The sequence below is a fragment of the Cibotium barometz genome, chromosome 17 (genome assembly GCF_041138505.1).
Source record: "Cibotium barometz isolate CiBa-2024 chromosome 17, ASM4113850v1, whole genome shotgun sequence".
NCBI lineage: Eukaryota > Viridiplantae > Streptophyta > Polypodiopsida > Cyatheales > Cibotiaceae > Cibotium > Cibotium barometz.
In genome coordinates this window covers 53,598,470-53,714,055 of record NC_141062.1, presented here as the reverse complement: position 1 = coordinate 53,714,055, position 115,586 = coordinate 53,598,470, and the positions used below count along the sequence as shown (strand labels likewise).

Below are 115,586 nucleotides of genomic sequence, written 5' to 3'. Positions count from 1 at the left end.
ACACCACATCTACTCTTGATATAAGGGGACTTACAAAATAGCGCAAATCTGTTACCCTCACATTAATAACATTAGGGTGGAGCAAATGTTTTTTCAAATAGATATCTAGTTTCTTTTCTAGTTTTTCTATGGCTCAGTATTTCTCATGGAAATATTATATTTTTTCAATCTAAAAGCCCCTTTAAGTCTTTTTAAGATCTCTCTCTCTCTCTCTCTCTCTCTCTCTCTCTCTCTCTCTCTCTCTCTATGCATACTATAAATATCATGTCGAAATATATAATAATTATTATTATGTTAAATTTTTTCAAAAGAAATTTATTTATGTAACAACATGAAGTAATTATAATTAATACTATTAACTAATAATAATAAATTAATATTTATTATTAATCATGGTAAAATATAACCAAAAATAAATAAGGGAGATAGAGAAACACGCTCACAAAGATTTTTAAATTCAAAAGATAAAGCATTTATAGTTCTAATTATAGAATCCAAGATAGTTGTGTTAGCAAAAAAGATAGGGAAAATTGAGATAAAAAATGAATAATTAGGAGTTGAGTGTGGCTATATGTGAGGAAGTGGTGGAAATGATATTGATTGAAGAATCTCTTCTCAATATTATTTATGATTTTTAAACCAAAGAATGTATTGCGGTACCCAATGCAAAAAGGAAGTATAATATTTCATCTTCACTGTCAAATGATCATTCAAATTCATGCAAACTTTTTCATTGAAGTAAACAAGTTTTTTAAGAAGTACCTTGGATGGGATAGAAATGGTCCATTCATAGGCATTGTTATGTGTGGAGCATTGTAAAAAAGAACATGCATACTTTTCATGGCATGCTTTGATGTTGCATAAAAGAGATAAATCTCATTCAAAAATGCATCTCATAATATTAGTGCCAAGGCCATTGACGTGGGTATAGATTATTCATGCATTTGGTGCTGATGTGTGATGATACAATTGAATCTAACGAGGAATGTTGTTGCCCTACTATACATACATACATCCATACATACATACATACATACATACATACATACATATATATATATATATATATATATCACCAAAACCAATGCTTGGCTATCAAAGTTTTGGTGATATATATATATATATATATATATATATATATATATATATATATATATATCATCAAAACCAATATATATAGTTAACCTTCTTATTTTACGTTGGTTTCCACTTGGCAACTTGGGATACTATAGCCCTTTTAACTAGCCATATGTCAAGATGCTTCATTGCCAATGATCCATGAACCATTAGATGCTGAGGAATGTTATGCATTTACACATATCTCTTTGATTGCCACCACAAATAGCTCCAACTCCACTTCAACACTGTTCTTTAAAGGCTTCAAAGTGCTATTCTTCTCGTTTGCTTCCTTCAGTCTATATGATTTGATCACATGACCATGTTTGTCTTAGTAAAATCACTTTGCCTTTAATTTATTTTCCTTCTCATAAGCATTGGGATTGTCAAAGCCATTCCCCTTGCCTTTCTTTGCATTTAGGGAGAATGCAATGTCACTACCATCTCTGGCTTTAAAAAGTATCTCCTGCTACACCAAAACTCCTTAAAAGTAAGAGGGAAGTTGAGCACTTACGTGTTTAGTGAGGTTGCCAAAGTGTTATACTTGAGGGGAAACACTCTAATGCATCTATGTGGACCAGTTCTTCATTGGCCTTAGTGATCCCCACTACTGCTATCTAATCCTATAGATTCTTTCTCCGGGATATGAATTGCTCTATTGCTTCTCCTTCAGATTACCTTTCTTTGTTGGCAAGCTGATTCTCAAGGTTTTGAATCCTTGTCTGATTCCTTGTCTCATACTAATTCTTAGAAACTTGCCATGCTTCCAAAGATGTGGTAGTATGTTGAATCAAGGTCATCACCAAATCAATCACATAGTGTATATGTATTCCTTTACCTCCACCCCAAAGTGAACGTAGGATCCAACGGTATGATCTATAGGGGATCTGCTGGATTCAAAGTAGGACCTAGCTTTACATCAACCTTTCTCAAAGTTTCCTATAACTCATATGAATCAAAAGTACATCTAATCTTGAACTTTGAGAGAGTGTATCTTATTTCATCCAACTTTTGATACCAAACGATGAAGGACATGCACGCGTGGCTATGTTATATTTGCAAGTTAGGCCGTCTCTCCAAATCTACCTTCAAATCACAAATTGGCAAAACAAGCTTTGCCTAGAGCCTAAGCTCAGATATACCATATAAGAAAACACAATAGTGGAAGCAAGATCTTCACAATGCAAAGCACTGAATTATAGAAAGAAGTAGAGAGCTGACAATATTACTATGCTTGCAAACTTTGATTACAAACTAATGGTTATCCTATGTGCTCTCGGCGGTAAGGAGCTTTATTTAATGGCAATCTAGATAGACTTTAGATGGAGGATGTCTTGCTTACAAGATTTCTTGAACACAATGAAATCGATAATCAACAAAGGCTACTAAACTATTCTATATACAATGCCCAGGGTCAGCATGGACATTGGTTGATCACATTGGCCAACCCACGACTTGGTCCAAAATGACTAACCCGCCATATCACCCGACTAGGACCATACTACACTAAAACAAATACTCATTAGGAACTACACATAGCTCTCACGAGACCATCTCAAACAGTGTGGACCCTCAAACAAGCATTGTAAATTGACAGAATAGTGTGTCCTTAATTTGTTGTGTCCAGCACTCACTAATGTGATCACATAGTAGGCGCACATACATCCTATATGGTAGAGTGTCAAGTCTACATAAGCTGTCTCCTAACTACTTAGCTACATTTAGCAACCATTCACTGTCTAAACTGGGAACTACTGCGTGCCTAGGTGCTCACACCACATCTACTCCTCATATAAGGGGACTTACAAAATAGCGCAAATTCGTTACCCTCACATTAATAACATTAGGGTGGAGCAAATGTTTTTTTAAATAGATATCTAGTTTTTCTATGGCTCAGTATTTCTCATGGAAATATTTTACTTTTTCAGTCTAATAGCCCCTTTAAGTCTTTTTAAGATCTCTCTCTCTCTCTCTCTCTCTCTCTCTCTCTCTCTCTCTCTCTCTCTCTCTCTCTCTCTCTCTCTCTCTCTCTCTCTCTATCTTTGTGCATACTATAAATATCATGTCGAAATATAGAATAAGAATAATAATGATAATAATTATGTTAAAAAAATTTTAAAGAAATTTATTTACGTAACAACATGAAGTAATTATAATTAATAATATTAACTAATAATAATAAATTAATATTTAAATGTATCATGGTAAAATATAACCAAAAATGAATAAGGGAGATAGAGAAACACGCTCACAAAGATTTTTAAATTCAAAAGATAAAGCATTTATAGTTCTAATTATAGAATCCAAGATAGTTGTGGTAGTGCAAAAGATAGGGAAAATCGAGATAAAAAATGAATAATTAGGAGTTGAGTGTGGCTATATGTGGGGCAGTGGTGGAAATGATATTGATTGAAGAATCTCTTCGCAATATTATTTATGATTTTTAAACCAAAGAATGTGTTGCGGTATCCAATGGAAAAAGGAGGTATAATATTTCATCTTCACTATCAAATGATTATTCAAATTCATGCAAACTTTTTCATTGAAGTAAACAAGTTTTTTAAGAAGTACCTTGGATGGGATAGAAATGGTCCACTCATAGGCATTGTTATGTGTGGAGCATTGTAAAAAAGAACATGCATACTTTTCATGGCATGCTTTGATGTTGCATAAAAGAGATAAATCTCATTAAAAAATGCATCTCATAATATTAGTGCCAAGACCATTGACGTGGGTATAGATTATACATGCATTTGGTGCTGATGTGATGATACAATTGAGTCTAACGAGGAATGTTGTTGCCCTACTATACATACATACATACATACATACATACATACATATATATATATATCACCAAAACCAATGCTTGGCTATCAAAGTTTTGGTGATATATATATATATATATATATATATATATATATATATATATATATATATTGGTTTTGATGATATGTATATATATATATCATCAAAACCAATATATATAGTTAACCTTCTTATTTTACTTTGGTTTCCACTTGGCAACTTGGGATAGTATAGCCCTTTTAACTAGCCATATGTCAAGATGCTTCATTGCCAATGATCCATGAACCATCAAATGCTGAGGAATGTTATGCCTTTACACAGATCTCTTTGATTGCCACAAATAGCTCCAATTCCACTTCAACACTGCTCTTTAAAGCATTCAAAGTGCTATTCTTCTCGTCTGCTTCCTTCAGTCTATATGATTTGATCACATGACCATGTTCGTCGTAGTAAAATCACTTTGCCTTTAATTTATTTTCCTTCTCATAAGCATTGGGATTATCAAAGCCATTCCCCTTGCCTTTCTTTGCATTTACGGAGAATGCAGTGTCACTACCATCTCTGGCTTTAAAAAGTATCTCCTGCTGCACCAAAACTCCTTAAAAGTAAGAGGCAAGTTGAGCACTTACGTGTTTAGTGAGGTTGCCAAAGTGTTATACTTGAGGGGAAACACTCTAATGCATCTATGTGGGCCAGTTCTTCATTGGCCGTAGTGATCCCCACTACTGCTATCTAATCCTGTAGATTCTTTCTCTGCGATATGAACTGCTATCTAATCCTGTAGATTCTTTCTCCGCGATATGAACTGCTCTATTGCTTCTCATTGAGATTACCTTTCTTTGTTTGCAAGCTGATTCTCAAGGTTTTGAATCCTTGTCTGATTCCTTGTCTCATACTAATTTTTAGAAACTTACCATGCTTCCAAAGATGTGGTCGTATGTTGAATCAAGATCATCACCAAATCAATCACATAGTGTATATGTATTCCTTTACCTCCACCCCAAAGCGAACGTAGGATCCAACGGTATGATACAACAAATTAAGGACACACTATTTTGTCGATTTACAATGCCTGTTTGAGGGTCCAGACAGTTTGAGATGGTCATCTCGTGAGAGCTATGTGTAATTCCTAATGAGTATTTGTTTTAGTCTAGTATGGTCCTAGTCGGGGTGATATGGCGGGTTAGTCATTTTGGACCAACAAGTCGTGGGTTGGCCAATGTGATCAACCTATGTCCATGCCGACCCTGGGCATTGTATATAGAATAGATTAGTAGCCTTTGTTGATTATCGATTTCGTTGTGTTCAAGAAATCTTGTAAGACATCCTCCATCCAAAGTCTATCTAGATTGCCACCATTAAAGCTCCTTACCCATAGCACATAGGATAACCATTAGTTTGTAATCAAAGTTTGCAAGCACAGTAATATTGTCTGCTCTCTACTTCTTTCTACAATTCAATGCTTTGCATTGTGAAGATCTTGCTTCCACTATTGTGTTTTCTTATATGGTATATTAGAGCTTAGGCTCTAGGCAAAGCTTGTTTTGCCAATTTGTCATTTGAAGGTAGATTTGGAGAGACGGCCTAACTTGCAAATATAACATAGCCACGCGTGCATGTCCATCATTTGGTATCAAAAGTTGGATGAAATAAGATACACTCTCTCAAAGTTCAAGATTAGATGTACTTTTGATTCATATGAGTTATGGGAAACTTTAAGAAATGTTGATGTAAAGCTAGGTCTTACTTTGAATCCAGCAGATCCCCTATAGATCATACCGTTGGATCCTACGTTCACTTTGGGGTGGAGGTAAAGGAATACATATACACTATGTGATTGATTTGGTGATGACCTTGATTCAACATACTACCACATCTTTGGAAGCGTGGCAAGTTTCTAAGAATTAGTATGAGACAAGGAATCATACAAGGATTCAAAACCTTGAGAATCAGCTCGCCAACAACGAAAGGTAATCTAAATGAGAAGCAATAGAGTAGTTCATATCGCGGAGAAAGAATCTACAAGATTAGATAGTAGTAGTGGGGATCACTAAGGCCAATGAAGAACTGGCCCACATAGATGCATTAGAGTGTTTCCCCTCAAGTATAACACTTTGGCAACCTCACTAAACACGTAAGTGCTCAACTGGCCTCTTACTTTTAAGGAGTTTTGGTGCAGCAGGAGATACTTTTTAAAGCCAGAGATGGTAGTGACACTGCATTCTCCGTAAATGCAAAGAAAGGCAAGGGGAATGGCTTTGATAATCCCAATGCTTATGAGAAGGAAAATAAATTAAAGGCAAAGTATTTTTACTATGACAAACATGGTCATGTGGTCAAATCATATAGACTAAAGGAAGCAAACGAGAAGAATAGCACTTTGAAGCCTTTAAAAAACAGTGTTGAAGTGGAGTTGGAGCTATTTGGGGCAATCAAAGAGATCTGTGTAAAGGCATAACATTCCTTAGCATCTGATGGTTCATGAATCATTGGCAATGAAGCATCTTGACATATGGCTAGTTAAAAGGGCTATACTATCCCAAGTTGCCAAGTGGAAACCAAAGTAAAATAAGAAGGTTAACTATATATATATATATATATATCATCAAAACCAATATATATATACACATATCACCAAAACTTTGATAGCCAAGCATTGGTTTTGGTGATATATATATATATATATATATATATATATATATATATATATGTATATATGTATATGTATATATGTATATATGTATATATGTATGTATGTATGAGATTCTTGTTGTATGTATGTATGTATGTATGTATGTATGTATATATGTATATATATGTACATATACATATATATATACATATATATGTATATGTATATATGTATGTATGTATGTATGTATGAGATTCTTGTTGTCATCTCTCAAAACACCAACACACTCGACAGGACGGATTGCACAGTCAAAATAGCTTGAAATATGGAATTCGCTTCATATTGCCACATGGCCCCTCTTAATTACTTAAAGTCTTCTCGTAGATGATAGCACATTTAATCTTCATACGATGTCACGTAGGCTGTAACGCCTGTGACCGACGGGGCAGACCGGATGGCTATATCCGGGGTTCAGTGGGAGAGGACGCCCATGCGGAGTCATGGGCGGCCAGGCTAGTGTGGACGGCAGGCCACACACTATATAGCCTGGGGGATGAGGGGCAATCCTCATTCTTCCTCTATGGCTGGGTGGTGAGCCAGAGGCCGTCCCCTCTTGTGGTAATGCCCGTAGCGGCGTTACGGGAATGTAACATTGGTATCAGAGCGTGGTGCGAGGGAATCGTGAGAGTCCGTGCGTGAACGGGGGACCGGAGCCCACTCGATGGTTTTCATCCACAATCTCCTTATCCTTATCTCGACGAATGGAGGGTGTGGAAGGAGGCAGCCATGGAAGAATGGAGGGGAAGAACTCTCTCTCTCTCTCTCGATCCCCGTCTCACACACAACAAGCAAGGGAGGTAAGCAATTTTGAGCAGCGATTGAATTTTTCTGAATTGAATTTCTGCGTTGAATGTCTGCCAAAGTACGTTGAAGCTGTGTGGAAAAAAGGGGGGGCGTAGAGCCCACTGCGAAATTAACCCACGAGCCCCACGGCTGCGTGGAAGAGCCTGGGGGGGGCGACTTGCATTGTGTGCGGGAATGGGCTTGCCAGGCGGCCTTGGAAACGCGAAGCAGCCCCACGGCTTACTCCAACCCCCTCACGATTTGAAGATGCTGTGCCCACGACTGGCATGCTGTGAATGACCGGCGCTACCAGACGTGGCTGCGAAAGCTTTGTTGACGCTTGCGTAGGGGCGTAGAATCCAACGAACACTAGTCCCCAGCGTAGAACCCAGGAGCTGCTGCTGAATGTTGACCAGTGTGGGGGGGGCGAACGCAGCCCAACGAAAGACACGTCGACTGTGAATACCGGCTACGCAAGCATGTGGAGGAGGAGAGCTTGGCCTGAGCCACGAGCCAGCCAGGCGGTGGCTGGCCTAGGCGGCCAGGCCAGCCAGGGGCGGCCAGCCCAGCGGCCGGGCGGTCATGCCAGCGGTTGACCGGGCGGCCATGCTAGCGGCCGGACACCCCCCACGGGCGGGCGAGCGGCCACGCCCAAGTGGCGAGGTGGCCCGTTATTTTTTTTAAAAAAAAAATCACATTGGCGGTCAGCGGGCGGCCAGGCGGCCACCAACGAGCCGACCAGCGCACGAGAAATATATATATATATATATATATATAATAATTGTTCATTTTTTTTAATTAAAAATGAAACGGGCGGCCAGCCTAGCAGGCGGCAAACCAACGGCGGCGGCGGGCGGCCACGCCCGAAGCGGCGAAGGCCGGCCCGGCTCGTTATTATTTTCGTTTATTTCATTTTTTGAAAAAAAAAACAAAACAAAACAAAACAAAACACAAAACAACAGCACATCCCACGAAACCAACCCACACGGCCATCGTGCCGTGTGGCCGTAGTGCCTGTTTTCAACGAGAGAGACCCACCGCATACGGCCGTAGCGCCGCGTGCTAAGAGAGAGACAAAACCCACGGTCGTAGTGCCGAGTCCTTTGAGAGAGACGTTCTATGGCCGTTGTGCCTAGTGAACACGTCTATGGCCATAGCGCCTCGAGTATAACACATGTGGTGATCACACATTTGGTTCAGAGAAACTAAATTTAAGCTGAGCATAGACTTAGTGTTGACCATCAAAGTCACGTAGTTTGGCTAGTGTAAATCTAAAACTGAGATGTGTTTTAACTTGGGCTAAGAGGACCGGCAATGGCGTCAGTAGTGCCAAAATTAGACAAAGTGCTTATCACGAGAAATCAGATAAGCCGAATTGAGCCGTAGTGCTCATAACCCTTCACGATCTTTTAACAGTAGATTGTGATAAACTTTGGCAAATGAGAACCATGTACAAGCGTAGTCTTGATGTGGTTATGCCTCGTGTCCAAACAAGTTGCTTACTGTTTGTAACAACAAAAGGCTTTGGCCCGTAGAGGCAAGCTGGCCCTTGTTGGTAGTAACAAAATAGTGTCACTACTTGAGCCTAGAGAGTAGTGACTAGTTTGATTTAGTCACGTCATTGCCTGATAAAAGTAATCCCTAAGGTGTGTATTACTTGGGATTAAGGGGCTAGTAGTGCTGCTAGCAGTACTCAACTGAATGGTTTATCTAGGAGTACTAATCTGAAGGATTAGCATACGCCTAGATAATAATAGCAGATTTAGGATTGATTTGTAAAATCAAAGGTAAATCTGAAGGGGTATAATCTTGAGATGTAATGCTCAATGCCCTTATAGAAGTTGATCGAAGAGAACTGTTCTTAAACTTACTAAGCATGGTTTTCTCTTCATTTTATTGCCATGCGTCGACATCCCACTGCTCGAGAGTTTGTGGTGATCTTTCGAGGGGGGAAAGAGCCTTTTTATATGTCACATCAATTGGTTTAATGGTAATTTGATGGTATGGGACATCAAATTCTCACGGAATCGATTGTAGTCTTGGTGGAATGGGACGCCAAGGCTTGTGCATGTAACTTGACTCTTTGGCAGGTTTTATGTACACTTGTTCGTAGTGATAAAGTGTGCAAGATAAAATTTGAACTTTGAAAATTACCAAATATAGCCATAAGTTGGGATAAAACCCAGTTACAGAGTTCGGAGAAGCTCTAGGTAGCAAGACCATGATGGTGTGCTAGTGCTAACAGAGTGATTTAGTTCCGGAGTGATCTAAATCTAGAGGTTAGCAGTAAGACTAGTTTGGTTGGACAGTTTCATGCATGGGGGACGCCCTATAGCATTTTGCAAGTGTAGTCTTGCCTATGTTCAACATAAGTGTGCGATTGTGTGAGCACATTTTAGCTGCTACCATATGAATTTGAAAAATATATTACTTTCCTACATAAGCAATTGTAATATTGCATGACAGGCTATGTTGCTTACAAAGTTCATGTGCGTGTAAACCCTATAAGTCGTATGACCCCTGGGAAATGAGTGGAGCATTTCTAGGATTTAATAAGGTTTTACATGGCAATAGTGAGTAGTATCTCACTCCAGATGAGCCTGGTTGTTGTTAGTATCGGATCCGACATATGTAGTGTACATAAACTCGGGCTAAGTTAGGATAGAAGGCTAAGCCGGAGAGCTTAGTGGTAAATCCTACTGTATCTGGTGAGTTTTGACTTAACCGGAGTGTTAAGAAGTAAACTCAAAGTCTGGGGCTGAACCGGAGTGTTCGGAGGCAGACATATCTTTTGTTAAATCGGAGAATTTAGCAAAAGATGAGCTTGGGGTGAACCATGGTACCCAGGAAAAAAGCTCTTTACACTAAAATAGTGCACAATAATTTTAGGGTGATAAAAATCCATCTCGCAAGAATGTTTTACAACTTTCCATAAATGATAGATGAAGACCATGTACTTTACGGAGTTAAAGTACATAGGTGGTGACTTCGGCACCACATTTTTTGTAGGAAGTCACCAGTGGTGTGGTTAGGTCGGCCGAGACTCCACAAGACCTATGCACTACTTTTTATGTTGACCTCTATGATAAGGACGTCCAAAAATTTGTGTTGTAATACCAGAAATTGTACTGCAATGTGCAATGGAGGGGTCAATTTGTGTAGTCACTTCTTAGCAGCAAGTGACTTCAGCATCTTGTTATAGATGGTTGTATATGGTACTCCCACTCGGGGGAGGTACGCCATTGGGTACGGAGTTACTCACAGACTAGTATGGAGCTACTAGTGTGATGATAGTGGGTACGTAGTTACTCACTACTAATACATAGCTGCTAATAAAATTAAGATCCTCGAGTGAAAGATACTCTAGATCAACATTTTAAATTACTGAACCACAATCCATGAGTATCGAGGTACTCATAAATATGTTGACGTTGCTCAAATCGAGGGACCGATTTGTTTGATGGTATGGAATAAGCAAGGAGAGTGGAGTAACTTAAAAGTTACACATCACTAGTCCTAGTGAATTGTCGAGGTCATCCGTAGTTTGATGATCCCCTCTACCTATCAGATAACATTCAATTTTGCAAGCCCTGGCATTTAATCCGTAGTGATTATGAGTTGGGTGTGAGATATGGTTATGAAGTTCTTACAAGAGTACTCGTTTATTTGCTAGTCATTGGTTATAGCTTGGTAGAGATTGCCACCTGTGATGGGTAGGTAGCTTTGCCGCTATGATGAGGAGGCAGCAAATAATGTTCTCATAGTTATACTTCATACCAACACCAAACAGGGATAGGATGAAATTCCTAAGTTCATCATCACGAAGTACTGTGATGTTTGCATTTATATTGAATGTATGATATAATGAGACATTGGGCTTGTGTAATTACCATCAATTATCTAGCAACCTATGGCTTCGAAGCAAGCTCAGTCATTATCTGTGGATTGATAATGTGGTTATTAGTAGTTTGGAATTTTTCTTGATAGATGGTACAACCCACCCAAATAATTCATAAGTGTGTAACCACTTATGAAGGGTAATAATATGCAACAATGAAGCACTTTGTTACAAGTGTGAAACCACTGATCTGTTGCAATACAGTTTATCAATAGTACCACCATATGTGCGTAGACACTATACCACATCTTCGTTGCAAGATGTTTAAAAGTTTCTTGGAAGGACTCAAGAATATAACATATAATATTAAACATGGTCTAGATTTATTCTTGGACCTATGACACTAGCGCGTAGTCCGCTTGAGAGTACAGTTTTTGAGGACAAAAACCTTTCTGAGGGAAAGGAGGGATATCCTCAAATATCACATAAACTCGAATAGTTGTGTGAGTCCAGACAATACTTGAAGGGATATGTCTGGTAATAGCAACAAAGAGTTGTAAGTGAATGGATGTAATTCCAAACACCCGTAGTGGTGCAAGAATCTTTATCAAACATCTCCACATACTATATGGTCTACCCGCATATATAGTATGGCATAAGAGATAGGAAGTTTGATTGTTATATTTGAAGGGAAATTTTCAAAACTTACATTTACTCTGAGTTAGAGTGGAGTTTAACCATCCGTAGATTGATGGTAGTTAGAAACTCAACAAGATTCTAGAGCATATGCTTGTGCAAAGATGTTACTCTAAGAGAGAAAGTATCTCTCAGCTTTGGAACTAATCCTTGTGATGCATGATTAGATTGACTCTAGTTTATTTCTCCTATGGCCGTAGGGCTTTCCAAGGAGAAGTTTTAAAAAAGTTGGTGAAGCAAGATGGTAGCGTAGTCTACAAATATCTAGTAGCATGGTCTAAGAACTTGCGCTACTAGAGTGCTCTCCAGTACATTAGCTTCTGTGCTAATGACATGATGCAAAATCAAGGCATGAAATTTGCCTTGGGGTTTTGGTTGAAATACCAAATCATGGCTTGTGTGAGCATGATCCTGTCTTTACAGAGGTCTGGCGCGCTATACGCGTACGCACTTTGTCACAGCCTCGCCCACCTTCCTCGCTGACACGTAATGCTAGTCCGGAGAGACTGGCCGTAGGTGCGGCGGATAGCGAAGCGAGAGTTAGTCCGGAGAGGCTAGCCGAGTCTTCGGGGTATAGTTTTAATAGTCCAAGTGCGGGTCACCCTGGGATTCAGAAGACCTATGCACTAGTAAAAAGACAGTTTTATTGGCCTAGTTTGTTTAAGAACGTCCAGACTTATGTGCTGAAATGCAATAAGTGCCAAGTCAATAAACAGAACGTCTTAAAGTTGGAGGACTACTCCATCCGCTGGAGATTCCTCAAGGGAAATGGGAAAGCATTTCCATGGATTTCATTACCGGTTTACCCAAGACGAGTCGAGGGAATGACTCGGTGTGGGTAGTAGTGGACAACTAAACTGGCAAAGTTTATTACCACGAAGAAAACTGTAAAACGCCAGAGTTGGCAAAACTCTTTATTGAACATCTCTACAAGCTATATGGCCTGCCCGCAGATATAGTGTCGGATAGAGATAAAAAGTTCAACAGTCATTTTTGAAGGGAAGTCTTCAAAAAGTTGGATACTACTCTGAGTATGAGTACGGCAGATCATCCGGAGTCTGATGGTCAAACTGAAAGAGTTAACCAAATTCTAGAGGATATGTTGCGTTCTTATGTTAGTAAGAAGCAATCTAATTGGGAAGAGTACTTACCCTTACTGGAGTTTGCCTATAACAACTCCAAACACTCAGCGATTGGATTTACACCATTCATGTTAATGTATGGATTCCAGCCGAGATCTCCGATGGCTGTAGGCCTGGAAAAGGAGAAGATTCAATCTGTCAAGGAGTTCCTTGATAAATGAATGATATGCTTAAAGCTGCACGCGAGAGCATCCGTAGCGCACAGGATCGCGCTAATACATTTGCCGATAAAGGACGCAGCAGACAAGTGACCTTTGCAGAAGGTGACTTTGTATTTTTAAAGGTTCCTGCACAGTCAGCAACCATGAAAACGGGAAAGTGTGATAAACTTTCTCCTAGATATTGCGGCCTTTCAAGGTCCTTAAGAAGATTGGGGACGTAGCATATAAACTTGAGTTACCGGAGAGTTCTCAAGTCCATCCTGTCTTCCATGTCAGTAAACTGAAGAAATCAGTTCACGGGTTAGAGAACGTAGTTTCTCGAGAGATTTTGGTGGACTTGATAGAGCCACCAAAGATACCACATGAACCGAAAAGGATTCTTGGGTATCGAGACAGACAAACCCGACATAAAGTGTACCACAAGGTACTTGTTAAATGGACAGATAGGGATGAGGAGGTGGCAACCTGGGAACGCCGTAGTGCAATTTCCAAAGGGTTTCCCCAATTTGTTTTCGAGGACAAAAACTCTTCTTAAGGGGGGGGTAATGTCACGTAGGCTGTAACGCCTGTGACCGACGGCAGACCGGATGGCTATATCCGGGGTTCAGTGGGAGAGGACGCCCATGCGGAGTCATGGGCGGCCAGGCTAGTGTGGACGGCAGGCCACACACTATATAGCCTGGGGGATGAGGGGCAATCCTCATTCTTCCTCTATGGCTGGGTGGTGAGCCAGAGGCCGTCCCCTCTTGTGGTAATGCCCGTAGCGGCGTTACGGGAATGTAACATACGAGCTCACGTCCAAGCCTTTGTTTGATTGCAACTCACATGGTTTGGTTATCTTGACATGTGTGAAGATCTTACCATTTTCCTCATTAATTTCCCTGGCCTCATCTTTGAACTTCTTTAAGCATTGCATACCTAATATGGAGTCCTTGGGTGCTAAAGCAAAGATTGTATTAAATGGAAAGGTGTTGAGCCCATATTCCAAGCTTCTACCAAAATAGCAACTTTGACACATCCATTTGGGTGCTCTTCCTAAAATAAAAGCTTAATAAGATATTTGAGACAGCATTACTTAATAATAAACTCCTTATAAAAAATGGTAATCTTTTTTGTAAGGTCCATATCTTTATCTTTGTTTTTTACTTTAGATTTTTTTTCTTCTACTATAATCTATCAATGTTGGATCAAATATTTTTGGCAAATTTTCAAGTCTTAACATAGAGACACACACACACCTACACACACAATGATGCTAAATCATTTTCAAGTCTTAACACACACTCACACATGATGATGCCAAATCATTTAAACCCAAGCCTCTAGGAATGCTTATATGTTTTTAACTTGGCAAATTACCAAAGGGATAAATAGTAACACTTTGAGGTGAATTACCTTATAATGTTGAAACATTTTTAGATAAAGGTATTCACCTTTTAATCAAAGGTGTTAAAAAGCTTACCAGCTCTTGGTCTTCCAACAACCATGCTTTAAGTGTAGAACAAGGAAATGCTAATAATGATGATGATAGTGCCAGGAGTCACTTGAGTTTACTGGTGGGCAGTTCATAAACCAAATCATAATGCTATATATCTATGCTATTTTGACTAATAGTGAAATATAAACATAAGTCTCATTATAATGTAAAAGCCATTTATGCTTGTGTTAACATTTAAACTTGGTTTGCTAAGCGATTCAAGCACTCAATATCCTCTTATAATGTGTGTTATTTTAAGAAAACACACACTTCTATGCCACATGCTCCTATGCCACCTAGAATAGTATTTGCTACTTAGTCCTCTGCCCAGTGCTACTCAATAGCATTTAGTCTTTTGCCTATGCAGATAGCTAATCCTTGGGTATCGGACATTGCTAATGTCATTGTGCACTTATGAGAGCTAAAAGCTTACTTGACTTTGGATCATTTTCTTGCTTATGAGTGCTACAAACTTAGCCAAGAAAAGGTTTACTTGAAATTGGGCCATTTGCTTATGAGTGCTGCAAACTTAGCCAAGAAAAGGTTTACTTGAAATTGGGCCATTTGCTTATGAGTGCTACAAACTTAGCCAAGAAAAGGTTTACTCGAAATTTGGCCATTTGCTTGCTTATAAGTGCTACAAACGTAGCTAGGAAAAGGTTTATTCATTTATAATTGTGGTTTACAAGGTTAAAAAACATTTATGTTAATGCCTTTTCATTTACATGCTTTCCTTTTAAGGCCTAACCACAATATAGGTATAATAAATTCAAGCTAAAATGAATTATCTTCTTGCTCATGAGGGTTGATACATTTACACGTTGGTGGTGCTTCTCTACCCATAATCATGACTTACAAGGGACCACAATATAGTTATAATAAGTTTGAGCTAAACTGAATCATCTTAGACTTGCTTATGAGGGTTGATACATTTATAGGTTGACGATGCTCTACATACCCATAATCATGACTTATAAAAGATCTATAAGGAAGAAACCTTGTAATCCATCTTATAAGATCTAGTTACCTATTTGTAAATTCCTTACGTTTCTATATCTGAGGTGTCGAACAATAATGTACTTGAACTTATTTCTTTATATTGCACATTCTAATTGCATGATTTCTATGGCCTTCTTAGCCAATATTCAAGGAACTCAGTTTATGAGCATGATTAGGATATCAATGTACTTACACATTATTTGGATGGGCATGATCTTATTACCACACCTTGCTAAGTTTCCTAGTCCTAGTGCTACCTTAGTCATACTGAGGACCACCATTTGAGTTTATTTTGAGAAAATTATTTATAAGTGAAGTCATAGTCAAACTAAGGTTTTGTATGCAATTTGTTTTTGAGGTTGTAGTATATTTTTATTCTTTTAGGAGTTATGTGTCTCTTATATACCATGGTACAAGTCCCATGATGGACATTATGGTCTTTCTTACAATGATCAATTGTACGTGATCATGAACCCATAAGTCACGCTTGGATTTTATATAATTGGGTGTGTTGTCTAGTATGGGTTAATGATATCTTTGCTTAAAGATTTTTGCCAATACTTCTTAATTGTGTGTGTTTTCCTCTTTGTTAATTTTTGTTCACACGTTCCATACATTGGAAATCCTCGCCTCTAACCTAACAACATTTTACATTATGTATGCCCATGGGCCCCATTGATGTAATGATTGCCCATCCATAAGACTTGTATGTATGAATATAGATGGCTATAAGCACACCCACTTAAGTTAGGCGACTGGACAAAGCCCTTGTGTATATATGTAATTTTTCATAATGTTAATGGGGAGAAACAATCATTTATTTGGTGCAAAGAATTCTTTTCTCTTGTGCTCTTATCTTATTGATTGCTTGTGGTATGCATGGTTGCATGATTTCTTATATATGTGCTAAGTGTGCATGCTTAATAGCTTGAGTGAGAGAGTGATCAAGCTAGAGTGGAGAGGAGAGTGCTTAATAGCTTGAGTGAGAGAGTGATTAAGCTAGAGTGGAGAGGAGAGTGGTTCAAGATTTCTAGCTTGAAAATTTCCATTGGAAGGGTCATCTTAAAGGATTGAGTGGAGAGGGCTTGACAACCATTGAGGTTTCCATTTTCACGCAATCAATACACTTTCACACTTCAGATAGGTTGTACTCCTTGGTGTAAACAAAGCTTAGTGAAGCTATAACTTCCCTAAACAATGATCTCTCTGAATATTTTCTACATTAATCGATTAAAGGTAGCATGAGAATTTGTTAATCCGAATGACATCAATAAAAATTCATAATGTCTACATCGGATATTATTAAAGGTAATCTTAGGAATATCATGCTCCTTAATCCTAATTTGATAGTGATTTGCTTCAAATCAATCTTTGTAAATATTTTGGCACCATGTAGTCTAGTCAATCTAAAAGCTCATTTATCATGGGAATATGATATTTATTTTTTTATGGTTAGCTAATTCAATCCTTAATAATCAATGTATAGCCTGAGAGTCTCATCCTTCTTTTTCTAAAAAGTAGTGGTGCAACCCATGGGGATACATTGGGTCAAACAAAGCCTTGCTCTAAAAGTTCTCTCAATTATTTCTTGAGTTTCATTACTTCTAGAATGTCCATCTCTTATATGCCCTCCTTGCAAAATAAGTGGCATAATTCAAGGTATTAGCTCTATCTCATGATCCATCTCACAAGTTGGGGGCATTTCAATTAAGTCCTCAAGAAATATGTTAGCATAATCACTTAACCATTTGGGTTCCTTAGTATCCGATCCCTTGTTTGTAGGATTTAGCTTAATAACATAAATTACTCCTTCTTTCTAGGTATATTCAATAGTTCAACTACCTTCACAAGTTGTAAGGTAGGTCCAGTTACTCTAATTCCTTACACCTTGTTCCTATGAAGATCCATGAATAAGATAGTTCTCTTATGACAATAAATGTCAGCCTAATTTTAAATAATCTAGTAAATCCCAAGAATTATGTTATATATATGCCCAAGGAGGACAATTTTTGAATTTACAGTTGTCAAGTTTTCATCTAAGGAGAATTTAATCACATTTGTCTCATGGTGCATCAAAAGAATCTTCCCACTTGCCAATTCCACTTGTGTTGGTTATGGTTGATTACTAATTTATACAATAATATTTAGTTTATTACTGATTTATACAATAATCTTTACCCTGCTTTTGGTTAATTACTAATTTATGCAATAATCTAGGAGCAATGAATGAATGAGTACTTCCTGATTCAATCAAACGTTTGAAAACTATACCCCTTGGTGGTCTAATGAACGAGACAATCCCCTTGTGATGATAATGGATATGTCGGCTAAGTAAGCCAGTTCATTCGAAGAATTTTGTCATTTATGCCTAAGGGAAAAAATTTGAACTTACACTCATCAAAGGAGAACTAAATCACGTTCGTCTCATGGCGCATGAAAATAATCTTCCCACTTGTCAATTCCACTTACATTGCCACTTCTAGTCAGTCTACTAATTTATGCAAGCATGCAAGTGTAATGAATGAATATTTACTTCTTGTGTTAACCAAAGGCTTAAAATTTTTACCTTAGTAATTGGTTTGGGTTTGAATTACAAAAAATTAATGATGATGACCCTAATATTGAACAATGGTATGAATTCTCCCTTTCTCTTCTTCCTCTAGGTCAGTAATAACTATAATGGCATTAGACATATAGTTAAATAGGCTAAAATTTGCCTCCTCCTAATTTCTCCAGTTCTGAGATGGGGGTCCTTAATCGCTTTGCCCCAGCACAGCAGTGAAGCTGCATGCCTTTGTATATATGGATTTAATATTATTTATGAGCATAGTGATGATGATATTTATGTTATTGAATTTGTATGATCAGGTGAGAAGATAAAATAAAAATAATTCTTGGGAGAAATATTAACCATGATGTGTTGTCCTTTTTAAACCCTTTTCATCAAAAAAGACATTGTTTCTTTGAGAGAGTATTGAATTTACAAAGAACAACTCATATGAAAAATGTCTACTTGTAGTGAGTTTTTTTAATAAGAAAGGTGTCAATACAACTACCCAACAAGTACCATTTCTTATAGAAAGGGTGGCCTTTGAAATAGAATCTTTTTGGAGTGCTAAAAACTCACTAAGCCCAGCTAAGCTCAAAAGTATAAAGGTTTTATATTTGAGAATTTTAGCCCTTGTGTTGTCCACATTAAAAATTATAGAGGTCATGATTCCTCTCCCAAAATGATATTATCATTAGAATCCAAGATAACTCAACCATCCTACTGAAACCTGGTTAAAGTGAACTCTTATGTCACGGTCAATAATGGATGCGATAGATTTCAAACTTCTCGAGGTATGGTTGAGGAACATGCTTTGGCATCACCTGAGAATTGTGTTAGATATTCTTGAAAAAGAAGTCTTATTTGCTATAAAAAGAGTAAATGTGAATTTTTAAGCAAGAGCTGACGTACTTAGGACATATTATTAGAAACATGTGTGAATGGCCAATATTAAGGAATATAACCTAGGTCAAATTCTTTTTGGGATTTGTAAACTTCTTATGTACATTTATCTAGAATTAAGTAAAAAATGCATTACCTCTTTTGAATCTTTCTGAAGGGTGGAGAAAGGCAAGTATAATAATTACAAGCATGTGGAATATGGATTGAGGAGTTGGATGAATGTTTCAATGAATTGTAACATGATACCTACCATAGCTCCTATGCTCCAAATTGTGGATCTAAGTAAACATTGCATCATAGTTCAAATGAATGCCACTGATTATGCTATTAGAGCAACATTATTCTAGGATGGTAGACTAGCTTCTTTTAAAAAGTAAACTAACCCACAAGAATTTAAACATGAGACCTACCACTCACCTACCATATCTCCTATGCTCCAAATTATGGATCCAAGTAAACCTTTTATAGTTGAAACAATGAATGCTAGTGATTATACTATTGGAGCAACCTTGTTCTAGGATGGTAGGCCACCTTCTCTTAAAAAATGGCAAAAGCATGAAAAAGAGATTTATGTTGTGATTCATGCTTTGAAAAAGTTAAGACATTATTTGTATGGCTCTAGATTTTGTTGCTATGTTGATAACTCATGTTTGAAATACTTTTGAGGGCTAATAATGTTATGTATCAGTTCTCTATAAGTGTATTTGATCCTATGATTGGTCATATACATGATGCATTGTTGACACCTACAGATGATGCATGTGATACCTTGGTTAAGCTAATAGCACAAGTACCAAGGCTAAGAAGATGTAGCTAAAGCAAGAGCTACATAATGTATAAAGAGATAAGGTATGCATCAATGATTACTCGTTGAATTAAAAAGCTGAATTAAAAGGGTTGTAGATGCCCTTGCCACTATTGGAGTACTAGTTGGAAAAAAGACTATGATCAGTTTTGGACATCTATTTGATTCACAAACTTTCAAGACCTTATAGACCTTCTGATAAGTGAGGAAATGAATGTTTGCGAATAAATCATTCTCCAGCAATATATGTAGGAGTAATCCTTCTATATAAACACATGTAGAGATAGAGGTAGTTTTCCATCAAGAGACCAAGGTGTAGAATGATATGGAAATAGGAATCATGGACAATAAAATTAGGATTCCAATTAACAAATGGGTGGAAGAAGCCACACTAGAGATAGGGGGAGCCAAGGTGGTTGGAAAAGAAATTAGAGTGTGGAAATAGCATAGAGTTCTATTACTGTGGTAAACTTGGGCATATAGCAAAGGATTTCCATAAAAAGCATAATGACATAAAAAGTGAAAAGTTACAAAAAATAAACTATGCATCCTTAAGTTAGTAGGTTAAAGATAGAAGTAACCTTTTGTGATAAAACATATGCTTAGTTCTACAACATATGCTTAGTAGGTTGAAGACATAAGTGATTAAGTTTTTGTGATGCAACATATGCTTAGTTCCACAACTCCAGATGTACCAAATTTAAGAGATATATGGTATGTTGACTTAGGTTTCTCTAACCACATGACCAACCATGGTGAGTGGTTCAAAGAATTAAGAGATTTGGAAAACCCAAGTTATGTGGAAATAGGTGGTGATAAAAGTGCACTTTATTGTGCATTTTGAAAAAGGCCCTTTAGGTAGGATGGCAAAATGAAGTATCTTATGGATGTACCTTATTTGAAAACATAAAGTTGGTTTCTCTTGTGGAAAAATGATTGAGTAGGATTAAACCTCATGGATACATACCCTTAGAAAGACCACATCTCCTTCTTTGAATAATTGCTAAGTTCTTCTAACATCTACCGCAGTGCTTTTGTCTATCATGGGTAGCTTTGATCTCCTTCTGCATAGATTCACTTATTGATCCATGTCATCTAACATTTTTTTAGAGGCTTCTACTCTATTCATTGGATCATACCAATTTAATGGTGTAACAATCTATATAAAGCCTTGAAAGGGGATATACCTATACATAAATTCTACCAATGGTAGGGAATGAAGCCATAGCTCTGGCTCACGATTGCAATAAGCCCTGAGTATGTCTTCAATGACTTGATTTACCCTATTTGTCTAACCATTTATGAAGTTTAATTGAGTTCTAATCCCCTTGAAAAGAGCGGTCCAAAACTGAGAAGTGAACTTTGTATTCCTATCATTGACAATCCTTTTAGGTAATCCATCAATAACTCTACTGTCACAAGAGAATGTCCTAAGCATGGATTTTGAACTCTTTAAGAGAATGTTGGAGTATGAGAACCTTAAACCCATTCAAGAGGTGGAGATTCCAATCTCACCACCAGCATCCTCATATGGTAGAGAGGTGATGCGTACTCCATTAAACATCCCTAAGTTAATGAACTTTATGCCTTCAAAAATGGAGACCACAATCATTGCACGTCTATGTGGAGACCCTTAACTCTTTGCTACATTTTGAAAATTGTTCTTAATGGTGAGAAACTATTATACCACCCTTTTCAGACATGCATAAACGACATCCTTTCTATGATACTACACCAGAGCCTGAAATGGATGAGGACAACAACACCAAATCCGTGGTTAAAATTCCATTGAACAAATTGGGACAATACTTTAAGAGTTATGAGACTAATGTAACCCTCTCCATCTCACTGCCAAGGGAATCACAATAATGGGAGTCTTAGATGGTGGTGCGGGAGTGAGTTTAATCACCAAGAAGTGTTGGGAAAAGATGGGTAAACCTCGTCTTGAAGTGTCTGACATTGTTGTCATTATAGCAAATCAAACAATTGCCAAACACATTGAGATGTTTTCTTTTGATCAAGGTGTTGAAACATCGAGTGAAGCATACCTTCATTATGATGGATTTCTCCAAACAACGCAACTCTTATGAGATGATCCTAAGGAGACTATTTATGCATGAATCTAAAATGATCCATGATTGGGCAAGGAAACATGTCTACTTTTGCAGTTCGATGATTCAATTCTTAGAGTAGAACTTGTGACTGCTCATGTACATCCTATGAGTAGTGGTGAACTTTTTGGCGATCAATCAGATACCCCATCATCAATTCCATTCCATTACAATATTGCTTCACATGTAGGAAAGACACTGATTACAAGCCACGGACCATACCAATTAAAGGTCATAGATGAAGGTGATGATTTAAATTGGATTCAAATGATGGCCACCATAAACACTTGGGGAAGGCGAGGATCAACATGGGTAACACCAGATGGCAAGAAACTTTCCAAAGTTGTACCATTACGAATGATGAGTGCCATGTACTTAGACAATGAGGAAATTAGGGAGTATAGTGAGCTTGAATCCACATGGGTAGAGGAATCTGATTCATACACTTCTAACGCTTACACCTCTGGTGAAGATTTTGGAAATGAGACGAAAAAAGATCCAAAGCAAACACAGGTGAGTGAAACCAAACCAAGCAAAATTGAGACAAGTGAAACAGAAACATAATCGGATGAAGGAGCTTCTCACCACCAAAGCAAAAGAACAGTGAAGAAATAAAACAAACGAAAGTATTATAAGATAAACAAGCACAAGAGATTGCAAGAAAGAACAACCATGACCCAATGGCTACACTACATTGGTGCTATAGACGTTCATCGAAAGTTTATAGATAATTAGGGAGAAGAGTTACAAAGGGTTATGTATTATAGGCCATCCCTAACTGATATAGCCTAGGTGGAAGTCTCTAGCCAATCCAAACTTAGTCGTTCGGCCCAAAGGAGCCAGAACCATGTGTTAGCCCAAAAGGAATGAGAGGCTCAAGCTAAGGATGCCAAAGTAGCTAAGAAAGAGAAAGAATAAGAACCTGGCTTACAAATCATACACCATAGGGGATTGTAACTTAGTGTTTGACAATGCAAAACAAGAACCTAGGAGTGAGGAGAGCAGAGTCTATGATGGACTTGTTGAAGTGAAGGAGTCAGACTTGGTAGAATTTGGTAAAAATTCTAAGCTAGTCTACATATTGCTAAAGACCTCACCAAGAAAGAGGAGGCTGAACTCATTACTTTCCTCAAGGCATTTAGAGATTGCTTTGCCCACGTGGACATACAATAACATGAAAGAAGTCCATAGAGGTGGTACAACACACCATCTAGTTGGTATACCCAATGCTAAACGAGTCCAACAACAACCTTATTCGATGAATCCTAGATATGCAAGCATTGTGAAAGAGGAGATTGACAAGTTCATTGAGTATAGATTCATCTTAGAATGGTTCTCATCCATTGTGATTATGCCAAAAAAGAATGAAAATATACGAGTATGTGTCAATCTCAAAAAGGTCAATGCAATAACAAGATGAGATCATTACCCCTTTCCGTATTCAGAATACATACTCGAATGAGTAGTTGGCAAGGAAGCGTCGAACTTCTTAGATGGGTATTTAAGATACAACCAAATTTCCATTGCTCTGGAGGATCAAGCTAAAACTTCTTTTGCTACAGAACATGGAGCCTATGATTATAGAGTTATGCTATTATGCTTGACAAATGCACTAGCCACATTCCAATGGCTTATGAACACTGTCTTTGAAGACTTTCTAATGATTTTTCTTGAAGCTTTCTTGGATGATTTGTGCATTTATTCATCTTGGAAAGAGCACCCAGGGTGCCTAAAAAGGGTGTCAATTTTATCGCATATCCTTAAACCCTTATAAATGCCAATTTTGGGTGAAGCATGGAGTTATTCTTGGGCATAATGTCCAAAAATGGGATTTCCCTTGTGATGAGAACAAAATCAAGGTAGAGATTCATGGGCCATGCCAGCTACTACTGTTGGTTTATTCTTTTCTATGTAGAGATGTCCTTTGTATAGGCTATTGGTTGTATATTATGGACCAAGGAGTGTCACAATAGGCTTATGACATGCTAAAGAAAGCCTTGCAAATTGCTCCAATCTTGCGAGCACCTGACTGGGATGTCATCTTCCATGTGCACATTGATACCTCAAACTAGCAGGTGGACATTCTTAGAAGCTTCCCTCGGGAGGATGAATATCTCATGATCCTAGAACATGCAAACCAGGAGGTAGCAGGGGACATTTTGCAACAACAATCACAGCCAGAAAAATACTCCACTCGGGGTAGTAGGTGGCCCACACTTTTTAAGGACTGTATAGTATTTGTAAAAGCTTGTGAAGAGTGTCAATGTTGTGCTGAGCCATAGAAGAAGAACATGATGCCATCACATCCTATATCCGAGTCAACTAGCCTTTTGAAAAATGGGGCTTAGATTTCTTTGGCCCTATTAGTCCTGTTACATGAGGCACACAAGCACACTTCATCATTGTTGCCACAAATTATGTAATGAAATGGGTGAAGCAAGAGCTTTATGAAATGGGTGAAACAAGAGCTTTATGAAAAGTGGATGTCATGGAAACTATAAAGTTTCTCTATGAGAACATTATTACTCGCTTTAAATGTCCATTTAAGCTAGTGAGATGAGTGATCAAGGTAAGCATTTCATCAACAATGTTATAAAAAGTCTTACTATCACATTCATGTAGCTATATGGGCCTATCGCACATCATACAAAGTTGCAATTGGTTGCACGCTCTTTAAGATGGTGTATGGAGTTACGGTAGTAATTCCTTGGGAGTTCATGATCCCCAGCTTAAGGATAGCTATAACTGAAAAGCTTGATGGTAGCTCACAACAGCTTTATCGGCCTATCACACATCATACAAAGTTACAATTGGTTGCACGCTCTTCAAGATGGTGCATGAACTTGAGACAGTAATTCCTTGGAAGTTCATGATCCCCAACTTAAGGGTAGCTATAACTAAAAATTTTGATGGTAATAAATTGGTTGACCGATTTTTTATTTTAGAACAACTTAAAGAGGAAAGACAAACTACAGTGCAAAACATACAATTGGTTACACACTCTTTAAGATGGTGCATGAACTTGAGGCAGTAATTTCTTGGAAGTTCATGATCCCCAGCTGAAGGGTAGCTATAACTGAAAGTTTTAATGGTAATGAATTGGCTGACCAGTTGTTTATTTTAGAACAACTTAAAGAGGAAAGACAAATTGCAGTGCAAAACATGCTGATAGAGAAGAATCGTAGAAAGAAGTGGTTTGACCAAAATCTCAAGGATAAGGAGTTCAAGAAAGGAAATCTTGTACTTCTGTATAGGTGAAAAGAAAAAGCTCAAATACACTAGAAATAAACCATTTAATGTTTGTAAAACTATATCACAAGGTACTATACGTGTTGAGACTCTTGACAGAGTTGAGATTGTTGGCTTCCTTAATGGTAGTAAGTTTAAGAAATACTATGAACCTCTTACCGAAGAATCCTTACATGCTTCTCATGATAAACTAGTTGCCAAGAAAAGGGTCACTCAAAAGAAGATCCAAGCCTAAGAGGAGGCAAGGGAAATATGGGTAAAACTTTAATAACATCGAGAAGAAAACCTTGGACCTATTGCACAAGCTTATATTGGAGAGGTAATCGACAACATGGATGATCACATAGAACATCCATTGAATGATGTAGCCCCTATGGTAAATTGTTATATAATGCTATGCTTTACACGGGTGCTAGTTATCACAATCTACTCTCCTTTACTACATGAAATTAGTTGGAGTAAACCTCGACTTGAAAAGTCTAACATGAGAGTAGAGGGTATAAATGCCAAAAATACCAAAGTACTTGTTTTCCTTAAAACTATCATCTATGGTAATAATAGGCACTTGGTTAGTAGCTTTTTGGTCATGCCTATAGGAACTTTAAAAGAATATGTCATTCTTGGATGGATCTAGATAATAGCAGCTCAATGAGGAATCAGTTGGGGTCACAAGGAGTGTCTCAATGCAAAAAATCCTAACCCTACACTTTTACACTCCACCAACAATACCTCCACATCAAATGCATTGGACTAGTAACAAGCATTTGAATGCCGCAAGTAAAAATCCTCAACATCGACAAAATGCAATATCGTTACCTTCACATTGACATCCACTTTGTTACCACAATGTTCTTCATCTTCAAGCTTCACATCCGCATCTACCTCTATAAAGAACTAGCTACCAGCAAGGCATCAACAAGGAAAGCCATAACCTATCCTTAAGTGGGTCCCTAAAACTTTTCCCCCAATTCTCACTTGCCAACCCACTATCAAAAAACCTAGGAGGTATCACAACAAAAATCAGTTTAAACCACAAGTTTCCTCTTGATGGATCCCAACTTGTCTTCTTCAAGCTCAAGACTACTATGAGGGTAGCACGTGGATTTAGGTGCCAAAAGGGAAGCAAACTCCCATAACCTCATCAACTAAAGCAACATCTATGGGCCGACCCTCAATCTTGTCCACTGATAGTACCAAAATCGACGAAGGAAAGAACCAAATCAAAATCGAACCTTCCTCAAATGGTGGGGAGGGTGGGGGAGCCATCTTATGGGTCACTTAGTTACTCTCTTGAAAGGCATCTTCAACTTGGGCTCCACGGTGCAAAGTATTAGCTCTTTCACTACGTGAAGTCATAGTGCCCATCACATGATTCATTGTGTATCATCTCCAATAACCACATATCCCTATGTTTGTGTGGGAAACTTTCTATCAAACCATTCAGCATGATATGTCATATGGTTTGACACACCAGAATCCATGTACCAAGTATTATCTCCTTCACTATGTGAAGTCATAATGCCCATCACATGCTCTCCATAAACCCATTCTTCCTCATGGGATTATGAGAAAGAGTGTATGACATGTACAACTAGTGCCATTCTTCATTACAAACAAATGATCTTCATTCCCATGACCTACATTGCTAGAGGATGCATAATTACCATGCTAATTTTATCACCTCGCAAATGATTTTGCTTCTTGTCTCATTCCTTGTCCAATCTTACCATAATAGTGACACTCAATGCTAATTCCAAATTGCTATTAAGGTTGTGACCTATCTTAACACTACTTTTAGACTACTATTGAGGTTACCATCTATCTCTTTCTCTAGAATTCGGTCTCCCTCCGCCTCAGGAGTACGACTCTACCTCCTCATGCACTATACGTGGGCTGAAAATTTTGTTATTGTTAGTGGTCTATCTTGCCAACCATGTCCACCTGTATGTTCTCTAGATGAGGATCTCCCCTTGCTTCTTGCACCTTTATGGTAAAGTGCTTGGTCCCTTGTATGCCCACTGTGCTAGATGATGTATCTAATCCAAGCTGCTTCAACTCTTCCACAATAAGTAATAATTTCAACTCTTCAAAGTCTGGGGGATTATCACTACTCACAATGATGGTCAAATAACCCAAATCTTTCAATGTGTAACAACAACTAAATCATCATTATCCATTGGTGCATTAATAGATGTCAATGCATGTGCACATGCTTTGATTTGCATATAATTATACACACTCTTATTGTTCCATATTATACTGTGTATCTTTTATTTTGAAACTGGACCTTTCTCGCCTTTGTATTCGTATCATACATTTTCACCAATGTATTATTCCATGCATTTTTAGAATTATCTATATCTTGGATATGACATAACATCCCATCTGTCATATAAATTGAGAAATAATGTAACACCTTGAATGCTCTATCTGTCCAATTCCTATGCGTTGTAAGTTATGTCTTAGTTGCATTAACTATGGGAATTCTTGGCTCTATTTCTTCACGTGTCTCACCAAATTCCAAAGTCCTTTGCCTTTCACGAAGTTTGTCATGCGGTACTTCTAAATCTGGAAGTTATTCCTGTGTCAAGCTTTTCACCAACAATTTTATCTGGACCATCACTCATCTTGGTCAAACACAATGCTTCAACACCACTTATACATTCGCTTGCTCAATGCAAAAGCATTTCAAAAATCATTCTTAAATCATATACATGCTCACATTGCACTTCCATATGCTCATTTGCTTCATTAGGCATCAAGTAGAAGCCTAAAAATTATCTTGCTGAATTTCTATAAGCTCCAAAAAATCAAAATCCCATCTTGCAACAACCTATAAATTAGCTTCTTAAGAGCTTTCCAATACCATGTAGCAATAGTAAATGCTTTTACCAATCACAACGCATACATTCTAATTTGTCAAGTTCAACCTCCAACATCAAGCTTCAACCAAGCTTGTGGATAAATTTCACATACATCGACACTTCAACTAAATGTTGTAGCAAGCATCCCAAATTTGCACCCTTATCTTGTTCCACATAACTTAAAAGTTGAGCTATAGCACTCCAAATCCAATGTTTGAGTAATCTAAACACATTTATGCAAAACAAGCTTCTTGTTACTAACTTATGGAGGATTAAATTTATGGAAATTCGACAACATTGCTTGACTTGAGGCCTCAAGTAATGATGTCAACTGGTCATGATACAATTGGTTTCTAAGCAACAGAGTGAAAGTTATCACTATTCAAGCAAACTGTAGTTTTTTTCTCATATGTTTGTCAATCAATACATTTTATTTGCATACATTTTCACTTGCAAGCTTCAATGGAGAGCTTCAACTTTGCTTGCTTTGGCTTCAAAATACTTGTAAATCACAAGGAAAGGGTTTGTTTAACTCACCTCTTCGCCAAACTCTATGATTTGCTTGCAATTTCTACTCCAATGGTGCTTTACAGCTTTCCTGATGACCTTCAACAACTTCAATCTCTAATTACTTCAAGTTTAGGGTTTCACTCAATGTGAGAGCAATCTATGCTTGATACCATGGAAAGAGAATAGATGAGACCAGAGAAGACATGCACAAACCCTAATTGCTCTCACAATGTAGAGAAGCTCCATAGCTAGCTTCATTCTTCTTTACCAAAATCAACACATTTTACAAGTGATAAGTTCACACATAACATAACCTAATACTAATATCCGCACACACTTAGTCAGTTTGGCAAGGTCATTATATTGCCCACACATCACTAGACTACTATCCACACATCTAATGCTATCCACCAACTGTCAATGAGTTTGCATTCTCACAACACTTGGTAAGTTTGGCAGGACCATTATTGTCCACACATCACTAGACTACTATCCACATCTAATGCTATCCATCAATTGTCAATGAGTTTGCATTCTCACAACAACACTGGACACGTAAGCCATGAGACTTTACACATGGACCTACAGATGTGAGCTTGGGAATGTGAGCATGGAGGTACATACTGCCATAAGATTTGTATGGACACAACTAAACATGTTCTTGAAGGCTTTTCTTGTTATACAATATGTACCAACTACAAATTCTAAGAAAAATTCTTATACTTTATAGGAATTAAAATACAATTAATACCCAATAAACGTACACCCAAGTAGACTCATTTCATATAAGGGACATATGTGAGTTGAGTTCATACAAAAAAGACGTAAGGCTGCAAACATGAACCTACACACGTGAGCCTGGATACGTGAGCTTGGATACATGAGCCTAAGACATGAGTCTAGAGACATGAACCCAGACACATGAGCCAAGAGACATGAACCTCTAGACAATAACCTATAAAGGTGAGTCTAGAGGCATAAAGTGAGCCTAATAGCATTAAAAGAAAAATCAAATCAAATCTTAAAAAAAGAAACTTGTTGAAATCATTCTCAAACTTGATCCAAAAACACCAAGGACCTTAAATGTAAATTTGACTAGCCACCTGCAGCACATCAAACCATACTTTCTCAAATCCACCAAGTCTTTGATTCCAACAAATGACCACTACTCAACAGTGTGCTCCCTTGTGAAGAAGGTTAATGTATTCGCCTCAAGTAAGGAGCTTTGAGAGAAAATGAGCCAATGAAACATAGACTGGAAGTAAGGAATAGTGGAACCCCTAGAAATAGGACTTGTTCTTTGTGCATAAACCCTAGTCATGCAATTGCAAAATTTTAATACTTCTACTTCCATGACACACACTCCCTTGCCAATGTAATTGCCTATTCAAGGAGGGATTTGGCCCTCTCAAAGGCGATGGATTACAAGGATCAATGTTGCCTAGGCCTATTTCTGTTGGAGATGTGTTGCCACAAAGATAGACTATTCTTGGCACAAAGACCAAGGCAAGATACATCGTAGAGTCCTCCTAGTTTTTTTGCCTAGAGGTGACTAGATGTCATACCCATGAGCAAGAGAATGTGTCTCATCTCAAAGATGTAGATGTGGATGGTAGGGACACACTAGCTATATATGTGCACATGTCCTAAGGCCCAAAGCCTTGGGGCTTTATCTAGGCAACATTATTTTGTCTTTTTCGACTGTTTACCGATTTTTTGTAACATTTTTTTTTCTTCAAGCCGACGCCCAATGTGGGTAAGGCAATTCCTCTTTGGAAATCCGCAAGGTATACAGAGTTTTTAGTGGGTGGGCCCGAGGGCAAGTCCCACAGTACCTGGGCTCCTTCGGGAGTTCTTGGTCGTCATGCCTAGTTCCTGGGTCTTCCGGGGTCATGCCTTAAGGAAGTAGTGAAACCGTCTATACAACAGAGACAACGAAGCTAATAACAAGAACGTTTCTCTGTTGGAGTCTTAAAACGAGCGTGCTCACTTCTGACCACATAACCTTTGTAATCCCTTTGTCTTATAGACCTTATGGTCTTTTGAAGATGTTTAATATAACTTTCTTTCTCTCCCTACCAGTTTACTGCACGATAACAACTCAAAACATATTTAAAAATTTCAGATCCATAATAACATTTGGCTTTTAGGTCGCCTAAGAGTCTGTAAGTGAACAATCAACTTTATTTTGTATTTCATTAAACATGTGCCAAGATTGCTGGGATAAATTTTCTTTATTGGCGATAGTCCTCACTCTGAAAAATACAACAAACTCACATAAAAATACAAGCAGCCGCAAGAGAGCAAATTTTTCCCTTGTGTTGCACCTTTACTAGCCTTAAATGGCAGCTTCCCAAGCTGAGCTCACCACTACAATAAGAGCCCCTTGCCCCGAGTCCGAGTTATTGAATGTGGGGAGAGAAACCCCACTTTTCTCTAATGGAGACAACTTATGATGCCGTATTCTGGGAGTTTTCATCAGGCCTGTCAAAAGCAAATCCAATGACGTCAAAATCAGGAATGTGTGTACAACAAATCCTCAAACTTCAAAGCCTTGGGATGCATCACTACGTGCATATAAACATGATATGTACGCACACAACATATCACACTATGTAGTTTTAAGGGTATGATACCTTTCTGGTGTACTAGCATTGTTGCCATTGAATCGACTACCCTCTGTCTTTCCAACAGCTAGTGCCAAAATTTCAGGTGCTATCTCCCAGCTTCCACTTTTCCGGCCCCAACTTGACCTTCTTGGATGAGATCCACTTCTAGCATCTGAAGATTCTATTGGAATGGGCCGACCCATAGCATGGGTCAAAGCATCATCAAAGGAGTCCTTCACTTCCATGCCAAAGTCACTGACTCCGCTTATCCTTCCTCGTCCTTCATTAGCATTGGGTTCTCCAGCTTGCCATGAGGATTTATCACCCACCTCTAAGTCTCCACCCATCTGGAAAGTGGGCTGAGGATTTGTAACAATATGACCTGATGTGTCCAGCTGCACCTTTGCACGGAAATCATTCTTTGAAGGTTCAAGTGGAGTACAGAAAATTGCAAGAAAGTTCTGCATGATTCCCAAGTTATAAGGGTTCACTCTAGTCTCATAACGGTATCTAAAATTCTCGTAAGTTGTCTGCAACCATCATAAAAACCCACTAGTTAAAAAACCCAGTGACTCCAAACTAAAGCTATCATAGTAAAAATAGCTGCACAATTACAAATTGATATTGTTACCTTCACAACTTTCACTAAGTGGAACCACAGCCAAGACACATACATCAGTCCATGCTAACCATTCAAATGTGTGAGTCAAACACAGGCATAGCTAGAGGTACGTTTATAGAGAACCAGATCATATTGTGAGCTTTACCCTATAGGGAATAAAAAGAGAGAAGGTGGAATGCACTTAAGACACAACAGAATGCACTGGCCTACGAGTGTGAGGCAGGAAAACGAAAACCCCAAATCATGAGAAACAGTCAAAGTGACAACTGGCAATAGGAGATCATGATGGCCAGCCAAATGCATGGAAGAGGGCCAACAGCCTGGACATAGCTTGGGGTAGGAAAAAAGCATTAAATGGCTGCCCAAGTGTGAACAGATGAGCAGCAAGGATGCCAACAGTAAGGCCCAAATACCTTCTTAAAATGCAATAAATAAATTGCATTGATATGCAGATCAGCTGCATCCAACCGGCACATAATAACACCAGTTCTCTATCTATAGTAATGCATTTACCCATCTTGCAAGGAATCCCATATAATAGTGCATTCAGAAGTAAATCACATAGCCTTCCAAGAAACCAAACTCTAACACACTAGCAGACTATTGCTAGAGCTCCCAGGTTCAAAAGAGAGCCACATCATTGACCTATAGCACCATGTGCATTGTGACCCAATGCATGCATCAGGCAAGGTCAACAGCTCCCCATGTGCAAGAAAGCTTCCCTGGATTCCTGTATTCCTTTGGAGCTACCTTAGAAGACTCCCATTGGCCACAATGAAAATGAGGTGTCAAGATGGAACAGATGCACTCTATGGAAGAGGCTCGCAAGACCTGCTAAACTACAGATCAAGTCCTAACAGGAATCTCAAGGTGTAGTCGAGGCCAAAGAAGTCAGGGGTATCTCTCGCCCCTCAATCATTGTAATGCGACGAAACTAGGAAAGCCCCATTTGGAGTATTGTGCCCTTAAGCAAGGCCCAATCCACCCTGTCGGGGCCTAGCATGGGGCCTGGCACAAGAACTGCCAAGTCCTGTCCGGAAGCCTCCATTATGGCTCTGGCCTCACAAAAAGAGCAGATGTTATCCAAGATGTACCTATACCCAATTTAAGCCTGTCAGATGCTACCTCACAGACCGAAGGTGAAGACTCGTGGCTTTCGCCAAAATCCTAAATGGAATGGCTAGAAAGGTATGTAAAGGGTGATAAGCCATCAATGTTGAATCTCTTGGCGGTTGTCACCACTCTCTTTGTGGATAACACCCTCTTAGAGACCGATCAATGTTGAATCTCTTGGCGGTTGTCACCACTCTCTTTGTGGATAACACCCTCTTAGAGATCCTCTTAGAGGCCACTGTCATAATACTTTTTATATAATCTTAATGAAAGTGCACCGCTAGTTGTCTTCAATGAGCTCCCAGTAATCTTGTAAAAGGTCATAAGAAATTCATTCTCTCCAATGCATATTCTTCAAGGAGAGCAGCTCCTGAGCCCAAAAGGGGCCTCCGCCAAGGTACCGAGTAAAGAGGGAAACCATACACCCGGTGTACTATTATTGTGCAGAATCTGGTTTAGCTATAAGTAGTCTTGTGGTTGTCAGTGTCCATATTATGGGCCTAAAAATGTGGCCTCAAAGCCTGTGGATGCCATCCTGCATGTATCAAGGTTCTGTACATGCAAGAAAACCAAGGTGATTTTCTCCTAAGGAGGCCCTGTATCGGTACTCCATCCTTAAAGTATCAATGACTTTTACAGTGGTACATGCTAGTCTGCATCTGAGAGCTAACCCAAAGGTTGTCTGAGGTAAAATCTTATGGGCGTCGTAGTGAAGTAAGGCTTCTGCAAAAGGGCCATTGAAGAGACTGTCAGAAATCTCGTCACTTGTGGTTGTATCGTCCTTTGAACTGCCAGTGATCATCTAGGGTAGGACAAGGAGAGCTAATCACTCAACCTGAGGATGGGCCCTCTGAGGGATGCGTTGCTGCAATGTGGTGCACCTTGAAATCCTCCTATGCATCCTAGTGTAAAGAAGCTCAATAATGTTGGTGCAGTGGGATCCACTTGTGAGTGAGAGCACAATCACATGGCCCCGTCATGGCTTAGGTGATGGAGCTTGAAATACTCCTGCCTTCGAAACTTACATCTGACCTCCACAAGGCTAGGGTTTGAATCAGGCTTGAAACCATGGTGCCACTGAGCAAAATGCATTGAAGCATGCATAATGTGAGGCAACTTTGCTGAAGGATTCTGCTAGCCAAAACCTCAGAGTCAAACTCAATGTGAATTAGCTCTGACCAAGTAACTGGAATTCTGTAATGCACCCTTGTTCACTGACGAAGGCAGCTTGTACATTGTCTCAGAAGTGAATCAAGGCTAGTTTTCTTCCTGTGACCCCACCACCAAGGAAGATGAATGCTATCATCACCACTAAGATTGTTGAAGTTTCCTACGTTTTTCTTAAATTCTCACTTTTCCCCGGTTCGACTTGACAAGTCCCTTCAAAACCTCTCTGTTTCCTCCATCGAGAGAAAACGAAAGGAAGTGAAACAGAACGTGTCGAAACAACGAAACAGATGAAACATTTCTTGTGACTATGATTGGCAGTAGGCTGGCCAAAGGTGGATTCTATCAGGCCATGAGTGCGGCAGCAGGCCACTGTACAACACTAAGCAGACAAGGCTATTCAAGGCAACAGTGGACACACGCTATGGCAGAGGTAGTCATGGCCAAAACTGAGAGGAGACTGAGCAGTAATACACGAGGGAGCATAAAACACCAGCTGCGCCGGTGAGAGAACCTGGCAAAGCAGCGGAACCGAGAGCATAAGATGACACTGGAGGCAAACAGACAGAAAGAAGAGTGCAAGTGCTGTTGGACAGAACCGAGAGGACTGCTGACCAGAACTGGGGATGGACCCATAGCAAGAGGGGGGACCCTTCAGCTGCACGTCACGACGACGACTCCTTAGACAGAGCCTGAGTATTCGTTTTTCCCACCATTTGAGACAAGCATAGGTAGGTGGAAACTCACATATGGGCAAACTGTTGCAAAAGATAATTGGAGGTCAAAACCGACTGTAATAAGAACATTCAAAACTTCTAGTTCACAAAATAACATTAAAAAACAAGCTCTCTTCTATCTTTGTTTAAAAAAAATATCTACTATGAGCAAATCCAAAGTGAATGCTCTTGGATTATTGAATAGAGAACATATACCTGATTGGTGCTGATGAGGTAGAGATGGAAGAGAGAGAGCCCCCCAACAAACCAAACAGCAATGAATGTGTATACCATTAGAACCACAGAGGCTGGGGATTTGGCTATAGCCTGCCAAACGCTGTGTGTATTCCCTGTTTGTTGATCCCCTTCTATAAGGAACTTGATGTACAGTGCTGACATTGCAAAAACATAGATACATAGAAGCGTCGCTGATGACACAAACATGAAGAAGAAACGATAATTTCGCTGCAACACCAGAAATATTTAGCTGTCAAAGTAGCTTCAAAAAATTGTTCAAAACGTGTAAGAAACAAAATAATTACACTTGCAACGGTCTAGCAGTCTAGGTTAAAGTTAAACAAATCAACATTATTCCAACACAAACTGAAGGTAGCTTGATGTTCCATCACCAAGTCTCCCCTAAGGACTTGTGCATTAATAAAGCTAGGCCACTGGGTGAGAAGGCCAATTTGAAGGGAAATGCCCACACGAGACTTGTGCATAAATTTATTTGTCTAAAGGTGAAGGCCCAAAAGGGGGGTTTAACTAAAGACAACCTAATATCTATGGACTCTCCGTTGAGCAATTCTCTTCAAATTGGCCTCCTATCACCATCTTAGACATAATCCTCGAGATCTATCACTATGGGAGATGCCCATAAAGTTATGTTGGTTATGCACATTTGGGTACAAACCCATATATTGGTTAGACTTGGGTATTTACCATGGAATCATACATTTGCGTAGATGACCTGTGGAGAGGCTCGTTAGGGTGTACGCCATGCCTAAATTCAGATTGATGAAATACAAGCTTGGAAGTTGGGAGATAGTCCAGTCAACTATGTTTATGCATTAATCATGTTTGACTCGGCACAAATTGCACATGTAACCTGTTATCATGTATGGATATTGACTGGTTTTTAATACCTGTGAATGTCTACTGGGCCAATGACACCTGAAAACCCCATAAGCATGGGTCCATGACTATGTTTGAAGCCTAACACATGTTTCTTATGAGTTTTGTAGGCCTATTTTTAACAGTAGTGTGTGGGCAGTCCTGCCACTTGGCAAGAGGTTTCCCCACACCTGGCAGTTCCTTCCCAAAGGTTGGCGGGCTGCCATGCATGGTCAATTAGCCATCCCCATGCTCAAGAAAATTCATTATTTTTGCTTCAAGGCTTGCCCATGGTGATAATTTTGAACTAGGTATTTCCATGCTGCTGTTCTGAAGCTACCCAACTGTTGCATGGATGCCGTTCCAACTGTACGACGACCAAAGTTCTCACCTTCTCAACCTCTTGTACGACAAGCTGTGGTTGTAATGTGGCAGATTAGAGAGCCCTAATCTTGTGATTAAATAACCATTATAGAGAATAATTCTGAGACAACACCACCAAATTCACACAACACAAAATGAACAATACACCACACTATGGCCGGAACGGCCAGCCCCCCCTTAAGGAATAACTCTATTCCAGTAGAGAATTTGGGATACAAGAGTGAGGGTGCTTAGCACCAGACTTCCAAGTACAATAAGAAAGCAATAACAAACAATACCCAAGCCCAAGCTACTCACCAAGGGTAGGGTGTCCTCCACCCAAGCCACTCAACAAGGGGATGTTTCCAGCTTTACACCGAACCTAGTGGATCTCTCAAGTCTAGCCTAATCTCTCGTAGACTCCTACGCCAATCTCTTAAGCCAGGCCCAGTCTCACAAGCTTGGATGCACCCAAGGACAACGCTCCGTGGTCTTCAAAGTTCCTACAAGCTTCATGGCACTAGCAACAACTCCTCTCTTTGTTCTTCACAGCTTGCAGATACTCTTCATTAATATGGACAGCATTAAGGGCTGTCCACAGCAGAAGTAGCAAAAACAGCATTTTCAGCACATGTAGAGGGTCGCCATGCAGCAGGAGCACCACCAAGCATCAGATACAGGTGACGGCCAGCAGGTACAGTATGGCCAGCAGCAGCAGTGCGACCAGTGGGTGCAGGTGGGGCATGCCGTACAACTGATGGCGATGGAGATTTGGTGCAGGAGAGAGAAGAAATGGTCCTCTAGCTTACATGAGGAAGAGGGAGGTGATGATTGGCCAAGCATACCCACCCAGTGCCAAGTGTGTGGGCCAGCCCACACTTGCAAAGAATTGAACCTGGGCAGGCTAAATAGAAAGGCGCCTGGATCAAATGGAAGTAGAGGGTGCCCATGTGCCTTAAATGCCCAGTGCCGTTTTTTAAATGCCCTTTAAACACACTTATTATTGTGTGTGTACACCTCAAGCTTCAAAATTTGTCCAACTCCAAAGCAAGGCTTCAAAGCTGCACTTTGACCTTACCTTAGAACCCTGCAAAATGACCACCAACTGTCATTTCCAACAGAAAAAGGCGCCAACATGGCAGACTTCTAGCAAATCATTTAGCCACATGCAGCATGAGTAATGCATATGCATATGAAACTTGGAAATCTCCATTCTCAAATCTTGTCTTTGTCCACTTGGTTGTCCAGGCCCACCGAACATTGGTTGGAAACCAGGATGCCAAAACCAAATGGTGACAGTGGTAGCTGCCCCACCAGCTGCTCACCTTCACAAGAACTTTCAAGTGATGTAGAAATGGTTCATACTGCTGCTCGTGGATTGAAGGACCTTCTAAGAGCTGCCTGCCAAAAGTTGAACGGTGCTCATCTCCTCTGGAGATTGCAAGATTGCGTCACTCGCTTTCGGGCACGGCTTTCAACGAGATCAATGTTATGTACCTAGGCACTAATATACGGATTAGGGACCTAATCCAACAGGGTTGGGGGGGCCTAAGATTAGGGATTAGCAGGCAGATACTTGGCTAGGATTTCTGGATTGATAAAACAGGCTTAATGGCTGTTTTCATTATTAATGATAATTCATGGGTGGTTACTTGCTATTTACAACTGGATTGTTATTTATAGTGGTAGTAGTCACTATATAAGAGACTTATAGGTTATTTTGATTTATGTAGTCATTGAGTTGGCTATTGGTCTATGCTTGGACCAAACTCCTCACATGGACATGGCAACTCACAAGCAGGAAACCCTGAGATTAGGGGAAGGCCATATGCAAGTTACGAATGGCTAGGGTTCATTATTAGTGATAATTCGTGGCTACTAGCTATTTACAACTGGATTGTTATTTATAGCGGCAATAGTCACTATATAAGAGACTTATGGGTTATTGTGATTTATGTAGTCATTGAGTTGGTTGTTGGTCTGTGCCTCGACCAGACTCCTCACATGGACATGGCAGCTCACAGGCAGCTCTTGCTTAGAACAATCTCTGGTGGTATGGGATGCCAAGGCTAACTGGCTTGGCTTGTGGGGAGTGGAACCCTAGCCCCTGGTTCGAGGGTGGTTCCTGATGGAATTTACAATTGGGAGGTGAGTTTGCATGCACCCTTCTATATGTACTAACCTTGTTTATTAGCTTGTGTATGAGGTGGTCCTTTGGGGGGCTTTATAAGAGTTTGAAGCTTGAAAGTTTAGCCTTTGCCTTTTACTTAACTTTTAAGTCTTATTCCTTTTTTATGCATGATTGTATCCATGATCCATCATCCTTGTAGGTTGGCCCCGAAAATGTGGTTCAAGTGGTTACGGACAATGCGTCCAATTGCCGCAAGACGGGCTGCTTGCTTGAGGAGGAGTTTAAGTCCATAGTATGGACTCCTTGTGCCTCTCACTGCCTTGACTTGCTTATGGAGGACATAGGCAAGTTAGAGTGGGCGAAGAGTGTGGTGACACAAGCCACTCAAATTGTCACTTTTTTCAGTAAAAAAGTCAAGGCCCTTACTATCTTCCGCCATCACAGCAACGACTTGGAGATGAAGCCATCCTCGACGCACTTTGCCTACATGTGGCTTCTTTTAGAGCGCCTTTATGATGTCATGCCTAAGCTCCAAGTAACAATGGTTTCACCGGAGTGGCAGGAATGGATACAAGGTGAGATACCTTCGTGTGTCGATGAGGCAAGAGCCATTCAACGGCTATGCTTAAGCGAGGAGTTCTGGCACCAGGTGATGGTGTGAGCGACTCCACGATGACAGTGTGTGGAGGTGGAGCTTGGAGTTTGGAGCTTTACAAGGGAGCTTGTACATCATCATCATGTCTCACTAGACATCAAATGGATACCAAAGAAAAAAAAAAGTACAGAGTACTCTATAATGTGGAGATAAATCACATACAGGGCTTTGGTTAACTACTGTGGGGTAGGTGGAAGGGAGGGGAGGTAAATACATCCAATAAAGCATTTAGCTCCAAAACCGGTGCCAGTGACTGGGTCTAGGATGTCATACATCGGGTTAGGGGCAAGATATCTCCCAATTTGTGCTAGATCAATCTGGGGTTTGTCCTCTCTGCTATGTCTCCTCAAGATCTCATCAATCTATGTATGGTGGAGACTTGGGAAGGCAAAGGCCAGGTGGGCAGGGGCGTCTCCTGGATAGTAGCTCTCACTCGGGCGGCTGATGTCACTCCTCTGGTAGTAGATCTAGAGAAAAGAAGGGTTCAGTACACCACATTGAGCAGGGAACAAGCCCCATCCCCTTTTAGGAATTTATTAAGGAGCAATCCACGGGCACAATACACCACACTGAGCGGGGAACATGCCCCGACCCCTTTCAGGAATTTATTTAGGAACAATCCACAGGCACATTGGCCAAGATCAATACAACAATGAATACAAAAGCAAACAAATGCGCCAATGTAGTTCATCCAAGTCGATGTCAATGTTGAGACACAAGATCTCTCATGCTGAGCACACTATAGGGATGACCCTAAAGAATCTATCACCGGGCTAGTACTAGATCCAATATCCAAATCCAAGTCCAAGTCCAAGTCCAAATCCAAGTCCAAGTCCAAATCCAAATCCAAAATCCAAGTCCAAGTCCAAGTCCAAATCCAAGTCCAAGTCCAAATCCAAGGGACTCCAAGTCTGTACACGCAGTTTACATGAGATGTGTGTAGATAACAAGGATTATAGTGATATAGCTGTAAGCTTGTTGCCCAAACCTGAGGTAGAAGCAGCCCACAGGATTCCAAACAGGGGAGTATAAACTGAGTCCAATATTCATAGTCTCACAGTATGGTCCAGTCAGCAACCGTAAAGTATGGCGTAGTATGACTCGTACGGCTGACTTCAATAGATGTGGATAAGGTGGCGGTTGGTGGCAGTAGCCAGCAAGTATCGGTAGTTAGCTCTTGTTCAACAGGGGGCAACTAGGTGTATTCCATGGCGGTCAGGTGTAGATGATGGTGCTGGCGACTCTGTGCAGGCAGCAGCTCTAGATGGCAGGCAGCACTGGCTGCGAACAGTAACTCTGGCGGTGGAAGTGCTGGCAGCACAGCGGCGGCAGCCAATACAGTGAGCAGCGCTGGCTGAACAGTAAGCAGAGGCAGTTGGTGGCACAGCTGGTGGTTGGTACTGGCGTCACAGGCAGCGAGGGTTGGTGGCACAGGCGATAGTGACAGCAAGCACCGGCAGATCAGTCGCCCAAAAGGTAGCAACTGTAGATGATGTTAAACGGCACCCAAGTCAGCCCAACAGTGGCAGCACACAGGTAGTACAGACAGCCAAATGATTGGCGGGGGTGGCGCACTGTCGTAAACAGGAGCAGCAAACGATGTTGGTGTTGGGTAGTGTGTGCACAAGTGCAGTGTACCTTCTAGATAAAACCATGCCTCCCCTCCTCATGGGTCTCTGCAAAAAATTCCTCACATCAACGGTGGGTCATGGAGTGGTAGCATGTAACCCCAGGAACATGTCGTTGCATGGTCAAGGATGGAGGCTTGGTTTTGGGCCCACAATAATCCAAACCGCATAATCAATCGTCACTCCAACAGGTAGATTTGCAGCTACTGTAAAACAAGTCTTTAAAGAACATGCACACAAGGTATGACACGAAATTATGAGGCTGCTCCATCACCCAAAACTGGGGTCCTCGCCAATCCAGTTTCTACAAGCTCCCTAGTCTCCAAGAAAGAGGGAGAGGTCTGTAATACTCGGCTCATTGGGGGTCTCTCTCAAAACTCACCAGTCTCTTATCGAGCCGCACCACCTCCAGGAGTTCGAATCATTCCCCCACAGCTGCAGTGCACCAAGATGAGAGAGGCTCATCATCTCTCATGGACTAGATGAATTGAGACCTTGATTGTGCACATCACTCTTTCATGCTCAATAAGCCCTCCCTCCATTTTCTTCTCCACTTGCTTTTTTCACTTTGGAGGAAAAAATCCCTGAAGCACATTCTCTTAGATCACATCAAATTTTTTTTTTGGAAACAGTATGGAGTTTGGACCCCTTCATGGGGGGGGGGGGGGGGGGGGGGGGGGGGGTTGGGTTTTAGTGCTAGGCTCTAGCAATGGACTGTGCTTCCAGCTTTTCTAGTGCATGTCCAACCACAGTTGGTCTTCCATGCTGGGGGGCAACTAAAAAGATACACCTTTGCTGAAGATATGTCGAAGAAGCAGAACCACTGCTGTACATCGAATGCTCCTTCGGATGTTCTTGTAGCAAAGCTTAGTGAAAGAATTAAAAAGAAAAGAAAGAAAGTTATATTAAATGTCTTCAAGACCCAATGGGTATATGAGACCAAAAGTGATACAAGAGAGAGAATCCATAAGTCATGCCATCATTCCTCAAATTAGGGGGTGTTTGATGTAACTATGTTAACACTGCATAGCCTAAACAAGCATGCTCAATCCATATTTGTAGTAACAGGACTATCAGACCTTTGAAATCCATTTTATTCTTCAACATGCATGCATTCATACATTCTACCTTTTTCCTGACTGACAAAAAGAAAAGGTTAACATTGCATACCTGCCCAATGCACTGCCCAACCCATGGGCAATGGTGATCAAACCTCTCAACACAGTTGTTACAAATAGAACAATGCGAACAACGAGGAGGGCGATACAGCATGCATGTGTCGCAATACTTCACTTTAACTGAAACACCATTGACAATAACATCCTTGGTCCGGGGCAATCGCCAACGTGGTGTTTGCCCTACAGCCAAATCTGCAGGGGATGCTGAAGAGTCGTACTCTTCCGGCTCTGGTGGGTGCAGGTTGCGTGGAATAATGCCAGGATCTCTGCTTGATGTGAGTAGGAGAAGAATAATAACCTGAGCACAAAATGTGTGTTAAAAGACGAGGAGAATGGAACTTAACAAAAAGATGATAGGATAGTTTTCTTTTTTTAAAAGACTATAAGCAAGATTTAGCAACAGATTACACCAACCCTTGTGAGTATAGAGTTAAAAAACGGCCACTCAACACCCTCATTGGGGTCCAACACACACCACCTCCCCTCCCCCTCCCCCCCCAACCCCCCACCATTTTCCTCTTTTTATTTCCTGGCAGAGTATTTGCTTAACTCACAAGAATCTTAAAAAGTAAAAGATTTATGCTTCTGCAATCAAACAACCATTTGAATCTCTCACGTTGAATTGGGGACAGAATATGAGGGTGACTATTGGTCAGATCAGAGTTTCCTCTCACACCCTGGAGATTGAGGCAGGGAGAGCATCACGGACCCCTAGAGAGGACAGAATATCGGATTATGCCACACAGAGGTAGAGTCAGAGGAGCATTACTTATGTGGATGCTCTGTATATTATGAGATCAAGGGGAGATACCACTGCTTGTTCAGAGAGGTTTTTGGCCCACTTAGCCGGGTGATGGAGTATCCTGATCAGAGATCCTTAGGCCTTTTCCTCCTTGAGCTACACTGACATAGAGAGTGGCTTCTACAGGTACAGAGTCAGAGATCCCAGCCACAGATCACCAGCTCCTTCAGGCCTGTCCACGAGCCACATCCCCCTCCCCCTGTATCATCTACCTTATGACGAGGGCTCACACTTCAGAGAGCCTTAGAGATCAGAGCTGCCAGGAGACTACCTGGACGCAGACCACCACTACTCCATCAGGCCCAGTTTGCCCAGATCCAGGTATGATACCGCAGAGCTCTGGAGGAGAGAGTCCAGAGGCTACACGAGGGCACAGCAGATGTGAGTGTCCTCCTCGCCCCATGCCCCATGTATGATCTACTACATCCCACCATCCCCACTATAGGTGGAATCAGTAGTATACCACTTACCATGACTGTACATCTATAGCATACTAGACAAAGACTGCATAGTGAGCTGCACATGACTAGGATTAGCTTTTCATTTTCATTTCAGTTTTTCTTTCCATGACACTCAGGATATGGACTTGTTGTATACAGATTTGTCTCATAGGCCATTTTGGCGTTCCGTAGACATTAATATATCTTTTCTTTCTTTCTTTCTTTTTCTATTAAGAGCTGCAACTAGTGGGGCAGCCACTAAATCTGATATGTTTGCAGTGAATTTGTCCCCTAGGAATTAGCCTTATTATTTGGGCTTAGGACCCTCAATCAAGAGGTCATGGGTTCAAATCTTGATTCATCTTGCCCCTCCATTTGGAGGGGTTCATGTGTTTGGTGTAGATTCATGCAAGTGGGCATGAGGGTCGCCACACCCACACATCGAGCGTTACCAGAGATTTGACCTGTGCTTCTCCACCTCCTCTACTTTGAATCGCTCAGCAACATCAGAGAGCAAGTTGGTTGCTCAAAAAGCTCCATCGCTATGGACCAGGCATGTAAATTGGTTCATCTTGGAAAACTGGGTCTCCATCACATGGTTTACTAGCAACTGTGCAGGTTGTTCTCTCTATCTAATCAAGCGGGTCTCTTGTGGACCATGTCCTACATCTTGCTCACTGCCTGGAAAATGGCAATATTTGGAAATGGTGGTACCAGCCTCGTGGTGCGAGCTTGTGCCTCTAACTGCTAGGGTGGTCATTGAGGCAGAGCTCCCACTAGCCTCTTTTGGGAAGTGACTACCTTTGGACAGGAAAATTGGCAACTTCAGTAGGATCTCTCTCAGGGGGGAAAAAACATTTTTGCAGTAAAGTTGTCAAAACATCCTGACAGAACAAAAAAGGAAACCCCCAAAACATTATGGAATGCCAAAAAAAAACAGGATCCCAAGGGTTTGTAATCATTCCACATTACAAGGTTAGTCACATTCCATAGACAGGCACGTCAGGCTAAAGAGGATGCCACTAATGAATGCCCAAGGTGGAAAAGTTAACTGAAGGTGCACCATGATGGCAATGGTAACGCTGTGCTTAACAGCGGCTTTCACGATCTCTTCATGGCCATCTAGGCAGACCACTAATGTCCTAAGGCCAGCTTTCCTCCCTTTAATAAGGTTCACATACGGCCCATTTATCTCACATTTTACCTAACTCTGGACTTGCAAGTTACACATAAAACCTAGTGTCAAGTGACAATGCGTAGCACATCCGGGTCTTGATCAAGAGTCTGCTATCGATTTGTTCATAACACAAAATCACCATCGTCGGACTAGCACAGACGAGCGGCACCACCAAGCGCACCAGTCTGGCAAGCCACAGGAGGATACAGTTTTGTCAAAGAACACCTCCCAGCAGTGATCCCCAAACCCCAACCCCACCCCCCCCCCCAAAGTACCATTGAGGAACCCGACGCCGACCCCCCCTTTCTGGAGCCCATTACCTCATCAGGATCCCACTCCAGGCATCCACATTCCCCGCAAGGCCCTCTAACCCTTCATAGCCTCTGGTGAGCCCAACCTCACAGCCTTTTCCCCCCCTCCCCCCCTCCCTAAACCCTGAACCCTCCCTCCCTCCCTAAACCCTAAACCCTCTCTCTCTCTCTCTATGATCCCACTCCAAGCATCCACATTCCCACAAGGCCCTATAACCCTTCATAGCCTCTGCCGAGCCCAACCTCACAGCCTTTGCCACGCCCCCCCCCCCTTCTCTCTCTCTCTCTCTCTCTCTCTCTCTCTCTCTCTCTCTCTCTCTCGCACCAGAGAATTCCCGGCCGCGCCTAGCTTGGAGAGGAGGCAACATGCTAGTTCAACTTGCCACTTGATCCACCATTTCTCGGAGCCAATAGCGATGACCATCGTTGCCTGTCCACTGCGTGCTCTCCCTCTAGAGCCGCCACACGGCCCCCTCCCTGAGTTCTCGGATAGCCAATCGACTATAGCTTCTTTCAATGCCTCACCGTCGAGGGAGCAAGTATCTTCAACGAGACAATGGCCCCCATTTGCATCTATGTGGTCTTGCATCACTCCAGACCATCCACACCAGAGAGTGGCGCGATGATCTTCTCCTTCCTCTAAGTGCGGCGCCGAGGATGAATTGGAGCACGGAGTCGGTGTCTGCGGCTATTCACGAGTAGGCCATAGAGCTCTCACATCATCTGCATGCTCTACGTATCACCGACGTGCTCACTCACTTTTGGCCATTGGTACGGATGGAGATGGGTGGCTCTCGCCACAAGGACCTAGGAGGGGAGCTGGTGTCCTCCAATTTGGAGGTGCTTCTCTTTGTATTTCTTCATGTTTGAGTTGCAATACCTCTCTCCCCCTCGTACAGACGCCTTCATTGTGATAGACGGAGCTCAAAATATGCATATTCCAGGGCCTGAACAGAGTGTCTTCACATGGAGGGCAGGATTCATGCCCATCTAGCACGGCTTCGCCCAAGGACAGATAGTGATTACTCTCCATCCAAACCCATGCCCAAGACTCTTTAAGTGGAGGGCAGTTCCGACAATTCCGCCTCCCATCGCTCTTAGTAATGTGGATTGTCTCATGGAACATTCGGGGCTTGGGAGGATCGCAGTGCCTGTAGTGGCACAGGATTCCCAGGAGAGGAATTTCATAGAGCCGTAGTTGGCGGGCCCATTGACATTCTCTTTCTCCAAGACCATCATATTTCAAGGGTCATACCGAACATTGCGGGAAGATCCTTCAGGGCGGGAGTCACACCTTTTGGTCCCATGCTTTTGGCCCCTCTCCGGCACCCAAGGTGGGGTATGCATTTCTGTCAGGGAGCAACTCTTACCTATAGTGGTCGACTCAAGCACCATTGTCACTGGGAGAGCTCAATGGGTGATCATTAGGATTGAAGAGGACAGAGTGGCATATATGCGTCGAACGCCCCAGTAGGCAGAGCCACTTTCTAGAGTGAGGTTCGTTAGTCCCTCCCTACAAGCGGATATTTGGTGCATGGTTGGTGATTTCAACAAGTTACCGAGGCAACAAAAGAGACGGAGGTGGCATTGTTACAGTTCTAGGAACAGAGTACTCGGCCAAAGAGGAGTTGCTTTTAGCTATGAGGGGATAGGACCCTTGGCATTTACCTGATTCAAACGCAACCCGAGGAGTTTATGCTTCTCAAGATCCAATAAGAGGAGTACAAGCCCCAACCTTTCCACGTTAGACCAATTTTATGTGTACGAGTGGGCTTGTGGACGTGATCGCATGATTGAATTCTAGCAAGCACTACTATCTCCGATCATGCACCCATTATTCTATCCCTGGAGGACCCATGGAGGTAGGACAAGCATTTGAGCACCCGGATCCCAGACAAGCTCATTCAGGATTCCAAGATTCGCAACATGATAGAGGAGATTTGGGAGTCTAGATTCTCACTGGTTCAACCGTCCATAGGAGCTATGGACACAGGCCTTGGAGAGATCAACAATTTATTATAGGAGGCCGCACAGAGCAGCTTCCGAGGGCCGCACAGAGCAAACTGGCTGGCTTCCAAGAGCACGAGAGGAGCAGTCGTTGGAGCCTAGCCTCCATGCAGCGGCTTTAGGAGAGTACCTCAGACAGCCTGTGGATTGAGGCCCAATTGGCTGCAGCCTGTACTAAGCTTAGGTCCATCGAGGAGCGGAGGGTGGAGTACAGATACCATGCTAGAGCCTCCTTTTGGACCAAGGTGGGAGCCAGGGTTCGCAGAGATTTCTTTGAGATTTCAGACCCACACAGGCAGAGGGATGGTATCTGTAGGTTGCGAGGCCAGGATGGATCCATAGCTGGGGATCCCCCCCCCCCCCCTCCCTAGCGAGCCATTGCCAAAAATTTCTTCCATTCTCTTCTCACGACTGCCTCCCTATCCTCTTAGGTGCTAGATGCGTGTGAGCAAGTCTGGCGGCACACAAGAGAGGTGATTCCTCTTGCTCTCTAGACTTTCTTGTTGACACCCTTTACTTTAGAGGAGCTTGCAGAGGCTCTAACGGCACTCCCTAGAGGCAAATGCCCAAGAGAAGATGGGCTTCCGGTTTCCTTATTTCTTCAGCATTGGGATCTCATGGAAGGCGTCTTCAAAGCTACCTTGAATGAGATAATGACCACGGGCTCCATGGAGAGGTTGTCCACAGGGATTAATTCATTTGATTCCCAAGGAGGGTGGTGACACATTGGAGATTCGGCAATGGAGGCCCATCACCCTCCTAGGCACCACCTACAAAATCCTAGCTAAAGCCATTAGCCAGTGATTGCAGCGTTGACTCCCCGATTCAAACGGGTTTTGTCTAGGATCGGAGCATTCTGCACAACATCTTCACTTTTTGGGAGGCGAGTGATTCGGCCAAGTTGAGGCAGCAAGATCTTATTGTTCTCTCTCTAGATTTTGAGACAACATATAACAGGGTAGATTGGGGCTTTCTAGAGGGGACGATGTGCTGGATGGGAATTCCCAAGGAATCGCTCCGAGGTGTTTCTGGGCTCTATTCAGCTTCACATAGCCAAGTTCTCATTCAGGGAGCCCGAGGCAACAGATTTCCACTTTCTCGCTCCGTCCGGTGGGTTGTCCATTGGCACCTTATCTATTTTGTTTGTTGCCAAGGCCAGAGCAGTTTTCTCTCCCCTCATGAGACAGGGCTCCAAGGGCGGGCTGCATCTCTCCATTCGCTGGCAGGAGGGTTTGTCGATGACACAACAGCATACCTATTTGGAGATGAGCAGAATCCTGAGAGATTCGTCGAGGCGATAAGAGATTTTCTGTCGTGCATCTGGAGCACTAATCAATTGGCACAAGACGTGTGGATTCTTGGTTGCCTCATCACCCGCCCCGACTTGGAGGCCAATTGAGGCTTTGCAGTGCATCCCAACTGGCACTCCAGTTCGCTATCTTGGATGCTAGGTTGGTATCGATAACTCCCCGGAGCAACAACTAGCCTCTCTTCTTCTGAGCATTCAGAAGAAGCTGCTATACTAGAGCTTTCCTTTGCTGGCGGGGTCATGGTGGCGAACCAAGTTCTTCTCGCCACCAAGTGGTACATCACTTCTTGTTGGGCCTTCTCCAACGCTTGCATTGGTCAGGTTTTAGCGACTGATCCACAACTTTCTTTGGGCTGGTAGCGACAGGAGACCTACCCGGGCCAGGGTGGTCTAGACAGTGATCATTCAACTGCACGACACGGGGGCAGGGGGGGGGGCATCATCGACCCCTCTATTCAAAGCCACGCCTTTTGGGCAAGTTGATACTTCGTAGCCTTCTTCCGGGTGGCGAGCCCTGGAAGAACTTCCTCCTAGCTAGGATCTCCACCAGCATCCCGGTTTTGGGAGGCCCTTGGCCCCAGAGTACGAGATCTCTTTTCACAAAGCTGCAGGCTCGTGACTTTAGCCCTGCGTTTGAGGATAGATTTGCAGCCAACCTCTTGCGCGCTTGGGATCACCTCAAGCCAGCCCTTCAGCAATCCACGCCAATTGTATCCGAGGAGCGCCTCGACAGCCTTTGATTTGGAACCCCTTGGTCCATTTTCCCAGTAGTCACATGTTGGGGGTTGGCCCGCACATACCGTGAGGAGCTTTGAGCATGGGTCCTCCTCGATCACTTGGAGATTGGCTTATTTTCAGATAGCTCTTGATGGAGGCCCAAGAGACGAGCCTCACCAAGATATGCGGTAGGGAGACAAACTGAACCTTGACATCGACTCTTCCACCCCCCGGGGTGGCTATGGGACAATTTTTGGCCGCGAAAGATCACTCTCTTTCTATGGCAACTGGCACATCGGAGCCTGGCGGTTGGCACTCGGCTGGCCATAGGAGGTAAGACAACAGTCTGTTCAAGGTGTGGCCATCTCCAAGAGTCCCAGCGTCATTGCCTTTGGGATTTCCCGAAGGCTTAGTAGGTTTGGCAACGGATTCTCCACATTTTCACTATGGACTGGGTCACCTCCCGCAGAGTTACTTGGGGCATAGTTGCTTGGGCCCATAGTTGCAAAGAAACGCGTTTCATTCATATTTTATGAAACGAAACGTTTCAAAAATGTTTCTTTCGAATGAAATGTGTTTATTTCCCTCCCACCTATTATCAGTACGATTTGGGCATTTTTTATCCAAAGAGCTCAGGATTCATACTTTTCGTGATCACTTTGAGTGCTCAGTGGACTATGTTCTTTATATATTGTTTCTTGAGTTTTGAGCAATTGCCATTACTGATGATGGAATCCAGATCTTGATTCTTGATCTTGCCAATTTATTTATGCCAATTGGTCGATTGGGTACCCACCGTAGTAGGGTCACCCTGAATCTTTAGTTTTTGTTAGAACATGAAGTCAAAGTGAGTGTTCTAGTGTGTCTAAAGTGAGTTTTATGTCTAGTCTTTGTGTAAGTGCCATGTGGCATATTGGGATTTATCCCATATACATGTGACACTTAGAGTGTGTGTGCCTATCCTATAAAGGCATTGTACTTTCTAGTCTTAGACAATCAATCAACATCAAGCTCTCTTGGTCTACATGTGAGTACTCTTGGTTATCATTGTTTTGCACTTGTATTGTCATTTCATTTCCATTCCGTTCCGTTCCTGTGCCTTCATGTGGTATCAGAGCCACTGCTCCTTTGCTCCTAGAGATTGAGGAGAGGGAGGCCAAAAAGAGAAGCCATGCCCTCTCTCTCTTTCTCTAAGTGCAAGAGAGTATGCTCTCCTCCATCTTGAAGACCTCTACTACCTGCTGCCCGTCTTCTCCAAGTGGCTGCCCCGATTTCTGCTCCACGTTTGCTCCAATTGCTGCCCACCATCTGCCCCAACGTTGCTGCCCTGCAAGCCGCTCCTGTCTCTTCTACAGGCCGCTGCTGCTGTCCACGTTTTGCTCCATCAGGCCGCCTCTATTGCTGCAGATTTGCCCGCCATATTTTGCCCCGATTCTGCCCTGAATCCAGGCCGCCACATTCCTGCGCGTCTTCTCCAACAGGCCGTTGCTGCTGTCCACGAATTTCTGCAACAAGCCGTTTGTTGCTGCCGCTCCTGTTCAGGCCGCCACACTCTGCTGTCCTGCTGCCGCTCCTGTTCAGGCCGCCACTCTGCCCAGCTGCTGCCCGTAATTTTCTGTTCGAGACAATGCAGGAGCTGCCCCACATTGCTGTCCTGAATTGATGCTGATCTGTTCGTGATGATGGAGCTGCCCACGAATTTATGAAGCCGCTGCCCTGCTTTATCTTCAACAGGCCGCTGCCCTGCTTCATCTACTCCAACTACCCGTGATGCCCTCTTCGTTCATGGATTATCTTGCTCCAATTCGTGACTGCCCCTGGATCTAGCTCGTGGCTCCCTGCTTCATTTCCTACTCGAGGTATTGACGTTCACAAGGTTCCACCTCTGAATTTGCTACTTGCAAGTTGATTGCCATGGAGTCCTCGAAAACAAGTGCCTTCATTGAAAAGTTCACTGGTAAGAACTTTCCGACATGGCAAACAAAGTTGCGTCTTATCCTTATGAAAGACGGGGTGTGGAATGTTGTTTGTGGCAAGGATAAAAAGCCACAATCGGATGAGAAGAAAATTCTACACTGGGAGAATTTAAACGACAAAGCCCTTTCTCTCATTGGTTTGGGTTTGGGTGATGAAGTTATTCATCATCTTGACTTTGATTCCACTGCTCAAGAATTATGGGAGAAGTTTGAAGGTCTCTTTGGCAATAAGGTAATCAATTCTAAGGTCTTCCTCCGTCAAGAATTCTTCAAACTCCAGATGAAGCATGAGGACTCTCTTCTCGCTCATCTGAATCATATGGAGTCTCTCATCACTCAACTTGCTGCGTTGAAGGCCCCAGTTGGGGATGAAGACCAAGTCGCGGTGCTCCTCACGAGCATTGAAGAAATTCCTAAGTATCGGGAGATTATACCAGCATTAAGAGTGGCAAGCATGAGCTACCATGACATGGTTGCTATGCTTCTTGATCATGAAAGAAGGCATATTGATACTCCTAACGCCAATGCACTATTTTCTAAAGGGAGGTTTCCTAAAGGGAAAGGTAACTTCAAACCTTTCAAGTGCACTTACTGTGGAAAGCTTGGTCACACCGAAGATCATTGCTTCCAGAAGCTGGCCAAACAACAATCTAAAGACCATGCCAACTTGGTTGGGACTATATCCAACGAAGACGAAGACGATGCAGACACCTCTACTCCAAATCATGCTCTCACTGCTCACATCCAAGATCTCTCTCTTGATGAAGAGGTCTATGCACCGGATGATCTTGACTTTGTTTTTTGAGTGTGTTGAAGGTACTCTGCCTTGGGAGTCCCCCTAAAATGAATGCAAATAAATCATGTGTGTTGAGTCAATAAAGGTTCACAGCCTTGGATTGTCCTCCTAAAATGTTGTAATCTTTCCTGTTTTTTCGTGTCTGACTCCCCACCATTCTGTTATGGAGTCAGGAGGGGGATGTATTGTGGAGTCATGTATTGGCTTTGATAGGATCTCAGGTTGCTCCAGTTGTCTAGACCTCTGAGTTGTTCATGCATCCATGCATGATGAGCCTCTGAGCCATGCTTGATGAGCCTCTGAGTCATTTGTACCATGCTCACTAGCCTCTGAGCCATGCTCACTTGCCTCTGAGATTGTGTGGGAACTATGTCTAGTTCTAACTTGGAGGTTGGTAGTCCGTCATTGCCATGTTCTGTTCTTGGCTCATTCCAGTAGTCTCTCACCTTGCCTTCATCGGGGGGTGTTAGAACATGAAGTCAAAGTGAGTGTTCTAGTGTGTCTAAAGTGAGTTTTATGTCTAGTCTTTGTGTAAGTGCCATGTGGCATATTGGGATTTATCCCATATACATGTGACACTTAGAGTGTGTGTGCCTATCCCATAAAGGCATTCTTTCTAGTCTTAGACAATCAATCAACATCAAGCTCTCTTGGTCTACATGTGAGTACTCTTGGTTATCATTGTTTTGCACTTGTATTGTCATTTCATTTCCATTCCGTTCCGTTCCTGTGCCTTCAGTTTTAACTTGTAAACATGTTTTAGTGTGTAAATGATGCATGTTTAATATTGTTTTGCACGCAAGGCAGTTTAATATTGTTTTGCATATTACAAACTTATATGTAAATTTTGGGGCTTGTACTCTTCCCCACCCCACCCGCACCCCCCCCCCCCCCGGCGCCCTTTGCGTGCGCGCGTTGTATGAAACATTTTTGTGACATCTGGGATTTGAAAGAAACGTTTTTGAAACGCATTTCAAAAACCCCTCGCAACTATGCTTGGGTCACTGAGGCCGAGGCCACAATTGCATATAAGGAGGGTGGGGGACTTGCTCTACATGTCTCTCATTTTCGTATTTTTGCAGTGCCAGTTCTAGCTCCATCCACTGATCATTGGACTCCCGATTCCAACCAGAGATGGGAGATTTGCAGCAACATTGCTACATGGCATCAAGGGCACCCTTACCCTGCCAGCAAAGTCCATCCGGAGCATCTGGCGTGATATCATTCATACCCTCCATGGACTGTGGGGGAAGCTGTGGGGGAAGCTTCAGGGTGACGGAAGCGCCGCAAGGCCTTTCCGAGAATTTGGCAGTCAAAATTAAGGTCTCCAAGAACCACACCTCCATAACATACAAATAACTACTAGTGGTATTTCCAGGCCAAAATTCCTCGTGAAACTAGGAGAAGAGTCGAGATTAACCATGGGTCATGCTTCTCTACCACGCTTGGAGAAGCATGCACCTGCCTCTCTCAGCAGCCCGCTCAGCCCGGTAAACAGCAACGCAATGATGCCCTCTTCCTGGAGACAAGATCCTAGCAATGGTACTCCAAAGGTGAGCAGAAGAAACAGGAAGATACACAGCTTAGTGAGAAATGCAGGTAGCAGACGTTTACACGTTTGCAGCCGTATACTTCTTAATCTCATATGAACTAAAGCAAAAACAGTTTTTCAAGGGAAGGGAGATCCGCGCAGGAGAAAAAGCCCCGTTAAGGGGGGGGCCGCGGGGCCGCCGCGGGGGGGGGGGGGGGGGGCGGCGGCGGCGGCGGGGGGGCCGCTGGGGGCTGTTGTTGATTTTAGAAATCCATGTACTGTCGTGTGTGAAGGACTAACATTGTCTACCTGTCCATTCTTTAAATTAAGTTGGTTCACTTAAATCGATTCCACCAGACTCTCTGAGACCAAGTGTATGATAAGACTACCAATACTTGAAAAGTAGACGCGTTCCAATATAATTCATGCATCATATTAACAATACAAACCTGCATTACCATACACGATAAGTGTAGGTTCATTCCATTACAGACGGTCAACTTACTATCATTATGGATGAAATCCCAATTCCCAACCAGCGCTGTGTGGAAAAAAAGCTCCCCTAATATTGACTATTTATTAAAAAATAGAAGTTAGTGACTGTTAGGATATTATATGTACCTCAAAAATAACCCTTGCAATATTGACTATTTATTAAAAAGTAGAAGTTAGTGACTGTTAGGATATTATATGTACCTCAAAAATAACCCTTGCAATATTCAAGCTCCAAATCACAGACAGCATAAAAAACTAAAATCAAATTGATCAAAGCCAAATCTATTTACATGTATAGTAAGAACCACAGTCACCACTGTAATGGCAATGCCACTATTATAGTTGGAAAACCTGTGCAGAAGATGCCTTGCAACAAAAATACAGAATATTACTGCCGGTACAACTATGAGCACTGTTGTCACGAGCAAGGACTTGACATCTGGTCCAAAAATCAGCCGTCCAGACAGGAGGAACTTCTGCAAAGAAAAGGGGGAAGGGAAACAACAATATTAGCCTCTCCCTCTCTCTCTCTCTCTCTCTCCCCTTTCTCAAAAACAATATTAGCCTCTCTCCTTCCTCAGAAACAATGTCAGTCTCTCTCTCTCTCCATCCACACCCTCTCGTTTGTACACCACCATTGAGTCCCCTATGGTCGTGTTGTCATACTTGTACATTTTATTCTCACTCCACATTTTCCTCTTGACAGGAGTTATATGCTCGGAAAGAGGATGAGTTATACCGACTTTTCTTAGGGCCGAACTGCAAAAAGGCCTGGAGGAAACTCCGAGTACATCGCCCTCCCACACCTATTACCTGCCCGGACACATGGCACTCCTATGCACGCTCCCTCTATCATATCCCCCACCAACTCCACCTTCTTCACAAAGGGCATGGTCCTCAAGGCCATTCGTAGACACTACGCAATGGGCGAGCCCAAGATCATGAGGGACTCACTGCCAAGTACATCTCGCATGCCGATGATACCCTGGCACCCCTACTAGCCTACATGTTCATTAGAGCCCTTTGTGAAGGATTTCCACCCTTTTGGTCCACCAACACCATCACCCCCATCCTCAAAGCCAGAGATCCACTTGATCCTAATAATTACAAGATGATCATGATTGGCCACACATTGGCCAAACTCTATGGATCAATGCTAGAGGCGGAGCTCAGTTCATTTGCAGAGAGGGATGCAGAGCCTCAAGACAAGCTGGCTTTTGGAGGAGCTATTCTACCCTTGACCACATCTTCACCCTCCATGCCATCATCAAGGAGGGTAGAGCACAACATCAGAGGATTTACTACTGCTTTGTGGATTTCCACAAAGCTTTTGATACTTGACCTTCATTGACGGACTAGGCGAGGCTGGTCCCACACTGGCAGGCATATTGATCCCCATACTTACTTTATGTAGATGACATCATCGTCCTCTCAGACTTAGCCGAGGGGCTTCAGAGACAGCACGATGCCTTATATGACTTTTGCACTCAGTGGGACCTCTCTGTTAACCTTGGTAAAACCAAGGTAATGGTCTTCAATACCTCTCGCCTCTTCACATCCAAATTGAGCTTCGCATATAGAGGGGATCTTGTGGAGATTGTCTCATCCTATGTCTACCTCGGTGTCACTTTCAGTGGCCCACGCTTTACCATGGTTCCCACAGCACATGCTAGAGTGACCCAAGGATATGCAGCCTTGAGCTTACTTGAGCGGCAGTGCTTCCAGGCACATTTCCAGGAGCCCAGGACGAAGGGCTGGCTTTTTGACACCCTCGTCACACCAGCCTTGATGTATCGAGTAGCCTTCTGGGGGCCAGATTTATCCAATGAGGATTGGCAGCGAGTTGAGAGGCCCCAGGTCATGATGTTCTCCCGTATGATCCACAACAAACCATCAGTCCCACACCAGATTATATAGGCAGAGTTTGCTGCAGCCCTGATGGTAGTGGATGCACTCTTCTAGACAATCACATACCTCCATCACATCAGTCACATGGATCCCCACAGGTACCCGAGGCTTGCCCTGGAGTCCTCCAGACAACTAGCACTTGAGGGCCACTCTGGAGTATGGCATGCACTAGTTTCCACTTGGTTCTCAGTATATGGGCTTCGCATGGACCGCCAACCCCCCTTCAGTACAGTTTGGACTCCCCATTTCTCCGGCTATCTCACGAGGATACCAACCGGGTTATCGATTAGATCTTATCAGCCTCTACACCCATTGCACATGGATCTCACCTCTGGAGCTCCCCACGAAGATGCACTTCTATAGAGATCACTTCCTCACACTCATTGAGGATGGATTCATCCAGCAACCAGGCTACTTGAGTGTTCACATGTCCCATGCCATGCGGATTGCAATTGGCCAGATACGGGTTCCATCCCACCGCCTCAGAGTGGAGACAGGTAGAGCTAAGCGCATCTTCAGAGCCGAGAAGCTCATACGGAGACCCAGAGAGGAGAGGATCTACCAATTATGCCACACAGAGGTTGAGACGGAGGAGCATTACATATGCCGTTGCCGAGTATACTAAGAGATCCGCGGGAGGTTTCACTGTCTATTTCGTGAGGGATTTGGTCCACTCTCCAAGATCATTGACTTCTAGGACCAGCGCTACCTAGGCCTCTTCCAACTTGAGCTCCACAGACACAGGGACACCTTCTTTAGAGAGCTTCGGCCCCAACCACCCTGCCCCCTCCCTCGCCAGCCAACCATCGCCAGTTTCTTTTGGACCCAAGAGGAGGTGGACACATACATAGTGGATCTTGTGGACCCTCCACGAGCTGCTCTAGACCTACCTCGCCCAAGAGGAGTTACCTCGGATCGAGCCTTTGCACTCGAGCGTGCCCAACGCCCTCGGCCCCCCCATCAGCCATGATCACCTCATTAGCTCCAGATCCAGGACATGCTCCACCACCATCAAGTCACCTTTCCACGTGACATACTTGAGGGAGACCTCTCGGCCATACTCATTAGCGCCATGCTTGATATTTTGGAGAGTGGTATACCATCTACTCGGAGCTGATGTTGCTCTCATGTTTCTATGTTCTTAGTATTCCATGAGGAGTTTCCATGGACAGTTTTGTATCACTCCAGTGAGATAGCTATGTTTATGTTTTCTATCTGTTTTATTTTCAATTCCATGATGAGATAGCTATGTATATGTTTTCTATCTGTTTTATTTTCAATTCCATGATGAGATATGCCATGGACATTATTGTATCCACTTGGGTCTCATAGGCCCATTGGGTCTTTAGTAGACGCTTAATATATCTTTCTTTCTTTCTTTCTTTCTTCCAAAGTGTCATGTCATCATTGATGGCAAGATCATCGAATAGGGACTCGCGGCCTATGAGACAAAGGTACAGATGGCAGTTTGGAACTGCAATGGGTCACTGTAGTCAGATCCAGTGCGTTTTGAGGAGGTGCTGGGAGATCAAGACATTATTTTTCTCACAGAGACACACCACAGTCGAGAGAAGTTTGTCGAGGGTGACAGGCTATACATGGGAGTTTGCCTTTAGAGGACAGACTAGATGGGCAGGGGGTGTTCGAGGATCGGGGGGGAGTGGCTGTACTTTTTAGTTAGGAGCTCCAGCCACGTGTTTCAGTGATGAGCTGACATGCTGAGGCTGTGTCTGCTGCTGCGTCGGTCTCTGGGCATGCTGCTGTGGCTGTCTCCCTCTACGGCGCCCCTATCCAGGCTGCCAATCAGAGGTGTCTGTGGGCTGAGCAGGTGTCCCGGAGGCTGCCTGTCGAGCCGCATCTGTGGACGGGCCATCGGAGGTCTGTTGCTGCGGTGAAGGTCGGGGTCTCCTGCGAGGGCAAGCCTTGGCCAGGTGGCCGACCTGCTTGCATATAAAACATTGGTTCGGGAGCCCCGAAAACTCCACTCTCTCATCGATCCATCCCCCCCCCCCCCCCCCCCCCCCCCCCCCCCCCCATCCTAGGTAACTGAATGACCTTCGGAAGGGAGGAGATGTCAGGAACCAAAACTCTGACCGAAGGAAGGCCAGCTGCTCTAGCCACCACCACTGAAGCTGCTGTGGGCCCAGTCTCAAGCACCGAGCCCACCAATGATCCTATCCTAGAAAGGAGCGGAAGGTACTCGCGGCGAAGTCCAGGAAAGCAAACTGTGACATGGAATAGGCGCTCTCCTTGCTCGGCCGCTGCTGGGTCGAAACCATGCTGCCAATGTGTGAAGAAGGCCCGAGTGTCCCTGATGTCAAGGGGACTCATGGCTAGGACCTGGGCCACGCTCTGGGCTGTCTCAAACTCAATCTGGTAGTGTCCGCGGCCCAGTAACTGAACGTCCAAGGATCTTGCCCACATCTGCAAGAAGGCGGGCCTGGAGAAGATCCCGGATCTCCCCTCTGCTGGGGCAGGTGCCAACTATACGGCAGATGGTGGAATGTACCTGGAGGCGTTCCACATCTGCGACGAGGCTCGCTTCCTCTTCTGGCGAAAGAGAAAGCCTGATGGGGGTATCCTCAGGGATGGGCGAGGGGGCTACGGAAGACTCCCTCTGAGGTGAGGCGGGAGGGGCCTCCATCAGAGTCTGAAGCTGAGTCGAGGGCGAAGCGGAGACGGAGGGTCCTGCAAGAACCAAGCTGCACGAAAATGGGGGGGTAGTGCGGAGTGGGGAGGGAAAGACCGAAAGCGAGGGGGGGAGGGGGGGATGACAGAGGAGAAGGGGGGGGGAGGCGAGGGGAAGCGGGGAGGGAGTAGGAGCAGGCAGCGGGCAGCGGGCAGAGAGGGGGCAGGCGGGCAAGGGCGGGACGCGGAGAGGGGGCACGAGCAGGCGGGGACGAAGGAGAGGGCGAAGGGAGAGGGCGAAGGCGAGGGCGAGGGCGCGGGCGAAGGGAGAGGGCGAAGGCGAGGGGCAAAGGCGAGGGCGAAGGCGAGGGACGAAGGCGATGGCAAAGGCGCGCAGCAGGCTCGAGCAGGGGGGGGGGGGAGGGGGCCGAGAGCTTCAGCGAGCGTGGGTTCCCTATCAAAAGCATTTGAAATTGTACTTTCATATTATTCATAGAGTACATCTTTTCAAGCACTCCCGCGTTTCTCTATGCTTGAGCTTGTGTGTGTGTGCAAGCTAGCTCCCCTCCTACCCAACATTGGTATCAGAACGTGTCGGTTAGGGTTAGGGTTTCCCTTGCTGCCCTCTGCTCCTTGCTTTGACCTATCGTGCACAAACTCACTCTCTCTCTCTCAGCTGTGCGTCCATATAGTTCACCCTTCTCTGCAGTTTGTGGGCGCGCCATTGCTTGCGGCTGTGTGCGTCACTTCGCATCGCCCTCTCTATGCTTGAGCTTGTGTGTGTGTGCAACTAACAAGTTAGCTGCACACACACACAAGGACTCACGTTTCTCTATGCTTGAGCTTGTGTGTGTGCAGGCTAGTTGCCCTTCTACCCAACATTGGTATCAGAGCCTGTTGGTTAGGGTTAGGGTTGGGGTTAGGGTTTCCCTTGCTGCCCTTTGCTCCTTGCGTTGGCCTATCGCGCACTCTCTCTCACTCTCTCACCTCCATAGCGTACCCTCCCCTCACTATATTCCAGTTCCAGTTTCATTTTCTAGGTGCCAGTAGTATCATCTTTATTTTTCATTTTCTGGGTTTTTTTATCCAGACATTGTATCAGATCCACCATGAAGTAACTTTTGGTCTCATAGGTCATTATGGCCTTTTTAAGACGTTAATATAACATTTCATTTCATTTCTCTCTCTCTCTCTCTCTCTCTCTCTCTCTCTCTCTCTCTCTCTCTCTCTCTCTCTCTCTCTCTCTCTCTCTCTCTCTCTCTGTGCATCCGTATAGTTCACCCTTCTCTGCAGTTTGTGGGCGTGCCATTGCTTGCGGCTGTGTGCATCACTTCGCGCTGCTAAGCTGCTCGTTTTTGGCGGTTGTGCGCTGAGGTTGCACTTGTGCCTGATCTTTGCGTGCAGACCTGCTGTTAGCGTGGTGCGCACTAACCTGTTCGAGCTACTGTTGCGTCGCTGCCCAATGCTGCTGCTGTTCATCATGCGGCTACTGCTGCTTTGCATTGTTGTTTTGTGCGCACAACTCCTGCTTTGCGTTCCCATGCTGTTGTTGCTACTGCCTTGTGTGGCTGAGCTCCTCTGTAGAAGAGCTGCCGGTGCTGATTTTGCTACTATTGCAGCTGCGCAACCTATTCAAGGTTTTGTGGATTGTGCCCTAGTTGTTGTACTTGCAACCCGCATCCTCCACTATCTTGTGCACTTGTTCCATCTGCTTCAGTCCTGTGTAAGCGTTCTCCTCCTGCAATAATTTCCTCTTTCCCTAAAGCTTTAAAATTGATCAATTTGTCTGTATAAATTTGGGGGTTTTCAACATTAAGCCTCAATTTGCAACATTTTATCGCTTTGGTGCCCCTTTCATTGGGATTACAGTACATTGACTTCCGGATTTTGGTCAGAAATCTACAACCTTTCACAAGTTTTCTCAAGGATATACCGGTGTTTACAGGTGTAGGTGCTCTCCGGATTGTTTCCCCTTTCCGAAATTGCAAAATTGAGCATATTGATGTCATTACAATTTGGGGGTTATTCACATTGAGCCCAAATTTATGAAATTGCTCAAGTTTTGCATTGATTACAACGGGTTTGTTGCATACATGTATCAAAAATTTGGGGATTCTAGCAGATTTGGCACATTTGCAGGTGAATACAGGCGCAAGTGGTTTTGATTTCTTTTGCTATTTTTACCCTCTTCCCGAAATCATTCATTTGACCTAATTGGCTGCCCAAAAATTGGGGCTTTTCTACATTGATCCCATTTTTGTAGCATTCGACCCATTTACCTTTGATTTTGCCGAAATTTGATCCCATTTTTGTAGCATTTTCTACATTGATCCCATTTTTGTAGCATTCGACCCATTTACCTTTGATTTAGCCGAAATTTGCGCACTTATGTATGCAACATTGGGGATTTCCAACAGATTTTGACACTTTATTGCAGCTCATATAGGTGTTAGCTGATCGTGTTTTTCATGGCACATGTATACATTTGTGGTTTGCTGCAGTATATGTATGCCATTGTGGACATTTTGACAGATTTGCATTATCATGCAGTACCCTTGCAGATTTGGGACATGCATATGTATTTCTTGTGGTGAAGGAGTTCCCTTCCAGTCCATTGCTTTTCCTTTTATTTATCTCCCACATTCTTACAGTTTTGTTGGGCATTGCCTACTCTTGTGGTGACCTTTGACAGCTCTTTTGTTGTGTTGCCATGGCCAACAATAACAATGACCTCTTTAGCATGCTGCCTCAAGAGGACAAGCTAAATGGGGATAACTACCCCATGTGGACTTATATGATGCGTCATGTTTTGGTGGCTAAGAATGTATGGTTATATGTGGATGGCACTAAGGAGCACCCTCTCGCACTTGCTCCCGTGGAGGTGAAGTGATTTCTGCTCACTCTTGTGCAAGTCAGCCTTCTCGTCCTCCTCCCCCCACCCAGCAGCAACATCCTTGGGATGCCCGGGATGCTCAGGCTCATGCGTTGATTGCTCTCTCGTGCCGCCGGCATATTATTCCGCACATTCGTTCCTGCACCACCGCTAATGGTGCTTGGGATACCTTGGCAAAATTATATTTGGGTCGTAATGACGCTCATGTAGCTTACCTTCAGGAGGGCAAGCCAAAGACTGACCGCACGCTTGAAGGTGACTCTATCGATCAGTACCTTACGCATGCAAAAGACCTTCAAGAGCAACTCATCAACATTGATGAGGTCTTGACAGATGGCTACCTTGTTCAGACAGTCTTGCGTGATTTGTGCGACTCTTATCAGACATTTGACACCACTTTGCGGTTGTTGGCTGGCAATGCACCTAATGCAGTCACGTTTGACAACCTTGTGACTCTCTTGCTCAATGAGAAGCAATCTCGTTCTAACAGGAACAACATGATGTGTAATGAGTCAGCAATAACTACTCCCTTTCGTGGGAATCGATCTGCGCCTAAACCTAGCCCATCGGATCCTCCAAAGAAAGAGTACAAGCCTGACAAGAAACAACGTTGTAATTACTGCAAGAGACCAAGACACACCATTGATGAATGCAAGAAGTGCATTGAGAGTGAGAAAAAGAAGAATGTGGGATCTTCTTCAACAGGTGTAGATCAGGCCAATTTGGCTACAAATGTAACAGCCTTGACCATTTCATCTTCATCACTTGCAGAGATGCCTTCTGATGCTCTTGCTTTTGATGACTATGCTATGTAGTATGTACTTTGTGACATGTCTGGCATATGCATTTCAAGGGGAACTTTAGTTGTCCACATGCAGTTGGTGATACCTTTTGGTCACTTATGCTTTTTGACCCCTATGCTTGTCTATGCTAGACACCTATACCTATGTGATGTCTACTGGAGATACCTTTTATGCTTCTTTCCCTTGCAGTGGCCCGTGGGATTGTTTCTACAGTGTTGACATTGTCACTTTCTCACATGTGATGTTTACTAAGAGTTCCTCTTACACACTTGGTAGGCTTGCTTTCATCACCTTCTTTATTGTGGGATTATGCACCTTTACCTTTGCATATATGCCATTGATCATGGCATCGCTAAGAGTTTACCCATTCTCTCATAGCAATGGCTGATGCCTGCCCCGAGCCCCCAATTCTCTCTCGATTTTCAACTTTCTCCCCATGCTGAATTTTGCTCCTATTATCCCCACCATTGCTGATTTTTCCTCATTGGATCATCCATTGATGAGTTTACCTCTGGCAGCTTACATTGCATGTAAGTTGGGCTTGACATATGTGCACAATTGCCTTTACACATGCGTATTTCTACTATCTGTTTATGCTTATTGCTGGAGCCTTTGCATAGCTTCTTATGCTCTTTGTTGTCATTGATGTGGGCCACATGCCGTTCACTTTGGCAATTTTGGATACTTTTATTGAGGGGGGTATTATATTTTACTTTCCTTACTGCAGGTATTATAACACACCTACTCTATGTTGCAGTCTCTGGGATGCTCGATGATTTGATGCAGTTCATGTCCACGTGGTCACCTCAGCTGTGGAGCTGAGTACATGGCTGCTTTCACAGCTCATTCACCCTATACCCGTTCACACCGTTCACTTGAGGGGGGTTTGTTGGTCACGTCCGCCCGGCCACTGCCAGCTAGTTCAGGTGTGAACTCCCCTTACTCATGGGCACTTTTTCCCTCTTGCTGGACACAGGTTTTTCTCGTATGAACACACTCTTGTGTGTTGGGCACTTAGCCCTAGGCTTTTTAGTACTCTCACATTGTACTCGTATTTTTCATATAGTACATCTTTTCCAGCACTCACGTTTCTCTATGCTTGAGCTTGTGTGCGCGCGCGCGCACGTGTGTGTGTGTGTGTGTGTGTGTGTGTGTGTGTGTGTGTGTGTGCAGGCTAGCTACCCTCCTACCCAACACTAACTCTGAGTACCATGCCGGTTTCAGAGACCCTTGAGGTCTTTTGTAAACTTTAATATTTCTCTCTCACACACATCATTGAGTCGTGCACATTCTCTCTTAAAGCCACCTCTAGGCCTTGAATCTCCCAATCATATTTGGCTTCCTCAAGGGTCTCTCTCTCTCTCTCTCTCTCTCTCTCTCTCTCTACGTTTGAATCATGGTCTGTAGCCCTAACCCTAAGCTGTGTTTTTCCCTAAATTGCAGAAAACCCTAATCCCTGGCTCTCTCTCTCTTCCCGCTGCTCTTCTCTCTTTGAAACCCTAAATCGCAGCTTTCTCTGTATTCACTGCTCGTCTCTCCTCGCTGCCTGCACAACAACCCTCCCACTTTTGCGCTGCCTCTTTCTTTGTTTCGTGCAGTTGGAGTTTGTCTCTGTTGGGCGTCATCTCAGTTGGCTCCTTTTTTCCCACAATTGCTACCTACACATTTCTCCTCTTTGCCTGCGTTCATTTGCCTCCCTCTTGCTCAATCAATAAGCAATTTTTGCTTTATATCTCTCTCTCTCTCTCTCTCTCTCTCTCTCTCTCTCTCTCTCTCTCTCGCCCGCCATGGCGTGACGTTGCGCAACCCCCCCATGTTATCCTCTCTCTCTCTCTCTCTCTCTCTCTCTCTCTCTCTCTCTCTCTCTCTCTCTCTCTCACAAACCCCCCCTCCCCCACCCCCGTCCCCCTGCTCGCGCTGCGCGCTGGTGGTTTCTCTCGCCCGCGCTGCCCTGTGCGCCCTCTATCCGCCTCCCTTGCTCTGTGCGCAGCACTGCTCTTGCCCGCGCTACCCTGTGCGCCCTCTGTCCGCCTCCCTTGCTCTGAGCACTACCCTGCCTTGCACCTGTGCACCTGCGCCCTCTGTGCTCTGGTCTCTCGCGCCCGCCCTGCCCTGTGCGCCTTCCCACCCACCCTTGCTCGTGCTGCGCGCTGGTGGTCTCTCTCACCCGCGCTGCCCTGTGCGCCCTCTGTCCACCTCCCTTGCTCTGTGCGCTGTGCTGCTCTGTGCGCCCTTTGTGCTCTGTGTGATGCGCTACTCTATGCTCTGGTCTCTCACCCGCACTGCCCTGTGCGCCCTCTGTCCGCCTCCCTTGCTCTGTGCGCTGCGCTGCCTTGCACCTGTGCGCCTGCACCCTCTGTGCTCTGGTCTCTCGCCCGCCCTGCCCTATGCGCCTTCCCACCCGCCCTCGCTCACCCGCACTGCCCTGTGCGCCCTCTGTCCGCCTCCCTTGCTCTGTGCGCTGTGCTACTCTGTGCGCCCTCTGTGCTCTGTGTGCTGCGCTGCTCTGTGCTCTGGTCTATCTCGCCCGCGCTACCCTGTGCGCCCTCTGTCCGCCTCCCTTGCTCTGTGCGCCGCGCTACCTTGCACCTATGCGCCTGCGCCCCCTGTGCTCTGGTCTCTCTCGCCAGCCCTGCCCTGTGCGCCTTTCTTTTCCCACCCGCCCTTGCTCAAGCCCCCAAGGCAACAACTAGGGGGAAATAGCCACAATGAACCTACAGGAGCTGGAGGCATACATCAAGACAGTGGAGGACAACACCAAGAACATACTGGGAAAACAAAAGAAGGTGCTGGGCAGGGTTCTGAACCAACATGAAAAACAGTTGGAAGGCCTCCGCAAGGAAATACAGGGAATGAACAACAAGATTGAAGAACTGGCAGCCCAGGTGAACCACCAGGAAGAGGTGATTCAGATGTTGAAAGAGACCCAACTGCAACAAACAGGAATGCCAGAGGCTGCCCCAATGATAGGGGAACTCCGGGCAGAAATGGAAGCCCTAAAGGCTACGGTCAAGGACCATACAGTGGAGGAAGGGGAACTGAATATTCAGGAGGGTTTAAGGACCGACTTGGAGCAGTAGAAAGCTGCGAGTGAGAAGCTGCGGGAAGAACTGCAGACCACTAAGAAAGATTGGGTGGAGGTGGTGAAGAAGCACAAACCCCCACGGAGCATCATACATGAGACTCTGGAGGAGGCGAAACGCAGGAAGGATAGGGCCCTCTATGTGCGAGTACAGGGGCTACAAGCGGGGGCTTCCCCCAAGGAGGATGTCATGACGCTTTGCCAGATGCTAGGAGTGGTCGAGATCAGCCCCACCTTTGCAAATACATGGAGGGCAGGAAAGGATATGACACGAGCGACCCCTCATCATTAGATTCCCTTATGCCACCAGCAGACAGGCCTTCTTAGACAGGCGGGCTGCCCTCAAGGGCACACAGGTGTACATGGGAGATGATCTCACTCTAGCACACGTGGCACACCGGCGTGAGGCGATGGTGACTGTTCATGTGGCCCACAGAGCAGGCAAGTGGGCTATCTACAGAGATGGTACAGTCATTATCACTGAGCGCCGTCCCAAATAGGGATGCAAGGTCTATGAGACCAAACACTTGGGGTTGGCAGTATGGAACTGCAATGGCATGCTGCAGTCGAATCCAGGAGGCTTGAGCGAGATTCTCACAGGCAAGGATGTCAACTGTCCCCCTATCCACCCTCGCAACACAACTCACCACCATACTCCACACATCCGCCACCGCTTCTTTCATCTACACGCGGCGGTCTACCGCCAAGGCACCTTGCGGTTCCATGCCCAAGAACTGTTGGTATCATGACGAATGTCGGGCCACACGCTCCCGTCTTAAGCATGAGGTACGGATTGGGCAAATCACGAAGCGCCAAGCGCAACGGATTTCTCAACGGCTCACCCAACGCAACAAACGGGAGTTCTATGCTCGGAAAGAGGATGAGTTATACCGACTTTTCTTAGGGCCGAACTGCAAAGAGGCCCGGAGGAAACTCCGAGTACATCGCCCTCCCACACCTATTACCTGCCCGGACACATGGCACTCCTATGCACGCTCCCTCTATCATATCCCCCATCAGCCACCCCTACCCCCCACCACCAGATCCTCGCCCCACCACCTCCACCTTCTTCACAAAGGGCATGGTCCTCCAAGCCATTCGTAGACTGCGCAATGGGCGAGCCCAAGATCATGAGGGACTCACTGCCGAGTACATCTCGCATGCCCATGATACCCTGGCACCCCTGCTAGCCTACATATTCAATAGAGTCCTTTGTGAAGGATTTCCACCCTCTTGGTCCACCAACACCATCACCCCCATCCTCAAAGCCAGAGATCCACTTGATCCTAATAACTACAGGGCGATCATGATTGACCACATATTGGCCAAACTCTATGGATCAATGCTAGAAGTGGAGCTCAATTCATTTGCAGAGAGCTAGGGATGCAGAGCCTCAGGACATCAGTCCCACACCAGATGTTCTCCCGTATGATCCGCAGCAAACCATCAGTCCCACACCAGATTATCCAGGCAGAGTTTGCTGCAGCCCCAATGGTAGTGGAGGCACTCTTCCAAACAATCACATGTTAGCAGTCATCTCCTGTCTGTATATTTACACCAGGGCCTCTGTTGTGGGTGTGCCCGCCCGATTTAGGTGTTTTCTCATTTTTCCCCTCTCCATATTTTTTCCTATTTTTCCAGGTGTGGGAGGCTGTATTGGACCTGTCGGCTATACCAAATGCTGGACGACTGGTCACTAGCTGCCCCAACTTTCCCTGTGTGCTGGCCGACTAAGAGTTGCTGGCCGACTAGAGGAGGGAGAAGGTCGTGGGCTTTCTGATGGCTGTCGCCTATCTTTTAAGCAGGCCGACTGGCTGTTGGGGGCCATATAAAACGGCCCCTTGCCCCCCCACACTACATATCTTGTATCCGGGATTTTCTTGTGTATATAGCAGAGTTATATGCTTCTCTCTCTCTCTCTCTCATTTCTGTGTTTTTCTACTGTTCACTTGCTCTAGTGTTTTCAGATTTTGTCTTCATCTCCGCTGCATATTCTAACATGGTATCAGAGCTCTAGGCTCTTGGAAGATCTTGGGAATTGTGTGAGCAAGAGGGGGGTTGTTTGTGTTGCTGATTGGAGGACTGTTTTGGGCCGTACGGGAAGAGGAGAAGCAAGCGGAAGGCGGGCTAATTTGCTGGACAGCCACTTGCAGGTTTAGTTCATCATTTTTTCCCACCCACCCTCCCTTTTCAGTTACAACCCCGCAATGGCACATTTACTTGAGATGGCCGAGAAGCACGTGAAAATCCCGACACTCCCCACGTTCCCAGTGGACCGTCAGTTGGACAGGAACAACTACGGCATATGGAAGGTAATGATGAAATCTGTTTTGGAGTCTTACAACCTTGCTGATTTCATTGTTGTTCGAGTTCCACGACCGGAGTTAGAGGAAGGGGAGTTACCCTCGATTCGGAAGGAATGTGTAACTCGCGGCGGGTGCCCGGGGGACTAGAGTCTTTGACACACTTGTTGATACCATCAATGCATATTAAAACATTTAAACATGGCCACAACCTTAACATATATCCATCATCACTTTGCATAATTCATAAAGCTGGACAAAACATCCACAAATGCTGAAAATGGATCTTGCACATGTGACACCACATAGAGGCCGGAATGAGCCGACCCCCCCCCCCCTGGAGTATTTTATTACCCAAGGAGAATAATATCATGTACAAGCTTTGAGGGCCTTACTCTCCCCACGGGAGATGCCGGATTATCCATATACAAATGCGATAACACAGCCCAACACGAGGCAACCAAGCCGGAACATAGGCTGTAGAAATGCCGAGCCAACAATATAATCCATATACCTTCGTGTGGGTATTGATTCTTCCCCAAAAACCACGGGTCTTCATGCAATAGAGCTGGTACAGCAGGTTCAGCTCTCCATTCAGCCAGTACAATAGATACAGTGGCTGGTACAGTCGGTACAAGGGCTGGTACAGCCAGAACAGTGGTTGGTACAGCAGGTGCAACAGATACAGTGGTTCGTACAATGGCTCGTAAAATAGGTACAACAAGTACAAGGGCTGGTACAGCCAGTACAATGGCTGGTACAATAGGTACAAGGGCTTGTACAGCCATTACAATGGCTGGTACAGCATGTACAAGGGCTGGTACAACAAGTACAATGGCTAGAAATCATAATAAATGATTAAATACCCTTGCCTCCAGTATTTCTTCGCGATGGAAGCCTCCAAAACAGTCCCCAACAACCGATATTCTTCATGGGCAGCCTTCAAGAGAGAGAGAAAGAGAGTAGCCATCATTAGGGAAGCCTGTAAGGTGGTAGAGGCTAGTGTGTAGCAAGAGAGCCTCCATTAATGAAGAGAGAGGGCTCCAATTTATAGATTTGGGCCTCCCATGAGCTAAAATGGCAAGAGAAGGCTACAATGACAAGTGGAGAGCCACACAATAGCTGAACTGACAAGTGTGAGGCCACTTGTCTCACTTTGATCCACTTTCTAACAAGTGTCAGGCCACTTGTCTCGCTTTGGTCCACTTTCTTGCCACATGTCCCAATCTAAGAGATGGGTTCTTCCATAAACTTTATCTCTAAAAATATCCCAACCGGTAGACATTCTGTCATAGGCACTTTGCCAACTCTTGGTATCTACTATCTGCTCAATTCCAGATGTAATGACGCGAATAGAATTTCCATCGGAGTCGGGCCAAAAATAGCAACTCTCCTAAATTTTAGGAGTGTGGTCCTTTGTATTCTAGGATAATCCCCCATTTCGGAAGCTTGTACTTTCCAAATATTTAGACATCCTGGAGTCCACCAGACCCCTTTCATACTGGAAAATGTCCAGGCTGGTGACATCCTTCCCAGCTTCTTAAAAGTTGTCCGCAACTTTAATCTTCAAGCCATATATTCAAGATATAATCATGTCCCATCAAGTGGGTGAGACGAGACAGTCCCATCAAGTAGGTGAGACGAGACAATCTCAAAAATCCAATATAACTGAAGAATCCATGTCCCAAAGAAATGGGTGAGACTAAACAAGTCTCCATAATACCAATATCAAAATCATGTCCCAAAATAAATGGGCGAGAATTCCATGGAAGATATGCTAGACACAGGACAGGCACAAGAGCCAATTGTGTCTCAATCACCAATATCAATGAGATAATCATATACCAATGAAAATCACCAACCAAGTGCTAAGACACTTAAATAAGTGCCATGCACAAGAAACTAGTGCCTCGCACAGAAACATGTGCTATGCACACAAACTGGTGTCATTCAAGAACACAAACCATGGTGACAGAAAAGCTGGTTCTCCATAGTTCTCCATAATATGGCATAAAGATAAATAAATTTATGTCCCAAAAAAATGGGCGAGACAAAACAGTTCCATAAGTCGAGATATCATAATCCAAGCTCAAAGCACACAAACATGTGCCAATCCACATGACCCTTGGCGTACACATAAGTCCCTTGCCAACCAGGTATCATGTCCACTTTACCACTTGCACTCCGTGTTGGTACTCTGACCACACACCTTGGATGAGAGGTGGGCTCAAGTAACAAGATAAAACAATCACTCGCAGGCATAGATAGCCTGGTATTCCATAAGCATTTCTGCTACACATAGTTTATAGGCATTTCGGCCACCAATAGTTTGTAGGCATTTCGGCCACCAACTCACACTACCCTCTTAAGTGCCCATGTTCCCTTCCATCTGCTCTCTATTGTTCCACCCAGATATGGTAGAAACAATCTTCAAGAAAGCACGTAAGACAAGAGAACACTACACACGGTATGTTGTGCTCGACACTACCCTCTGAAGTGCCCATGTTCCCTTCCATCTGCTCTCTATTGTTCCACCCACACATGGTAGAAACAATCTTCAAGAGAGCACGTAGGACAAGAGAACACTACACAGGGTATGTGAACAATGAGTTTCATAAGTCCAATGCATCCCAAAAAAGGGAGCCATAAAGAATAATCCATCCCAGTAAAAGGGAGTCATAAACATAATCCATTAACTTGAGGTTGGATCCAAATCCCTAGAAAAGAAGTCCAAGAATCCATAGACCTGTATACCATAATTCTTGTATACCATAACTCTTACCACATACTCCGTGCTAACCACACACCTTGGAGTAGAGATAGACTTTTATCCATAAAAGCATCATATCCATGAGATATCCAAAGATTTCTTCTCTATAAACTGGGACAGATTCGTCCATAGAAATTGCTTGTTAAGCCCAATATCTATATAAATCTCGTCCAAGAAAGAAATCTCCATAGATATAATCCATGCCAATAAAGGGAGTCATAAACAATGTTTCCCTGAAACCATCTCAAGGTAAACACCACCACCTTTCTCCTTGCATGGCTATACAAGGGTCAGTGAACATCAAAAACACTTCATAGTAAATAGCAAAAGCACCAACTTTGCAAACTCAAAGTATACTTAGCTTTTCTTTGCCAAGTTGGTCATGAAGCCAAAAGAAATATCTCGTCACCATATCCTTAAGATATCCTGAGATATATCTCCATATAGCTTGCCTGTAAGCTTGATAATATAATCCACAATATCCATATGGAAAGAGTGCTAAATGTGTGCGCACATAAAGCCAACTCCATACTTCCAAGATAAATTCTATGAATTCATAAATCCTTAGATCAACAAGCTGTCTACTGCTCATGCTCTTGCTTCATAAGCTATGAAGCGGCTGGCCATGCTTAACAGCAATGATGGTAAGTGTGGTCCCCACTTGAGATCTTTTCTCTTCCTTATTGATAGAAGGAAGCCTCCGCTTCCAAGAAAGCCTATGCTCTAATACCAATGTAACTCGCGGCGGGTGCCCGGGGGACTAGGGTCTTTGACACACTTGTTGATACCATCAATGCATATTAAAACATTTAAACATGGCCACAATCTTAACATATATCCATCATCACTTTGCATAATTCATAATTCTGGACAAAACATCCACAAATGCTGAAAATGGATCTTGCACATGTGACACCACATAGAGGCCGGAATGGGCCGCACCCCCCCCCCCCCCCCCCCCCCCCCCCGAGTATTTTATTACCCAAGGAGAATAATATCATGTACAAGCTTTGAGGGCCTTACTCTCCCCGCGGGAGATGCCGGATTATCCATATACAAATGCGATAACACAGCCCAACACGAGGCAACCAAGCCGGAACATAGGCTGTAGAAATGCCGAGCCAACAATATAATCCATATACCTTCGTGTGGGTACTGATTCTTCCCCAAAAACCACGGGTCTTCATGCAATAGAGCTGGTACAGCAGGTTCAGCTCTCCATTCAGCCGGTACAATAGATATAGTGGCTGGTACAGTGGCTGGTATAGCCGGTACAAGGGCTGGTACAACCAGAACAGTGGTTGGTACAGCAGGTACAGCAGGTACAGTGGTTGGTACAATGGCTGGTACAGTAGGTACAACAAGTACAAGGGCTGGTACAGCCAGTACAATGGCTGGTACAATAGGTACAAGGGCTTGTACAGCCATTACAATGGCTGGTACAGCAATACAAGGGCTGGTACAACAAGAACAATGGCTAGAAATCATAATAAATGATTAAATACCCTTGCCTCCAGTATTTCTTCGCGATGGAAGCCTCCAAAACAGTCCCCAACAGCCGGTATTCTTCATGGGCAGCCTTCAAGAGAGAGAGAAAGAGAGTAGCCATCATTAGGGAAGCCTGTAAGGTGGTAGAGGCTAGTGTGTAGCAAGAGAGCCTCCATTAATGAAGAGAGAGGGCTCCAATTTATAGATTTGGGCCTCCCATGAGCTAAAATGGCAAGAGAAGGCTACAATGACAAGTGGAGAGCCACACAATAGCTGAACTGACAAGTGTGAGGCCACTTGTCTCACTTTGATCCACTTTCTAACAAGTGTCAGGCCACTTGTCTCGCTTTGGTCCACTTTCTTGCCACATGTCCCAATCTAAGAGATGGGTTCTTCCATAAACTTTATCTCTAAAAATATCCCAACCGGTAGACATTCTGTCATAGGCACTTTGCCAACTCTTGGTATCTACTATCTGCTCAATTCCAGATGTAATGACGCGAACAGAATTTCCATCGGAGTCGGGCCAAAAATAGTAACTCTCCTAAATTTTAGGAGTGTGGTCCTTTGTATTCTAGGATAATCCCCCATTCCCAAAGCTTGTACTTTCCAAATATTTAGACATCCTGGAGTCCACCAGACCCCTTTCATACTGGAAAATGTCCTGGTTGGTGACAGAATGAGAGGCACAGGCACAGTTATGGGATCATGTCAATGCCAGAGTCCGTTCTTTCATCTTCCTCAATTACACACCACAGGTAATCAATCATATCAAGCATATGATGCTGGCCAGAGGTATTTGACAGCATTTAGCTTCTCTCTACAACACGGTATCGCCCATGAAGAGGATCTCCTTGGAAGTTCGGATGCGGGTGATGAATCCTGCAAAGTCGTCGACGATGCAGGAGCACATCAACAAGCTGCAGGCTCTTCAGCAGGAAGTTCTCCAGGCTGGGACAAGAGATATCATCGGAGGATATGGCCATAACGTTGCTGTCACATTTGCCCTCTTAGTACTCAGCCTTTTACTCTTCGTTTATTACCAGTGGGGGGCAGGCTCAGCACCATCACATGGGAGGAGCTTGTGCCCATGGTCTTGGACCAGGAGGAAAGATTCACGAACCCTCCACAGGGCGGAGGTTCTGAGGCCTTAACTGGCCAACGGTCGAAAGGCCGTAATAACAAGGGCAAAGGGAAGGCTTCATCAGAGAAGTCTTCTGAGAAGAAGCCCGACTCAGACCGAGAGAAACTGAAGGCGGAGAGGACCTGTAATGATTGTGGCGAGAAAGGCAGGCAATGTCCCAAGCGGAGCACTGAGAAGGGTGCAGAATCCTCAACAGCAACCGTGAAGACTCCAGCTTTTGTGCACCTGGAGGTTATGGACACTAGTGTTTCATTTTCTTCGTGCAGGGAGGAGGTTGGAGGACTCTCCGCTATGGATACTCGGGAGTGGATTCTAGACAGTGGTGCTTCCAGGCACATGACTCCTTCCCACATGGCTTTACAGGATCTTTGCAGGTATTCTGGTCACATCCTTATCGGGGATACATCGATGGTTCCCGATGGCAGAGGAGGGAAGCATTCCTCCCTAGTGTTGTATGTTCCATCACTTGGTTTTCATCTGTTGTCAATGCATCAGGTTTGCAAGACTGGCATTCAGGTGGAGTTTGATGAGCATTTTGTTGCTCTCACGGACAAAGCAATAGGCCAGGTAGTTTGGGAAGGCGGATTGGAGAATGGAGTTTACAAACTTTCAGCACTCTCTCTCCCAGGTCCTCAGTTTTGTGAAGAGTGGCAGTCTCGTGATGGCCACTTAAGTGTGGATATGCTGTAGGTGCATGCTTTCCGGGACCAGATGGTGGATGGCTTGCCAGATGATCGCAACAGTTGGCAAGAACTTTCCAGTACAGATGTTGGTAGTTCTTGTGTTCGTCACCCAGAGGAAACTTTACAGGCAACCTATGCTCTGATGTCTCATAGCATTCAGGACAAAGAAACTCCTATAGTTGAGGAAGCTCTTTCCATGGGGACCTATTGGAAGGCCAGGCACGTAGCAGTTGATTACTTGCAGGAGAAGATGGATGCTACACATTCTCCAGGCTTTGTGGTTCCGGATTCAGAGGGGGTGGTTTACAAGTTTTCGAAGGCCTTGAGTGGTCTTCAGCAGGTTTCCAGGACTTGGCATCCCACCGTAACAGTTGTTGATCCTTGTGAGCAGTATGATGCCTCCTTGACTACTCGGAAGCAGAATGGTTCATTGATTTGGTTCCTAGATACCAGATTGGACGGGAGCTTCTTGATGAGGCTGTTGAGCTTATTCATGCAGACGTCGTTGAAGTCTCATTGGGACACAAGTTGCGGATCTTGCAGTATCTGCAGGGTACGAAGGATTTTGGACTCTTTTACACAGGAGGGGAATTGATGGATGGACTCAGACTCCAAGGATGGAGTAAGTCAGATTGGGGAGGAGATCCACATCAGGCTACAGTTTTTCCCTTGGCTCAAGAGCGATTTCGTGGAGCAGTAAGAGGCAACCAACTATTGCCTTGTCATCGACAGAGGCAGAGTACCGGGCTGCTTGTGGTGCTGCTTGCGAGGTTGTGTGGCTGCGGAGGTTGCTTGGCGAGATTGGGTTTCCACAAAAGGAGCCCACTGTCATCCAGTGCGATAACCACAGCTGTATAGCTATTACTCGGAACCCGATCTTCCATGCCACGACCAAGCACATAGGGATGCAATATCACTTTGTTCGTGAGAAGATCTTGGCTAGTGACATCTTGCTTCTTTATTGTTCGACGGAGGACTGCAGCGGACCTCTTCATCACGAAGTCTCTACCTCAGGCTATGCTCCGTCGGCACTCCAACTCACTCGGGTTGGTTCCACATCCAGGAGCTGAGAGGGGGTGTTAGCAGTCATCTCTTGTTTGTATATTTACACCAGGGCCTCTGTTGTGGGTGTTCCCCCCCCACCCCACCCCCCCCCCCCCCCCGATTTAGGTGTTTTCTCATTTTTCCCCACTCTCCATATTTTTTCCTATTTTTCCAGGTGTGGGAGGCTATATTGGACCTGTCGGTTGTACCGGAAGCTGGCCGACTAGTCACTGGCTGCCCCGACTTTCCCTGTGTGCTGGCCGACTAAGAGTTGCTAGCTGACTGGAGGACGAAGCAAGTCGTGGGCTTTCTGATGGCTGTTGGTTGTCTTTTCAACAGGCCGACTGGCTATTGGGGGGCATATAAAATGGCCCCTTGCACTATACATCTTGTATCTGGGATTTTCTTGTGTATTTAGCAGAGTTATACGCTTCTCTCTCTCTCTCTCTCATTTCTGTATTTTTCTGTTGTTCACTTGCTCTAGTGTTTTCAGATCTTGTCTTCATCTCCGCTGCATATTCTGACATCACATACCTCCATCGCATCAGTCACATGGATCCCCACAGGTACCCGAGGCTTGCCCTGGAGTCCTCCAGACAACTAGCACTTGAGGGGCACTCTAGAGTATGGTATGCACTAGTTTTCACTTGGTTCTCAGTATATGGGCTCTCCATGGACTGCCTACCCCCCTTCAGTACAGTTTGGACTCCCCTTTTCTCCAGCTTTCTCACGAGGATACCAACCGGGTTATCCGGTCAGATCTTTTCAGCCTCTACACACATTGCACATGGATCACACCTCCGGAGCTCCCCACAAAGATGCACTTCTACAGAGATCACTTCCTCACACTCACTGAGGATGGATTCATCCGACAGCCGGGCTACTTGAGTGTTCACATGTCCCATGCCATGCGGATTGCGATTGGCCAAATACAGGTTTCATCCCACCGCCTCAGAGTGGAGACAGGTAGAGCTGAGCGCATCTTCAAAGCCGGGAAGCTCATACGGAGACCCAGAGAGGAGAGGTTCAGTCGACTATGCCACACAAAGGTTGAGACGGAGGAGCATTACATATGCCGCTGCCCAATGTACTATGAGATCCGCGGGAGGTTTCACTGTCTATTTCGTGAGGGATTCGGTCAACTCTCCAGGATCATTGACTTCCAGGACCAGCGTTGCCTGGGCCTCTTCCTGCTTGAGCTCCGCAGACACAGGGACACGTTCTTGAGAGAGCCTCGGCCCCAGCCACCCCGCCCCTGCCCTCCCTCGCCAGCCAACCATCACCAATTTCTTCCGGACCCAGGAGATGGAGGACACCAACATAGTGGATCTTGTGGACCCTCCACGAGCTGCTCTGGACCTACCTGCCCGAGAGGAGTTACCTCGGACCGAGCCTCTGCACTCCAGCGTGCCCGACGCCCTCGACCCCCCCCCCCCCCCCGGTCGGCCACGATCACCTCATCAACTCCAGATCCAGATCCAGGACATGCTCCACCGCCATCGAGCTACCTTTCCACGTGACATAGCTGAGGGAGACCTCTCGGCCGTACTCATCAGCCCCATGCTTGATATTTTGGAGAGTGGTAAACCATCTACTCGGAGCTGATGTTGGTCCCATGTTTTTATGTTCTTAGTATTCCATGATGAGTTTCCATGGACAGTTTTGTATCACCCCAGTGAGATAGCTATGTTTATGTTTTCTTTCTGTTTTATTTTCCATTCCATGATGAGATATGCCATGGACATTATTGTATCGCTTTGGTCTCATAGGCCCATTGAGTCTTTAGTATACGCTTAATATATCTTTCTCTCTCTCTCTCTCTCTCTCTCTCTCTCTCTCTCTCTCTCTCTCTCTCTCTCACCATTTTGGGCATCTCCAAAATTCATGTGTGGATGGGCTTTGGATGCCCAAAAGATCAAGATTGTAGAAGCTTTGGGAATGGGAGATTATCCAGTATAGAGGACCAAGTGTTCGTAGCATGGTTCAAGCAGTCGAGACGGCTTCTTGGACACAGAAATGCTCTTTGGTGCTCAAGTGTTAAGTGGAAAGCATAGTTGTCACGGTACGAAAATACGATACCGTACGGTACGATACCGTACGGGAATATTCGGTACGATATGAAATTTTGGGATACCGTACGATAAAATACGGTTTTTTTTATTAAAGAACACCTACAAACATAGACATGGAAGGGTAGAATCTAGAGAAGTTGTTTCAAACCAAAATATCATTAAAAACAACTTAAGTGACAAACAAAAGTACATAAAGTATAGAGGTGCGATGCGATCATGCGCGCTAGGCGCGAGTACAAAAAGAGAGGCTAGAGCCAAGGCCCAAGGAGAGACTAGACAAAGGCATCACTATCAGAGCTCTCGCTGAAATCATCGTCATGAGAAGACGACACATCAGTGGCCTCACCGAAGTCGCCATCGCTAAGAAGGTTGCCCTCATCATCGAACTCGGGCTCTCTAAGCTCATGTGAGAAGCCAAAGGGAGCATCCTCATCTGCAAGAGCGAGTGTGGAGCTACCCGATCCACGCCGCACATAGGTATGCACTATGTCCTTGGAAGCACCACGAACCGTGCATCCACGGCTTCCTACTTGCACTCCTCTGCCACTACCTCCACACCCACGACGAGTGCGAGTAGGTCGTTGATCAAACGACTCGAGCTCTCGATAGATCGCTGCATAGATCCTCTCCTCCTCCTCATCCTGCACTTTGTTTACACTCTCAAGTGTTGGGGTAAAGGCGTTATGCCCACCCTTATAGTGTGTACAAGCCCATAAGTTATAGTACATAGTGCACTTAGTACATTATGTGAAACTCAGTGCTATGGACAGCCCACAGTCAGATAGAGACAGGGCTGATATGGCCAAGATTCCGTATGCTTCAGCTTGTGGCAGTCTCATGTATGCCATGGTTGCTACTAGGCCGGACATTGCATTTGCAGTGGGAGTGGTTTCTAGATACATGGCCAACCCTGGCAAGAAGCATTGGGAAGCAGTGAAAGGTGTCATGAGATACCTGAAGGGCACACAGGATATGTGCATATGTTTTGGCAAACAGGATGCATTAGTGCATGGTTACACGGATTCGGATTATGCCGGTCATCCAGATAACCGGAAGTCTACTACCGGTTATGTGTTTACATTCACAGGAGGTGCTGTGTCATGGATATCCAGGATGCAGAAGTGCACAGCCTTATCTACTACAGAGGCCGAGTATATTGCAGCCACAGAGGCTTGCAAGGAGGCATTATGGCTATCTCGGTTAGTGGTTGATTTGGGTTATACAGGGGATATTCCATTGTTGCATTGTGACAGTCAGAGTGCCATCCAGTTGGCAAAGAACCCTGTTTTTCATGCAAAGACGAAGCATGTGGATGTGAAGTATCACTTCATCAGAGAGGTGATAGAGAACAAGCAAATTCAGCTTGTTAAGATTCACACGGATAACAACCCGGCTGATCTGTTGACAAAGAGTTTGCCTCCGGAGCGGTTTGCTCATTGCAGACACTTGATGGGCATTGGATGAGGCCAGTTTCAGCCTTGATATGGCCTTGTATATTATCATGTACATGCTGATTTTTCTTTTCCTTCATTTAAGGGCACTTTGCCTTTAAGTGGGAGGTTGTTGGGGTAAAGGCGTTATGCCCACCCTTATAGTGTGTACAAGCCCATAAGTTATAGTTCAAGAGTGCCCCCTGTGAGCTTGAATGCATCCACATTCACCTACATTGTACAATGATCAAGTGACAAGCAATGTATTAGAATTTGGTTCCAAATTTCAATAAACGGCTATAAACGGGCATATCGTACCGTACGATATCGTACGAAATCGTACGGTATCGTACCGTACGAACCGTACCGTACGAACCTGTTCGTACGCGTACGAGAAACAACTATGGTGGAAAGTATGTATGGCGAACTCTTGAGGATTTGGGAGAGAGTGACCAAAGCGCCATTGTGAAATAAGCTATCACTAGGATATTTTTAGAGCTGAAGATTGTGGAATTTTCGGCGTTTGGATTTGGGACATCGCAGATAAGAGGATAAAAGTGAGACAAGTATCCTCACACTTGTCAATTCAGCTCTACACATGGCATTGTAGCATTTTCTTGCTCATTTGAATATGAGAGAGTTATCTTCTTGGGGAAGATAATTTTCACTACTCTACACCATCTTACACACCACGGATGGCCGTTTTTCAGCAAAACAGTCCTAAAGCTTGCTGAAATTTCTGGTTTTATGCGATATACAGGCTGTTTTACAGGTTTTGGCGCTCATGGATGCAACATACAAGCTGTTATAGTTTAATGGCTATGCTTAAATCCCAAAATGTTTAATTGTGCTCATGGTCGAGAGATGCACACCCACTCCCACACTTCTCGGGTGAGTTACATTGGTATCAAAGCATAAGGTTTTCTCTCATTCTGAAACCGGCCTTCAGAAATTTGACGGGCGGTGAAAACACTTCATCACCCATGGGGACCTGGAAAAGGAAACAAACAGGGGGAGCTAGAGTGCTCCTGCAAATAGTACAAGGACACCGATTGGCCCCAAAACACAGTGGCGCCCCTTGCGGTATTTCTTTACTTGATCAAAATTTGAGTACAAAGTACAACTTGTAGAATCCTCCACCAATAGGATCCCTTATAGTTGTCAAAATACATAGTGGGAATGATAACCAAACTTGAGACCACAAGAGCAAGTAGAGTGCAGAAAATAGACAGCACAAGAAAGACAGAGAGATAGGCGTGTAAACTCTTCTCTATACACAAGATCCCGAGAAAAACTGAATGAATACAAAGTGGGGATCATGGGGCCTATTTATATGGCCCCATGGATGCAGTCGGCCAGCGCATGAAGTGCCACCAGCCCTCCACGACTGGGCAAAGCCAGTCGGCCAACAGAAAAACACCACGACCTCCTCTGATCAAGTCGGCCAGTCTTCAGGAACACATGAGTGCAGTCGGCCAGCATCAGAGGCTCCTGTCACCATGTGGCATCCACCCACACCAAGGAAAAATGGGAAAAAATACGGGGAGTGAGGAAAAATGATAAAACACCTATAGAGGGCGGGCACACCCACAACAGAGGCCCTGGTGTCTGATTAAGACAGGAGATGACTTCTAACACCCCCTCTCAGCTTCTGGCTGTGAAATCAACCCAAGGGAGCTGGAGTGCCGCCTGAGCGTAGCCTGAGGTAGAGACTTCGTGAAGAGGTCCGCTGCATTGCCCTCCGTCGAACAATAAAGGAGCAAGATATCACCAACGAAGATCTTCTCACGTACAAAGTGATACTGTATCTCTATGTGCTTGGTCCGGGCATGGAAGACCGGGTTCCGAGCAATAGCTATACAACTCTGGCTATCGCACAAGATGACTGTGGGCTCCTTCTGTGGAAACCCAATCTCGCCTAGCAGCCTCCGTAGCCACACAACCTCGCAAGCAGCACCACAAGCAGCCCGGTACTCTGCCTCTGTCGGAGATAGGGCAATAGTTGGCTGCCGCTTACTGCTCCAAGAAACTACTCCTGAGCCAAGGGTAAAACTGTATCCTGAAGTAGATCTCCTTGTGTCTAGATCTCCTCCCCAATCTGAGTCACTCCAACCTTGGAGTCTGACTCCATCCCCTCTTGTGTAAAAGAGTCCTAGATCCTTCGTACTCTACAGATACCGCAAGATCCGCAATCCTGCATCCCAATGAGACTTCAATGGTGTTTGCATAAAAGAGCTCAACAACCCCACGGAGAAGCTCAAGTCCAATCTGGAGTTCAGCAACCAGATCAATGAACCAACCAACTTTCGGTACTGCGAGGCATCGACTGGCTCACAAGGATCATTAACGGTTAACTTTGTGTTTGGGTCCATCGGCAAAGTAATAGGCTTGCAGTTCTCCATCCCAAAGGCCTCAAGCAACTCATGAACATACCGCTGCTGAGAGACAAAAAAACCCCTCTGGGTCTGCCAGATCTCCAATCCGAAAAAGAAGTGGAGTAAGCCTAAGTCGGTCATCTCAAACTCCTTTGACAAGGCAGCCTTCATCACACCAATGTGCTCCACATGACTGCCGGTGAGAATGAGATCATCCACATAAAGGATGATAATCGTAACCATGCCACGTTCCCGAAAGAGATACAGGTTAGGATCTGCAACCGATCTCTGAAATCCAGTCCGAACAAAGAAGGAATCAATCTTCTGATTCCAAGCCCTGGGAGCCTGCTTAAGACCATACAAGGCCTTACGTAACCTGTAAACCTTCCCATCTGATCCTGGAACAACAAAGCCTAGAGGCTGCTCAACATACACCTCCTCCTACAGGTCACCATTAAGGAACGCAGATTTGACATCCATTTGATACACCGGCCACCTCTGAGAAGAAGCAAGGGCAAGAACAGTCCGAACCGTGGACATCTGTGCTGTCGGTGCAAAGGTATCCTCGTAGTCGATGCCTGGCCACTGAGCATAATCTTTAGCCACAAGTTTGGCTTTGTGTTTGTCCACCGACCCATCTGACGCATATTTGGTCTTAAAGACCCATTTGACACCAATGACTGACCATTTCGACGGCCTCGGTACCAACTCCCATGTGTTGTTCTTCTCGATGGCATCAAGTTCCACCTGCATGGCTTTCCTCCAAGTATCCTGTGAAAGGGCTTCCTTGACGGAAGTGGGCTCCTTGTCCCTCATAATACGAGACATCAGAGCATGGTTTACCTGAAGAAGCTCCGCTGTATTGCTTTTGTCTCGAACTCTATGTGATCTTCGAGAACCGTCCTCTGTGGTCCACTCGGAGGGTAACTCCGTGACACCCGACTCCCGAAGGGTGTCCAACAGGGTACTCGAACAGATCGTGGAGCCTCCTGCTGTTGCCGGGGCTCTACTCCAACTGTGGGCTCAACCTCCTGTGTTGACTGAGGGTGATCAACTGGAGCAATGGTCTGGGAATCATCATCAGACTCCTCTGGATCTCCAAGAAGTGGCGACTCCTCGACAGTGGATACTGGAACATGCTCATCAAAGACCACATCCCGGCTGACAACAATCTCATTCTTGTCTGGATCATACAATCTGTATCCCTTGGAAAGAGAATTATACCCCACAAATATAAGCTTGCGGGACTTGGAGTCAAGCTTCCCCCTCTGCTTCTTCGGAATATGAACATATGCATCACTCCCAAAAACACGAAAGTGCCAGACATCAGGTTTTCTGCCAAAGTATGCCTCAAACGGAGTCATATTAGGTACTGAAGTCATTGGAGACCGGTTGAGGGTATGGACAGCCGTTGCCACAGCCTCTCCCCAAAGTGGACGAGGAAGATCACGATGCTCCAGCATGGTCCTCGCCATCTCCACCACAGTCCTGTTCTTACGTTCTACAACCCCATTCTCTGAAGGCGATCCGGTATTGGCCAGTTCCCTCTTGATGCCATGGTCTGCACAAAATCTAAGAAATACAGTCAAGGAGAATTCACCCCCTTTGTCAGCCCTGAGAATCTTTACCTGCAATCCAGACTCTTTCTCCACCATCACGTGCCAATCCTTGAACCGTGCAAAAGCTTGGTCCTTCTGTGAAAGAAAGTAGACCCACGTAAATCTGGTACAGCCATCAACAAGCACCATAAAATAGAGAGATCCTCCCAATGATGGTGTCTGCTGAGGTCCACACAAGTCAGTGTGAATCAACTCCAACGGTGTCGAAGCCCGCTTGGAAGCTTGCTTCGGAAAGGATTCCCTGTGCTACTTACCACGTATGCAAGAACTGCAACGTCCTTGCCTACAGCCAACATCTGGCAAGCCAACCACCATCTGGTCTCGGAAAGCTCGCTGCAATGCATCCACATTTAAGTGGCCAAAACGAAAGTGCCACAAATCTCCGACCTGAGAACCTGTCAACGAGGAGAGTGCAGAGAGCTTGTAGATACCATTCTCCACACCGCCTTTCCAAACAACCTAGCCAGTCTCACGGTCCCGTAGAGCAACTGAATGCTCCTCAAATTCCACCCGAAAGCCAGTCTTGCATACTTCATGCACTGACAGAAGATAAAAACCCAGAGCAGGGACAAAGAATATAGGAAGCATGCTTGCCCCTCTTGCCGTCGGGAATAATCTCCATTCGACCCTCACTGTGTATCGGAATAGTGGAGTTGTCGCCAATAAAAATGCGACCTGACTGCCGTTTCAGATCCAAAAAGAAGTCACGGGACGGAGTCATGTGCCTGGAAGCACCACTGTCAAGAATCCATTCTCGAGTATCCTTCGCGGTGAAGCCAACTGCCTCCTCGCTTGAAGACGATGAAGCATCGGAGTCCATCATCTCTAAGTGCACAAATGCATGAGTCTTTGCAGCTGAGGTTGAAGAATCAGCACTCTTCCCAGTCCGCTTAGGACACTTCCTCCAATAGTGGCCTTTCTCGCCACAATCATCGCAGGATCGTTCGGCCTTCAACTTCTCTCGTTCTGAGTCGGGCTTCTTCTCAAAAGACTTCTTCGGTGAAGCCTTCCCTTTGCCCTTGTTGTTATTCCGGCCTTTCGACCGTTGGCCAGTTAAGGCCTCCGAACCTCCGCTGTGAGGAGGGTTCGTGAAACGTTCCTCCTGGTCCAAGACCATTGGCACAAGCTCCTCCCAGGTAATGGTGCTGAGCCTGCCACTCGTAATCAAAGAGGAGTAGAAAGCAGAATACTGAGCAGGCAAGTGGGACAACAAAGTAATGGCCATGCCTTCAGATGATATCTCCTTCCCAGCCTGGAGGACTTCCTGCTGAAGGACCTGCAGCTTGTTAATGTGCTCCCACATTGTCGATGACTTTGCAGAGTTCATAACCCGCATCTGCACTTCCAAGGAGATCCTCTTCATGGGTGATACCCTGTTATAAAGAGAAGCCAAGTGCTTCCATATGCCTCTGGCCAGCGTCATGTGCTTTACGTGATTGATTACATGTGGTGTGCAATTGAGGAAAATAAATGACCGGACCCTGGCGTTGACACGATCCCACATCTGTGCCTGTGCCTCTCGGTCCTTCTTCATCGACAGTAACTCCCCTTCCTCTACTTCCGGCCGTGGAACCCTGATGACGATGAAATCAGCAAGGTCACATGACTCCAGCACAGACTCCATCATAACCTTCCAGATGCCGTAATTGTTCCCGTCCAACTCACGGTCCACTGGGAACGTGGGGAGAGTCGGGATCTTCACGTGCTTCTCAGCCATCTCTAACAAATCTGCCATCGCGGGGATGTAACTGAAAAAGGGTGGGTGGGTGGGGAAAAAAAGAACTCTAAACCTGCAAGTGGCTGTCCAGATCTTAGCCCGCCTTCCTCTTGCAACTTTCTCTTCCTGAACAGTCCAAAACAGTCCACCAATCAGCAACTTAACTATCCCCCTCTTGCTCAGAAAACTCCCAAGATCTATCAAGAGCCTAGGGCTCTGATACCATGTCAAAATACGCAGCGGAAATGATAACCAAACTTGAGACCACAAGAGCAAGTAGAGTGCAGAAAATAGACAGCACAAGAAAGACAGAGAGATAGGCATGTAAACTCTTCTCTATACACAAGATCCCGAGAAAAACTGAATGAATACAAAGTGGGGATCATGGGGCCTATTTATATGGCCCCATGGATGCAGTCGGCCAGCGCTGCCACCAGCCATCCACGACTGGGCAAAGCCAGTCGGCCAGCAGAAAAACACCACGACCTCCTCTGATCAAGTTGGCCACTCTTCAGGAACACATGAGTGCAGTTGGTAACGCATCAGAGGCTCTTGCCAGCATGTGGCATCCACCCACACCAAGGAAAAATGGAAAAAAATGGGAAAAAAATTACGAGTAGTGAGGAAAAATGATAAAACACCTATACAGGCGGGCACACCCACAACAGAGGCCCTGGTGTCTGATTAAGACAAGAGATGACTTCTAACAATAGTTTCACCCAGGACTTACAAATAAGAACTCTCGTTATTACAGCACAGCATACCATGGAGAAGGCACACCTATACAACACCTCCCTGCTTGAAAAGGTCTTCTCTATCTCTACCATGGATCCCTCAAACCCTTTCCCAAACGGCAGTAGGACTGTACCAAACCATATGTCCCTCCCTATAGTCACAGCTTGCATGTAAGCTCAAGAAGACTACAACCTGTTCACATGAATCCAAAGACATGCTTTCCACATGAAACCAAAGACCTGTATCCGATAAACCAAAGACCTATATCCCATAAACCATAGGCCTGTTTCCTCGATACCAAAGTTCTGTTTCCTCTCGAAAACCAATGTCCTGTTTCCGTGACAGATATACCATCCAAGCACGGATGCCAAAACCTAGAGAGAGAAAGATAGAGAATGTGTCAAGCAATCCCTGAATACACATAAGTCCAAGACAGAGAGGAACAGTACATCTCTTCCAAGAACATCATCTCGTGCATCTTAGCTTGATCCTCTGTGTCCCAATCTCTTCAACAGAGCCTGCAATTCATGATGAGAGAGAGAGAGAGACAGAGAAAGCCTATCTCTATTCTCCTACACCAAAAAGGTTTGGGGAATAAGGCCACCGCCACCTGCACCCCATGGTTTGTAAACAACAGCATTGTCGTACTACATCAGCAGGAGCATAAACAGCAATCCTATGCGGCCGTGCAACCCACACAAAGCTGCCACAACAATAGTCGAGATCAACAGTGCCTCCTCCAACAACCCATGCGCACATACGAGCGCCCACTGATATACATACATACATGCGAGCGTGCACCCACATGAGAGAGAGAACCTGCATCCGAGAGCAACATGGAGGTGCGCACAACAGCAGCCCACATGTGCGCTTCCTATCCTACAGTCGCCGGCCTACCCCTGCTGTCCTGCGTAGCCACACAGTCCTGCCTACCGGATTGCAAGAGAGAGAGAGAAAGGAAGCGAGCGCTGTCCAGCCTTGCGCTTTCCTGTAGCCCGCCAGTCCCCTTCCAAGGGAGAGATGGAAGGAAGTGTATTCAGCCCGGTGCTTCCTGCAGCCCATCTCGCCTGCGCTGCTGCTCTGAAGTCGCCTATGCTTTTTGGCGACTGGCCAAGGCTGAGATATGCCTGCACTGGCTTGCTTTTGTGGCGACTAGCTGCAGCCGTGCACCCATCCCCTGCACCGCCTACCCTCAGTCCATACGACTGGCTAATGTCGTGCACCCCCAACCAAAGCCTTGCCTTGCCACTTGTTGTGCCTTGGTTGCCGTGTGCCAACGACCATGCCATCCATGGAGAAGAAGTGCCACACGCTACACGCCACCACAATGACGACCCACCTCGAATTCTGCCAGCCTTCGCTTTATAAACTTGGATGTGATTCGCTTACTCCAAAAAGCCAAAAGCAGATAGCAAAAACACATGCCTTCAAATATAATAATATTATTTTATCATCAAAGGTTTTAAAACCTTATAAACTTTAAAATCCCCTTTTTGTCCCTTTCACACTTGGGCTGGCCACATATGGGTTTCTTTTTCATATCCAAATGGATGCCATTCACACTGTCCATCCCGTGCCCGTTCCACCTGCTTGTTGTCCACAGAAAAACACAGGGTCATAACACAATTCTTATGTAAGAATGATCTTATTAAGGTGCAGTACCAAGCATAATGGGAAGTGAACATTATGGTTTCTTGGAGACTGTGAGGAGCCGTCTATCTTCTATCTTTGTATTATGGAAGCTACTTCTCAAGCTCAAAGCAAGCTATAATGGAGTTCTATTTGTCTCATGGCTTCATGATGTTTTTGGCAAAGAAGAAGAGCTAAGTATTCTTTGAGGTTACAAAGCTTTTACTTTTTGATTCTTCATGGTTTAAGTGTTTTGAACACCTAACCCTTCTACGTAAATGCAAGGAGAAGTATTGTATGTGTTTCAATAAAATTCTTTTCATGGCTGAGAAGCCTAGAATCAAGCAATTTCTATGGACGAATCTGTTCGAGTTTATAGAGAAGAAATATTTGGATATCTCATGGATATGACGCTTTTATGGATAAAGTTCACCTCTACTCCAAGGTGTGTGGTCAGCACGAAGCATGTGGTAAGAGTTATGGAATAAAGGTCTATCGATTCTTGGACTTCTTTTCTAGGGATTATTGGCATATATGCTACAAGTAGTGCCACATGTGAACATGGACTAACCAAGGGCACTTTTCTCCCTTTGGGTTTTTCCCCTTGGATATCTGGTGTGAAAGGACACCACCACTTTTACTGTATTTTGATATTATGGAGTTGACTCTCCAACTCCACTCATTCCAATGCAATTATCTCTTTGCATCTTATCATCTTGTGTGCGCCTTCCTCTATGTGTGTGGGGGGGTTGTTGTGCCAAAACCCTAGTTTAGTTGCAACCAACAGCGGTATCAGAGCTCGGTTCTCCCTGTCGTGTAGGCCATCGCCACCTTCAATTGCGCCTGCAGTTTCGTCCGGCGACTCACGGTTTGTTGTTCTATCCGACAAATCCCACATGCCTGCCCGTCCGTCCTGCTACAATGTTCCAACCGTTCCGTCGCCTTGCTCTACCGCCGGTCCTGCCTCCAACCGCAAAGACGACCTCCCCATTCAGCCGCCCCACTCGACGACACTAGTGTTGGGGTCCCCGCCGAAAGGCGGCGCTAGCACCACAGTGGACACAACTTGACGGAGCCACGGAGCTCAGCCCACTTTGGGGCTTACATGGCATTCGACGAATTTTCACATATTTCTCGCCTCTGTCGCTATCCAACACCGCATGTTCGCCGTCCCCTCGACCTCAATTGCATGTTCTTCTTCACCGCCTTCCACTCATCCGACAGCAGTCGCCAAGGTCTCCGCCGCCGCCTACTCGCCATTGCCAATCCTCTTTGCTGCACGATTGCTGTTGTTGCCTTGTGCCTCATTGCCGTCCTCGACTGTCGCCAACCTACTGCCGTCAGCCTGCTCCATTCCATCACCTGCAAGGCGACCACAACTCTACAATGTTGCAAGGCTTACAAGTACTTGGTTCTTGGTATTGTTCTTGGCATTTTTTGTGATTTGCATGCTTCATTGCAAACCCACAAAAGCAGTCAATAGTACAGGGCAAGTTTTGGTGCAAGGTTTTAAAAAAATTGGGGATTTTTCAAAAATTGGTGCTTAATTGCACAATTGCAATTATTGGACACAAAAATTTGGGGCTTTTCTAAAATCAGTACTTAATCGCACAATTAAAGCTCACTGGTACACAGATTTTTGGTGCTTTTGTGATTTATGTGCAATTGACACATAAAACAGCCCATTAAAGCACAAAATTTTAGGGCTTTTCGCATTGCAAGCCTTGTTTGCAAATTTATGCAGTGATTCAGCACAAATTTGCATTGCATGTGTCGTCAAGACACTACAAACTTTATTTGCAGCCTTGTATTTGGGGCAAAACATTTGCACACGACCTTGTGGTTGCTTGGCATTGCACTCCGGTGTGTCAGGATTTTGTTTGCAGGTACTCTTTAACTTCAGCACACCGGGGAATACAACCAATATATTCGGGGTTTTGTCTCGAGAACAAATTGGATGGCAGTAACTACTCTCTCTCGAATTTCATCGTCCAAAACCTTCTTGTGGTCAAAGGCTTATGGGGTTATGTATCAGGTGAAGATGTACGCCCTGCTGACAAAGCACCTAACACAACTGGCCGTGGTGCTCAACAAGTTGCAGTACCTACTCCTCCCTCACAAGAGCAGAAGAGACGGGATACTCATGATGCCCAAGCAATGGCTTTGATTGCTTTGTCAATGAATCGATCAATCATACCGCATATCAAGTCTTGCAAGACCTCACGGCGAGCTTGGGATGTACTTGAAACCATATATCAAGCAAAGAATGAGGCCAAGGTTGCATATCTAAAGAAGGAACTTGAGAACTTCGACATTAATGAAGGTGACAGTATGGTTGATCATCTTACGAAGATCCAGGATCTTCGAGAGCAGTTGCTCAATATTGATGAGGTCATTTCTAAAAAGGAGCTAGTTACCAAGCCACTATCATCATTGCCAAAAACTTATTTGAACTTCCACACATCGCTCACTCTATCTATGTGGGGAAACCCGGAACCAATCTTGTTTGAAGAATTGGTTGGCTTGTTACTACAAGAGGAGTAGAATTGGAAGCACATATCTTTAGTCATGCGTGTCAGTGATGGAACTTTTGTTGTCCAAGGCAAGGGCAAGGAAAAAGCCAAAAGCAATTTTCAACCAAACGCTGATTTGGGACAACCTTCACAATGATGCAGGCAAGCCCAAGAAAAAGGACAAATGTCACTATTGCAAAAAGCTGGGTCACTATTTGAATGAGTATAGAAAGCAGCTTGCAAAGGAGAAGAAAAAGAAAAACGGCATGGCTATAGATTCTTCTCCATCACCTGCAGCGAAAGATGATGCATCAATAAATCTTGTGCAAGATGAGTGGACCTTTCTTACTTGCAGTTATGATGCATCATTAGAGCATATGTCTCTCAGTGCCAATGAAAGACACGACACATGGTACTTTGACAGGAGTGCTGCTAAACACATTACCTCACAGAGGAATTTGTTTAAGAAGCTTATGGCTGCCCTTGAAGGCAAACAGGTAACATATGCAAACAATTCTTCTTATCCAATTCAAGGTGTTGGTGAGGTGATCAACACAACAACAAATGGTGCAAACTTATGTCTTCCAGACGTATTGTATGTGCCTGGGATTAACAAGAACTTATTGTTCGTCTCCTCTTTTGCTAAAAGAGGATATACAGTAAACTTTAAGGACGACAAGTGCACAATAAAAGACCGTGAAGGTGGCTACACACTAGTCACTTCCGGCACATTGTGCTTGACAGGTTTAACAGGAGAGAGCATGATGCTCATGTAGTTACCACTCTTACACCTGCCAAGATGGATCAACAAGGGCTGTCTAGAAATTCTGCAAAGTGATGTGTGTAGTCCCATACGGACACCATCTATTGGAAAGCATCTATACTTTGTAACCTTTATCGATAACTACTCCAAGTTTGCTTGGGTGTATCCCTTGAAAGAAAAATCTGATGTATTTGCATGTTTTCAGCATTTTGTGGCACAGGTTGAAAATCAAACAGCTTGCAAAGTGTAGACCCTCTGTACCGATTGAGAGGGAGAATACATATCCATTGCTTTCAAAGCTTTTATGGCAAAAACGAGTATAAAGCATCAATGCACGATGCCATATTCTCCTCAAAAAAATGGTGTTGCTAAGAGGAAGAATAGGTCATTGATAATGGCTAGATGCATGGTTAAAGGAAAAGGCTTACCTCACAGATTCTGGATGAAGGCAATCATGTGTGCTACACATGTGTTCAATAGATGTCCTACCAAAGCATTGAAAACCATAATGCGATATGAGGCCTGGCATGAAAGGAAACCTAAAGTTGATCACTTTAGAGTTTTTGGATGTATAGCTTATGCACATGTACCTCAGCAATTGCGAGGTAAGCTTGATGACAAAGCAACACTGGGTTACAACAGTGGTAGCAAAGGCTACCGTCTCTTCAATCCTTCCACACAAAGAATTTTGGACAACAAAGACGATGTGTTTGCTGAAAATTCAGACCAACCATTAGCTGAATCTTTGGACAGCCACCTCCCATTGGGAATTGATGGCACAACAGATCAACCATCAACTTTGCCTAATGCACAACATTTGGGTGCTCAAAATCAGCCCATAAAAGGACTCATTACACCTCAAAATATAGAGAAAGCAGTGGAGCAAGAGCGGGCACCAACGGAAGAGGCTAGAGTTGTGCCTCGTTGGCAGCTCCATACATTACAGGAGAGCAAGCTTTAAGCTCCACTTGGTAGCAAGACACGGGCTAGTTCACATAATGCAAGAGAACATGCAGATGTTGCTTACATGAGTACACTTTGTGATGCAGATGAGCCAGATTCATTTGAAGCGGCTCATGAGGATGAGCATTAGGTAAAAGCCATGCAAAATGAGATGGATTCTATCCATAAAAACAACACATGGGATTTGGTAGACTTGCATGCTCGCAAGAAGCCCATTGGCACAAAGTGGGTATACAAATTAAAAAGAAAGTCTAATGGTACCATTGATAGTGGCAGAAGGATATGCCCAAAAAAAGAGCATTGATTATGATAAGACTTTCGCACCTACTACTCGTACGGCCACAGTTAGATAGGTTGTTGCATTGGTTGCCCATCATGGATGGAAAGTGCATCAGTTGGACATAAAATCGGCTTTTCTCAATGGGGATTTGCAAGAAAAAGTTTATGTAAATCAACCCATTGGTTTTGTGATGCATGGTCATGAAAACATTGCTTCAAAAGCTTAAAAGCTTTAATATTTTTAAGCTATTAAAGCTTAACTATTAAAAGCTTATACAAAAAGCTTTACATTATAAAGTTTACAAAAGCTTTACTTTTCGATATATATATATATATATATATATATATATATATATATATATATATATATATATATATATATATTAAAGCTTAACTATTAAAAGCTTATACAAAAAGCTTTACATTATAAAGTTTACAAAAGCTTTACTTTCCGATATATATATATATATATATATATATATATATATATATATATATATTCTTGTATCAAAAGTCCTATAAAAGCTTCAAACTTTATACTTAAAAGCTACAAAAGCTTAAAGTTTCACACAAATTTTTAGAGGCTTAAAAGCTAAAACGCCATAAGCCAAAAAGATTTTCGAAGAGTGTCATACGAAAGAATCTCTCAGGGGTTAATAACAAAGAGGAGCATTTCAAAGACTTTATCCAAGGTTGATTTTTGGATAGTTTATCACTTCGGGCTTCTTTGACATTCTTTTCTTGAAGCTCCAAATAACACTTACGAACTTTTTTTTTATACTTAAAGTTGTGATTCTTACTCTGCACAAATTGAGACAACATACAACTTCAACAAATTCACAACAAGGACCATAAGTACTACTTGTCACATTTTAATTACTTGCTTTCTTAATTACTAAAAAAAAATTTTAATTTTTTTTTCTTTCTTAATTCCTCATCACGTCAAACCCGCAACTACCTTCTATTAACATGCAACCTCTAACTCTTCAAGCTCAGTTAAATGAAGAATGGACTAAGAGGATAGGACTGAAAGAACTAATCTCTAACAAGAAACGATCTCGGAGTATTAAATCTAACTTTAACATTAGACGTTGAAGAGATTTTGTGATTTTAGAAGAAGATTTTGAAAAAGGTAGTGGATAATAAGAGGTATTATCCAATGGTTAAGGTATTTGTGCTATTGCCCAATAATATAAAATGTTAGTCATAACCTCTATGGAGACGCCCATTATTTTATTTCGAGATTTTTTATTTTAGATGCGTCTTTTATTTATATCATCTACTATGATTAATGTGTTTAATCAGCTGTGAGCGTTGGTATAATAAATCCAAGATTAATATGTTTAATCAATTGTGAGCACTAACTAATATTATTTTGGATATAAGCGATAATTACGTAACAAATCATGTGCTAATCTCGTGGGTGGAACATGTATTGAACCACTATGACATATTTTCGAAGACATGTGAACATCTTTTATGGTTTCATATTTTGACATTAATATTTTTATAAAGCTAAGGCCTCAAATCTTTTATACATACCAATTAGTATTTAATACTTTTGGTAGACCGAAGACTTTATATTTGTACTTTCTATAGTTTATAAAGCTTTTACACTCATAAACTCAAAAATACTTGTGCTTTTGATTTTCGAGTTATCTTTTTTAAAAGCAAGCTTTCAAATATATATACATATACGTCAGTCGTATAAGGACCACACTCATTTACGAGAGATTCAACCCAACCTTGTGTGAACGGTGATCTCTTTCTTATTCTCTAGCTCCTCTTGTTTATTTAATTTTGTTTATTAAAGTTTATGCTTTTAATTTGTGCAAGTCTATGTTATACTCTGATTTTTATGCTAAAGAATTAAAATTTCTTCTCTAAGTATCATCAAGGTCCTGACAATGATATAAAAGTTTTTAGGAACCACTCAAAAAGAAAGATGTTTAAATAAAAATCCAGAAGCAAATTTTACGTAATTATTTAGAAGCATAGAAGATAAACGATTTCATTTTTCGCAAATACTAAAGCTTAAAACAAAGAAAGAATACTTGTAGAGGAAGGCTAACGAATTGAAACACTGTCAAAAATTAAAGGTAAAGTAAAAGGTTGATTTCTTGTCAGGACTTTTATGACACTTAGAGAAGAAATTCTAATTCTCAAGCACAAAAATTAAAACATAAAATAGACTTGCACAAATTAAAAGCATAAACCTTAATAAACAAAATTAAATAAACAAGAGAGCTAAAGAATAAGAAAGAGATCATTGTCGACATAAGATTGACTTGAATCTTTTTTGAAAAGTATAACCCTTGTACCACTCACCTATATTTATATGTCTTAGAAAGATTACTTTTTAAAAAGATAACTCTAAAAACAAAGCACAAGTGCTTTTGAGTTTTTGAGCGTAAAAGCTCTATAAAATATAACAAACTACAAATATAAAGTCTTAGGCTTACCAAAAAGTATAAAATACTAACTGGTATATACAAAAGGTTTGAGTCCTTATCCTTACAAAAATATTATTGCCAAAATATAAAACCACAAAAGGTATTCATATGTCTTCCAAAATATCTCATAATACTCTAACATATATTCCACCTTCAATTAACACATAATCCGCCACTTAATCATCGCCTACATCCAAAATAATATTAATTAATACACACATATGATTAAACACATTATTCTTGACTATATTATATCAACATACACAGCTGATTAAATACATTAATCCTAATAGATAATATAAATAAAACCTGCATCTAAAATAAAATCTCTCAAAATAAAATAATGGACATATCCATAGAGGTAACGACTCGATTGCAATTAACCTTAATTGTATAGATGATAAGAGTGGATGAGATATTGATAAGAACAAAAAAACTTTTCTGACATCCATTTAATATCTTCAATAAGATGATTCAAGATATTTAACATAAGTGTTGTATGTGTATATAGTGAGTCTCATTGTCAATGATAGAGTCAACCACAAGATGTTCTTCATCTACCAATTTAGGAGGTTTCTAATGTAAGATGAGAAGGTAGAGATCTTCTAAAAGGTCTCAAAATACTAATATGAAAAGAATTATGAATATGCCAATTAGAGGATAGCTCCAACTCTTATGCATTATCATTTATCTTTACAATTATTTTGAAAGGTCTATAAAATCTAAGAGCTAATTTTACTACAAGGTTAGTCTCTACAGACTTAAGTCTCCTTTCCTCAATACGAAGAAGTACGTAACACACACAGTTGATTAAACACATTAATCTTGATAGATGATATAAATAAAAGACGCATCTAAAACAAAATATTCCAAAATAAAATAATAAGCGTCTCTATAGAGATTATGACTCAATTGCAACTAACCTCAATTGTGAATAAGATGATTCTTGAAAGTCACAAGATATTTATAAGTATTGTCTATACATGTAGTGAGTCTCATGGTCATTGATAGAGTCAATCATAAGATGTTCTTCTTCATCTACTAATTCACAAGATTGTTCTTGTAAGTCCAATGGAACGTGCCATAACAAACTCATAATTACCAGGAGTTTCCGAAACGTCTGATTTGAAATAGGTTTAAGAAAAGTTTCAGAAGTTTTATATGTTTTTTAAACGACCAAAAAAAAAATCAAACAAAGATACAAAGATACAAATATATATATATTTATATTTATATTTATATATAGAATGTACAATAATACAAGAAATAAGTGTTTAGACCTTAGTTTATTTCAGCAAGCAAAATACTTGAAAAACATGACTCATGAGATTCAATGTAAACAGTGATATAATGCTAGAGAACAACAACTATATTCATCTCTCTAGAATCCACATTCTATACATGATATTTATATATGGAATGTACAATAATACAAGAAATAAGTGTTTAGACCTTAGCCTATTTCAGCAAGCAGAATACTTGAAAAACATGACTCATGAGAAAATACATTGGATTCATTATTATTCAATGTAAACAGTGATATAATGCTAGAAAACAACAACCATATTCATCTCTCTAGAATCCACATTCTATACATGATATTGGACAGCCAAGAGTCTGGTACTTCACTTAACAAAATGAGAGTGGACGGCAGTCGGTCAGTCGTGAGAGTTTCAGCAGTTCGCCGATAGTCGTTGACTTGTGAGGGTAGACAATAGTCATGAGTTGCGACCAAGCCAACCATACACAAGCGACAACAGCGGGAGTTCGAAATCGGGAAAGATACGCAAACCTCCTACTCGAAACATGTGTCACGAACGAAAAGTTGGCGCAAGTGATAAGACATTTTTTTGGAAAAAACGTGTTTCAATGAATGAAACTTTTATGAAACGTTTCAGTGTGTTTCAAATCAATTGAAACGCATTTCGATGCTACTATGAACAGACTCAACCACGTATCCAAGAGTTAGAGATATAGAGAGAGGAGGAGTTAATGAACTTTGCACAGTAGACCACACCGAGCGGGAAACAGGCCCCGCCCCCTTTCAAGAATAATTCACAAGCACGTTGGCCAAGATCAATACAACCAATGAATACAAAATCAAACAAATATGTCACTGTTGAAACCCAAGGAGTCGATGTCGAGGCACGAGATGTATGATGCCGACCACACAACAGGGATGACCCACAAGAATCTCTCACCGAGCTAGTACTAGATCCAATATCTAAATCCAAATCCAAATCCAAATCTAAATCCAAGTCCAAATTCAAATCCAAGTTGCATCAACCTTCTTTCCATGATAGATCTCTCCAAATTAGTCTTGATCCATAAAAGCAATCTGTTTTTCGCGATAGAACTCTCCAAAGTAACATGTGGATATGGAAAACACCCTTGGTCCTCAAAAGCAACCTGCTTTCCACGACCAAACTGTCCAAAACATCTCTGTATCCACTTGTCCAATAGTGAGCAACCCCTATATAAGTTATGGGATGGAAAGCACCATAAAAGCATGCGATAAACCTCGTTGCTTTTCTTATATACCTGCTGTCCAGCCATGTGTTCCATGTTTTCAGCACCTGGGCAGCCCATAGAGTCAACAATGATGTCTGAAAACTTGTACAAACATGCAACCAACCTATGTAGGCGTACACGCTGCCATAGGCGGCTGTTACAGCTCTGTCTAGCCATGTGGGTCAGTGCTATAGTCAAGAACAGCATGTAAGAAGGATGCTTTTCAGCCCGGGAGCCTCAGATATCAACGATTAGCACACGTGTGCTTTTCTTGCAAGCGATTAGCCTTTAAGACCCACTAGGAGAAGGCGACCAGGTGGCGGGTAGCGTTTCAGACAGCAGCAGCTTCTGTCAGCGGCACCCAGCTAGGTGCAGGTTGCACAGCAGCAAGCGATGCTGGCTGCAGGCAGTACAGGCGTAGACAGCTGTCAGAAGGCGATGGCGGCGCAGGTGCACAGGCGACTGGGTGCAGGCGGCAACAGATGGTGCAATCCACACAAGCGGCTGTAGGCAGCGCTAAACAGCAGCTGACGGCGTCGATCTAGTACAGCAAAAGTACAGCGCTTTCCATCATGTGGTGGCATACAGGCTGCAGCACCTAGATATTGAAGATATTGATGAGGATGATGATCTTCACTTCTACACGTTCTTGATGATGAAGGCGATGAAGAGCTTTAAGTCTTGATGAAGATGAAGAACTTCACACACCCTTCCACAACCTTGTTGACGAAGATAGTGATGATGAGCTCCAACCTTCAACGATGAAGAGAAGGGAGATGTTCATACTTATTTTACTATTTTCTATGCTTTTCCTAGGTGGCATATATGCAACCCCAGTATTGTGTTTAAGCCTGAAAACCCTGTCTATACTAACCATAGCTCATTATCCAAGAAGCAAATGCCAATGAGCAACCAGTCATGTTGAAAGCATGTGAAGACAACTGCTGCACTGTATCTACTACAGAACAAAATGTGTGCACATTCAGCAATTAAAAAATTTATCAAGGGGAAGAAAAAAAAAACAGAGAGAAATTTGAAGGCTTACATTGCTCCCCTTCCAGACTTGATAGACGCGTTTTTCCACCATGACTCCCCTCTGCTCGACTGACAAATCTTGGCATAAATAAAGGAGGAAGCGCTCTTAATGGAAACAAGTGCAGGTCACTCTAAGAGCACGCTGCGATTCAGCCGTGGAAGGCCCTGCCATATGCATACTGTTCTCTGGGGCTGCAAAGTCGAGCCAAACCTGTGTGGGTTCCTTTGAAAAGTTGTAATAATCCATCTGCAGCAGGCTATGGCGATGGCCGAGGTTTTGCAAAACGGGGCAAGCGAAACCCTAAATGCCGCAGAAAGTAAACCATCGGTTGGCAAAACCTTGAAACCGAAGGGAGTTAGGTCTGTCAAAGCGAGGGCGCGGAAACTCAGCGCGGGTTAGGGTGAGGCAAGAAGAGGTAGTAGTTGCAGAAGAAAGATGGGGAATGCAAAGGAAAAAGAAAAAAAGGGGGGACAGTATCAAGGTATCGTCAGAGACGGCGCCTTTCTCTGCTGTCGGAGGATTTTGGAACACAGAGGGTTTGCACATTCTTCTTACCTGCCCAACAACCAGTGCTGGAAAAAAGACTATTTTCTCAAAAATTGGAAAATAAAATTAAGAAATTATCAATGAAGAGTTTTTTTTTTTAGGTATTTGTACTATATTCCCTCAAATTTTGCAAGTAATGGCACCTTCAAGCTATAAATTTGCAAGTATTTTTAAAAATTTGAAGGTGATATTATACTAAATTCGGGTTTTTTCGAGCAGGGCCCAACTCCACTCTCTTAACTAACAGATACCATGAGAATAATTTTGATACCAGAACAAAACACACAATTACCAAAAGCAATTTGCCACTTTCGCAAACTCGTCCCCCAATGGTAGGCCTCCAACTAGCATGCACCATAGGAACACCTTCCCTTGATATAGAATCTTAAACCACCAGCCCTGAAAGATTACTTCCTTCCACTAGGCCCTGCTTTTCCTAATGTTCCATACCCTATTAGCCTTCTCACTGATCCAGCGCTTATCTTCCACCATCATATGGTACACTTGAGTTGTTGTACACTCGACAGTGTCCTGAGGCTTTTTAAATTCCCAATCTAACCAAGTTCATTCTATACAAATCCTATATATCACATGCACACAATGGTGACATCAATTCCGTGCATGATTTTGTCATATTCTCTATCCCTACCTTAGGGGGTTCATTTTATAAAAACCTATATATCATGTGCATTCATGGGTATTTTGAAAATCCCTTACTTAAGAAAATTAAGTATTTAAAATGACCACTTCTTCTTCTATTTAACATTAAATAACCATTCAAAAACCCCTTAAAGTATATTTTCCATTACTTTGTCCCTATGAATTAAATTTAAAAACTTCTTCTAGTGATTTCATGTGATACCCTTACATATTTCCAAGATACCTACAAAGCAATCACTCACCATACATGGTGAACATCCCGAGCAAGAACCTATATATACATGGTGAGGTGTTAGTATTTCAATATTTTATGCCAATGAATGAGGTGTGTAATGTCATCAATCACAGTATATATACCTGCTTAGGTGTTAGTATTTCAATCTTTTATGTCTATATATACATGCTTAGGTGTTAGTATTTCAATCTTTTATGCCTATACATACGTGCTTAGGTGTTAGTGTTTCAATCTTTTATGCCTATACATACGTGCTTAGGTGTTAGTGTTTCAATCTTTTATGCCAATGAATGAGGTGTGTAGTGTCATCTTCTCTTACCTCCAAAATATTAGAGGTCGTTTGGTAAAAATATGGAGTGGTTTGCGCATCAATACTTTTAATGAAGAAGATTGTTGCTTTTTTAATAGTTTTGATGTAGGATATTGTTGCTCATTTAATACTTTTAATGTAGGAGATTGCTACTCATTCAATGCTTTTAATGAACGAGATTGTTGCCATCACATTTAATGAAGGAAATTGTTGCTCTTTCAAATGACACGACCTCAGACAACACATCAAATTTTGCATGTGAAATTCATTATTACAATTGCATCATGTGTAATGTGGTGGATTAAGATCCCTAATCTTATGACTAAATAATCATTAATGAGAATAACCCCAAACAAGCACTTAACCTAGTCAATAACACCAGAAGTAGAGAATAGACACACACACACTAAGGTCGGTCGAACCCTCCTAAGGAATTGTGTGTTCCAATGGAGTGATTGAATTACACCTATAAGGGTGCTTTTTAAGCATGAAATGAGACAACTCCAAATAAGCACTTAACCCGCTCAACAACACCGTAAGTAAAGAATAGACACACACACTCAAGCCAGTCGACCCTCCCTAATGAACTATATGTTCCAATAGAGTGATTGAATTATAAATATGAGGGTCCCTTTCAAGCATGAAATGAAAACAGAAATGAATAAATATTGTAGCCCAAACCACTCACCAAGCATGAAAAAATGAAAGCAAAAATGAACAAATGCCACTTACCAAGGGTGGTATCCATTGCCCAAGCCGCTAAGCAAGGGGAGGTATCCATCGCCCAAGCCACTAAGTAAGGGGAGAAATCCGTAGCTCCACACCCAAGCCCATGTGGATCTGTCAAGATTTAGCCCAATCTCACACAAGCATTCATATCTGAATCTCTCAAGCTAGCCCCATTCTCAAACCAGGCAAAGATAACTCCTCAACAATAACTCTTAGCAGTAAGAACACTTTTCCAAGAGCCTAGTAGTACAGGAAAGTCACCTATAGGTTAGTTTGTATAGGTTGGTTGTACAACATTGTTTGCGAAGGGACCATCATGAAGGGGCATCCTATAAGTACATGTAAATAGCAGCTATTCCATGAACAAAACCCTAAAATAAGTCATATAGGGCAAAAAAAACATGAACAACATATATTGACTTGGCCAGTTTGTGCATAGGATTACTCAAGTCCATAGTCACACTGGCCTCTTATCTAAGCACACTAGGTAGAGAATATATGCTAGTAGTAGGGATTTTAATCACACTGGAAATGGGAGCTACTAGTTACACTAGAAAAATCTTGACTCAAGTCACACGTGAGAGCAAGTAGGATAATAGATTTTGGATGCTAACATCACCGCTAAGAATGATTAGGGAGCCTAATGGGTGAATAGACTCCAAAATAAACCGGTAGCCCATGGGATCCTTTTGAGACCCATAATGGACTCGAGTATTCTAGGAATGGAGAAACCATAAGCTAAGATTTGGGACAAATCATCATGTGTATTAGCATGAAATTAACAAGAATCACACATAATGCCTATGCGATTTAGCCTTTCACCAAAGGATGGAAATAGCCTTCCATAAGCCAATGTATGGTATCTCTAGGCTCCAATGTACATTCCAAAAGTAATATGATCAAAAGTATCAAAAGTTACAAATGAAGATCCATGACCCCCTTTTATAGCTGAGCCCATGCCCATGCCCTAACTAAAGTTCCTACTTTATTACAAACCATCCCTTCTCCAGAGATTTTTTCCTCAAAATCTGCTCTGTGTACACTTGGATACATCCTCCAATATACATCAATGGAGAGGATGGTAATGAGCTCATAATAGGCTGCAAATGCATCGATCAAGTAGCCAACATTCTCCTCAATGTCTACAGTCCTCATGATGACCATTGAAGTCCAACAACAATGAGAAGAAGCCTTCGAATGAACTTATGTAAAATCTGTCCAAAAATTTATAGCATGCATACTTCCTCATGAAACCCTTGTAAATCCAAAGAAAAGCATACCACATGGTCAAGAAACACCCTCCATAAACAAACCTTGTTGTTGCACGTAAGAAAGTGGTCATGTACCCTCATCCAAGGGTAAATGCTTCCATTTGATCAGGAATTCTCTAATGCTTCTATTCCTCAATTCTCTTATTCTCTTCCCAACAATCCTCTCGGGCTCGTATATGATTTTCCCTTCTTCATCCATGTGTGGAAGCTCCTCCGTCACTTGAGGCATAGGCCCCATAAATTTCTTAAGATTGGATACATGAAATATGTTATGGATTCTTGTAGAAGTGGGGAAATCAAGCTTGTAGGCCAAGTCACCAACCTTCCTAAGTACCAAATATATCTCCACAATATCTATGAGTAAACTTTGGGTTGGTGGAGCCTTTGAGAATGTTATGACGGCTCTTTGGAAGCTTCAACAACACATAGTCACCCTCTTGAAACTTCACATTGCATCTATGCTCATCCGCATTAATCTTCATGACATCTTAAGCCTTGTTCATGTTGTCCTTGAAAAGTTGAAGAAGTTGTCTCATCCTTTCCAATTCCTCTTTGGCTAAAGGATTAACCACCTTGTCCTCTTGAAAAGCTATGGATGGCATATGCACTTGATAACCATATACATCCTCAAAAGGAGACATCCCAATGCTCAAATACTTGCTTGAATTATGACAAAATTCAGCAAGATGCAACCATTCATCCCATGAAGCTTGTATATCATGACAATAGTGTCTCAAGTACACCTTAAGCCACTTGGTAGTACACTCTGTTTGCCCATCCGTTTGAGGATGATAGGCTATAGATGGAGTGATTTATGTGCCCATGTTCTCATATAAAGATCTCCAAAAAGTTCCCATGAACTTGGTGTCTCTATTGCACACTATGTTGAGTGGCAACCCATGCAACTTGAATACATGCTCCATGAGTTGTTTAGCAATTCGAGATGCTCCATATGCAACCTTGGAAGCAATAAAATGAGTTTATTTGGTAAGCCAATCAACCACCACAAGTATTTGATCCCACCCATGCTTAGTCTTGGGAAGACCTGTAATGAGATCCATTGATATGTGAGTCCACTTCCCATTTGGAATGGGTAAAGGATGAAGTAAACCACTGGGTAGTTGATGGCTATCCTTTTTTCTTTGACATGAAGGACACTCCATCTCACAAACTTCTTAACATCCCTCCACATGCCTTTCTAAAAGAAGCTTTTGCTCAGTTTGTCAAATGTGTTCAATACACCAAGATGACCTGTAAGTGGAGAAGAATGCATCTCATGAAGCACCTTTGGTATGTAGGATGAGGTAGAAACAAGATACACTCGATCCTTATACCATAAGAGGTTGTTGTGAAGCTTGTAATGAGAAATATCTTCATAATTACCTTACTGTAATTTCTTGTAAATGTGGGCAATAACTCATTCCCTTAATCCAATCACTATAAACCTCTATAATTGATGCCATAGTGCAAGCCCACATTCTTGACAATGCATCCGCTACTACATTGTCCTTGCCCGGAGTGTATGATATCTCAAAATCATAACTTTGAAGAGTGGCCAGCCACCTCTTTTTCTTGGGAGAGAGAGTTGGTTGGGATAAGAAAAATTTCAGCACACCCTATGATCACTTCTCACCTTGAAGTCGGAACCATACAAGTAGTGACGCCACTTCTTGATATCATGAAGGATAGTAAGCATCTATGGCTCATAAACATGCAATGCCATCTCCTTTTTCGATAAGCTTTCTGCTCTCAAAAGCAATGACTCCATGCTCTTGATACAAAACAGCCCCAAGCCCTCTTCGACTTGCGTCTGCTCTCACATAGAAAGTTTTGGAAAAATCAAGACAAACAAGAATGGGGGCTGAAGTAAGCAAGGCTTTGAGCTTATTGAAGCTTTTGTCGGCAATAACATCCTAAAAGAAAGCTTCCCTCTTGAGAAGATCGGTGAGTGGCACCACTATAGATGTATAATGCTCCATAAATCTTCTATAGAAAGAAGATAACCCCAAAAATCCTCTCAATTGAGTTGAATTACTTGGTGTTGGCCAATATTTTACACGTGCCACCTTCTTTGGATCAGCTCTTATGCCATTGTCTCCCACCAAACGTCCAAGATATTCAACTTCATTGACCATGAATGAGCATTTGTTCTCTTTTGCAAATAGCTTGTGCTCCCTCATCACTCACATGAGATAGGTGCTCTTCTTTGCTATTACTGTATATTGGTATATCATCGAAGAACACTAGCACAAACTTAAACAAGAAAGAAGCCAATACCCTATTCTCAATGCTTGGAACGTGTCCAGTGCATTTGTAAGACCAAAGGGCATAACCATAAAGTGAGAAAACCCTCTTTTGATTCTAAATGCGGTCTTCTCTTCATCACCCTCCTTCATCCTTATTTGATAGTATCCCGATCTTAAATCAATCTTGGTGAAAAATCTCGCTCCCTTGAGCTCATCCAAGAGATCATCAATGCATGAAATGGGGTATCTATTCTTGATGGTGACTTTGTTCAAATCATGATAATCAATGCACATGTGAAAGGACTCATCCTTCTTCTTCACCGATAGAATGGGGTACCGATTCTTGATGGGCGACTTTGTTCAAATCATGATAATCAATGCATATGTTAAAGGACTCGTGCTTCTTCTTCACCGTTAGAATGGGAGAAGCAAATTGAGATTGTGAGAGTTGAATAAGACCCTTAGAAAGCAAATCTTGCATTTGCTTTGCCACTTCCTCTCTCTTTCCACATTGGACAACTGATAGGGAGGCTTGTTGATAGCCTTTGCATTCGGTTCAAGAACAATGGCATGATCAATCTCTCTCTTAGGAGGTAAACTCCTTGGAGGTAAACTCTTTGGAACTTGAAAAATATCCTCAAACTCCTTAAGAAGGGCTACCGTATCTTTATCCACATGATGTCCACTGCTTTCCATCCCTTCTTGAGCAAGATGCAACACATAAATAGTGCCAAGAGTTTCCTCTTAAGTTTCTTTTGGGGTGATTAAAGAGAGTTTTTTGAATGATTTCCAGCTAATAACACTTACTGTCCATGATGCATGAAACTCATAATCCCTCGTTGAAGGTTCGTGTGGAAATCCCCAAGTGATGATAACCAATCACACCTCAAAATCACATCAATAGGACTCATCTCCAACACCACCAAGTCACCCTTCCAAGTATGTGATGGAGATAAAACCATCTCAATAGAAGGATATGCCAAACTAGTCTTCTCATTTTCTCCATTGGCTACTTGCACTTGAAAGGTTATGGGTAGTTCCACCGGAGCAAGCTTGAGAGAGTTAATGGATTTAGAATTGATGAAGCTATGGGTACTTCTGGAATCCACTAATATATGCACAATTCTCCCAATGATGGATCCAACCAAACATAAGGTGTTTGGGCTCTTGCAACCCACCATTAGCTCATGAGAAATAGAGCATACACTTGCTATAATTTTTGCATTTGTGGATGCAACTTCATCCAACACATTCCCTTTGTCTCCTCCACTGAGATCAAAAGTAAATTCCCCATCTTCTTTTATGAATGAGTGATCCTCAAGTGACTCATCATGTGCTTCTTCATTGCAATCCTCAAATTCCTCCCCATCATGAGAGTCCTTGGCATCTTCCTCCTCATCCATGAGGATTATAGTGGTCACAACCTTCTTTGACTTGCATTTGTGCCCGGTGACCACCTTTCTTTGTATTTGAAACATAATCCCTTGCTCCTCAACTCTTAAATCTTAGGATCATCTACTCTTTGAGTTTTGTTAGAGGTTTGGGGAAGCTTGAAGGTTTGGAAAGGCTTATTGTTAAAGTTATCCCCTTTCTTTGCATCATAATAGCCTTCACCCTTGGGCTGACTACCTCCATAAACTATAGGAAATCTTGGAATGGATGATTGGGTTGAAGGAAGAGAGATTTTGCCAAAATAGAAAGGAGTGATGAGTTGGCTTAGAAGTGTCCTTTATGGTACCCATAGGTTTAGATCTCCTATATCTGGGTTTATAAAGCTTTACCAATCTCATGGTCTCTTTAATAGTGCTTGGTCTTTGGGTTGAAACATCCACCTTGATGTTGAAATCCAAACCATGTGCAAAATTTTTCATCTTCATGTCCTCATTCAATCCTTCCATAAACGTTGAAAGCTTCATAAAATTCTTGATGTACTCTCTCACCAACATCCCTCTTTGAGATAGCTCATACCACTCCTCATGGTATCTATCAAGTACCAATGTTGAAATGAGTGAGAAATTCATTTCCCTCTTCTACTTATCCCATGAATGCAGCATGTTCCCTTGTTTGACCATATGTCTCCACCATTGATGAGCATATTCCTCCATATGCAATGATGCAAATTGAACTTTGTCTTGCTCATCTTTTGGATAGAGTTGAACATATGTCTCCAATTTAGTAATCTATTCCTCCAAATCATATGGGTTTGAACCATCACCTTTGAACTTTGAGATTGTGACCTTGTCTTTGACATCCTTTGAAGTATGATTTGAGTTCACATTTTTTATTTGAGTTCCCAAAATGTGGTGAAAGTTTGAATTTTTTGCATTTTGGAGTAAGAGTCCAAGAATTGAGAGAAGTCCTTGTACTCTTGCTTGATGAGATGAGGTAGTTTTATCCACCTAGCATGTGTATGCCATTGCCTCTCTATGAAGGACATATGATCCCAATCTTGTGTGTCATGCATGAACCTTCTTCATCCCAATACATCTCCTCTTCCTCCATTATAGATTGATTTGTCTTTTGCTGGGTAAACACCCTCTTGGCATCCCCATTAGATGTATCCATAGATTTGAATGGTACTTGTGGTGCTTTTCCATTTAATTGAGATGAATCCGCATAGAATGAAGTTGGTCAAATATTTTTCATGAGTGGTCTTCTAGCATCCATCATGAGCCTGGTTGAGGAAGCCTTAATGTTGAAATTCTTGGGTAGTCTTCAAGGAAGCCTCTTGCCAAACTTGCTTTCCTTCCTTGTGGCTTTCAACATTAGTTTCTTGGAAGGTTTGCTTGTCAATGTTAACTTGATGCCCACCATTCCTCCCTTCATGATTGCCAACTTGATGTTGACTCATGGGTTGGGTCAACCTTTCCTCCATAACTCCCATCTTTGTGATCATGGTGTCAAACTTGGAGTTCAAAGTGTAGTTGATAGACTCTTAACTTTTCCACCGATAGTTGAAGGAGGGCATCATTCGATGTGGGTTGCGAGGCTTGAGGGTTTGGCTTATGAGAGCACTCCCCGCATTCAACTTCTCTTCAACTTCCTTTAAAGCTTGACCCATTGTGTCTTCCATATTATCCATAGTGTCGTGAACATCCATTTCCTCAATGGCCAATGACAACTTCCGTATTTAACTTCTCTTCAACTTCCTTTAAAGCTTGACCCATTGTGTCTTCCATATTATCCATAGTGTCATGAACATCCATTTCCTCAATGGCCAATGACAACTTCCTTAGTCTCCCTTTTGGCTTTTCGGCCCATGAGAATATAGTTTTTCCAAAAGTGGATAAAATAGAGTAGAAAGGCATGGAGACAGTATCTCTACGGGTCTCAATTTATGGTCTTGACAGATCATCAGTCTTTGCAGTTCATTTGTGATCAATCGGACTTGAAAGGTAGAAAGGCCAGATGGGCTGAATTGATGCAGGATTTTGATTTCATGAGATTAAATATAGAAAAGGTAGCTTGAATAGTATTACTGATGCATTGAGTCGAATTGGTGAAGTTAATGAACTTAGCTTCCACATTACATCACATCCACATCTATACATATCTCATCACATCTCATCACATTCATCCACATCCATCCATTCATTCATATTCACATCTATCCACATCCATCCATTCATTCACATGCACATCTATCCACATCTATCCATTCATTCACATTCACATCTATCCACATCCATCCATTCATTCACATGCACATCTATCACTTCACATCTCATTATCATCCATTTACATCATATCACACCCATTCACATCCACATCCATTTACATCACATCACATCTCATCACATCTACTCACATCTTATCACATCACATTTACATCTTATCACATCACGTTTACATCTCCTCTTATCACATTCACATCTCATCTAATCACATCACATTCATTTTCATCCCATCACATTCATTTACATTCATTCGGCTCTACATCACATCTTATCACATCCACTTTTAGAACTGTTTTCTACTTTCGATACCAATGGGACTTTTCTAAGTTTCTGCCAATTGCTTGGCGTAGTTAAAGGTACTTTTTCTCGATGGATATTTTCATATTCATTCTCAAATTTCTCAAGTGAAATATATTCAATATTCTTCTTTTTGAGTAAAAGATTCATGGTATTTACAAAATTAATTCTACCCATGTTTCCCAATAAAATTAATAATGCTCAAAATTTCACTTTTGATAAATACTCATAATTTGAGTTATGCCAAAAATTGCTCTTTTACCATTTAATTACTTGGATATCAAATACCATGGGAATTCCTCTTTTTGCATAAAAATAAATTTACCAAAAATTCCTCTTTTACCATTTAATTATTTGGATCTCAAATATCATGGGAATTTCTCTTTTTGCATAAAAATAAATTTCCCAAAAACTCCTCTTTTACCATTAATTACTTGGATCTTAATTATCATGGGAATTTCTCTTTTTGCATAAAAATAAATTTACCAAAATTTACTCTTTTCTCATAATCAATTAATTATGCATAATTATAAAAAAAAATTATTTCTCATGAATATGATGAAAATCATTCTTTTTTGCATAGGATGTCCAATCCTAGAATATGGTAGGAAGTCCTTTTTTAGCATTATGCATAAAAATATGATATGTATTATTTTTAAAAAAATTTACCATAGCTTCGTTGGTGCTATTACCGATAATTCTCAAATTTTTCTAAAGAATAAAAACTTCTAATGGAAATATAATAGTAGTTCCTCTTTTATGCTTAAAATCAAATTATGAATTTAAATCATAATTTTAACCATAATCATAAACTTAATTATGATTATCCCACTGGATTATGCTAATTCCATTATTTCTCTTTTCCCAAATTGATAGGATAATCTATTTCTCATTTAGAATCAATCAAAGTAGTTTTTAACTACTTATAAATAATCTAAAAGAAATAACCATTGTTTTGTTAACACAAAATCATAAAACTACCGTTTTCTTAATCTCTAGCTTATCAAGCCTAGAGTTTAGCTTTGAATTAAAAGACTATCATTGAGAAGTATCCTTTTTCAAAGGATTTACCCATAAAGATGGCTATTCTTTTAGAGAGAGAGATTTACTTAAAGAAAGCATTACAAATAAACATAAAGATTAACTTTCTCTTAATTAAGTATTAAGACTTTAAGGGAAAGCTTGATTTAAATTAAAACAATTATTTAGAAAGCTTCTCAAGCTTGAGAGGGGTTGAGAAGAAGAAAGTCATTGAGATAAATTGGAAAAAACCATAAAATTTGATTTTACCTCCAAGTTTGGCTTGATTCTCTATTAGCAGTGAAGCCCCCGACCAATCAATTGGTCCACCAAGAGGAGAAGAGCAACTCTAAGAGTTGTTGTAGAGAGAGAGAGCTCCAAGCTCCCAAGAGAGAGGAAAATTTAAGGGATAATAGAAAATATGATTATTTTAATATAATACTGACATGGTATAGCTCCAATATTTTTTTACAAAAGACTAAGGGTTTATTTATAGGTGAGGGAGGCCACTAACCAAGTCCAACTGGGTTCTAGAATTTTCCAGGTTCAGTTTGACTCAATTTGGACAAGATTTGGACTAGCTTGGCTCCCTTTTTTATTTGGTTTGATCCAGGAGAGAGGAGAGATAAAAATATCATAATTTTTTTGAATTAAAAACCCTTCCACACATGTGAAATAGGCGCCTACCTCAAGAGTCCCCCCTCCTTACAAGGTGTCAAAAATGCATCATTATTCCAAAATATCTCTTTTTTAGTAATATCTTATAATTTTTAACTAATAAACCTTGTACTCAGTGAACTCTTCATCTTATGTGATCATTTACTCATTTTTGGGTATTTTCTTTATTTCTTTGGATTTATCTCATCCCAACACTTGGATTAATCCAATTGGCCCATTGGAACCTTAATTGGACCATAATCCAGAAATTTCTAAAAATGTAGACCCTTAGGCTAAGGTCCCTTATACTATTTTCAATTAATTCTTAATGCACCTTGGAAAGTTCATTTTGAATTTTTGTTTTAGGGGAATCTATTTTAGACACTAGGAGGATTATTATATCCAAAGATATCTCAATTTTGGATTATCTCTCTCTAGATATTATCTCTCTCTAGGCCAAAACAGGGTAAAACAAGATCTTTCTTCTATTTCAGAGGGGGGAATAATTTCAAGAACAGAAGGGGAGGTTCTTACATCTTTACACCTCAAAAGCTGGAGGGAGGAATCTTACATCCTACCCCACTTAAAAAACGCAAGATGTCCTCATCTCGCACAACTGGAGGATAAACTCTTTCACCTTAAGATCCAACTTATTCTAGGGTTCCTTATAGTCTAGTCAACCCATGCAAAATCTTGGGATAAAGATCCCTTCTACAAGAAGAACATACAGAACTCATTATCAGAGAACAATTCATTCAGAATATACAAAACATTCATATCCTTAACACAATAATGGTCCATCAGATCGAAATTTCCATTTAAACATTCCCCACAAAAAATTTCAGTTATGCAGGTTCTCAATTTGTCATCCCTTAATTAGATCCACTGGGTCAAAGGTTAATAGCAGCAATCTGTTAACAAAATCCACTAATCTCATAGTGATTTACCGAAGTCATAATCGTCATTCTAGTTACTAACATCATCACTGGGATTCGTCCCCAACTTATCTTCCTTCAACCAGAATCTTTCAATCAAAATCCAAATCAACTCATCAATTCTCAACCAGAATTCTAAAATCATATCAACCAGCATTCGAATTCATCCTCTGGATAGCATTTTTGCTTATAACTTCAAAGTCTTAGAGTTACTCGTATATATTGTCAGTAAAGAGCTGTAGATATACCCATGGTATATACGGGTATTCATGGTCCTTGGAGCTATAAGGTAAATATCATCATATCTAGGCCTCAAGCAAGTCAAGGATTCCATTCAATTGCGGTACTTCCATCTGAAGACCCAATTTCCAATTTATGAATCTTCATTCTGGATATCAATTTGTATGAATTTCATCACACAATTATAATCTTTTACTGGTACTTCATAAATTTTTAACATTTTTGGCTTCTCGATTGTTCCACTTTAGCCAATTCGCTCTAATACCAGCTGAGAGATCCCTGTCCCCTCCGCGCAACGAATTCCAGGGATGCTAGCAGTGGAAGTAGCACTTCTTGCATAGGGCATAACCTCTCACTCGAGGCCTCGCCCATAGATATCCGGAGAAGAGACTAATCCCTCAGTTCTTCCAAAACCGAACCCGGAACAACTTCCCTCGTCCAGTAGACATACATGATTCCTCCAGGATATTTTTATTCTAACGTAGTCAAGAGCTTTAACTAACCAAAGTGATCCGACCGAACCCGTAAGTCCCATGGTCAGATCAAGGAAAAGACTTGCACTTGGATCATAGAGTCCAACGCTTTTTTCCTCATCAAGAGGCACAGCCGTTGATTCTTTTCCATAGAACAAGGGTTATCTTGAATTTACTTCAACTATCGTAACTTAACAGAATTGAGTCTCATTTTGGGGATCCATTAGTCCAGCCTAACCCCATCCAATCCCATGGGTTAGCCAAGCGCGGCCCAACCACTGTAGTGATAGGATCCATTTAGAAATTTGGTTATGTTTTGTCCCAAGTACCAGGGAAAAGAGTTCCCAGGCCCCCTAGCCAGCGCTTCAAGCAAACTTCAAGATAGTCACAACACTTACACACCCAATATGAAATTGCTTGTTTCACAGATTCAGTTGTCTTTAAAATAATCTTTTAATGAAACCATAGTATCACTGATTATAGTCCACCAAAATATCCAGCTTGAATTCTAATTTCCAATCATTCCTTCATCGGTATACGTATGGCATCATTGGCAACCAAACGCTCACCACCTGTTCACTCAGGGGCCTTTTCAAGAGTTCCTAGCTCATAGTACCCGACAATATAATCACATAAAAAAATCCAAATGGACTCTCCATTGAAGATCAGCAAGATCAATCGACAGATCCATATAAAAGAGCCATGGACTCATCCGTTAAGGACCAGTAAGGACAATCAACCAGATCCATGCCTGAGTTCAGAAAACAACTCTAGCACCTTGTTCCATTTTTTTTTTCCTCAACACACGCGTGGGTATCTTTGGCGACCCAGAGCCCAAGCACCGTATGGTCAGCACCCTTTAGGCTCCTTTGCAGGTCACATAGTGCTTCACTCATAGGCCGCTTCCTTGGTGTCTCATCCACCGTACTGGAAGCTCACCATTTAAATCGAACCGAGGCTAGTCAAGACCTCGGCCGACCTTGCTATGTGAGACATCCTCCATTGACTCCCCATGACCTCATTCACAAGATGGTTAGCTGTTACAACTTTATCACTTAGGTCTCCCCACGACCTCATTCACAAGATGGTCAAAATGCTTCCCGCATTCTTTACATAAAACAGTCATTTAAAAACAGGTGTTTCTAATGAACTCTCATCTTTCCACATTGTTCCACATCATTTCTCGTTATTCCACATTCTTCTAAATCAATTCACTTTGCTTATTCCACATCCAGTCATATCTATTCCCATCATCCTTCATCCATTCTCATCCAATCATATGATATTACATCTCAACATATCTATCCACATCATCCTTGATCCATTCTCATCCAATCATATGATATTACATCTCAACACATCTATTCCCATCATTCTTCATCCATTCTCATCCAATCATATGATATTACATCTCAACACATCTATCCACATCACATCACATTCATCCACATCACATCTCCTCACATCCAATTACATCTATACAGATCCTCATCACATCATGTTACATCCATCCTCATCACATCTCATCCATTCACATCTACCCATATCCACATCACATCCATTCACATCTACCCCGATCCACATCACATCACATCATATCCATTCACATCACATCTCATCCATTCACATCTACCTAGATCCACATCACATCACATCACATCTATCCATTCACATTACATCACATCCATTTAGATATCATCATATCACATTCACATCTATTCACATCCCATCGCATCCATTCACATCTCATCACATCCACTCACATCTCATCACATCCATTCATATCTCATCACACCCATTTACATCCATCACACCCATTCACATCCATCACATTCATTGCATCCACATCACATCACATACATTTCATCCACATCTATCCTTATCACATCACATTCATTCCATCCACATTACATCACGTCCACATCTCATTCATTCCATCCACATTACATCACGTCCACATCTATCCACATCACATCTCATTCATTCCATCCACATTACATCACGTCCACATCTATCCACATCACATCTCATTCATTCCATCCACATTACATCACATCCACATCTATCCATTTCTCATCACATCCATTCACATCTCATCACATTCATCCACATCCATCCAATCATTCATATTCACATCCATCTATTCATTCACATTCATATCTATCCACATCCATCCATTCATTCACATTCACATCTACTCACATCCATCTATTCATTCACATTCACATCTATCCATCCATCCATTCATTCACATGCACATCTATTCACATCCATCCATTCATTCACATTCACATCTATCCACATCCATCCATTCATTCACATGCACATCTATCACTTCACATCTCTTTATCATCCATTTACATCACGTCACACCCATTCACATATCATCACATCTCATTCACATCTCATCACATCCACATCCACATCCATTTACATCACATCACATCTTATCACATCTTATCACATCGCATTTACATCTTATCACATTGCATTCACGTCTTATCACATCACATTTACATCTTATCACATCACGTTTACATCTCCTCTTATCACATTCACATCTCATCTAATCACATCGCATCCATTTACATCCCGTCACATTCATTCGGCTCTATGTCACATCCACTTGTAGTACTGTTTTCTACTTTCAATATCGATGGGACTTTTCTAAGTTTTTGCCAATTACTTGGCCTAGTTAAAGGTACTTTTTGTGGATGGATATTTTCATATTCTTTCTCAAATTTCTTAAGTGAAATATATTCAATATTCCTCTTTTTGAGTAAAAGATTCATGGGATTTACAAAATCAATTTTACCCATGTTTTTCAATAAAATTAATAATGCTCAAAATTTCACTTTTGATAAATACTCCTAATTTGAATTATGCCAAAAATTACTCTTTTACCATTTAATTACTTGGATATCAAATATCATGGAAATTTCTCTTTTTGCATAAAAATAAATTTACCAAAAATTTCTCTTTTACCATTTAATTACTTGGATCTCAAATATCATGAGAATTTCTCTTTTTGCATAAAAATAAATTTACCAAAAATTCCTCTTTTACCATTTAATTACTTGGATCTTAATTATCATGGGAATTCCTCGTTTTGCATAAAAATAAACTTACCAAAATTTACTCTTTTCTCATAATCAATTAATTATGCATAATTATAAAAAAAATTATTTCTCATGAATATGATGAAAATCATTCTTTTTGCATAGGATGTCCAATCCTAGAATATGGTAGGAAGTCCTCTTTTAGCATTATGCATAAAAATAAGATATATATTATTTTTTGAAAAATTTACGGTAGCTTCGCTGTGCTATTACTGATAATTCTTAAATTTTTCTAAAGAATAAAAACTTGTAATGGAAATATGATAGTAGTTCCTCTTTTATGCTTAAAATTAAATTATGAATTTAAATCATAATTTTAACCATAATTATAAACTTAATTATGATTATCTCACTAGCTTAAGCTAATTCCATTATTTCTCTTTTCCCAAATTGATAGGATAATCTATTTCTCATTTAGAATCAATCAAAGTAGTTTTTAACTACTTATAAATAATCTAAAAGAAATAACCATTATTTTGTTAACACAAAATCAAAACTACCATTTAGCTTATCAAGCCTAAAATTTAGCTGTGAATTAAGAGACTATCATTGAGAAGCATCCTTTTTCAAAGGATTTAGCCATAAAGATGGCTATTCTTTTAGAGAGAGACAGGTTTACTTAAAGAAAGCATTACAAATAAGTATAAAGATTAACTTTCTCTTAATTAAGCATTAAGACTTTAAGGGAAAGCTTGATTTAAATTAAAACAATTATTTAGAAAGCTTCTCAAGCTTGAGAGGAGTTGAGAAGAAGAAAGTCATTGAGATAAATTGAAAAAAATCATAAAATTTGATTTTACCTCCTAAGTTGGCTTGATTCTCTATTAGCAGTGAAGCCCGACCAATCAATTAGTCCACCAAGAGGAGAAGAGCAACTCCAAGAGTTGTTGTAGAGAGAGAGAGCTCCAAGCTCCCAAGAGAGAGAAAAATTTAAAGATAATAGAAAATATAATTATTTTAATATAATATTGACATGGTATAGCTCCAATATTTTTTTACGAAAGACTAAGGGTCTATTTATAGGTGAGGGAGGCCACTAACCAAGTCCAACTGGGTTCTAAAATTTTCCAAGTTTAGTTTGACTCAATTTGGACAAGATTTGGACCAGCTTGGCTCCCTTTTGATTCGGTTTGATCCATGAGAGAGGAAAGATAAAAATATCATAATTTTTTGAACCACACATGTGAAATAGGCGCCTACCTCAAGAGTCCCCCCTCCTTACCAAGGTGTCAAAAATGCATCATTATTTCAAAATATCTTTTTTTTAAGTAATATCTCATAATTTTTAACTAATAAACCTTGTACTTAGTCAACTCTTCATCTTATGTGAGCATTTACTCATTTTTGGATATTTTCTTTTATTCTGGATTTATCTTATCCCAACACTTGGATTAATCCAATTGACCCATTGGAGCCTTAATTGGACCATAATCTAATTTTTTTTGAAAATGTAGACCCTTAGGCTAAGGTCCCTTATACCATTTTCAATTAATTCCTAATGCACCTTGGAAAGTTCATTTTGAATTTCACCCACCATGGCCCCCCCCATCTAGGAATGTACCTGGAAGTTGTCGATGGTGAGGCTTTGGTACAAATGTTCTCCAGTGCATTAGTATGGATATTGACTCATGGAGCAACTGCTACATTAATTTAGCCAAAAGAATAGTAAGCAATAAGCTTAACAAATACATAATGGCTATTGAAGACCATTAGGGAAGTGTTAATGTGTGATATGGCTTAATCCGTGGTGATGAGGCTTAAATCATGAAAGTGCTGCGTTCTTAAGGCGTGAGACTGTAATTCATGAGAAACCTAAACTCGTGAGATTGTAGGTTTTTTGGCCGTGAAGGGTTATTCTGTGAGATGGTCTAATTCGGTGAAGTTGCAGGTTTTGACCCCGATGGTTTTTTTTAAATGAAACAAATAGGTCCTGACTTGCGACCAATAGGTTCTTGTGCACTTATTTCTCACCTCCAGAGGGGTGACAAGAGCATTGCTATTTTGTTCTTGACGCGCTCATAAGTCTTCATTGGAGACGTGGGTATTGATTCTTGAATTTGTTGCTCAAATGTTGTTGAGGCAGTAGGGAAGACTGCTGATTGTTTGCTTGAACACACAAGCTCTTGTGTTGGTACTGAATGCACGAGAGTCGTTGAGTGATTTGCTTGTTGTTGCTTGGGCCTCCATTCTTGTCGAAACTTTAGGTAAAGTTGTTGGGATTGAAGTCGGTGGTGAGGTTTTCTTCACATTGTTTGATTTTGGCACAACCATATACTAACTATGCTTTCACTTCCATTATTTAAAGAGCATCTTTTCAATATTTTAATTCTATCATTTATACATTATAAGAAATCTAATAATGCTCCTAGGTCTTGTATATAAGAAACTCAACTAGGGAAAATGCTTGTAAAATCCTTATAACTCCTGATAGGAACCCTCCAAGTATTCCTAAAGCAACCTAGTGAGAAAAGAAATGCAAAGTATAAAAACCAATTTATCATGTAGGTAAAGTGACAATTCATGAAATTGAGCTAATGTTTGCTAATGTTTTTTATACTAGGGTTAGTGAGTTAATGAGGAGGAGATTTATCAACCCATTGGATGCAGAGCTATTATGGTGTGACAATGTACATGGGAGGGATGATAAATGAGCTCTTGAGCTTGGCTAAAAGGATAATTTCCATGACATAAGTTAAAGCGATAAGGTCAAAGAAGCTTTGAAAAAATGCATTACGCATAAGAACCGCATCTCTTTGTTTGTTTTAATGAAGG

The 115,586-nt window shown here is 42.6% G+C and overlaps 1 protein-coding gene across 1 annotated transcript; it reads right to left on the bottom strand.

Annotated features, from left to right (window-relative positions):
• Nucleotides 1-30,879: 30,879 nt before the first annotated feature.
• Nucleotides 30,880-96,969, bottom strand: LOC147630168 (protein S-acyltransferase 8-like). Its single transcript, XM_086811810.1, has 6 exons — nt 96,409-96,969; nt 53,849-54,034; nt 41,990-42,295; nt 35,146-35,394; nt 31,339-31,841; nt 30,880-31,186 (listed from the first exon to the last, which is right to left on the bottom strand). The coding sequence occupies exons 1-6, from the start codon at nt 96,448-96,450 to the stop codon at nt 31,153-31,155; spliced, it is 1,320 nt and encodes a 439-aa protein (XP_086667936.1). The 5' UTR covers nt 96,451-96,969; the 3' UTR covers nt 30,880-31,152.
• Nucleotides 96,970-115,586: the final 18,617 nt, after the last annotated feature.

Excerpts from the sequence above, each read along its gene's own strand:
- LOC147630168 (XM_086811810.1), bottom strand. The coding sequence starts at position 96,450 with ATGGTGGAAAAACGCGTCTATCAAGTCTGGAAGGGGAGCAAT. Across the intron at positions 35,395-41,989 it reads TTGGGCAGTGCATTGGGCAG|CGAAATTATCGTTTCTTCTT; the intron begins GTATGCAATGTT and ends CTGGTGTTGCAG. Across the intron at positions 31,187-31,338 it reads AATGCTAGTACACCAGAAAG|GCCTGATGAAAACTCCCAGA; the intron begins GTATCATACCCT and ends TGCTTTTGACAG.